At 40.3% G+C, this 108714-nt stretch overlaps 2 protein-coding genes and 1 long non-coding RNA gene across 3 annotated transcripts; all 3 read right to left on the bottom strand.

The window, feature by feature from the left end:
* Positions 1–38767: 38767 nt before the first annotated feature.
* wnt10a (wingless-type MMTV integration site family, member 10a) lies at positions 38768–65459 on the bottom strand. Its single transcript, XM_032530111.1, is given in 5 exon segments — positions 38768–41613; positions 56802–57175; positions 62367–62580; positions 62582–62616; positions 64697–65459. Coding segments are annotated over 5 exon segments (1224 nt in total). The 5' UTR covers positions 64761–65459; the 3' UTR covers positions 38768–41076.
* Positions 65460–69457: 3998 nt separating this feature from the next.
* LOC116697567 (uncharacterized) lies at positions 69458–76698 on the bottom strand. Its single transcript, XR_004334006.1, has 3 exons — positions 76685–76698; positions 69855–69859; positions 69458–69544 (listed from the first exon to the last, which is right to left on the bottom strand). It is a non-coding gene; the product is annotated as an uncharacterized LOC116697567 (long non-coding RNA).
* Positions 76699–78216: 1518 nt separating this feature from the next.
* wnt6b (wingless-type MMTV integration site family, member 6b) lies at positions 78217–107108 on the bottom strand. Its single transcript, XM_032529926.1, has 5 exons — positions 106234–107108; positions 99834–99837; positions 94105–94325; positions 84039–84343; positions 78217–82733 (listed from the first exon to the last, which is right to left on the bottom strand). The coding sequence occupies exons 1-5, from the start codon at positions 106301–106303 to the stop codon at positions 82272–82274; spliced, it is 1062 nt and encodes a 353-aa protein (XP_032385817.1). The 5' UTR covers positions 106304–107108; the 3' UTR covers positions 78217–82271.
* Positions 107109–108714: the final 1606 nt, after the last annotated feature.

Raw genomic sequence — 108714 nt, 5'->3', positions numbered from 1 at the left:
ACACACCAGCACACACACACACACACACTCTCTCTGCTTGTCATCAAACCCCACCTTTGATGGCATGCTGTATAATCCAACCAACCCCTCTTTGTTCTTCCAAAATAAACTCTCCTCTCCTCCTCCTTCTCTTCTCATCCGCTCCTCGGTGTCTGGAAGACCATGTCACACACACTGGCATTACTGTAACATGCATCTTAGTTGATCCAATAACAAGTGCACAGCTCTAAGTATGTCTGTTCTCAGCTGGCATAAGTCTTTCAGGCAAAGAAGACACAAAAGACAATTTTTATTTTCAAAAATTGTCAGCAGCGACAAGTGGCAACACCTTTTGATTGTCTTCACAGAAGGTCTTATTTCATTCACACAATTTAAATTCTAATATTTAGAAATCTTTAAATATATGTATTTTCTGGTATGATCTATCCAAAATATTGTATAGTAAATTGTGTGTACCTGTTCTGAAATCCTATGCCATTAGATTAACATTGTTAGATGGGTACTTCTTGAACACCGGTGATCAGTGTCCATCCGTGCTGTGTTTGGGCTTTAGGTAAATTAGTCCCAAAATTAGATGAACATCTTTCTCCCACACCCTAATTTCACTTTGGCTGAAAATAGTATATATGTAAGGGTTCACATGTAGGTCCAAATTCAATCGTTGGGAAGCAACGGAGTGCTGTTTACCCAGTAGAGAGATTCCTGCTCCATAGGACCAGAGTGTTGAGGCTTTGATGCTCAATAGGAGCTACTGAAAGAGACAGAGATTGAAATGATGATGACCTTCATAGAGTAACCTCAGATTGCTCCTCTTGGAAGGTTCACAAAATATGGCTAACAGATGTTTTACGTTTTTGTCCGTGGGCTTATCATGCCCACAGGGCAGAGGCATTGTGATCTATCCTGGTATCTTTGACTTTGTGTGTAAATTCAAAATAAAACTGTAGATTCAACATTATATTTATTGAAGTAAATCTCATTCATTTGGATTGCATTGCATTTCAAACAGAGCTTACCACACAAAGTAACATGTTTGCAAAGTTTCAGGTGCGAGTCCAACTCACAGACTACAAAACCAATAGCTGTTTCATTGTGAACTGTGAAGACAATGAAAGTTCTCTGTTGTAATATCCATTTTAACTTCAACAAAACTCAACTACCCTGTGAGCTGCAATACAAATAGACCTTTTTCAGCCCCCCTCCAGCCTCTGGCTGTTGTATTTTCTCTGAGCCAGAGATCAGGGAGAGCTCCCCAGTCCTGCGGCTGCCGGCCAGCTGGCTGATACATTTCTATCAACTGGTGGTTATCTGACTTCCCCTCCCTCCCACATCCACCCCCTTTTTTCTCTCCATTCCACCAATACATCAACAGAAACTCTGACTTGAAGTGAATGAATAAAAAATAAAGGATAATTTCTTAAGCAAGAGATATTTACTTAAGCAAGGTACCTGAGTATCTGAGTGTACTCAGGTGAGTACAGTGCTTGAGTAAATGTATTTGTTTTTTCCCCCCACCACAATACAGTGCAGATTTTTCACTAATACTTGTGTTAAGTAGGCTTTCTTCATGGGAGGTAAGACCTTTAAATGTCATAATTTTGTAAAAAGGCTATTTCTCTGTCCAGAAGTTTTTTGATCATCATTGTGTCACCCAACAGCAGAGGGCAGCGTTGCATCCCATATTTCCCTTATCCTCCCTTTTGTGTCTTTCTCTTTCTCCTGCTCTCAAAGCTGGAACACATGACATCAACCCCTACATTCTCCCATGTGAATAACTAGAGTCCTCACCCAGGGGTAAGGAGTCATCCAATGAAAACAAACCAAAGCAACCAAAAGGCTCTATTACTGGAATGTGGGTTTGTCACACCCACTGTGATCTACCATCTCTTCAACAGGTGCTGGAAATATGTGAACAGTTTTCATTAGTTTGATTGTACTCATAAAAGTTTTCAATGTAGATTTGTGTTTTTTTTTTAATTGGCTATTACCACAAATAGTAACATGGGATGAAAATATTGAACACTCAAATATGTGAATTTACACAAGAATCTCAGCTCTTAAAGCTCTCCTGTGGTCAAGTATTTGGCCTATTTAAAGGTCCTTTTTCACTGTTCTTTTTTAAATAGAGAAGCCCCAACGCCAGCATAAATTTTAGCATTATTAGTTACTTGTATCACAATTCAAAGACATCACTAATGTGTGACCAAATTACACCTAAACACATGCTTCATTTACTAAACTATAGTTGAAATAATTTGCTCCAGTCATGTTTGATATGCTGTTTTATTACAGCAGCATCACATATCACACGGTAGGCAGCAACACAACATAGCTTAGCAGACAGATCACACGGCTACTGCTAATGTGGATCCTGTTATTGCAAGGGCACCCAGAGGAGCATTTTATCCCCACAGAGGGCCTCCCTCACTGGGCTGCTATCGTCCCACATCAGCCCTGGGCTCCTTGATGTGGTTTGGGAGGACATGACGGGGCCGAGCGGGGCCCAAAGTGATCAGTCGCGCCGTAACATCTGAAACCCATTTCCCCACAATTAAAGAGAGAGAGAAACTATCAGGACCAAACATCGCCCGTTTCCACGGCATCAAGTCAAACATTTGCATGTGTGTGTGTGTGTGTGTGTGAGCTGTACCTCCTTGCCACAATCACTCACAGACACACTCACACACTTCTTTCCCACCCTAAACAGTGACAGAGCATTTCCAAATGTGTTTAGTTACAAAGAAAACCTTTGACACCAAAAATGAGACATATTGCAGACGAATACAAAAGACAAATACATAAATAGGGAGAACCTGAAGCAAGAGGAGAGAACAGATGATAAAGAGTCAGAAGGTTCCAGCAGATGTAGTCAGGGTAGTTTTCTCTTTACACCTGTGCGGCTACCGTCACATGCAAAGTTTTGGCACATAAGAGAGAAAAACATTCAGTTAAAACGGTGCCCTGTCTGCGATTCCTCTCCCCCATGTGTGTGTGTCCGTGTCCATGTGTACATTAGCAGACTATGCGTGTTGAGTTGCTCCGTCTGGATGCTCGTAGGACATCAAACAAAATAAAGCAGCGAGTGGAATGGAGCTGATTGCTATCTCCAAATGTAATCAAACCAATTCAACCCACTAAAACACAGGCACACACTCGCTCTCTCTCTCTGCTCTCAAACACGCACATACATGCACACACGCAGGCATATATGCACACACACCCTCTCCTTCTCCAAACCCAAAGAGTAAAGGCCACACTCTTCCACTCCTTTCTCAGTGCCTCCTCCCTGGTTCAGATCCTTGGTCATGATGTGCTCGCCATGTCCTTGGTCCAGGATGTACGGCACAGTCAACGAGTGCTGCCCTTTGCTGTGGTATCAGTGGTCGGCCATTTTACAAACATCCTTCAAGAGAACCTGTCAGTGAATTTCCTATCCAGTCAAGCCAAGAACTGCAGCTTCCCATGACCCTCAGCTTTCATGGGTAAGGTTAACCTATAGTGAACCCAAAGATGACCTTTTGGAACAGCTCAAGTTTTTTTGATCAGTTGGTCTGTTATGAATGAGGCATGAATATGATAATATCAGATGCTTATCATGCTCTTTGGGTTTTTTGAGGTTAAGTTGCTCTCTTCTCTGATCGTTTGGCTCGGTGGCTCTCTATAAGGACCCTGGTTTTCTGTGAGTGTGTGTGGGTAAGAGAGATGGATAGAGAAATTGAGTGACTCAAGAAGATTGATAGATTGCATGTGTAAAACAGAGAGGAACTGCTGCATTACTATTGTTTTGTGAAAAGTGGATGATACCTATCAAGTATATCAAGTATGGACTAAAATGTCATTTTCTTGTTGAGAGAAAAGCGGCCCAAGATAATTTCTTGTTAAGAGACCTCAGGTCTTGGATGTTATAGGTCTGGATGAGTTTCAGGGTTTTTCATGTCAGCTTACTATATATGAAAATATCTGGTGGAACATCGGACCTTGTCAAATCTCCTTTAGCTCTCTGATCCTGTTTGAATTAGCAAGTGTGACTGATCTTGTTGTGTGCCAGTGTGAGAATGTGTGTCTGTGAAGGTTGTGAATGTTCTTGGATAAGCAATGTTTTGTGGCCTCTCACTTACTGTAGTAGTAGACTATTCTAGACATGAACAATATGTTTAAGCGCACAGCAGCAGCTGAACCAGAAATGTGAAGATGTTAAGATGACAGAGAGAAAGACTGACAGAGAAGAAAGTGAAGACAGAGATGCAGAAATAAATCCAGAGGGAGACAGAGACAAACCAGTGATGAAGAAGCAGAGACAAGTTAGGGAGCAAAAAAGATAAAACCTTGAGAGTGAGAGAGAAGGCGCAGGCCGAGAGACAAAAGTCAAACAAGAGTCAGAGCCAAATCATCATTGTTTGATTCCTTGCTAAGACAAGCATGTTCTAAGTATCCAGGAGTGAGCGGTACTTTTACTGGCCTTCTCTGGAAACACCCTCACAGAGAGAGGCATTCCTTGACCTTTCACCCTTTGTAACTTGGCAGCAACCAGCTTATGTCCCATTTGCCAATTTAAGGCTGAAAAAAAAAATCAAAGCTCTGAAAACAGATAACCCAAACTAATCTGTTATGGTTGGGATTATGAGGTTTGCTTAAACTACTCAATATATACAGGTTGGACATTTGGGGGATAATTGAGATATATGCCTGCCATAACCGGAAATACTGCATGATGCATTGGCACACCCACACATTGATGCACTCTTGCAAAGATATGCTTAAACATAAATACAGCAATCTCAAACAAATACAAATGTTCCAAAACCACAATCCATCCAGCCATCTTCATCTGCTTATCCGGTGTCGGGTTGCGGAGGGAGCAGCTGCAACAGGGGACCCCAAACTTCCCTTTCCCGACCCACATTAACCAGTTCCGACTGGGGGATCCCGAGGCGTTCCCATGCCAGTTTGGAGATATAATCCCTCCACCTAGTCCTGGGACTTCTCCGCTGCCTCCTCCCAACTGGATGTGCCTTGAACACCTCCTTATGGAGGTGCCCAAGAGGCATCCTTACCAGATGCCCGAACCACCTCAACTGGCTCCTTTTGACGTGAAGGAGCAGCCGGTCTACTCCGAGCCCCTCTCGGATGACTGTACTTCTCACACTATTTCTAAGGGAGATGCCAGCCACCCTCCTGAGGAAACCCATTTCAGCCGCTTGTACCCTGGATCTCGTTCTTTCGATCGTGACCCAGCCTTCATGACCACAGGTGAGGGTAGGAAGGAAAACTGACCGGTAGATCGAGAGCTTTGCCTTCTGGCTCATCTCGCTTTTCGTCACAATGGTGCAATAAATTTAATGTAATACCGCACCAACAGCTTCGATTTGCCGACCAATCTCCCGCTCCATTGTCCCCTCACTCACGAACAAGACCCCAAGGTATTTACACTCCTTCACTTGGGGTAAAGACTCCTTCCCTACCTGAAGTAGGCCCTCCATCGGTTTCCTGCTGCAAACCATGGCCTCAGATTTAAAGGTGCTGATCCTCATCCCAGCCGCTTCACACTCGGCTGTGAACCGATCCAGTGAGCGCTGAAGGTCAAAGGCTGATGATGCCATCAGGACCACATCATCTGCAAAAAGCAACGATGAGATCCCCAGCCCACCGAACTGCAACCCCTCCCCACCCCGACTACACCTTGATATCCTGTCCATAAATATTACAAACAGGATTGGTGACAAAGCGCAGCCCTGACGGAAGCCAACCCTCACCTGGAACGAGTCCGACTTACTGTTGAGAACCGGGACACAGCTCCCGCTTTGGTCATACAGAGATTGGATGGCCCTGAGAAGGGACCCAAATACTCCTGCAGCACCTCCAACATTGTCTCCCAGGGGACCTGTTCTTCTCCAGCTCCACAAAACACATGTAGACTGGTTGGGCATACTTCCAGGCTCCCTCCAGGATCCTTGCGAGAGGATAGATATGATCGGTGGTTTCCACGACCCGTCCTGGTCGTGGAACCACCGATCATATCTATCCAGATCTGCCTTTTCCTAAACCACATATTGATTAAATACATAAAACTATCACCAACTAGTCAAAAGAAAGACTACATATGTACAAAGTGTATGGTAATTCTTTGCCATGACTGATCTTTTTTTAAAGATTTGTCTACCTTTGAAGGAATGGTTTGACATTTTGAAAAGTTAGCATTCTTACCGAAAGTCAAGTGAGAAGATTGACACATTACACACACATTACAAAGAAAGCTACAGCCAACAGTTGGCTGCCTGGCTAGTTAGCTAAGCATTGTGCAAAGCCTGGGGAAAACAGCTAACCTGGCTCTGTCCAAAGCTAACGATATCCATCTACCTTTGCCTCTCACACTCACTAATTAATCAGGTTTGTTAAATTTGAGCAAACCGAACTGTTAAAACTTCAATTCTTTTGACAAAGGCAGGCTGGCTGTTATCAGTCTGTGCTAACCGAAGATGGCCGTAGCTTCATATTTGTCAAGCAAACACCATATTGGTGTCAAGCTTATAATCTAACTCTTGTAAAAAACTTAAAACAAATAAGTCCAAAAATGTATTGATAGTAGTGATACAGTATTGATAACACAAGAAATGCAAATTACCACAAACTTAGATTAGATTAGTAAATCAAATACAGAGGTAGTAAGATGTATAAATAAATAGTTTTTACCAACCTAGATCGTACAGGCCCACGAATTATTAACTTGCAGAAAGATTATTTGTCCTCGATTATGGTGTTAACATTCGCAGAGGGCTTTTGCAAAGTCATATGACACAGATTTACCTGGCCAGAGTAGAGAACTGCCGAAAGCGGAGCAGAAAAACAAGACAAAGCAGTGAAGGGGGGAGAGGATCCTCTGAGGGCAGAAGCTCTGGTTTCATCCAACCACTGATGATGACTGGCAGCCATGTCAAAAGGGAAGAAGTCAAACGATGCTGATTTGCAAGTTCAGCATAAGGGCATGTCAAAGTAAAACTTATTAAACATGGTATTGGAGGGCCAGGAATGTGTAAACACACTAATTCACGTACACAAACACACATAGGGAGACACATGCACACACACACAAATATGCAGATAATTTGCAAAATATAGGCTAGAATATATAACATTATTTTTTCTGTGTACAGACACACACACACACACACACACACACACACACACACACACACACACACACACACACACACTTGTTATAACATCTTGACTGTCAGTATTTAATGAGCTGTAAAACCTTCCAGGGTTATTATCTACACATACTGAAGAGTGGATTAAATATAATTACGGCTAAAACATCATCTAGAGATTATCTCTGTGATGTACAGTTAAAAAAAAGTCAGGCTTAGATTTACTTAGTCTACGCCTGTCTGGCTTAATCCTTCCTCTGTTACTGATCATAACACAAGAAGGACAATCACATGTCCTCATTTTCTTCTGTATGTAAGGTCTTATAAGACCATTTACAGCTCCAACTTTTTGCAATGTTTAAGTTGTCTATGTCTTTCCTGTGGAAATTGAGGATATTCTTCAACAGCTGAATGAATACTGTGGTCAGTAACCGTAAAAAACAAGACATTCTCAATCTTGCACAACTTGTTGTTGGCTTTGCACTCTGTAAATCTCAATATTCAGACATTGACAAAACAAAAGGCTAACTTTTGGCTGGTGTGTCTCGATCGAAACCACCATCACAAACCACTTGTTGAATAGAATAATTGGATGATTGAATTTGACTGTTTTGTGTGGGGACCCTTACATGCACACCTAACCACCAATGAAACTGAATGTTGGAATGTGGCAGTATAATGAAATGGTTCTTATTTAACAGATGGTTGAACTGAACTTCAAAGAACGAAACTCAAACTGACTTCACTCATACTTGATCAATGCCTAACAGGGCCCAAGACACATCTTGTATTATTGAATGCATAAACGTAGCTGTTAACTTTTTTTATTTTGCTGTGAACATTTCATCATGGTATTCCTGCATTTTAGCTCTGGCATCCTCAGCCTAGTGATCAACTTGGTTTGTTAAAGTAAAGATTGATGCTTCCTTTGTGAAGCTTTCTTTAATTTGGTGGTAGACTTTTACACAGCGGGGGTGACCCTTACTGCCATCCATCTTTTCCTCATGAAAAAGACAGAGGCTCAGGGTCAGCAAGGTTTTGGCCTTGACAATTGGAAACCTCAAATAAGGAAAAACATAGGCCCTTTGTGCATTGCATGTTTTTAAGATTAAGTCAGGAATTGGAAATAAGTATTGAAGTCTGTATTATTTATGATACTATATATATCATGATTTTGGGGTTTACTTGTCAAGGTTTTTTTAAAGGTACCCTGCCACAATAACTGTTTTAACTTGCATTTAAAAAAAAAAATATGTTAGTTCCATATGGGTTATGTTGTGATCGTAAAAATGAACTGCTCCCTCATCTGTCAGCTCTACCCTGGTGTCATTTATTGCCTCAACAACAACCTCATACCCTCAATACATTTTGCCCCATGACAATAATTGCTTGAAAATATGAAAGTAACATAATACATTGTAAAATGTTTCCCTTTTTCTCAGTGGTTTGAAACCATTTGGAGTAACCATTCGGATACTGTAACATGCAATGCAGAAATGCACATGTGTCTGTTTTTGTATTATCATAATGGGATCCCCTCAAAAATGAGATGATACATCTCAAGGGATTTATCCTAATACTAAACAAGTCTAAGCAACGTGTACCCCTACATGTTCTGTATATGTTCTAGGTTTAGATTTTTCATTAAAATACATGTGCTGGAGTTATCCAGGAGAACACACACACACACACACACAATGGGAAATCTTTACAAGATAGAATAAATCATCAAACCTTGGGCATTTTTTACTTAGGACAGGTTGTGTCATGCTGAGACAGTGTTTTACCCTGACTTTAATGTGAATTGCTTGTGTCTTAGCAGTTGCTGCCAGGGCAACTAGAAACTGTTTGAGATAAAGGGAACAGAATGGGGGAAATGGGAAGGGGGGAACAGGACTTTGTCTAACATTCATTCCATTTTCCAGTGGCATTACTGTGGCTACATCAGCTAAATCCCAGAGTGTGTGGAGGCCACATGTCCGTAACATTCAGCTATTTTTCATGAAGTAATAAAAAATGCTCCATTGTGTTTTACAACATTGCACTCCATTTTATATTCATTTTCCCTCTGGTGGGATGTATAACACTGGCATCACTTACAGAGACAGCCTTTTCTGGCATCAACAACATCACTAGCTAAAACATACTGATTTTGTGTAATTGCAGTTTCACTGCTGCCACACTGGTGTTATACTCTGGGCACTGGGACCAGCTTCAATGCAAAATGCTCAACATACTATGGTTGTGGTCCATGCTCTTTTTGATATTTGATCTTGTTAAGAAATATTGATGACGTGTTCTTTGGATTGATGAGGCCGAAGAGAAGCTAGTATTCCAATGAAGAATTAACAAAAGGTTTAATGAAACAGCATGATGAACATGATATGACAAAGACAATAAAACACAAAACATAATTACACTGCCAGCAGCAGACTTTTAACTAAGGTTACCCAATGGGGGGTAATCAGTCTTCGGATTGAATGGTCTTTGCCTGGGCATGTCTTGGCCTGTGTCTGTCCTTAACACTTATCTGTAATGCTTCTGAATGAACTGTAGAGGGAGCAGTTCCCTATGCTCTTGCACTGTTTCTTCTTTGTACCACAGCTGGCTCCAACACCTGCTCTCCAGATGTCTTCTTCTGCAGGAGGGGAAAAGAAGCTTGACTTTCAAACTTTGTGGTAGTCTTTTTAGTCAGCCCTCTCTCTCTCTCTCTCTCTCCCTCTCTCTCTCTCTCTCCGTCTCTCTCTCTCAAACACACACACACTTTCTTACTATCCTTAAAAAACGTTCTCACAAAGGCAACCTTCTTCCTGAACTTACCTTACTAATCTCACCTCTCACTTTCTGTCTCTCGGCCCTTCTTTTTCATGCCGTGGTTGTTTACACAAGTCTTTATTATACCCAAGCAGCTGGAGGCGAAGGTGAAGTGAAGGAACTGAAACATCACCTGCTGACAGAACGTGAGACACAAGGGAACCTCTTTACGTCACTCCATCACGCCACTTCCTCCCATATGCTTTCTCCACGCTCAATATAACCCCTTGAACCAATAATGATGCGGTATTTGTTTTTAATGCATCTTTCATACACTTCAGCACCTAAATGCACTGTGGCTAAATTGTGTAGGAGACCAGGGATGGTTGCAACAAAGGGATCGTTGTAACAGCATCACTTTTACCATTAAGGGATGACATAAGATTCATATGATAAATTTCATGTATAACCACTCACTCCTTGATCTTGCTTGTGATTTTGCACGGCTGTGAGAACCAAAACATCAATTTTCAGGTAAGAAAGTAATTCCCAGGACCAAGTCTAGATTTTGATTAGTACTGATACTGTTAAAGTTTAAATTAGGTAACTTGTATCAAGTAAGCGAGTAGGTTCTTACGTAAAATGCGAGTCATTTCATCTATGCTAATTTCAAACCACCATGTTGATACAGCTAGCTAAATATTGGCTGACAGGTGTGTGGATGGTTGTTTTAGTAATTGTCATACGTCTTCCTGTAATTTTGTGCGGATTATGAGCTACTTCTGACCTCCTCCTGAAGGTTTCCATTTGTATGTGTAACATTCATAGATATTATCAGAATATGTTCTTTAAGAAAGCTCTTCTAATGGTAAGCTCCACACCATACTGATATTGTTCTTCATTTAGCCATCAGTGATGAGTTATTTTAGTTATTAGTGAAGCACAGGAAGATGCTTTAGTGTTGGCACATGCACAATAAACTTATATAGATGCATATTTTTTGGTGCAGTCTTAGTTTTTAGTTCTTCAATCTTACTTTTACAGTGTACCCCAGGTTGTGTTACAATATATCCAGGTAGTGGGGTAGGTTGTAACAATGGCACACCTTACATTTGACATCAAATAATGAATTCTGTGATGTAGTTGGAGACGTTTAAAACATTTCTATTTATAGTGGACAAATGAGGGTACTCTGTGTCAAAATTTGAGTGTCCAATCACAGACATTCTGCAAGTTATATGAGCTGAGTCAAAAAGTGTTACAACTATCTCCGGTTTCTCCTAATTAGTATATTTTTCTTTTTTTGGGATGAAAGGAAGGAGGTAGTTGCCACGCGCAAATGTTATGTGAGTCATATAATGATTCAGAGAGAAAAGTAGTCTTAACTTGAACAATGGATAAAGTGCAACATGTGGGTTTCTGTCAAGCCGGTGAAAGGTAACAATGAAAGGTAACAGTAGTCAGTGAAGTGTCCTGTGATGCTAGGTTGCTGGAGTGTAAATCCTTTGCCCTCGGTGCAATTATCCTGTGTGTTTGTAGTAAATCTGCACCACGCATATGGCCCTGCCTTTGAAGAATCAGCTACTAATCCTGTAACCCTGTCAGAGAAAGAGAGGGAGCGAAGAGAGAGAGAGAGAGAAGCAAGGCAAAGAGAGGGAGAGATGCCTACACAAGGGACAAGAAAGCACTCACTTTTTAGCTGTTGGATTTGTTCGCAAAGATTTCTGTTCCAACCTTGTAGGACAATGCATTGTTATATTTAAACAGTTGGGAAGCATAACAGGAAAAAAACAAATTATGTGTTTTGTTGACTATTTTCATTAACATATTCTTTGATATTAAACACAAATAATGGAGTGCAATGCATTTTACATTTTTTATTTACACCACCACAAAATGGCATGCAAATAAAGGATAGCAGAAATGGCCAAAGAGGAAGGCCAGGTCTTTAATATTTGTCAGGAGAGGGAAGCCACAAGGAGGGTGTTTCCCTCTGGCCCAGGGACCGGTGCTGTGGTGACCGCTGCCTGCCTGCTTGCCGGGCCGCCTGTTAGCAACGATGTTTGATCACGGGAGCCCAAGATCCCTGGAAAAGCTGAACTCCATTTGCCTGGGTTGGTTGACTTCTGGAAGCAGAACAGTCAAGTCAGCTCCGGATTGGCCCCAATTCTGTGCAGCTGCTCGGAGAGCGAACACCACGAGAACCGCTCAAGGAACCACTCGGGGAACCGCCACGGAACCGCGTGGAGAACCTCGACATGTGTCATAGCCACAATTTACAGAGTTGTGTGTTATGAAACAGATATATGATATCACAACACTTAACAAAGTTATTTTGAAAATGGTATATAAGCCCTACCAACTATGAGCTTGGCTGCAGCAAAGTGGGGTTTCTCATTAAAGCTTGCTCACTGGTTTTGTTCACATGCAGTTGCAGTCATTTTAATTTATTTTCTGTACATCACACTGTCATGCCTTGAGTTCTTACCAAACAGTGCAGAAGCACGTATTCTCACACATGCATGCTCTATGCTAGCCTACCACACTGCGCTGTACAGTGAATTGGCATAAATGTAAATGGCCTGTTCTTCTATAGCGCTTTTCTTGTCTTAACAACTACTCAAAGCGCTTTTACATAGTACAGGAACCATTCAACATTCACACACATTCATACACTGTGGCCGAGGCTGCAAGGATATCATAGCTATTGCTCGCTAAAGAGCTAGGATGTAATTATTTTTTACCTAGTTACATTTTAAACATGACTGTTGTTTGGTTTCCATCCACCGTAGGTGACCAATACTCCTTAGTATCAATCAGTCTATCTGGTCTGGTAATGCTGCATATTTTTACCATACGAAGAGGACAGCTGTTATGTAGATGTTTGCCCCTAAACAGTAAATCTCCATTATGTATTAAACATTCTTCTCTATATATGTGGTTTGTGGGTGTTTTTGTATACACAGTTACCAGTGTTTTGTTTTCTGCTCATTCATGTTACAAAAAGCTCACAATAAGGCGAGGGTTTGCATATAAAATTTACAGAGTCATAACTTCTAAAACTTTAAGGAAAAAGGAAACAAGGGTTTAAGGGACAAAAAGACAGTCATCAAGAGATTATAACGTGGAATGTCATACTCACCTCCGCCACAATGAACACAAGCTGGATTTGAGTCATGCTGTTGCTACATGGGAAAACATAACACGACTAAACCAAAGGCAAAACAATGGAATGAATTAAAAATGATTACTAACTGAAATCACATCAATAAGGTTGTAAGACATAGCTGATTCCATACAGAACCCAGCTCACATTTGGTAAGAGCATGCCCAGAAGGACAGAGAGACAAAGAGCTGCCTATGTCTGTGAAATTGTACCACCACACATAGCAATTTAGATGTTATACATTTAACGTAGACCAACAGTGCAGAAGCAGTAAAATGTACCATATAGAAAGGGACTCATGACAGAAAAACATGATGGAAGCGATTGAACACAGAAGGTGGAAAACTGTATGCATACAGTGAAAGAGAGATATATTTTCAGAAAGATTGATAGTGATGGCGGTGTACCATTGGGGGTTAGCAGTCCAGCTGTTCCCAGTATCAGGAGCAAATATTCCCAGGCCATCGTCATGACACACAAATACATAATGATCAGTATGGCCATATCCAAAATCATACTGATTTGACACACATGTACACAAAGGCACACACACACACACACACACACACACACACACACACACACAAAGATTCCCAGACATTCTTCTTGGTGATGCGTGGAGCCTCATGCCCCCATCACTATGTGTTGAAGTAGTGCAGAGTCAACCACATCAGGGTCTTTTGCCCCACCCTGCTCACCCACAGCATCCAACGCACACAAACACACGCAAGCACAAACATATACACACCTGTGAGCCTTTTGCAACATACATGTAACACAAATGAACACTAATAGGCAAGTATAACACAACATTTTAACTGTATACATGCACATACACTCACAAACCACATAAACACACACACACACACACACACACACACACACACACACAAACAGATGCTTGCTCAGGCTGACCATAGACACATGGAACCATGCAGGGGTTCAAACCAATAATGTTTTTTTTTTCTACTAAGAAATGTTCCTGGTCGAATCTGGTCGATGTTACTGTGGTTTTGGTTGGTTTAAGAGATCTAAAAAAAAATCTAAAAAAAATGCCGTGGGAAAGGAATGCAGTTAGAATTTGAATCGTCATCAAAGACAAGCATTAAATACCATTTTTCAAATGTTTACTGAACGTTTTATGCATTCTGCAGCTGTTTTTCTTCTGTGTTGTAGTTCTATTTCTTTTTCAAGACTCAGTGGCCGAAGCTCTGCAAGGCAGGACTCTCCAGATTTATCTTCCTTTATACTTATCCTCAATACATCAAAGGAATGAATAGTTGCAGGCATTTTGTACTAAGTAAGTGCTTGAAATGTCGTTGCCTTTTATATTAATTTCACACTTTTTTCAATTTTATTGTAATTGTAATTATTAATTGTCTGATACTCCCAGCGTACCTTCGACCAACACTTTTTTCAAACAAGGTCAAAGTTTTTATTAACTTTCTAAGAGGGAGTCCAAGCTCCACCATTCTCCTTTACGTCCCAGTAATTAGGCCTAATCATTTAAAATGTTTTTATCAATTCAATATAGAATAGCATAATTATTCCATATCACATTTAGCTTCTGCAGACGTGCATGCACTTCAGATTCCCAGGCCCTGAACCCATTTAGTGAGTAATGGTGACCCTCTTTGACCCTGTAGAGGACCTGTAGGGGCCATACCTATTAGAGCGGTTATAAACTCTTTCTGGTATTCTTTCTGTCTGTAATTAAAGCAATAAATTACCTGCTGATGGTGGCAGGGTGTTAATGGTGGCTTTATTGAGCCAATAACATGCAGGTGTTGCCTTTGGGCAAATGTTGACGTCTTATGGACAATGATTTCATTGTGAAATGACTTTATAAATAGTTTATCTATAAATAGTAGTATTACATTGAACGAAGTCCCACGTGGACTTAAGCAAAGCTATACAAATTAATGTACACATCTTATATGATTAAACCCTTTGGTTTTCTGACAACATTGCTATATTTAATATCGGCATTGTGATTACAATACTTCTACTTTAATACACAGTTTGTAGTATGGGTCAACAAGAGAACAGTTCCAGGATAAAGCCTGCCACGGACGTCCGCTCCGGTCCATCCTCTGTGTGTCGCCATTCTCAAAATTCCTGCTCTTCGAGAAACAACAACAACTTTTTAGCTACCACGTGCACCCTGAAAATGGCAAGAGATTTACAAAGAATACGTCAATGGAATTTACTCTCACACACACACACGCTAAACATGGCAATACACAGGTAGGAGAAAATGACGTTTAACCATGTAGCCAGCTAAATTAAATAGTTCACATTTCAGTCGTGTGAACCGTTAACTTCATTAATTATTTTATGTGGGGTCTCCTTTGTGAGTTGCAAATGTTCCACCAAAACAAAAGTTCCTCCCCGAGACCATTTATAGCCATCGTGGCTGCGTCCAGAACTTAGCAGCACCTAAGACGATTGTGAAAACAACCCAGGGCGTTTTTTTCTTCTATCCCGGAATGTATGTGTAGTGTAGCCAGACCTTATTCTACAGCGCTGAGGAGATAGATCTGGCAACGGCAAAGTGTGTAGTGCAGGAAAGATTGAAGAGAAAAAGGGAAAAATAATGATTTGAATTGAAATCCTCAACTACAGTACAATAGCAAGTGATTGTAAACTAATGCTTGTGTTGATGAATGATTACAATATCTCCAAAACATTTCTTGACAATAAAACAAATCTTACATAAACACATAAAGCAGACATTATTGATTCCAAACTTTATTATTTTTCCTTATGTAAAGTATCCAGATATATACATTGTCTAATTAATATGTACTTTTGTGTTTGTTATAGTTCTTATTATTAATAAGTAATTATTACATGTTGCTGAATATATTTAGGTATCTGTGTTTGCTGGCAGCTCTCCAGGAACAAATGCCACACAGATGGGAGTTAAATGTCGGGCCAGTGTGGAGTGAAGTAACCGTTTGACTTAATGGAAATATTGACCAAGTTGTCAACGTCTCACTCCGCAGTCTGGACCTCTAGTCCGCTCGATAAAACCTTCCCATGATACCACATGTGCACACGCACACAAACGCACTCACACACAATCACTTTTTCATCAGTGTGTCTGTCTTGTATGGTTGCTATGGCTATGAATGGCCCTGATTTCAACCGTAACCAAACCCTCGAAGAGATCCAAGACCAAAGAAACATCATGATAATCAGGGACTGTATATTTCAGAGGCAGACAGCTTTGTTCTTCTTTCCAATGCAGTGATTTCAAGTTAAAAATAACACAAGAAAACGAGAAACGATGGAAATTGCGCTTGATGGCTGGCATGTTTTACTCCAAGTTAGGTCAAAATTTGTTTTTCAATAGAAGACCTACATGAGAAATCATCCTTCTCTTAGGCACTGTTCAGACCTGGCATTACAGTAACATGTGTCTCCACGTGCGTCTTGAGTGATCACTTGTGATTGGATCTCACGTCCCAGCTCTATAAACAAATGAGAACACAGTGCACACATGACTAATAGCCCTCCATGCTTCCATAGTAATATTCTTGGAGTGTCTGTAGTATAAGGTGACCAGATTTCTCAGACAAAATCCGGGGACATTTTCAGCTCAGAAGCTGATTTACCTCCAAAACACGTCATGTTTTTACTTTAGTAAAACTTAAAACAGGGACACTAAACCTAGAGCTGTCCCCCCCCCCCCAGGTCTGATACTAGACTCTCCCCTGCTGCTACTTCATACTCCACTACACCTCAGAGGGAATGTTTCAATATAAAAAGTCCTAATATTTCAAGATAAAAAGTCCTAATATTTCAAGATAAAAAGTCCTAATATTTCAAGAAAGAAAGTCCTAATATTTCAAGATAAAAAGTCCTAATATTTCGAGAAAGAAAGTCTTAATATTTCAAGATAGAAAGTCTCAATATTTCATAATGTTGTAATGTTTACTGAACTACTGACAGCTTTTGCTTTATTGCTCAAGGCTTGTTTCTGTAACAGCTCGTTGAGAATCAGATACAACAAAAACTATTAAGGAAATATTTTCCTTTGACATTGATGCATTTTAAACGAGATTGCTCCAGTTGGCAGAAACAGAGCTACAGTAAGTTAATAGGATAATTGTCCAGCTTGTATTTACGTTCATAAAAGTTTGTTTTGCTGCTAACAGACTCAGATTAATATTCTAAGGGTCTGACAACATTATGGAAAGGATTTCTAAGGGGGTCGACCTTTCTGTTAAAGATTAAGATCCTTTTTTAAAACATGAAAGTCCGCGAAATTGCGTTCACTAAACCCACCAGACTCCATGTAAATAATCAGTGATTTTAGCATCGTAAAACCCGGCTTTCTAAAACATCTCTGAGCTTGTCTGGAGCGACAATCGGCTCCGTTTTGTCAGTATTTTCTTTCTTTCATTCCAATTTCGGGTCTGTCAGTCACAGTGAAAACCGGGGACATTTCCGGGGACAGATCCAGCCGGGGACAGATCGCCAAAATCGGGGACTGTCCCCGGAAACCGGGGACGTCTGGTCACCCTACTGTAGTAAAACCCTGCATATTTTTGAATACAGGTACCTTTTTTGAACCTGAGAAGCCTTACTATGAAACCCACCTGCTTTCTTGGAAAAAGCTGTCCTGCATAGCACTTAAGTGCTAGAATTGGCCTGGTATCCATAGGTACTGAAACTCAATTTGTTCAGGTCCTATCCCCTGACCAATGAGCTATCCCAAACCTTACCACTGGAGGTCAATCAGCTCAAAACAATCAGTGTTGGTCTTCTAAGAAAGCAAAAAAAAACATAACAACGGGCAAGCAAAGGAGTATGCAGCTTACACATAGAACACCATTTGAGTAGGTGGTCCTTTAATGAGGCCCAGGAAACATTCGCTTACACACTGCTAAAAGATATTTGGTCATACACAGCCCAGATTGCCTCTGAATATGGTCTGCACAATTGGATCTGGGTGCATTCACACCTGTAGAGGTGTTTGCTTGTGGTTGGATCTCCTAAGACACACAGTAATGCCGGGTATGAACAGGGCCTCCGTCCCACAAGGTCAAAATAAGTTGTAAAATGAGGATCAAATCTGATAAAGACAATATTGTGAATACGTTCCACTTACTTGAAGAGATTATATGTTTACATCATGAATGGGACAGGCCATTTTCAACTCTGCGTTATGTGTCAAGGCCCTAATTAGGTTGTCAAAACAACTTTGGTTAAATATGTTATTACCTTAGACCATTTAAACAATTTGGTAAAGGTTAGGGTTAGGGTCAGCTGAATTCTCATAGGAAAACAGCAACTTGACTCACTCAAGAAAGTGACTGAAAGACTTTGTGATGTCAAACAACACTTCTTGGTAAGAGTCCTGATCTCTCTTTTGTATTTGATTAACTTCTTTCTTGTTCACTTCCTTACATGTATAGTAAGTAGTTAGCTGCAGCGGAATATAGCTCCAATGAGGATTCTGAATTGCCAGACATCAAATTGAATTCAGCAATATTACAAATCTCAAAGAAATACGTGTTGCTCATGAGAGCATCTGGACATACAAATGTACTAGTGTGGGTTTAGATGATGAAAGCACAGCCAAATAAAGAAGCTTATTGCAATCAGAAGCTACAAGCCAATTTGTCAGGTCTATGAGTCCATTTGTAAAAGCAAGTAAAAAAGCTCTTGTGATAAAAGACTTTAAAGAGATCCTCCCCTCCATCGCGATCATCTGGATACAATTGTGTCATTACAGCTGACTCCTGTCTGTGAGTGAGGGACTGTTAAATACCCCGATGATAAGGCTTCAAAATTAACTTTTATTTTCTCAGTCCATTCATCGCTTGACTCCCTCTCTCCTCCAACGTATCCAATCTCAGGCGCCACACAAGACGCTTGGGAATGAAGGAAATGAGGTTATTCCCGTCGAGGCAAGTGGGACCTCACTTGACTTTTGACCTCACTTTGTGACTAGTTCAAGAATGGTGACTCAACATAGACATACACAAACACTGACCGTAACTAACCGTAACTCAAGGCATTGTGTTCCCTGCTTGAAGTGCTGGATGTCACAGAGCGGCTGCAGCAGTTTTACTGAAAGACTAATTAAAAAGCTATTTAAATCACCTGGTTTCAACTAGCTATACAGCAACAACACTTTATGATAACACAGCATGATCTTCCCTAGAGTGCAGCATTATAATTCCTGGAGTGCAGGTTTTGAAAAATACACCAGCCTCTTTGTACTAAAATGCCTGTAATTTTCCTTGTAGTGAAAGACGAGGGTGTTATCTATTCTTACCAGATTGGTAATCTTGGCAGAGAAAATTACACAATTAACATGACTATAGAGATTTTCTCATTTTCCTTGACCATGTTATGACTGTGTTTGGTGTGTGTGTGTGTGTGTGTGTGTGTGTGTTGTGTGTGTGTGTGGTGTGTGTGTGTGTGTGTGTGTTGTGTGTGTGTGTAAGCGTGGATCATTTAACAAATAATTTCTTTTGATCCCAAAAGTGCAACCACTCATTCACCTGATCTTAGAGCCGACTTCGCCCTATTATTTAGCTACAGCACATAGCCTTCAACCTCAAAGCGGGTCAGTACTACCTTCTTCATCTAATGACTCCCAAGTCATTACTTAGTCTTCTCCTAGAATCAAAGACTTCATCCCACATGTAGAGCAATTTGTGGGCATTTTAGACATCTTAACGGTCAGAAAGATTTACCCTTGCAACGCAGTATAAATATAGTAAATTTTATTGAGAGAAAAAGCAGTGATCGGTCAGTCTGTTTAATACAGCAGATGAGCAGTGTGCAGAGGATTTGTTTTTCACAAAGTTTACTTGCGTTTTTCAATCTGGCACCTATACTAAGGAAATACAGTCTCATTGTGGGACACAGGCCTATTGAATCATCCAGTTCATGTGGTGACCCACCAGACACAAGCCTGTGACTCATTTTGGATCTTGGGTAATGGCTAAACATCCAGTGGGGTAGCTGGTTGTTCTTTGTCTTTTCATCAACAGTATTTTCAAAGTGTACTGTATATAATCTGTAGAGGTAATAACATGTGAAAGTTTCCCTAAACCATTGTCTTCCTTGTGTGATTGAAACGTTAATAATAAATACTTCAATGCAACAGAGCTGTTTGACCTATTTATTTAGATGATATAGCTAGATGGATTAATTGGATCCTGTAAGTAAGCTATTATTTTTCAATCGCCAAAACAATTATGAGTTTTCAAATTTAAATAATTGTTCTTATTCTTAAATCTACACCACATCCCTTGACTGTAGCTAAATATCCGCACATTATTGTTGCATTTTACCAATTTGTGTGCACAGGGTAAAAATAAATAACAACTGACACCTGCAGGCCTGCAGGCTTCGTAAAACGGCCATGTGGAGATCACATGAAAACAAGTTTTTCTTCTTTAGTTCTCCTTCCTCCCCCTCGTCAATAGTTCCCACTGCTACTGATTAACAACATCCTGATGCTAGTGTGTGCGTGTGTGTGTATATTCTGGTGTGGGATGACAGGATGACTGCTTTGATCACACCACCACCTCCCCTGAACAGACACAGCTGGACATGGTACTGTGTGTGTGTGTGTGTGTGTGTGTGTGTGTGTGTGTGTGTTGTGTGTGTGTGTGTGTGTGTGTGGTGTGGTGTGTGTGTTGTATTGTACATGATCCAAAAAAATGAAATGTGAATGAAAGTCTAATACACGGTGTGAACATGTGTGAGAACAGCACTTTTTTTCTACAATAGAGGAAGGATGTTTCTCCCATTGACCTTTTACAATGTCACGTTTTTCAAACGCTGGAACGGTGAAATTGAGGTTGGGTACCAAATTTAAGTTTTCAAAACAACCTTTTGAAAACTAAGGGGCATTGATCCTTTTCGGCATTCATTTCATAAACCACAAAAGCCTCAAAACAAAAGCATCCGACTAGAGATATAACAAAACAAAGTAACGTTTCTCTGCCCTATTTGCCTACGACCAGTCAGCTGTTTTGTTAGTCCTTTAAAATATTTTCGTAGTTCTGTATGTGTTACACCACTCAGACGGAGACGCTGATAGTAGTGTATAAAAGTTCAGTTTTATTCCTTCACAGTAGGATTTATCACACAGCGAGTTCAAGAGTTCACTACCGCGGACACACAAAAACGTGTTTCTTCTCTAACTCACGGCCTCAACTCCCCTGCCAAACGTGTCTTCTTCTTACAATATATTACAGTATTTTTGAACCACAAACCACTACAGAGCCCCCCTACTGGCAGGGTGAAGAACTGCATAATTTATAATAGAACTACACGCTTCAATGCATTACTAAACAGAATGCAGCTAAATTATGTGTTGTCTGTAAACCAAACAAAATACTTTTGATAGGGTTAATTCCAGGTGCTACATATGGTCAGTTTGCTTTTTGCCCCAAGTGATTCAGCTTTTAAATATCTACACATTGTGCTACCACCCATCTACCGTAACCAGATACAAAGGTTGCTGTTGCATTGTCAACATTGCTTTTAATGCAGCATTGTGCTGTTGCAATATAGAAAACACAGTACATGACAGCACAGCACAGACACACCACTGTTCATGCGGTTTTATACTCTAAATGGGGCCTACAAGGCCTTGATTTTATGCCCTAATGCTGTTTTCAAAAACTTATGCAAGACCAAACATTCATTCAGTCAGTCCCTTTCAACTTAATGAAACGTGTTGTTTGATCACATTGATGCCACAATGATGATCACAAATTGAATTACATACATCACGATTAGACTCTTTTCCAAAACCAGAGGGTTGTGGTAACAAACCTGAAGCTGTTTGGTAGCTGCCAAATGTTCTGGATGAAGAATCACCTGTGTGGTAGAGTTTAATTATAAGCCTGGATGTATTAAGGTGAACTGAATACCTTCTTGAAGATGGTGTCCCATTAATTCCTATGAAAATTACATAGCACATGCAAAAAATCTCTGCACACTTCCTCATGCTTCTGAAGTCCTTCTCCAGTCAGTTGATGTTCTCCAAGACTTTCTTTTGGCTCCCCACACACATGGCTGCAAACCTGCTAAGGAAAAATACTGATACTTTGAACTTTGAATTTCTTTATCTAATCATATCCTGGTCACTACACCCAAATCTCCTCACAGCCCAGTGGGTCAGGGTGCCCCTTATTCCTGGGGGCTTGGTTGCAACAATAACAACTAGCTAGTAAACAAATGAACAATTGTAAATTGACACGTGGATCACTCGCATTCATGTGCTACACAGCGGTGAGCATTTTTCACAGTTGAGCCATAATGAGAATTTTATGCCTCTATTATAAACGTTTCGCTGCCACTGCCAACCCGTGGTGATTTAGAACATATGACAGATATTACCCCACTTACTTTATATAGACCTAACCCTGCCTAGCCCTGCCCAAAGCTTTCCTCATGGTCCCAAATCTGACAAGCAAAAAGAGAGAGAGACACAGAAAGAGAGGAAAATGCATAAGAAAATGGAGTAATTAAAACATGTTTCTGAGAATGACATATTCGCTAAAGACAGCAGGCAGGCAGATAACTGAAGGTGAGACCAGAGAAGGGGAGAGAAACAGACAGAGAGAGTTTAGATCTGAGCCCTACAGAAAAGGAAACCACATAGAAAACCTCTGTGGCCAAAGCATCCATCATCCTCAAGTTACTGCGATGGGAAGAGATTGCTGACCTCACCAGCAGATGTGTAGCCTGCTAGCTGGGCTGGGCTGCATGGTTGGGCAGGGAAGAGTTGGACTGATGAATTTACATGGACATTCCCATTCAAGTTCTTCAAAGGCCATTTAGCTAGCATGATTATAATTGAATGGCCATCTTGCTAGTACAGTTTACGGTTTAATGGTCATTTACCCATTGTATGTAAAACTGAACAGTCAGCCAGTGCACTGATGCTGAGTGTTTTAGTAACCTGGACTCAACTACATGTGCGATTTGATCACTTCCAGTGGGTCTTCTCCATTAGATTCTTGATTCAGGTAAGAAAAAAATCCCTGTGAAAAAAATCTTTTAGCAGCGAAAAAATGGAAGAAATCTCAGCAAGAGCATCAGAGGAGGGATCTCTCTTTCACGACGGACAGACATGCAACAGATACAGAATAGACCAATGTGGTTAAATAAAGTTTAGACAATCAGGTTGAAGACATCATAGATAGATTGTAAACATATGTGAAGAACATGGATCCCGAAGGATGATGAGCAACGTCCAGGTGAAGGCAAAAGATTAACTGAGCAACCTGACCTCCTCTCCACCATGGAGACCTAGATTAGGACAGACTACGCAAACACTTAAACACACCATTCACACAGATAGGAGAGAGAGATGAGGACAATATACACACAAGGGAGAGAGAGAGAGAGAGAGAGAGAGAGAGAGAGAGAGAGAGGAGAGAGAGAGAGAGAAACAGACAAGGAAAGGCTGAATCACCTGGAGTATTGAAATTCAGATCTAAAACATCTTGGGGCACAGGCAGCCAGAGGAGTCCTTTGCTTTGTACTGCATATTACTACGTGTTCATGATTGAAAACAACTGGTCTAGATGAATGTGTATTTGCTCTGTGCTAGAAGATGCAAAACTGATTTACAATATGGGGTACACCATTACTATTGCCTGCTAATCGATGAGACAACAGCGCAGATCAGCTTTGCTGAAGTTCTGTAACTGCTGAAAATTAGACTTGGCCCCTAACGGCCCAGTGTTCAGAAAGACTTGAACCCATGTTGGTGTACTGATATCTTTACACTTGAAAATAACACAATCTAAATTGTTTAAGCCATGTCAATATCATTAGATCTGGGCTGAGCTCTCCAGGCTGTTCAACATAAAAAAACTCTGAAACTCCGTTGCCAGACATCTCCACCCTTTCCATGCTTTGGCACTTTTCTTTCAGTCTCATCCCCTTCTTCTCATCTGCTGTCATTTCCCACCTTGCCCACTTATGCTATTGCGTCTATAGTTTCACTTTTGTTCTTTCTCTCCTTGGTTGTCTATAAGACACCTTGCACTCTCTTAGCACAACCTTTACCTCCCTTTATCCCACCCCTCTCTCTCACTTCTCCCCTGGAAAGTCCCCTGAGTTTAGCAGTGGCACCAGGAGCTGCAGCAGCAGTGTTTGTGTCACACTGGTGAGGGGAAGGCACGCCACTGGCAGCTGGCCTACCACATCAGAGGACTTTAGTGTATGCATGTGTGTGTGTGTGTAAGTGCATGCATGTGTGTACAATAATAAGAGCCTTGCTGCCTGTCAGCCACAAGGCAGCAGCTGCTTAGGCCCACAGATTAGAGGCTTGCACTGCACTATGCCCTTTGTGAATGGTTAGATGGATGGATGGATGGATGGATGGATGGATGGATGGATGAATAAATGGAACTGACAATTTTGTAAGACCCCTCTCTGTTAAAGTTGCCTAGCTTTTCATGCTAGCACGGCATGTCATGTTCAATCATAATGATACAATGTACCACTCAAAATGCGTCATACTTTTTTAAGGTCCTCGATATACTGTAAGTCAAAAGAAGACCGAAGCAGCATTTGTAAACTTTTCAGACTGAATGACGGCATATGCCGGCAGGTTTAATCAGTTGCAGCTAGCTAGATATGTAAACATTAATTATATGAGTTGAATTGAAATATTAGCCTTCAGCTGACATTTTAACGTTTCTGGGTAAATTATTTGAAAAGGACATACACGATATCATGCTTACTCAGCCCAATTTAGTGATTCACAATAAAGGAAATAAATGAGCAGCATTCCTGTTTCAGGGTAGAGCTAATTAGCACCAGTTTTATTACTCTGTTAAAAATGTTACCTAAAAACTGCACTTCCCCAAATATAATAAAGTGCAGGACAAAGCCACTTATGTTACCCTAAACTCTGACATAGGGCCGACCCCCCGCCCAGTAAATGTGTCAGCTCTGAACAGGGCTTTTCCCAATAAGACCTGCCACACACCAATGTAGTTACTTCAACATGTGGAGAATGTCAAAGCTTGACAGACAGTTGATAAGATATGATTAAAGAATTCCTGTCAAAGCCACAAGATGAGTGATTTGACTTTAAAACCCATGAGATTTAACATTGTTTAAGTGTATCTTCAAAGGACTTTGTTGCATTTGACACTATTCCCTTACTTGTGGAAAGCAATGACCCCATTCTTTCATTTCCTCCCTCTCTATTTAGGCTTCTTGTTTTTTTGAGTGTCATGAACTGTACTGTCATGGTGTTTCATTCCTCATATTCACTGAAACACAGCCAGAATAACTGCAGTCCATCACTTGGAAATTGTCCTCACCAGAAACGCGACAGTATTGGACATTTGTCCCAATGGTAATCCTATTTTCGTTTAGTGCTAAACATTAAGATAACATGACTTGATGCAAGTTAAATCATCACTATAAACAGGACATCCACAAAGACCCTTTCTCCCTCATTTTCCTTTGATGATACAACACACAGTTTATCAGAACAAATACCTCCTTTGTCCACCCAATGGTAAAACTTTAATTTTATTAAATTTATTTAGACTAGCTGAGATGAGGTGGACTCTACAAGGTTCTCTTCTGCAATGCCGTTTTTATGTATTCTAACTGAATTCAATTCGGGTGCCAGCTGCACAAGGACTACTATAAAAGAGAAGGTGTCTGCCGTATATACCACCTGTGCATAGAATGTTTTAGGGTGGAATTCCCCTTTAGGCGGGCGCGATCAGTCATCTGCCATTGAGGTATCCACCCTGATCCTCTGTTGTGGTTTCTCTGGGTGAGATGAAGGCTATTGCTGTGACACTGGGAGGTAGGCGATCTCTTAAATGCTCCCTCTCTGTGTCTGATGTCTTTGTTCCCTACACACTGGCACGCGCATGCATGAGTGGAAATACACACACACCGATGAATAAATGCAAGTACCTGCAAGCACACACACACAAAGACACACACTCGCAAACAAATACACCCACTCATCCACGCACACACTGTTAGTTGATCCCTGTAAAAATATACTCTTTATGTCATAACCCCAATAAAAGCACAGCCCTCCAGATGTCTGGTGTGCGTATCATTGTATTGGGCAGATCACGTAAGATGAATGCCCCACTCGCTACATCAGAAAGAATTCTCAATTCCCTTACACACACACACACACACACACACACACACACACACACACGTCATCCAAAAGGTGTGATCATGTCAGTGGTGGAGAGGTGGTGAGACACCATCAGTGGCTGCCTGATACACAAAGGAATGCTGTACATAAGACATCTGGTGCAGGTAAGGCTGTACCATGGTCAAATATTATGTCATCATGTTCAGGTGCTGGTGATGAAGAAAGGGGATGTTTCATACACCTCATGTTTCACATTCAACTCACACTGACACAAATTGTCTAATTTTCCTTGACACATACGCACACATTACGTTATGTAATAATGATAATAATTTGATAATATAAATCCATTATGGTGACTCAAGTAATGACAGCCTGCCACCTGGATTACTTAGAGATCACAAACCTGTGTGTGTGTGTGTGTGTGTGTGTGGTGGTGTGTGTGTGTGTGTGTGAGTGGTAAGTTATATTTTTTAAGGATCATAATACTGTGATGAGATGTTCAAATACAGCTGAGGGCTATTATTTTGTAACTGAAACAATTGATAAGATTACTTATTATTACAAGACTTATTGTAATAACACTTATTAGCGGCATTGAACATGGTGTGACAATTTGGCTTTTTTTGCTGGTCCATCTTACCACAACTGTAAGATAAATTACCCTGATCTTTGGCACACGCACTCATGTCTCCCAGCATGCTAACATGGTAAACTAAAATATTGAATACAGTAAACATTATGCCTGTGTAGCTTTCTCATTGAAAGCATGTCACTAGCATGCTGACATAAGCATGAGGCCAAAAGAGAAAGAATGCCTTTTTGATATTTAACCCTGTTTGCGTGGACAATACTGACCATTTGTGGCTTAGGTCGCATCCTCATACAGTACTTATGATATCTTTCAAAAGATATTACATGTATTGTATGTACATGCACATATACATTTGCACTCACTCACTCGCCTTCAGCAAAGGGCAGGTTTGAACACTGGTAGCACTGAAGCCTTGGCACTCCTCGTCTAACATGTTGAAATCTGTCCTCAAAACTGATTCTCCACTTAATCTGCACCTGATCAACCCTGTCACATCAAAACGTGAAGGGAGGAGTGAAAGAAAGAAATCATGCATTCTGTGTGTTCCTTTATAATTTGATTCAATACGTTAATAATAGAGGTCAATAAAGCACATTTGAGTTTGACTGGAAGAACGTGGAACAGCATTTGCAGGTTTAAGTGGTGGTATAGGTGTGGTGGGTGAGTTGCAAGTTTCAGTCACACCTGTATGAAACAGGAGGTGAAAGTTTAACGCTACATTCCTTACACTCTTCCCTTTAGTTAAACACATGCGATGTACTGTACATGTCTGGAAAAGAGTGAGAAACTTGTCTGTGTGTGTGTTTGTATTTGTGTTTGTGTGTGTATGTGCATGTGTTTTAGAGGAAGCAGTTAGAGGCACTGACATGTAGTGCAGATCATGTCTGTTTCTGTTGCAAAGCAGAGTGATAGCAAAAGTGAGTTTATTTTAATTGAAATGTAGGAAAATTATTGTTGTGATATACAGTATATATATTTACAGTAAATACATATGTATATGTATATATATATATATATATATATATATATATATATATATAAAATAAGGCCAGGTGATCCAAATTGTTCCCGGCATATCCGCCCACATTGTACCACAGTCTACAGTCAAGGTTGCCCTGCGGGATCATGGGAGAGTAAAAAGAGGAACGGACAGGAGAGAATGGAGGAGGTAAGAATGTTAGTAATGAAGGGTGAGCTCAGCCTGACAGGTCTGTGCAGAGCCAACATGCGCAGTGAACTCTATGTAAGGTGCTAGAAATGGCCCAAGGACACATTTTTGCCTCTGCCTCCGCACAAAGAACTTGCTACTGATTAACCTACATCTAATCAACCCTCACACCCATTCTTTGACACTGTCTCCATCCGTGGAGAATAGTCATAGTCTGTATGCTCAATTGCTTATGCCCTAACTGTCAGTTAACAAGCTTAATAGCTTGGACATCAAACACACAGTTGAAATAAGTATTTGTACCATCAACTCGTAACACTGAAAAGAATGGCTCTTTCATGGGGCAGTTTGGGTTATTTAAAAGTTCCACTCAGCTAATAAGTTCCAATAGTTTTGTTTATTGTGGACCAAAGAGACCATAGATAGATAGATAGAAGGGGGCGGCTGTGGCTCAGTGGTAGAGCGGTTGCCTGCCAAGCGGAAGGTTGGTGGTTCAATCCCCGCCCCTGCAGCCATTGCCGAAGTGTCCTTGGGCAAGACACTGAACCCCGAGTTGCCCCCGGTGCTGTGCATCGGAGTGTGATTGTGTGTGAATGTTTATCTGATGAGCAAGTGGCACCTTGTACGGCAGCCCCGGCCGCAGAGTATGATTGTGTGTGAATGGTGAATGTTTCCTTTAGATGTAAAAGCGCTTTGAGCAGTTGTTAAGACTGGAAAAGCGCTATATAAATACAGCACATTTACATAGATGTAACATCATTAAGACCTTTTTGAGGAGGAACACTCTTTTAGGTTATCATCAAGGCTATGTAAAACAGTTTTGATAATTACCATGATTGAGGCTAGGGCCGTGAAGTATACAATAAATATTTGGACCTTCATTGCAACAGATAACTGGAATACCTCTGCTGTGTTGAATCTCCAGCAAAACTGCACCATAATGTCTAAATGGCAATGTCCTAAAAATGATCAGTTGGTATGATAGTGTCCCTGAACAATACATATACATACGTATACTAATGGGAATTGGAAATCAGTAAAATGCAAGGTTACAGTGAACAGAATGTATGCAAATAACCTTTATAGACTATTTTTGTCTAAATAAGACTATATGTCTTTTTGCATTGTTTGTGATGGCATAATAAATGCTACACAGTGTAACTCTTGTTCTGTGTGCACATGCAGGTCACTAACTGAAGCTAAACAGTACAAAATATGCAATGTATCCTCGATCAGCCAATCAGGCCGGACCACCAACAGTTCCACTGAGTAACTTTAACTTCTCTGTTGATCCTTAGATTTCATTGTAATCCTTTGATGCACAGTAGGTCACAGGAGAATATATAGGGCATTAAAAGACTACAAATGAGAAAATATCCACAAATTAAGTTGTTTGGCTAACCACTAGTTTTCAGATCTGTCTATAGAAACATACACACCCTTTCTCTGAGGCTTAAGGTCTGGTCTGGTAGAAGACCGTGGGTTGCAGTCTATCATGGTTCAGTAGAAGTAAAGAAGAAGGTAGGAGGTGGAAAGGAGAAGGGCCATAAAAACAAGCCTCTGAAAAGCTTGAGATTAAAGGGTACCACTGCTTTTCCCTCGTTGCGTTAATAATGCCGAAATTATAGCCCCAGATGTTTTAAGGCTTGGTTGATGATGCAGCAATTTATCTTGTTTGAGGCAGATAACTGATCAAAGGAGGACACAGAAGGCTGAGGTCCACACAACTACTAAGGTGAGAAAAATAGAATGAAAAGAGTAAAGATAATCTACATGCATGACATGCATGACAGAGTTAAAGCAAAGTAAAATTATTAAATACATTTATTGAATATAAACGTTGAATGAGAAAAGTGTTTTGTTAAAGTTACCTGAATTAAAGATCATAGAGTGTGGGCCTACCGCAGAAGGTAGAAAAATGAAAATTCAATTTAACCATGGCAGGTGTTTAGTTTAAAGGAGATTCTGGTAGGTTCTAACCTACATTGGGGCCATGCAGACTAATAACTCATGCTAACTCAACGCTTTGCACTCTCCATCCCATCTGAGTTGTAGAGATTTGTGGAGAAATTAAATATATCCAACAAAACAACACATCTTGCAGCAAGCTGCATAACCCTCCTAAAACCTTTCAAATAACATCAGTTTAACATTTGTACTCATATTCACAGAAATAATTGGATTAGCTTTTGTAGCTAACTGCATAGGAATCCGCTTCCATTTTCTGGAATTCCCTTATTTGACCCAAAGCCTCACCCAAAACCAGGCATGAACCGATAGGTAGCTGGTGTGGTTATAGAGCACAGTTTTACCTGGAAATATAGCCTCGGGATTGAGCTTCTTTTGGTCGAATGCGTACATTTAAAGGTTGTTTTAAAGGTTTCTTTCTTTGTGCTCAAATTCTACAGGGAGATTTTTAATGGAGGGGTCTCTTCCCCGAGCAGCAGCAAGATAAATCCCATCATTATGTTTGCAGACTGGGTTGTGATGGAGAGATGGAGAGATGGGGGTTCACATAACAACAGCATAAATGTACTAAAGGCAGAGAATCATATTTACACAGACACAGCAGAAGGATGAAAGGCTAACAATTTGGACGTATCACTGTGCTTTTAGATAGATGTGACCAGTTGATCAGAACAGCTGGTATCATGATTAACAGCCCTGGGCAATGGCCACATATAATCTCATAGTGAGTGAGCAAGCATGAGAGGAGTGCATAGAAGGATGTACTGTATGTGAAATAAAACTACTGGCCTTAGCAAACAAATTATCTTCTTGACTGAATGTTTGCGAGAACTTTAACAGTAATGATCACCGATCAACAAAAGCATAGTGGCATTAAATAAGACATGCATATTGTCTATCTGTCAAAAATGTGGGTGGACAGAAGATGCCTTGAGCTGCTGAGTCACAACTTTTCTAAGACATCCAAGATCTTTGATGGACAAAGCATGAATAGTATGAGATTAATACAGGAATGCCAATTCAGCCCTTTCTTATATAATATGAAAAACCCCACTGCAGATACATAAAGCAACAGTAGATAGATGTTGATGACAACTTCCTTAATGACTTTATTACTTTTACTACATGTGGTGGTTGGGATCGTGAGTGGGAAAGGGTTTCTAGCAGTTCAAGAGAATGCTAGACAGGTCAAAGAATGCAGAAACAAAATACCAAACAATAACGACACACTATGTGCATTCCTTTGTTTGGGGACATCACTCAAGATATCAGCCATCCAGCCATCAGATGTGTTTTCTAATTCAGCCGAGGCAAGTTCTCTGAGGTTAGAGGAATATTTTGACTTTTTGTGAAATACAATGACTTGCTTTCTTGCCAGATGTTAGATGAGAAGATTGATACCACTCATCCAATATGAAGCTACAACCTGAAGCTGGTTTGCATATTTTAGTGTTAACTCTGGAAACTCGCTATCCTGGCCTGCTCCAAAGTATAACAAAATCTGCCTACCAGCATTGTATATACACTTTTTATGCAAGCATTGTATAAAAATCAACCAAATTCCCCCAATTATTCTTCTACGATGTGATCGTAAGGTAAAGACCTTTTGTTGAATCTAGGTTCTGACACAACCTTTACAAATTTTAACAACAGTTGGTCAATTGAAATGCATCAACAACTTCAACAATTAGTGTTTTTTAGAACAATATGCTGCTGCCTTTAGGTAGGGAATTGCCTTTTATTTAAACCAGTGATTGCCATCTTACTGCTGCAACACTGCTTCAAATATTATCAGGCTATGTCATGCATTAAGTCATATCTTAACTACTGTAATAATGTACGTTTGCTTATGTTTGGTCATGCACTTAGAAAAAGAGATTGGCAGTGGGAAGCTTGGCACCATGGCTTTGCTAGTTAGATCACCACACACAAATGTATTTGAACTGCTGAAGAAGTGATGATTACTGAACCGTGCAATTGCCAATGTGCACCTGAAATGTCTTTCAATCTGCTTTCTTGTGTGTATTTTTGTTCTTACATAAATACAAAACATCATCAGTCATTGCCTTGGTACTGTCCTGATTTAAAATACGCATTTAGCCAAGTAATTACCTAATACCTGCAAACATTTTGCTGTCTTCTACTTGGTTTAGCTCAAAGTGCATTATTCCAAACAGTTCTAGGTGAATCAGTAAAGCTAAAACTTCCTCCTTGAAAATTTATATATAGCCCTTCCTGTGAGGAAATGGTTGACCCTCAGTAATCAATATTTTAAGAAATTGCTCCTTGTGTCACTCCCCATCTCCCAGGCTGACAAGGACGTAATTGCAGTGTGTGTGTGTTCGTGTGTGTTTGTTTGTGTGTGTGTGGGGGTTTGTGTGTGTGTGTGTGTGTGGTGTGTGGTGTGTGTGTGTGTGTGTGTGGTGGTGTGTGGCTTGAGTGAAAGTGAATGCGTCAGCAGGCCCATAGCATATCCCAACATCTTATTTCCTGTCAAGCTTCAAGAAAGTGGAACTTAAATCCAGTGGAGCAAGTGTCAGCTTAGGTCGAGCAGAACATGTTGCAAATGGTGTTAAAAGCATGTACTCGTTGGCCTCCACTCTCAATAATTAATGAAGGAAGACCCACAAAAAAATGATCCCTGTTTCCTCTTCGATCATTCCCTGGTGGAAGAGGGCATGAATTAGTAATACAGATCAAACTGCAGTGTTAGCGCAGATCAAGTATTTGTAAAGAAGCTGAAAGGACTCTATACAAAAGAGGTCCTGTGAGATGATGTGGATGTGCCTTGCATGTTCCCTGTTCCTGTCACATTGAATTTTAATTCTGGAATGGAGCAATTCTACAAGGTATAAGAATGATGAATTAGTTATCAAAACACAAGACCTATCTTTAGACAGAAATGTCTTGGAACATGGAATGTTTTCATAAAGTTTTAACTGAAATATTTGCTACCAGATACAAAGAAAGAGCAGAGAGTCATCCGTTTCTGGGATAATGTACATTTAATTTGGTGAAAAAAATCCCTTGATAGCAGATAACGTCCAACTGATTTAAACTCAAAAGGTTTGGTCTGCTTTAGCTGATCGGATTAAACCATCAACTTGTGGGGTCTTCTCTGATCTAGCCTCAAAACAGTCATGTTTGCTGATGTGGTATGTCTAAAATGACAGTCAGGGATTGCAGTCCTTCCAAATCTTAGTGCAACATGCATTTTAAGCAGTCCTTGGATGGAGTCACTGGTCATGTGCAGTCTAGTAAGGGTATGCCATGCAAAAGAAGAAGCACTTTCTAATGATAACTTACAACTAAAACCCTGATAACCGGATGGTGCACTGGGCAGCTCAGCATGACTAGTATTCCCATTATTTAGTCATTCACAAACTGAGAACTTCATGGACAAAATACAGAACTTAGAGACACCCAAATCATGGATCCATTTGCATGATGCTCTTGCGATCTGAGCAAACAGTGGACGATATTTTTAGCTCAAACTGGATAAAAAAAAAATTTCAAATCCAAATCTAGCACAGAAAATCCACAGACAAAACATCAACGTAGCATCTCCTTGCAGGCAGAACACCTAAGTCATACATTACATCAATGGTCAGTAACTCTTTGGATGATCAGTCACACACAGATGTCATTGAGGAAATGATCAACGCTCCCAATGCTGTTGATGTTTTGCATTTGTGCTTTCTACATGTGGCATGCGCCCACAGCATATCTGGATAACTGTTATTCAGTAGTGCAGAGTTCAGTCTTCTTTCTCCTTCGTTTACTTGTAGGGACTGGTCCCTCTTATTTCTTCATTTCAATCCACCCTTGAGGGGAAAGGCAAAGAGAACATTTATTCCCCATCAAGCTTGTAGCAGCTAGCTTGCCTGTCTGCTTCCCTCCTTATCTTCAGCTTCCTACATGTCTTTCCTTTCATCTTCACAATGCTTTTTGTCTCTGCACCTTATTGCTTTCTTAAGCTATGTAAAAGCACTGCTGCAATGCACATACTTTTTGGTTAGTTAAACGAACCACTTAATCTCGGGATAGGTGACCTGTGATACAGTTTATGGTCTCAAAGTTTAAACCTTAAGAATAGTTGAGTATCACAAGGCATACACACACTCCAACAAAATCACACATGCATACAAATGATTTTATAATGATGAATGTATAAAAACGTGCATGCAAAAACGCTCATACATAAACATAGAGTATGCTAGAAAAACAGATGCATGCTCCCTCCGGCTATCTCATGCACCCATAGTTTACACACAAATGCCCAGCATTTACAAACACACTAATTACAGCTTGCACGCTGTGGTCTTGTTACTTGTAGTAATATGCAAAATGTATGCCTTTAATTGGTTTGTTTACTCCAAGGATAACCGAGTTATTAAAACAATCTTTGACAGTCATCTCGGAAAACAACAATATCAATTAGGCAATCCAGGTTAAGATGAATGAATACACGTGTTGACAGTTTGGTATGCAGGACCAACCTTGTTTGAGCCCTGGGAAAACTTTTTATTTTCAGAACAACTGAGAGAAGTTTATTTTTCAACAGAATTCCAACTGAAGATGTTGATTTACAAGGCAAAGCATTGGTTTTACAAGCCATTTCGCTCTGCACAGTGAAGACAGGCATGTCACTGCACGTTATTTACATGCATAGTGAGTGTCCATTAAGGCGTCATTGCAAAACAACCTGACCTTGTCCTTGTGATGCAGACCTGCTAGTTCATGCCAAGGGATCATAACATAATAAATCTCATTCACCGGCACATGCAGTCACTTGGGGACCTGCTCTCTATCAAAATAACAGCCACTGTTCAAATGAACGCAACGCACAAGTCCAGGCCTGGTGTTTCTTCACATGCAGGAGCTATTCTCATGAAGATTAATGTTTTTTTTCTCTGCTCTTGAGTTATCTGATATTGAACAAGTATTTATTAAGGATTAAAATATCTGTTCAGGTTCTGAATAGTCAAAAGATCATTTGGCATTTGTTTCTTTCCATGCAAGATGAAATCATTAAAGAAGAATAAAAGTGAAAGTGAATTTTGTAGGGTGGCCCTGAAAGGCCACAACGCACAACATAAAGAAAACACAAGCAAATAGACCACAACGTGCAACAATATAAAAAAACACAAGAAAATAGACCACAACACGCAACAATAAAAAAAATGACGAGCAAGCAAGTGAATCACAAAAATGTTTCCAGGGGAAACTGTTAAGTGATGCACACGTGCCTCAACCATTTGCGTTTCAATCTGTGTTCTTCTTCAATTTTAACATTTTTTGTCATTGTATTCACTTCTGAAAACGTTTTAGGCAAGAAATTAACTGTTAAGATTTTGAATATAGGCAGTCTTGCTAATCGTTTCTGAATTGACAATTTGCTTTAAAGTTTCAGAGTTGAGAAGCTCCATAAAGTGACGCGACAGCCAGCTAGAGCCTGCCGGTGCTGCTAGCTCATCGCTTTGACAGTCATGCTAGGAGATCCGCTGTAAGACTGGTCTCGTAAATAAGAGGTTTGTAATTCGCGGCTGACGGATCACTTGTTTAAATATCACAACCGGAGCCTGAAATGAACACCTAACCACCCGCCATATGCGGGTGAATTTTGCAATTGGCGGATAACACTGTCAATCTACCTGCCACACTGGCAGGTAGCCAATGAGAATTGAGTGATTCAGGCGCATAATTATCGGTAAACAGGGTACACAGTTACATACGGGCCCGGACCAATAAGGGGCCCGCATCAATGGAAGACAATGATTGACAGCCGGGGCCCCCCATCACATTTTCATTACTCGTGACAATCCCAGCAGTCCCATATGCAGACACTGACCAAGCGGGAGTGCGAACGGGTCACATTCATTACCGTGTTTCTGATATGAAGACAAGATGTGTGTGACTCGAACATCTCACATTAACCAACAAAGCGTACACGTGAAAGACGTAGTGCCAACCTGTAAACTTTTTAACATCAATGCACGCTGCAACGTTTTTTCACTATAAAGTCGCTGAAATTTGCTGCTTTTTTTCAATCCTGTCGGCTTGCTGCAGCGGGGAGGGCTGCTGCTCGGTCCCCCCCCCCCGCGACTGACGCACGCACCCACACAAAAACACACACGGTGATGCAGGAAAAACCACAGAGGTGATATACCGGATTACCTAAATCGAGGACAGCTACATTATTGTAGGTGCAATAATAAGTTAAGTCCAACAAGTACTTTATCAAACTGTATGAATGTGTGTCCCAGCCCAGGATTGGAAATTATGTCTTTATGCTGGATTACCATGGCAGGCCCCTCTACTACAGCACATGATGATGGCACGGGTAGACTACCATGAATAGGACAGGAAAGGATAATAGAGACACATAAATTCCTGTTTTTTACCTTTATGAGGCAAAAAAGTGGCTGGTAAAAAGTGACTGTTTTTAAATCCACCTGCCACAGTTTACTTTAGGCCCTGATCATAACACATTTCCATCATAAAATTAACAGGAACCTGTGGTTAACTGTCTTTTCAGTGTTAAACTCCACAAGGCCCTTTGTCTCCCCTTTAGTATACGTAACATGCCATATCATGTTACCACTTTGTGTACAACTTTTGTCTTACAGACTGAAACTCATCTTCTAATAAATCCGACAGCAAACACACCAAAAAAAGTATGAACTAAATATCAAATCAAAAGTATATAGCCTTTATCTTCCAATGCGAAACGGGTATCTTTCTCTCTCTCCCACCTTTGCTTGCTGCGCTGTAGCAGTGTTTGTGTGTGTGTGTGTATGTGTGTGTGTGTGTGTGTGTGTGTGTGTGTGGTGTGTGTGTGTGTGTGTGTGTGTGTGTGTCGGCAAGGCCAGCAAGATTGTTCAACCTGTAGGCGCTTGTGGAGTTTAACTCCAAAAAGTTAACACAGGGTTACCTTTGATTTTATGATGGACATGTGTTGTGATATTTCAACAAACAATCCAAGTGTTAAAATTGAAGGAGAACACAGATTAAAACACCAATTGTTGAGGCATGTGTGCATCACGTAAAGGTGTCCCCTGGAAACACTTCTGCTGTGGTTTACGTGCTTGTGTTTTTATATTGTTGTGTGTTGTGGTCTATTTGTGTGCATTTTCTTAATGTTGCATTTTGTGGCCTCTCAGGGCCACCTTAGTTTTGAACTGTATCTGCACAAACGCTTTTTTATAATAGAGGATCAGCTCTACTTAACCTTGATTTGGAAGCCATTCTACCTACATGTGGACAAAAGCCAGCAGGGATCTCTGCAGGTCATTGTCAACACATAGTATGAGCATGCATACACACACCCTGTCACTTAAATGCATGAGCCCGAGGTAAGAAACACACATTCTTGCACAAACAAACACACGTGCAATGATATTGTCAACGGAGACAAAAACAGATCCACACATGAACTATTTATACATGCAGGGAGGGAGATGAAGAGCATGTTCACTTAAATCCCTGTGCTAAAAGATGCACTATGCACGCTAAACTCAACATACAGATGGCAGAGAGAGGGGAGGCAGGAGTGGCAAGCAGCATGTTTGGTCTACAATAGAAGCGCATGACTCTAAAATAGCACCTTTTTACTGTATGTCTGTTTACTCTGAAGTGTGTGTCTTGCATTTTTACACTTGACTTGGTGACATCATCACTTCCCTCAGGGCACAGAATATACTGTAGAAGTGATTGAGGATGCTTAACAGGATTTCTCTCTGCACGCAAGGAGCAGCTGGTGAGGGAGGGTCTACACTTGACCACAGACTTGTGGTCTTATCTGGTCTGCATATATCTTCCTAACAAAACATTCAGACTATGTGCAGTCAAAAGCAATCACCGTAATAGCTGTAATTACAATATGGAGGCCAACTGTTCGAATGATGGGTCTATTTTTGTTGTTATGTGGAAAGAATGAGAGCTTCTGCACACTTTCTCCACAGCAGCCTTGACACTTGATAGCTGAGCTCTGTGTCAAAGACCTTCTTTAAAGCACAAGAATACTACATCCACATTCCTATACCCCATTATATCATGAATTTGTTTTGAGGGGCTGTACTTGTTTTTTTCTTATACTGTGACCCTCTCACTGTGTGTTTTTCTACTGTTATTTGGAACATTTCAGTCTGCTAGGCTTCCATTTGTTGCAACGGCTGTAGTGGATGTCTTGGAAAATGTAAACAACAGGAAAAATTTGAATTACTTTAGGAGGACCGAAGAAAGAAATGTTGATTTGCCGATTGCATTGAGGTGAGCAGTGAGTAACAGAAGCTGGTGGAACACAGGCTAGCCTGGAGGTGATGTCAGCTCTCTGTTGAGACTAAGTAAGGATACGTCAAACTCTGCTGCTTTCATTATGACCATTAACATCTTTCAAATCACTAGCAGTCTGCCCACTCTATAGCAGAAACAGCAACAGCAAGAAAGAAACAGCAAGAGAGTTAATCTTTTTTAAAAGCATCAAACATTAATTCTAACATTTTTGGGTGCACACTATACCTGTACCTGCAAGTGCATGTTAGCGTTTTCATGTTTCTGACAGTGGATTGTCAGTTTGGAAGCTGGTATTCTTCTACCTGTACAAAATAACCACAGTACAAAATAAAGTCAGTATATTTGGCATATATGTGTTCCCATTATAATAAGATGAAGTCTCCAAGAAAACTAATGAACTCTGAAGGAACCTTGCCCTACTACACTAGCATACAGTAATTAAGGGATTCATCATCATCGACTCATGACACAACAAGCATTAAATTGTTCTCTTACAAAATACACTGCTTTCATGTATTTTATTATTCATCACATCACATTGATTCAAGCCCCTTTCAATATTATGATCTTTCTTTATTGTCTTACAAATATTAAGTTATCCACAAAAATAAAATAACTTAGATAATAATCATAGTAAAAACATAAAAATACAGACATACATTACATTTATGACAATAAAAAAAAAATACCTATTGCTGATTTCTCCCAGAGTTTTCCTGGACACAGTTCTGTATGTGCAAACTACTTATCAGAATCAAAATAATCTGGTCAACTGGAAACAATTCCAGATTCTTTTTTTCTGCTTTCAACACAGAAACACATATGCTTGAAATAAATTACACTGTCTGATAAGGAGCCTCACACTCATACACGTTTCTTAAAAACCAAATATGACCTTCAAAATGTGCAAAGGCAGACTTCCATATTAACTTTGTTATTTAGAATATACTTTGAAGTTGATAACAGAATATCCTTATTTTCACACATCGAAGAAGTGTGAAGAAGGTGAGTGTGGATATAGCACAAGGAGCTTACAGTGTCGCACACAGTACATTGCATCACAAAACAGGAAACACTTTGATTGATGGCAGCTTGGGATGTTTAGAGTGTGAGGAACCAAAGCCTGTTCATGTGCGCTCAGTTTCTTGAGGCACTGTCGATTTAAATGATGGTGTTATTTGTGCAGAAATTTTCAGTTTTATGTACAATGCTGCTCAGATCATGCTGAAGATAAAAGCTCTTAAATGACCGTCTACTGTGTACTGTCCTCTGGCAGCCCTCTTACACACACAACATAGACAACAAACACAACACAGACAACACATGGGGCATCTTGGATAAGTAAGGACAATGTATCTGTGCTCTGTTTAGGTAGGCTGTAATATACTTTAAAAAAGAAAAAAAATCATCTGTACAAGCTCAATGGTTTTAAAATGGATTCACAAAATGAATCTTATTGTGTTTAGGGCCAGTGTGTGTCCTTACTCTATTGGAAATTAATTTGTTTGGATTTAATTTCAACACCCTGTATTATAGGGAAGGAAATGGTCTCAGTTGCAAGGGTCTGATATAAGGACTCTTACCAATAATCAGACTATAAGATGTGTCTTTTGATCAACTCTGATTCATCATTGCTACAGTTTGCCCCTTTAATGGAACCTTCTGCTTGAAATAGCCCAGTCTGTCCTGGGACTCGTGTGAATCAGTGGTGTAGCCTAATGTATTGTAGTTGGTATACTGTACTGTAAATGGGCCAGGATGGGGGGCCCATATCATAGTGACGGGTCTGGATGTCCTCCCCCAGGAAAATTTAGAGCGTCAAAGACTTCCTTTCCTGTATTCTGACACACTTTTATGCCCCAATTTAGGGTGGAAATAACTTTAATTAGCCTATGCGAGAAAAAAAAAAAACAGATGATAATTCAAAAGTATATCAAAATATTAATGCAAAGTATTTTGTTACATGTCATTGTGCAATGTTTAAGTGGGTATATGGAAATCCTGGAGCTTTCCTAGTGGGTGTACTGCGTATACCTGCGTATTTCGTAGACTACACCACTGGTGTGAATGTATTTATTGAGGGGTGTGATCACCGTTAACAGGGTTACACATTATGCATACAAGTAACACTGACTGGTACATCTACAAAGTGTCAGCTGAGCCACACAATCCCCTGCTGAGTTTTCTGTCTATGACATGGTAGCTGCTATAAACACTGAAACTTCTGAACTGCCCTTAAACAAGTTACTATATCCTTAAGTGCTCCAGTTGTGTTGTGCTGTGTTAAATCCTGTGCTTTGTGAATCCTGATGTGCGAAAAGGTATATATATTTTTTTTATCAGCCTTTCCACTTTGTATACTGCTGGTGCTATAAAGCAATATTATTTTCTTTCTGCATGCAATCTACTGCTCACTCTCAACTTTCTCTTTGCTCACCTGAATCTCATGCAGCTGTACGTCAGTCAACATACGCTGATGAAACAACAATGTTTTGTTGTTTGTTTTTGCCCAGATGTCATATTCAGAGCTTTCAGATATTTATCTGTTATAACGATGTCCCTTAGTCTCAAAAGGAAGCCAGTAAAAATCCAAGCTCTTTGAGTTGTGGCAGCTTTAGACATATCCCGCGGATGCACACTCTCTATCAACATGCACTATCTTTCAGCTGGCTCAACTGCTTAAACGCTCTGTCCTCGCTCTTCTGGAAAAAAGCAGTCCACCGCAAAAAGGTATGGGGCCAATATATTACAGTCATATTCCCCTTTCAAATTAATAGTGTCGATTATTTTTTCTTTTTCTTTGTTTTCTTTATTGTGTACAGTCTTTTAGTGTGTGTTTCTTCATTTACAGACACTGACCCACTCTGTAATCCTGCACTCTTCACACACCACGTAACAGCACCAGTGAAACTTGCAGTTGCAGCGTTCACTCCGAGTCTGCTGCAGGATGTTGTGGCCTCTCCCGCAGCACAGGCTCTCACAGTTGTCCATGCCGGGGCTGGTCTTGTTGCAGATCCGGCCCTGCGTGCCCACCGAGTCTGATCCCAGGTCCCTCTCGCAGAAATCTGGCGACTTTTCAAAGTAGACCAGTTCGTTGATGCTTGGCCGCCGCCGATGCGTATGGTGGTGGTGATTGTGGTGGTTGTTCTGATGATGGTGGTGGTGATTGTGATGGTTATGGTGGTTGTGGTGGTTGGAGTGGTCGAGTTGTCCGGTATTTCGGTTGTGAGCCTTGATAAGCGTGGCGATGTGGAAGCGCTCTTTGAGGATTGAGCCGACCACCCTGAACTCTGGGGTGACCTGCCAGCAGGTCTTCAGCTGGCAGCTCCCTGACGTCCCGTGGCACTTGCATTTCCTTCTCATGTGGTCGAGCACCACCTGCGACAAAAACACAGATGGAGACAGACAAAAAGAGAGAGTGCGATGGAGAAAGGATTTGAACAGAGGCGAGGAAGTGAGAGGAGGACAGGGGGAGAAAGAAAATGAGAAGGATTAATGACTTATTTGATTACTGGCTACATGTGAAGTTCAATATACACATTGCATGTAGACCTACAGGCTGTTGCAGACTGCATGTCATATTTCAAACTGTATTTTTCTTTCTTAAATTTGTTTGTTCTTCTAAGCACGCCACTTTTCCACCATGTAGTGAATGACACATAGTGCCCTGAAGGAGTATCGGTCCCGCATTTAACAAGCCAGGTGGTCTGACTCTGAGCTTGTTGTCAAACATACTGATATCAAATAACACATATGGATGCAGGCATGACCCAAACAGACAGTCGTGTCATTATTCTTTTTTTTTTTTGCTTCAGGTAATGACTCCAAGCATGACACACGTGGAGGTGCACATTTGAGCAATACAGTCTTTATATTGTTATATTTTACTTTAATGGTTTAGTTCTAGCCAATGGAACTACATCAATATCAACATCCAGTGGCCACAGTGTAGGCTGTTGTTTTCATTTTATTATTTTTAAAAACGCTTTTCACACACTTGATGGACTTGTTCATCTAACTGTGTTTCCTATAGGCCATGTGATACAAAAGTATTAAAGTATTTTTTTTTTATCTAATAAATGGTCTAAGTGCTAAAACAATGTTGCCGATGTCCATGGTATGTATGTACATGCAGATATACACAAACAAGAGTAAAGATAAAACATCCCGTTAGAGCATGACCAACAATGCACCTACCAACCCCTTTCACAGCACACACCGAGTACATACCACATGGCATGAATTCTGTCCATTCCTAGATTTCCTCAAGGCTATGTGTATGCATCTATGTGTGTGTCTGTGTGCTCATCAGTCATCATCTCTTCTAAACGTTAACATCCAATTACCAACAGGAACACCAGGCCACCCAGGGTTCTGACAGATGCTGCTGCCACCCTTATTACAGTAACACACACACACACACACACACACATACACACACATGCTGGACACTTGCAATGTCCAACAGATTCCACACGTGCAAGCAATAATGCTAATCTCCAGACACGTATACACACAACACGAGACTGTCCACTACATGTTATGTGTCGTCCATGCAGAATGAGACAGAAATGACAAACCATAAAAAGTATGAGCAATTTAAACAGATCAGGACAGGTGTTTTTTGTTTGTCTGTGTGTGTGTGTGTGTGTGTGTGTGTGTGTGTGTGTGTGTGTGTGTGTGTGTGTGTGTGTGTGTGTGTGTTTGTGTGTGTGTGTGTATGTAAGTGCAGAAATGATCCTGTAGACACTTCTTGCTCTGCTTCAGAACATGAAACTTTTCTAAGAAGAAAATTACACAGATTACATATTACATAGTCAATCCTTCCTCCATCATTTAACCAGGATCTCCTTCGTTGAAGAAGCAGCAGTAGAAGCGGAAAAATAGAGGGGGAAATTAGAGATGGGAGAGATCTATCATGTATCTATTGAGTGTGACAATCCAGTTACCCACTTCCCAAAAGTCAAGGTCTGATGCAAAATAAGATACTTCACTGTTGAAAGCAGCAAAAAAAAAAAAGAAATCTGGAATTGTTTCCAGATTTTTTTGACTGTGTCCAGGAACTCTGGGAGATATCAGCAATATAAATTTTTTTCACATCATAAATCTAATGTATGTATGTATGTATGTATGTATGTATGTATGTATGTATGTATGTATGTATGTATGTATGTATCTATGTATCTATGTATGTATGTACTGTATGCATGTATGTATGAAAGTTATTTCCCTTATTGCTTCCATCTTTTCTCAGAGAACAAGTTGTAGAGGGCTTGGTTAGCGTGCTGAAAGGCCTTGTGTCATGCTGTGCTGTGGGTTTCCCAGTTGAGCAAACCACGCGGAGAAAAGAAGGAAAAAAAAAAACATGTTTTCTTGTTCTGGAGCATGAATGAGTAAGAGGTGGATAAGACAATGGAATGGTGACAAACAGTACTACTTGACTCATCTGATTGCAGCAAACACTCTTGTTTGCCACAGTGTCACGGTTAATAGTGAACAGTCACGGTATTAAGAAAGGAAAAAAAAACATTTTTAGTTGACAGCCAAAACATGTGGAGCAGGGAAGGTTAGAATGTGTTATGAAGAGCTGAAACAAATTCTTAATGAAATACTGTTTTGCTAAACATTTAAGGCAATTTAAATGTGTTCACAGAGTCAGATTATGTACATGTTAGTTTCTTGCTTATAAAGACACATGGATACATCTGTAAAGATATGCTTATACGTAGAGCATTTGAGAAAATGAAATGTTAGGAACATTGATGCTGCAGCATAAAATAATTTTAATGGTGAATTATGACAATTATACAAAAGAATAAAAAACCTTTACAGTATTTGCATCATTGCATGTTTTGCTCATAGTGTGTGTCAGCAAAACAGAAAGTGACCAATAAGTATGGATTTTGGATAAATATGGTTCTACTGTTATTGAGAGTGTTGAAAACAATGTACACAGAAGCTGTGCTCAGTGGTGGAAAGGCTGTAAGACTTTATAGTAAACAACATTATAATAGCTCAAACAGCACTTGCACTGAGTTCAGATTGCAGTGTTTGGTTCAGTTTTTACATAGTGGCAGAGGCAACCCAGGAATCACAAATGTGCTGGCCTTAAACAAACAACAAAGTTTGTAATCATAAAACTCTCCAACCCACTTAAACCTTGAAGGGACAAACTGACCGAGGAGTCATAATTGCATCCACATTGCTTCTGTTTGAAGGTGCATTCACAGCAGGATAGGGGTTTCAAAGGACAGTAAAACAACAAAAACAACGGAAAGTGTTACTTCTAATATTTTGTTACATTGTGGAAGGGGAAAAAATAAAAAGCCAAGTTGTTCTGGAAGATTATGATCGACTGCAGAGTGTTTCAAACTTGTTTTAAGTCTATCAGAGAATAGTATAATTTAGTACGTAAGACTAAATATTTTCCTGAGGCGGAAACAAAACCGTTGCCTTCCAGCATTGCATGTCTGGCTTCCATACTTAATGGTTCAGAATGTAACAACATGAAATAGAATGTTCACAAAGCTCCTCCTTCGAAAAGCAATTGTCCAATCATAGTTTAGCAACCGTAAAAGGCATGCCAGGCCTGTGGATTTCTCTACATGCCGAAGCAGTGTGTATGGGGCTGTAGAAATAATGTATTAGAAGAAGTGGATACAGCGTTTGAGGCAAAGCCCCGGTCATTCCAGTGAGAGTGGCTCATTGGCGCATGAAGTCATCATGGTGCCAAAACCGCGTTGAAAACTACTTGAAATTCGCAGGCACACTAAACACTTCCGCTGGCAGAGCTGGCTACTTCCAGGTTAGCGTTCTGCTAACTTGAATTGGGATCAACCGATTTTATCGTGCGGCTCTTCCGGATTGTCTAAATTTTATCAGACCAAACATATTCTGTTCTGTCAGGGCTTGATGTACGAAATGTAAGCACTAATTTACAGATGTGTCTTTTGCCATGTAAGTCTGTGGGTCTTTTTGAGCCAGCAGGCATCGCATGATGGGCTGGAAGTTGTAATTCCACTATTTTGCCAGCATGTTCAATTTGCTTCAAAACCCGGCACACCTCCTAGAGAGCCGGGCTGTAGTGGTAACTCTGCATTTAAAGAGTGTGGTGTCTTTGTTTTAGCCTCCCCAAAAAAAAAAAAACTAGAACATAAGTGGATTGAACAGTGGATTGGCATGGATTAAACTGTAAAATAAAACGAATTGTTAGCGGGTCAGTCTATTTAGTTTAATATAATACAAAATGCTGCATAAAATGACAATTTTACAGTGTGGAGCCTGGTCCTAGATGCTATCCGTAACACATGTAATATATATATATATATATATATATATATATATATATATATATATATATATATATATATATATATATATATATATACATGCAGAACGTACATTTTTTCTTCCCATGAGCCTTTGCACTGTTTCAGGAAGAACAGTTCAAACAACCCTGCACCTCCCATACAGAAACTTAACTTTCTTAATTGTCTCTGCTTAATATGATCTGTGCACTGCATGCTTAAGATAATTATTAGAAACGAAAGAAACTTATGTCATTTAGTAATAAATATGTTTTTTTAACAAAACCTGAAAGAATAAGTAGTGACCACTGAAAAGTTCAATTACTAAATCTATTACTGACTAAATCTGGGTTTACAGTGTAGTGTTTCACTTGACAAATTTCAGCCCTGATCCTAAAGTATTTTTCTTTTTAAAAAACGTTAAAAGTTAAAAGTAAAATTAAAGTAAAAGTAAAATGGAAACACTTTATGAGTATTTTGTACACAATAATTTCACCAATGAGCACCTGATTTAACTCAATCCAATTGCATTGCCAAATTACATTTCACATTGGTTTTCAAGGTGTGACCAAATATATAAAGCATTCACCAGGTGAAATGCATAGAATTGTTTTTAATCCAAAAAGTAGGAAACAAATTTGAGCAGTGAGCTCTGATCAGCCGCTTGTTGATTTTTGGTGTTGATTTTGGGTCAGAAGATGAGTCAGAAAAAAATCTTTAGTAAGTGGGAGTTATGACTGATAAAGAGAGAGAGAGAGAGAGAGAGAGAGAACACCAAAACATGTTGTGTCTGTCTCTTTATCTGTGTTTACCATATCTAACTTACTGCGGGAAAAAGGGAAAGTAAAGTGATGCAGTGATTTATTGTTGTCTTATTGAAAATCTTGAGAATTAGCCCTGGGCACTCTCCAGGCTGGTTGTTGGTGTACAGTAAATGCGGGGGTGAGGGGAGGGTAGAAAAAAAGAGAATGACAGGAGGAGGAGATGATCTTTGGATAATCTCTTTGCTGTCCATGCACCGCTTGATACACAAAAGTTGTTTGTGTGTGTGAGGATGTGCGTGGGCAACATTACAAATCACCTGTCTGTCAAGCTAACAATCTGTCGAGGCTCAGTCATCATGTCGTGCTGCTATTGGCCATGGAGATTAGATTTGAATCACCAATCCTGTCATCAGCTGTGATTGTCTTGGCAGCATGAGTTTGGAAGTATGCAAATAGTGTACACACACAGCACATCTCACACAGCTTGAGTCAGTGAAAGCTATAAAAAAAGAACACTTTGCGTGACACACTTACTGTCAGTTATACGGCGGTGCATGGTCATGTGACCAGAGACTCAGTGGTGACCTAAAGTCTGGGTTTAAAAGGAATAGAATCGGATACTATGTTAAATAAGGAAAAGAACTAATGTTTTATAGATGAAAAAAGTCATTATAATGTAAGATAGGCAGAGCATCTGAATGCAGAGTTAATGAAACTGAAAGTTTTTTGCGAATATTTGTTTCGGAAACCTGCTAATATATGTCACTCCACGCTCAAACACCAAAATTGGACATACACTGACAGATGTAATTGCTTCAAAGTCAACGTTGGACCACAGTTAGAAACTAGCATCTGGCAGGTCTTAATTGGCTAACAGAGTAAAACAGAGGCATCTATAAAACAACCCCTGACAGAGATCAAATACAACATGTTGGCGGCAGATTAGGACTGCAGGCTACATTATACAGTAGGCCGGGGACAAGAAGAGCAAACTGGAGTAGTAGAGCACAGCAGACTACAGTGCAATAAAGAGGAGGGGACAAAGGAAACTGAAGATCGGAGTTGGGGTCTGGCCTTGTTACCACAATCTTTGGCTTTACTGAAGAACAAACAGCAGGAATCAAAAGCCAGAAAACAACAGCAGAGAAAAGAAGGGTGACGGCAAGTGACCCAGTCCCCCAGCCAGAAATGAACAACATTTCAATTATGTGGAGTAGTTGACAACCAGGACAATACTTTGTCCTGTTTCCTTTTTAAATTTTTTTTAAATTTTACAAATTACCTGGTGAAGTCATCAGTTGGAGGGTTATTATTTTATTCCATCAACACTATGTTTATAGTATATACAGTATATGTTAATCCACTTTTTTGCATGTGTTTAACCCATTTGCTGTCGCATTAGTCAATAATTACAGTGATAATGTAACTTCTGCAGCCTTACTGAAAACTGTGATCAACTACAGTACTGGAGGATGCCAAAGGTGAAATGTTACCACATACTCTTTTTAACCTACACTTGATTTTGTCATCCTTACCAAATATCAAGATTTGGTTGAGAGGGAATACTGACTTTGTAATGAAGGAGTTGGTGATGACTTACAACATAGCTTTTTTTGGAGATGGAAAGTCCTTTAGCATGATACACACAACACCATCCATCTCTGAGGGAGGAAGGCAAATGCCAATGAAGAATTGAGCAATTTGCTTGTAACAACATTAATGAGGAATCCCATACCAGAAATGTTCCCTCTTGTCAAATGTGTGATCCCATTCCTATACAGTATATTCTGTCAAACTATGTATGTGTACACAAGCTGGGGCTGTGCAATTATTCATATTTGTGATGCATTTCGGTTCTATGACAAAAAACAATCCAATCGAGACAAACAATTATTTTGCACATTACGTTTTGCAAGTAAACTCTTACTTTGTGTTTTATTTCTAAAGTGCAATTTCAAAAAGTTCAACGAGAAAAGTGTTATGATAAATTCCACAGGTCAAAGTGTTTTCACTGTTGATTTGTTTAGCAATTTTACTGTTTTCAATAAAATCCCCTTCTTTTTAATCTGATCTCGTTATTGACCAAATTAATCGTGTCCCTGTTTTTTTTCTATAATCGAGCAGGAAAGATAAAGAAGTCTGTAAGAGTGCGTTATTATCTCTGCCAAGGAGGTTAGGTTTTGTGTTGGAATAATCAGAATCAGAAAACTTCACGCTGCATTAACACTAGGAGATTGGGCATGCCTTGGGGGAAGGGTCCTTCCAGTTCAGTACAAAATTCTTCAATTTTTGTCTTATGTTAATCCACAGTAATAATCAACACTGTCTGCAATAAAGGATATAGAATATGATAAATTATCGCCATGTGGTGAGCAACATCATTGCCAGTCATAACCAACTGCACAGTCTTGCTAAGTATATGTGCTAGGTCCATGTATATATATGCCTGATTCTCTGTTTTGTTCAGCGTAATGAGTTTAATTGTTGGCCAGTATCTGTCATCACCACTTACTGCTTTTGGGAAAATCCTAATCTAATGTCTATGTGTCCCACGATCGACCCTTCTTGCTGATAAACAGCCGACTAGTCTGCATGCTGCCTTGTGTTTGTCAGTTCAAAGACAATCTACTAAAGGACCTTTAAAGTCAAGCAGAAAGCCAAGGCGATATCAAAGCACACAAACAAATCCCACAGCAGCACATTAAGCCCAGACATCACTTTAAACAAATCAAACGCCTCGCTTCAAAAGAACAGTTAAGCGTACGCAGACAAATATACACGCACGCATGCCAACACAATGACATGCAGTTACTGAGCAAAAACATAAAGTTTACAGTGAGAACTACGTTAGAACAAGATTGTGTGTGTGTGTGTGTGTGTGTGTGTGGAGTATTTACTCACTGTTAATTGCACACAATTGCACAATGTCCACAGCTCTTTGAGACTCTAATAAAATGTTATTACCAGCATAAGCACTTCCACCTGCTGAGCTTTTACTATGAAACATTTTACTTTGTGTAGATTTACACGTGTGTGTGTGTTTGTGTTTGTGTGTGAGTAAAGGAGAGGTGTGTACATAAGCACATTGATGTTTGTGTGTGCATGTGTTGGTGTGTGTGCAGTACGTGGTGGGTCAGGACTCTGGAAGGCTCTGCACACTACTGACGATATGGCCTCTGAGGAGCACATGACTAACCCCGCTCTAATGTTGCTATTTTTGTTCAAACACACTTTTGCTTTTCATGTGGGTTTTGAGTCAATGAATTAACATGAATGGGCTCTCCAGAGCCGTTTAATATTGGTCATTTATGAGCCAGTCCCTCACACGATGGAGCCTTTCAATCACTTGTTTAAGCTGCAGAGTTCAAAATACAACTGTGTTGAATGCTTTAGACATGGTCGGAGCAGAATAAAATCCCAGTCTTTCTTAATGACAAAGTGAAATAAAAATAAATTTCCCCAATCCTAGGCCTGTTTAAAACGACATATACCAATTATATAAAAATCCCTCTGTTTTTTTTCTTCCAGTAATATGTTGTTGAGTCATCTTACTCCAATCAAATGCAATTTGCGGCTAGCTAATGGGGCTGATGGAGATGTGTGTTTGGATGTCGTTCTCCAATAACTTTGTTTACATTCCCCAAATAAATGGTTGTTCTGTATTGTAAAAGTTCCCCTGTCCTTATGAGCTCACAATACATTTGAGGGAGCTGTGGGTAGAGGCCAACAGTCACTTTTGAGTGATCCAATCAGATCTGAAGGATTTCCTTTAAATCCCCCTTGTAACTATAGCCTGTCCAAATGTCCCTCCACTCTCACTTACTGAAACTGTGAAGATCACCAAGAGTCAACAAACCAAAGACAGGAGTGCCATCATAAACACCCTGGAAAATGTCTCCAAATGTCTCAAAGATAGTTTTAAGTACTAATCAGCAGATTGGCTTTATTACAGATTTGGAAAGGGTGGTCAAACTAAATTAAAAAGTAGAGTTAGCTTCCTGAAAAGGGGGATATTATCTCTTCTTACTCCCCTGAAGTCCGGCCCTGATGGTAAATCGTAATTATCAGATTGCCAGTAACATGGCAGGCTGTTTCACAGCCAACACTGTCACCACCTGCCTAATGAACAGACAGGATTCAACAGAACCTCTGCATGGCTCTAAGCTCTGCAGTATGAACACAGGAAAGCGTGCCAAGCGTTTGTTTCGAGGTATGCTCTCTAAATGATTGAGAAGAACGCTCAAAGAACAAAAAAAACTTGGCGAAGAAATTACTGCCCTGGTAAAGTGTTTCCATGACACAAGCAGCCACTTTAAACCCGCTCTTTTTAACAGCTGGGTGTTTTTGGACCACTGCAACAACACCATGGAGGGCTGAACTGTTTATTATCACAGAAAAGTTATTGCAGATTTTCAACTGTAAAAAAATGATCAATACATATCAATCTGAAGAATAATAAAATAACTACAAAGCAGTTGAATTGAAGGCAACTTCACGTTAAGTGGAGCCATGCAAATTAGTTTAGCAACAACTTTTACTTTAACATGTTTTAAATTTTGTTTGTCAATTGGATTTATCTAGTCTCGCATTGCCAGACCTTCCTCCACCGCACCGCGTGAGAGGGTCTGGCTAGGGAAAAAAACAAGCTCTGGTTTATTGGCATTTCTTTAAACCAATCACAATCATCTCATGGGCGGTCCTATGCGCCAGGGGGAACCAGGGTGCTGCTGCAAAACAGCCTCTGGAAAGAATTAGTTTTGGTGGAACGTGTACATTCAAAAGTAGTTTCAGTCATGCAACAGAAACATCAGATTGGACAGATAATCTAGCTAGCTGTCTGGATTTACCCTGCAGACCGAGATCTGAGGACCAGGTAAACATAGTCCTCAGAAATCAGAGTTTAAAATTACAACACAAAGAAACCGGAAGGTAATGGACATCCGGATGAAAAGAGGAACATGGGGCGGAATTTCCTGCAACACTGGAGCAATCCCGGAAGTGGAACGTTTGGGATATAGACTAGGATTTATCTAACAATGTAAAGTTAATGCTCAATATGTATGTATTTACTCCAACTAATATGTTCTTGTTTCACCAGTTAACAAGCATCCTGTAAAGTGGCCTTGGTGATATGCTAACATCGTATGTAAATTAACCTTCCCTCCACATTCATTTTTTTTGTGCCTCCTTAGTGTACATTATTCTTTCTGCAATCAGCCCTGCTGGAGAGAAGTTGAAGGAGGCAGAGCAGAAGAGGGAGAAGAGGGGAGGGAAGGAAGGGCGAATCTCTTTCTACTTTCCGCCCCGGTGTTTGAAGTCTAAAATCTTTTGCAGGGTTTTAAACATCTGTTTCCAAACTGCCAGCAGCCACTAATTAGGTCTAAAAACAAGACGGAACGTCGTGAGAACCCTAGGGTGGGCATGAGGCGACATGCACACCCCGCTAAAAAACCACCGCATTCCTCTGCCTAAAGACTACTTCTCTCTACAAGGGGGGAGTCGGGCAGGGGAGGGGAGGAGCGGGGTAGAGGGAGGGGAGGTGGTGGTAGTAGCGGGTCGGTGGGAGGAAAGAGATACGGGAAGGGTAGGCATTATTTGGAGGCCCCACCTGTCAGTGTTTTCTGTTTGATTCTGGGGGCTGTGTGTGTGTGTGTGTGTGTGTGTGTGTGTGTGTGTGTGTGTGTGTGTGTGTGTGTGTGTGTGTGTGCGTTTGTGCGTTTTTCAAGGCCATAGAGAGTTTTTTTGCAGCTTTTTGAAGTCCATTTGAAGTCATCAAGGTGCATGGCATTTACAGTTTAACAGCTCTGCAGTGACTCGTACTAAGTTTTGTTCTCTGTCTTTCCCTTCTATTTTCTATCCTTCAGTGCCATCTCTCTCACTCTATCTCTTTCTTTCTTTCTCCTACATCCTTCTCCACAGCCAGGAATTGCCTCAGTACATTGCAGCACAAGTCAGTCAGGCCCTTGTAAGCATCTCCATGTATATATAGGTTTGATATAAAGCTTGCACCGTACCTCTATTTTCCATGAAACATCCATTGAACTCATGTTTGCATTTTAAACAGCGTAGTGGGGAAAAGGGATCATACTCCATCTCCTCTCCTGTTTAGTTTGGAGATTCTTTTTTTCTGTGCAACACTGATGTATAACTAGCTCAGAGAACAGAGAAGTGGGCTGGCGAAAGACTTGCACTCTGAACCCAAACTGAGGTCATTATGGGTCGTCAAGCTTTTGTCTGAATACAAGAGGTGAAGGTCCGGAGCAGCGGGTGTAATTTAGTCCTCGCTGGTCGTAACCGGAATCCTTTCCCAAAAGATGAGGTACAACCTCTTTGATGTTGATGACTTTGAGTCAGAGTTTCTCATGTTTGATTGATGGCTTGGCTGGTAATTTACAGCCTGGCACAAAGAAAACTAAATGTATTGAGAGGAATCTGAGAGGCAATATTGAGCCTTTCTGAATTGCATTCTGGAAAGATCAAATTGTAAATTAAAATAAGGCAGAGTAGTGCCAGGTATGGTTTGTTTTCTTTGAGCTACCGTTGCTCTTTTCAAAGTTGAATGGGTGTGACTGATTACATATTCTGTTTCTCTTTTCCTCAGGGCACTTCACTTGCCAAATGGTGGAACTGGAAAGCTTTGAGGACCTCGTTTGAATACAATTTCACAAAGTATTTACATCATTTACTTTATAAACATTTACCTCCTCATATGACAAAGTAGCACCATAATGAACGTATTCTGTCAGTTTTTGATTCCGGGGATATCTACAGGTAAAACTGTCTCTTCTTTCCCCTCAAATCCATAACACATCCCACAATGCATGGCAGACATCAAGCCATTATACTATCACAAAGTCTAAGCCAAAACAGAAGAGAAACTTCAGCTTGGTTTTGACTCTGTTTCCCAGCTACTTTAAAATGATTTGGTCAATTTTTCGAATCATGAGCAGTGATGTCTTTCAATGCTATTGTTTTGCCAAACTGTTCTCTGTCACGTATCACATGTAATTGAAGTCATGCCTATTGTACATATAAAAGGCACATTTAAATACGAGGCTAATTGGTGTCTGTGTCATCATGACTTATTAAAAGTTACAAAATGATGTAAATTTCTAACTTAGCTCCGAGGAGTTCATTCCCCGCAGTCCTTAACCTTTGTTGCCTTACAGATTTCCTTGGACCGGGTTGGAAATCATGGTTGCAGCTGCTGCAGTGGTCCTGCTCGACGTACTGCTATGCTATACTACTATTTATAGTCATAGTTCTATTTTCGTTGTTGTTACTATGATTGCCACTGTTCATTACACCAACTGCTTTAATAGTTGTAAATCATATTTCTGTATATCTGTTTCAGTGTCTCTGTGTCCCAACCGGCAGCAGCAGATGGCCGCCCACCAAGAGTCTGGGTCTGTCTGATGTTTCTGCCTGTAAAAAGGAAGTTTTTTCCCACCACCAAATGCTTGCTTTTGGGGGGAATTGTTGGGGCTTTGTAAGTTATAGAGTGGGGTCTACATCTACTCTGTCTGTAAAGTGTCCTGAGATAACCCCTGTTATGAGTTGACATGAACATAAATAAAATTGAAGTGAATTGAATTGAATTAAATTACTGCTCACATCATATCAGCCCCCATCTATCGTGTATGCACCCAAGTCCACAGCATTGACTGGAATTGATGTCACCAGTTCTACATCTATGACTGCCTTCGATCCGCTAATGCAGGGAGGCCAGCTGTTGTTGAGTTTGGCTGACGTCCTGCACATTTGTGTTTTGTCTGCATAATCAAGGAAACCAGAAGTAAACTGATGGAGAGATACAGGACCAAATTACTCAAGAGGAAACAGGGAACAATGAGCAATTTACGGTGGCTTCTTGTCTCTGTTCCACGAAAGTATCGTCAAGGCCTTATCACTGCCATTTAGATATCTTCTCTCCCATTTGCCCAAGGCCGAAAACTGTGTATGAATGTGTTATCATTCTCTGTGACAGAATGGATAGTTACAACAACATACAATTAGATTTAAATTTATAGTTGTAAGGATTTATTAGAAGGATAACCTAATAAACTTTATTTGACCCTTGTACGTAGTCAGAAACAGCCAACAATATGCAACAACATGATGGTGATTGAGAGTGAGTGAGAGACAGAGAGATGCACCGCATCTACAATAATACCTAGCTATAATAATTATAGAAATGTTGCTCATAAAAACCCTCTTCTTTTGCACATGACAACTTAAAGAAAATACACTAACAGCCAGGGTAGCAGCCTCTAATCCTGTTTTTACTCCATTAATAAGATTGTTTTTCAAATCTTTCTCCTTCAGGAAAAAACAACTTCTGCTACCCTGTGGTACCACATAAACCTTTTGAAATGGGACCTGTGGTACCGTAGTTGTTATGAGAGAAATTCCCATTTGATACACATTTTTATCAGAATTGTTGCAATAAATATACAGTGTGCCCATTTTGATTGAAGTTGCTTTCAAAGAACAGATTTACTGTTATTATTTTTGTTGAAGACTTGACTTGAACTATTGAGTAACTATCAGCTTAGGCAAAACCCTACACACACACACACACACACACACACACACACACACACACACACACACACACACACACACACACACACGCTTATTTCTGCTCTCCACCAGCAGAAATAAACAGCAACATAATAAGAACGTTGACCTAGCTAACAAAAGCAGGTATGTTTGTGCACTGTAGGCGTTATCATTGGCCCAGTAGCACTCGACCCACCCATTCTCCACCTCTTTTGTTGTGTAATATGTTTCCTTTTATAAATCATATTAAAGACAGTTTTTTGATTGCTAAACGACAGTAAGCGCAAATGAAGTCACATACGCAACACTCTACAGTCTGCATTACCAACTGTCACCTAAACTAAGCAGTTCACATTAGCTGCAGAACTCATTCCAAGGACCACAACTCTTCACACACACCTCTAAACAGGCTCAGTGCCGCCAAACACCATGACCATCCTCATCTAGATAACACACACTGTCACTGAGAACACACTGAGTAATAACATTTGCGGCAAACACCAATATAGAAATCACAAACTTTTCATTTTTACAGTTTGAACAATTTGCGTGACTTCACACTACTCAATAGTTTCTGTAAAGAGAAGATGTATTTTTTTTAATATACTATTTTTTACATAATGTAAACAAGAAGGAATGAAAATCAGCAGTTTGCTTCAGTATAGCATTTTGTCTCTAGTAATTTATGGAATTACCGGAAAAAAAACTAAAAGGTGCATGACAGTAACAAAGAATAGGGCAATTATTCCGGCCCTCTCCAGCATCATGCAGCAAAGTTTTCTTCATCACATTGGATGTCTGCATCCTCTCTAAATACTAATGAATGTGGTGTTGCCACTGCTTCCACCTCCATTACTGTCTGAAAAACTGGAAGTCCACAGTCCTACTACAGTACAGATAGTGTTTTTCACTTTTTATAGCTGTGTATGTAACCTCACACATCTTAACAGGACATGTTGGTCTCTTTACTTGTTTCTCTTTTTTGGCTTTTGGTCTCTATATAAATACAGTATATGTTCAATAACTACTGCTTTGACTTTCAGCTAAAATTGCAATCAACAGTGTTTGATAAGCACAAAACTGAAATCTATTCTGTTTTAAGGACAGTTGTGACAGCATCGTGTTAGCATTTGAACAATGTGCTGTAAATCCACTGTGTTAAAGTGATGGGATAAGTGTGTAGAGTTTGAAAACTGTGTCCAAGCAATGAAAACCAGACTAGAGTTTGGTACACATGAACTGCTGCTGTGCAGACTGGAGTTAGAGTTTTGCACCTGTGGCTCTGGTTGTGCCCACTGTCTTCTAGCAATTAAAGAAAACTGTAACATTGATAGCAGAGGGAGATAAAGTTTCTATGTGCGAGTCAACTTCATTTGACCTGGATGCTAATATCATAGTAATAACAGTATTGCCCCTTTCATACTTAATTATTGTAAATGTAAAGCAGGACCTTAGTGATTTAGGTGCGAGAGACATATTATTTTTTAGAAAAGGAAGTGAAGCAGCAACCTTTAGTCCCAGGTATGAATCAATCCTAAAAAACAGTTTATCCAACATTTTCGATAAATAGCAGAATAGCATTTTTTACTAGATCCTCTCTGCCTGGCAAATGCTCACAGAGAAAAATTCTTTGTGCCAAAGAAACTTGATGTGTAAAATTGATGGAGTACTCCTATAATTTGGAGGAAAAGCCACACATTTCACAAAGTAATAGAATTCAAAGTCAATCAAAGCCATTAGACAAAGTGATGAGGCAATTAAATATGTCTGATACGAATGGGTATTGAATCCAAATCTTGCTCTCAGACAAAAAGCTGCACGGCTTACAGCTGCACGAGGAAAACATTACAAATATAAACAGTGATGCAACCTCGGAGAAACACATGCATTCATTCACTCTCATCCTCTCACTTCCCATCCCCTCCCCACTCACCTGTCTCCCAACTCTGTTATTATGCAGTCTCATACGGGCATGGATGTCCTTGTAGGTTTCACGTGCATCCAAGAAGTCCCTCGAGAACTTCTCGCCAAATTCCACATCAGGGCTGCAGCCGCCCCACTCCCAGGAATCCTGGGGTCCCGGCAAGTCGGCAGGGAAGTGCTCCATGACGCCGTGTACCATACCCTTCCCCCGGTGGATGGCCTCCAGTTGCAAACGGTGCAGTTTGATGCGAAAGGCCTCCTCGTCCCCACGTCGCTTCTTGTCACAGCTGCATGCTTTCAGTTTGCCCATGGAGCAGGCGTTGGCCACTGCGTGCACCACACCTGCTGCTGCGATGGCATACGCAAAGGCACTCTCTCTGAAACCTGTGAAAGGACAGGGTAGTGGTGTTGTTACATTGCCTCATTTGAAGGGTTATAAGAACTGACACAATCGGGAAACAGAGTTTGGGAAAGGAAAGACTGGGATATTTTGTCTAAAAATAAATGTCATAACACGTAGTTTCATAGCTTGTAGTCCAAGACATTTTTACAGTTAAAATGGCAGTTACCAGGATGGAATTGAAACTCTCTACACTGACAATGCAAATCCACATGACACATTGTTAATATGAAAAAGCGTATGAAAGCTGACACAAGGGCCGTGTCAATACTCAGCGTTGTGACAGGTTTCTTTACAGCAAGAAGCTGCTCTAGAGGCATTCCCGTGTGTTATAAGATGGAGTTTGTGTAAAATGTCAACTATCTTTTAATAACCTGCAGGCAGAACATGAACCTTATCAGCTGAAATAAGAGGATTACCAGACTGATGGAGGATGACATTTGATAACAATTCAAAATTCAAACTAGTATGACTGTTTACAAGTGTGTTTTAATTTTTATTTTTAACTAAAACAGCATTTGGAATAGCAACAAACCCATTTCATTCCCCTCATTCAAGTTCTGTTGTAAAACTTATGGATAAAACTTGTCAAGTCATTTTCCTAGCACTAAAACTCAGTTTAACATCGTCTAACTTCTCTGTTAGCAACGTGTGTCAAATTTGTGAGTTTGCACGCTTTGTTTCATGCTTGAGCAACAATTCTGTAGTAAAACAGCTTCCTCTATTTTAATAAAGATACTCATAACAGTTAATTCACATGTTTATACTGTATGCACACATTCCAAGACTCATAAAAACCTGCAGAAACATCTGGGACAATAGCAGTGTGTTACAAACACTTGCGTACTATGTCTCTGTGGGCCATGTGAACATGAACAGAATCCCACCACTCCCATCAGAGGACTCATACACTGATATACAAGATATGTGGCTGTGCAACTCACTGATGTCTATACTTACTGATGTCTGTACTTACTGATGTCAGTACCATCTCCAGCGAGTGGCATGGCACTAGTTCCTGAATGTGTGCTACATCACTGTATGAAACATGTTCTCTTGCTCTGCATCAGAGGGCTGCTCCTTTTATTTGTTTTTGTCATTTAATATCTTACCATCAAAGTTTAGAACCAAACTGTGGTACTGTACGTGCATATGTTAAGGTTAGAGAGGCTGATTAGGCTACACCACAGCTTTTGCTTTGTAATCACTCCCAATTGGCTCAAACGGACTACTGCATGTGGAGGAGGTTGTTAACGGCTGTGTGCATGTAATCTCTCTACACGTGTGACTGCTTTTGCCTTTATAGCTAAACACATCCCTTTCTCCTCGACAGCCAGTCTTGCTTGCATGCGGCCCATGAGTAATGAGTACAACTCTACCACCACTGATCTGTAATTCAGCAGACTAAAGTATCAGCGCTCTTACACACACACTGGTAATACACACATTCACTGTGTCCATGTTGATGCATTTCTGATATAGAAAAAAAATCCATGTCCAATTGTGGAATCCGTGAATCTTGAAAGGATGAAGTGTGACAGCAGCTCTTGCACTTGTACCCTCTACAGTGTTTGTTGTTAGATCTCAGCTTACTGCCTGTGAAGATGGTGCCCTCAGGTTCTACTGAAGCTGCCTCACTAGTGCTCACTTACTGGTGTAGAAAGCAGTGAAGATTATAATGGAAACTTGTAAAGAAAACATGAAAAGAAACCACTTGGGAGTTTATAGCACACTGCTTAAAGGGGGAAAAGATTCAACTGCCTCTTTTAGCACTGTTTGATGTTACTTCCGTTTTTATATATTTTAATAAACTTCATATAGTTTTGTTTTTGTAAGGTGTGTTGCATTTTCTGGACTTTTTTTTTTACTTTCATGAAGCAAGGAGGCTTATCCTCGTTTCAAGAAACTGGCAACATCACCCAGAGTGTCTCTAGATGCACACAATCTCTATTTAACACTGCACTACTTTTTAAGCCATGGTTGGAAACTATCTGTAAAAGACACAACATGGGCATTTGATCACTTTTAAGGTTAATGATGACATTGTTAGGAAAACGTTGCTTATTACTGTAACACATCCAGCAGATATGTAGCAATATTAGCATTCATGTTTGTTTCCACTTAATGAATGAAAGAAGGCTATTCACTCTCCTTTTAGCTCAGGTTTGGTCCCCACCAACTGTTGAGAGAAAATAGCTGGCTCTTTAGCAGCTTTGTGTTCCACTATGTTTACTAGCTGTAGTCGCTAACTTTGTGTGCTATTGCTGGGACAATAGCACACATTAGGTTTATCAGAGCCACTTACATGCTACATCTGAAAACATGAGAACGGTGAGACTGAACCAAAACAATATAGCTGTTTGACCAAAAAAATCATAAGACTCTAAAGACTAAAACATACTGCACAGTCAGGTGATAATTCTCTGTGGATTTATCACTTATCTGTTAATCTCTTTAACATAACAACACGCAAGTAGTTGTTTGATCCGTTTTTATTAAAAAAAAATGTAATTATAGCAGCTTTATTGTGCAACATCTTATTAGGCGCAATTATGAATTTAGTTTTATACCAGCAAAAACAAAGACAAACACACACACAAACACAAATTGTTCTGACTATATAATTTGACTTGCTTACTCACAATCTGCTCCCCCTCCCTCCCTTATTCCATCCTAACACCTTGACTCACACAAGGTGGGGGAAGTGAAAGGGATGGCACTTAGGCACATTCTTACAAATAATTTACCAGCTGCGACATGCCCGGCTGAACTGATGGCAGCGGAAGTGACAAAATGAATTAAAGATTCAAAGGAAACTGTCACTTTGTGTTACAGAAACTGACTAAACAGGTTTATGCGTTTGCCGCCGAGAGTTGGGAAAGTGCTGAGAGCAAATTCACAAGCATTTGCTCTGGCAAGGGAAGTAAAAGCATTAGGAGCAGCCCAGCGAGGGAGGACGCAGATACAGTGACAGAGAAACAGAGGGAGAAAGATAGAGAGAGAGAGAGATTCTCCTATTTTTGTCTATCCATTCTTGCCTGATGTCCTCTTTGGCACAGTTCTAGATGCAGGCTAAATGGCAATGAACGTGGGCCTATAAAAGTTATCAGAAACCATCAGCAGAGCCAGAGGGGATCCGAGCAACATCTGATTTAATAAAATTAGACGTCAACACATACATTGAGATGCATGGCCCCTGATACGGAACTACAAGACTGTGTAGAATCGGAAGATTTGAGAAAGCTCTGCAAAAATATATGAACAGACGAGGTTCCAATTCCCCAAATTCCCCTAATTCATTTGAATCTCATTTCACTAAAATGGTTTCATGTCCATGTAAACGTTACTTCACAGACTTTTAAAACATAAGCGTAAATGTATATAAATTATAAAGCAGAAATATCAGTTTGGTATACATGCGTCTTGGGTAAGACTAGGTCATTTATTTTTCCATGGGAAGTTACATTGAAAATGTATGTTAATCTCCACAATTCTGTCTAATCCACTCTGTAAACACTGCCCTTCTGCAGTTGCTGCACGCAACAATGGGCCTGCAAGACATGCACTTGCATTTTTTTTAGCTTCCGTGGAGCTTCTGTGAACACATCAACATGTACTGTAACAAATAAATCATCCAATTTAAAAAGGTTGTTAACGTCAGTGTTTTGGAGTTTCTGCACCCGAGGCAAACCAGGGATTCCAGACAACCAGCAACTGCCTCAACTACTAATGGCAAACAGCCTTTCAATGAGTCAGTAAGGAGTGAAAGTAAGGCCAGAGGTGTGTAAACATGTAGGCTGGTTAATAGTTTTTTTTTTCCTAGGATTCACAAAGGTCCTTAATGAGGGTTACAAAACTAAAGTCTCATGATTGTATTGCAAGCAGATTAAGGAGAACATAAATTACAGCAACGTCCCTCCAGGGATGATCTGACTCGTTTTATTAGTTTTTTCGTATGATGGGGAATTCCATTAACAACTCAGGGACACTGTCTGAAAAGATGTTTTAAAATATCTAGTATTAATAGTATTCTAATTTGTTTTTGACATTTTGTGCACTTTTCATGCATTAAAAACTAAAAGAAATTATAATGAACTGATAGATGGTACAATGAAATATATTAATATGAAATGCTAGACGTGTCATTAAAGCACCATGATACATTTCCTTCCAACATGCCAGGGGTCCTTTCAGTAGAAATTAATTTGCTATTTCATTTTAGAGCCTTATTCGTGAACAATTTGAATGCAACATGTGTATATAAATGTATTAAATATTTTTTTGTTTTGATCATTATCTTCATCCCAATATGATGAAATTGAAAGAAAACTCAACTCAAGACTCAAACTTCCAACCACATTGTGTGTTGGCCATCCATCCAGGTGGTCTGGCTATTAAGAAGCTGATGCCTTTTCCAGTCAGTAACCTGCAATGAGTCCATCTAAAGGGCTTCCCAACACTAAAGATCCTCTTTCAACCTTTGTGGCTTACTTGCAAAGCTCCAAGCTCTAAAAACCATCAGAGAAAACTGATCTGCATCAATTTTGGTAATCTTAAGGTGACTAACAGCTTTTGAAGTTAGCTTTTCTTTTGTACGGGCTATTGAGGAGATACAGTAAGGGTTAGAAAGTAGATACCATCTGCTAGTCACTAGAGATAACCTAACCTTCTGGACGACTTCATTCAAGAAGTACACCTATGAGGGGAAATTATCCCTAATCTTTTGTCTGTGTTTGGAGAATAATATTACACCAGTGCTTGTTTAGGACGTTTATCTTTGTGGAGACTAATCTTTCTAAGCCTACCCTTTCAAGGTATTCTATCAAAGTGTGTTTGAGGATGAGACCACAGCCTGTTTGAAGACTAAACTTTTGAACCATCTTGTCCTTGTTTTTTATGGGACCCCCCTTTTGGGGACATTCCCTCCTACCTACACCTTAAAAACCAAGTTGTCCCTTGTGAGCTTTCGAATGGGGTTTTTTTTATTTTGAAAACCCCGTAACATAAAAAAGCATATAGTTTCCCTCAGATCTGCGACTTAAATTTTTTTGGCAATGACAATAAGCAGAAGAGCAAAATGTAAAATTAAAATGCTTACAAAAAAAGCAGATGTGAATTCAACTGAAATTTTACAGCAGGCCGACTTCAGAAGTATATTACCACCATTGCACTGACCTCTTTTAAAGACTATGCTGTGTAGGGTATTTTGTCCGGTCCCCAAATTTTTGGAGCAGTTCCAGCTTTGCCCCCGGAAGGGTTGCGGGCCCCTCAGGGTGGCAATTGGACCCCTGGATTGCGGGAAGCCGTTCGCGGGGTTTCGAATCACACCCCAGCTGGCGCCGCGTAAAAACCCGGTATGGAAACACCGTGTGGCATTAAGGTTTGGTTATTTGGGGGTTCAGGCCGTTTTCATTGGATTCTACCCGCATGGACCCAATGGGTCAGTATTAATCAAAATTTTTTTGGTCGCTCACAAGGAGTGATAAGGTTTTTTGTTTTGTTTGTGAGGCCCACCCCCCTTTGAGTTCCTCAGCCCCAGCGTGATGGCCCCCCCTTTTTTGGGTTTCCTTTTTAAAAACCCTCAAAAACAAAACACTGGGGGTTCGATGCTTCAAAACCATCCCCCCATTGGGGGTTTTTTAAAACGGGGGGAAAAATTGCCCCTCTCACAACCCCTTTATTCTGTTTTTTTTTTTCCCAATTTTTGTTCTTTTTTTTAAAATTGTACAAAGTTTTTTACTAATGAAAAAAGGGGAAAAAAAAAACCATTAAACGTGATCGCGGGTTTCATGTGATGTGATGAATGCCCCAAAAACGGGAAACATGCTGAAATTTTTCCTTCCCGTGTTTTGCATCCCAAAATTCAGGTTTTGTCTCCTATCTTTTTTATTTTTGAGCTGCGCAAGATGGGGGGGAAGGGGTGGGAAACATACAAGCTTCGGTTTTAAAACCCTGCTCCTTTTTTTTTTTTTGGTTTTTTTGTATGGGGTTTTTTGTCCCATATGACGTTATATTAATTTTGTGTTATGCTTTATGTTTAAATTCGTATGTATGTGGGTATGTATGTTTTTTAAAATTTGGATTGGGGGTGTAGGGGAAATTGAAACATTATCATATTTTTAAATTTTTTAAAAAATAAAATGAAATAATTAAAAAAATATTTTGTATAAAAAGTGAGGGGGTTGGGTTTGTTTTTAAAGTTTTGGCCCTGGGAACGGGCACCCACTTTTTTTTGGGCCCAATAATTTCAAGATTTTTCCCATTAAAACCAGTTCCATATACAAAAAGCCGGGGAAAGGGGAAAACCGAATCCCCCTTTGGGGGGGGGAAAGGGGCCCCTCAGGGGAAATCATTAGGTAAAATTTGGTTTTAGGCTCCCAAGGTGTGCCCTTTAGTACCCCAACTTTTGTTGCTGCTTCTTTTGGGCAAATAAATTTATGTAAAAACAATGTTATTCGGGTTCGGTGAGGGGGGGGCCCTTTTTTTCAAATTCCCCCGAAAAAACCAGTAAACAGCAGTACCAAAAAGGGGAAAAAAAAAGGCTGCGCAAATGAGGGTTTTGAGACCGAAAGTGCTCACTTTTTCTCATCATTATTATTACAAGTAAAACACAGGTTGATTGTTGCAGCGTTTGAATGACTGTGACACACAAATAAGGAGCAAGAACAATGTGGCTGTGGGCACACGCACACACACACACACACACACACACACACACACACACACACACGCACACACACATGCAGATAGAGGCACATCTGTCTGCACACATGCTCAAGCAATCCCCGACATGCACACACAAATACCCAGGTGTAGGGAGGAGAGCGTAACACACACACACAGACACTCACACAGCTGCAAAAACTTTGCATTTCTTTCCATGGTTTCATTGAACATGTGTAAGTTCAGCAACTTTCTCTTCTGTGAGCCTCTTTAACCAAGAAACAGGCTCAAAAGCTTCACTTGTTCTGAGCATTATACTGTCATTACAATCTTAAACACAACATGCTCTGACATCAGCTGTCATTAATTTGCATAAATTGGTAGGTAGCATTCCATGTTGAAGTTTGTGTCTCTCTAATTCTAGTTTTTTGTTGCTAACTGTGTCCTGCTTTGAGAATAGACCGGTTTTCCACAAGTAACTTTTCGAAGGGCAGCTTTTAAGTGATTGGCAACATTGTTTGGGAATTGGAAGCAGCCAATTGGCAACAGACAGTTTTCATATTTTGACATGTTTGATCTAAGTCAGCCAGAGTGCTGTGGATAATTTAACTTTTGCTTAAAGGAATGACAGGTGACTTGTTAAAGTAAATAATTGCGCAGCCCATTTAATTCACAGTAACCAATAATTTAGGCTGTGTTAAAAATAGATCAGTTCAAAAGTGTAAGGGTTAATTTGATAAATAAATACAGTTCTTGAACAGTTTTATGAGATAAAAACCTGTTCAGTGTATGAAGTTGAATATATTTAGTGTTAATTCAATCCTTATTAAACTCAACTCACCTTTTATCCAAGAGACAGGTAACCACCATTAAGACGCATGTTATTCTGAGGACTGAGTGTCCCATTTTGTGCCTTGTAATTATAAAGAAGAAAAAAAGAAAAAAAAAGTTTAAAAATAAAATAAAAGAGACACTAGCTTAAAGTCCAGTATTCCGCCTTAAAAGTTCAGGGACGACAAAAGTAAAGGAGGGGAGGGGGGAAGGGGGGGGGGGGGTGGGGGGAGTCAGGTAAGGTCCGGCTGAACGTTGGCTTGACAGCTCCGACGACGTCCAGATGTGGCAGCCAGCGACTGGACACTCATTCACACAAAAAAAACACACAAAAAAATAAAAATAAAAAAAAAGTTTCATCCACCTCTCAACTTACTGAATGGAGGAGGTTGCTAAAGTTTGAGGAAAAAGTCAGTGTTGTCTTTTTCTCACACACATCCGTACACATGCCGGTATCTCCGCCGAGGTATTTGCATTGGAATAACATCCGAGAGAGACGGCTGAACCGACATAGGCGCTCTAAACGAGTGATGTTTCGGTGTGCTCCGATAGTCCTCTAAACTATACTGCACTTAGCGCTTCGCCAGCCCACTTTTTTTTTTCTTTCTTTTTTTGCGTCACCCAGGGAGAAGAGGAGCGCCGAGGGAGGTCAAGTGCCTCGTTAAAGCAGGATAGAGATCCTTTTAGATAAGGAAACCAGAAACACTTAGCCTGAGCCCTCTGTGTGGGAGAACATTTATATCCACTGGAGGAGCGATGCTGAGGATGAGGAGGGGGACGACACAGAGTTGCAAGAGTGAAGAATACTTTGGTATTGTCTTCAGCGACTTCAGGTTTGGTTGAAAAGAAGAATATGGCTATGAGGAGGAGGATAAGACTGATGATGAAGATGATTATGAGTTTGTAAGAGGAAGTCCAGGGAAGACTTTTTTGTGAATCAAAAAAAGTGTTTTGTCTTATTAATTTCTTATTAATTCTTTTATTTATTATTATCTTTTTTTTTTGCCTTATCCTTGAATCAGACCATTGGATTCAGTTGTTGTGTTTGTGTTTGCATCTGTGTGCATTAGCACACACACTGTATCCTGCAATGACAAAAAAGTAACAATTGGGGGGGGAGCTTATAATTTACATTATACTTTTTTACTTAATTTCACTCTTTAATTTAAATTCAAACTACCTCAACTATTTGACAGTGAATGCTATTTCCCTTCCCTTCCATGCCTTGAATTAAGGTGACACATTATTCATAGTCATGACATCTAACGAGAAATGTTTTAAAAAGATAGTTCAAGACTGAGCAGTTGAGGCTAAAATACTTTAACTTTTAGTCCCTAGTATGGGTCAAGCTAAAAAAACAACTGTTACACTTCCTACATTATAATGGAACCAACCTGATCTCACAGAATTCCCTGAAAGAATCACTGCCCCTTAAATCAAAATCTGTGGCAGTTTCATGGAATTGACGAAAATTCTGTTGTGGGCCCACAGAAGAATTCCGTGAAATTAACACGGACCCTTCAGTTAAGAAAAAGGTTGTGGGTGGGCGGGACAACAACGAGTTGCGTTTAGGAAAAAAAGAACAGTACGGCTGTATACAGCGGATGGGTTGCGTTTGGGAAAAGAAGAACGGGTTGCGTTTAGGAAAAGAAGAATAGGACGGTTGGGTTTTGGAATCAGGACACGCGGGACACAATCCACGGTCTCTGGGTTGAAAGTCCTGGGTTGCTTGGCCCGTCCACTACCCCTACCAACCTGTTGTCGCTCTTAATGCTACGTCATCTTCTCAATGACTTTACTTTGGCATTGGTTTCCATAGTGGCCACACATTGAAAAGTTAACTGATTTTGATGTAAAAAATTGTTGGAATTTTCCTTTAATAATGAGCTTCTGTTTAAACGTAAAGTTGCAAAGTTTGAGTCATGTCAGTGTGAGGGCCATTGTGTGCTCTGTGAGTAGAAAAAGCTTGATGAAAAAATAAGGGCTTGTTAAAATTGTTGACTGAAGTTCCCATTGCTCTATAACCTTGCCTGTGTGTCATGGCCTTTAATCTTTCAATTTTAAATGACTATAAAGTATAACAAAAAGCTCCCTTGTTGATGAAGACCACATGATATCACTCATCTCAGTGCTTTATGAGTAGCCTAGAATAAAGATTCAGAGACCACAAATAAAAAGGTTTCCCCCCACCATTGGAGGGAAGTAAGCATTCTGGCAGCATGGAGTCACTAAAGTAGTAAAACACTACACGGGTTCAGCATTCAGACTCAATTAAGTTGCCATACACAAATTTAGAAGATCAGGGAAACAATCCCACATCAAATTTGCTCCCAGGGGGAAATATATTTATTCATCACAGCACCCTGATCTGGAACATTTGGAAGGGACGCCAACTTTGTGCCTAACTATTCCAAGGCATGTAAGGAAAGCAGGCTTGCTAGTAGACTCAGTGGTTTTTGTGACTTTGAGTTTGGTTCTACAGCAGGAAGTGTTGCATGCTGTCATCCCGATCTTTCTGTCTTTCTTGCTCTTATCGTGACTGATGATAAAATGACTTGACTGAATTAGAGCTCCTTATAAAAGCGACTCATGCACCACTCCCCTGGCTTCGCTTGGAGAATCAAAAACAGCAGCAGACAAAAATGTGTCAAAGGTGTCGTTTTCTATACCATAAAAAAGTCTGGAAGGTTGGCAAGGCCATTACTGACAAAAAAGAAACGAAAGTAAGGCATCATAAATGTAAATATGCTCATGATGAGACAAAACCCACACTCTGAAATGTGAAATAAGATATTTGACCTAGCATGTTCAAATTATAAAATAATGTGTCAAATATTTGACTTAAAGCAAGACTATGTAGACAACTTTTAAAAGACGAAACTACAAATCTCCTCTTAAAAACGGAAAGTTGAATCATGAGCAGTACACTTCAACTGTGCTGAGCACAATATGCTCACTGGATTTGCTGCTACAACCTTACTTGAGTACCTCTAGTATGACCAGGAGTGTACTGGGATTAATGTTAGCTAAAGCTAACACACCATGGCTAGGAATTGTTTTATAACTGCCATCATGGAGTCAGTATCCTGATAAATGTCACTTAGACTCCCTTTAAGAGATGTTTTTATTGTGTATTGTTTATAGTTGGTCTATCCATGCTTCAATTGACTAAAAAATACGAGACTATAAGATATTAGTCTAAGTAGAAAGTCCGAATCAGCGTTTTTATTTTCTTATCATGAAATATTTTTAATCCATTTTTAATCAAACTTTTTATCTAGTTTTGCCTTAAGTCAACTCAAGTCCAAATCTTCACTTTCCATGAGTAACCGTTCACATGTTTCCATTTACATTGTGGATATGTGCTTCCAATGGGACGCTACTTTGATGCAATCCACAAGTCCAAGTCAGAGGTCAAGTTTGTGCTCAGATGAGATGTCGCAGACCTCAAATTATTACCCGTCAAATGTGGCTGAGTCAGTGTGGCTTTCCCAAATATCATTAGGCTCCACCTGTTTTTATTTAAGCATTACTACTCTCAAAATGTGTTGATGATGACTTTGGGGCCGAAACACACGTTACATATTCATGCTGTGGACCTATTACACATTATTCACAATAAAAATGATATTGTGCACACACACTCACGCACATGCAGACACATGCTACACCCAACTTCTACATCTGGACTCGAGTCCGTTGCCAAGGAGTTGGGTCTGCCGTCTCTCCCCTGTCTTTTTCTGTGTGCGCTTCTCATTCTCTCTCTCTCTCTCTCTCTCTCTCTCTCTCTCTCTCTCTCCACACACACACACACACACACACACACACACACACACACACACACACACACACACACACACACACACACCACCTTTAATTGTTTCCCATTCTTCACCGAGGAGACAGTATGTTCCTGGTCAGTTACATTCATTAAAAATGATATGGGAAACATTTCAGTGCTAGTCCCACTTCAACTAGACTCCTGTGTCTGGAGACATTACAACTATTTTTGTAAAATGCTCATGCCAGGTTGATTTCATAGTTCCCTATTTTATGCCTGAACATTTTTAGTTTTATCATGATCTTCCTGTATCCCTTGAAAACATTTTTTTTTTATCTTGCTCTACTCACTCTCACTCACTCTGCTACATGTAATATGAACCTGCTGAGCATTTAATTCAATAATAAACGAAAACACAGAGCATTTTGTGTCTTGTTCAATTGAAACTTTATTGTCCTGCAGGGAGAGAGACGGCCAAGCTAAGTTTTCACAGTCTGGGTGCGAGAACAATGTAAACACATTGGGTTATGCAATATTTATGAATATATTGTTTCTGGTCTTGTGCAATCAGACTGTTAACTTTTAGTGTGGAAGTACCAGGGAACTGCAGTGATTCATGACTGAAATGTAAAACATGGAAATATAATATTTTATATTTATGTTTGTTCTGTTTCAGACAAATCCTGCTGAAATGTGAAGGTTTCTGTTGGGTTTAATGCCTAAATACATGAGCGTTGAGCCTGGCCAGTGATCGTCCCCTGTAATAAATGCCAAGCAAAGTCAAAAGATGTTTTATACAAAGTGAGACACCTCTAGCACGGTACACCCACTTATTGAAAAGTGACATTTAAAATGTTGGATGGAACAAAAATAAACCAAGTTTTACATGATGAAAGGTTAAGTCAATTCTTGCTTGACAAAATTATTATGCCTTACCCTGGAAATCCAGAGTTCTCGCATATTTAAATTTTATCAGCAAGTTACTTTGGTATTGAGTAAGGCTGCTCATTGACTATGCCCTTGTAGCTGAGCTGCACCAATCACATCGGTGTATCTGATAAAGGCGGACCAGAGGCGACTTGCACCAATCATATCGGTGTATCTGATATAGGCGGGCCAGAGACAGATGACGACAGTTCAATCTACCAGTTAGCTCCGCTGGTAGCTTAGCGTATGGGCTCCGTGTGTTGTTGTGATTGGTTGTAGTGTTATCCAATTGCGTGTAGTGAGATTTTCAAATGCACGCTTGGTGCTGCCCCGTGAGATGGGCGACTTTCTTCACTCGATGCCAGACCCTTAATCAAATACTTCACACACCTATAGCCCGACGTGAGATGTGCGTCGGAGCGGGACGAGTAGGTAAAAAGTTGCGAAGAACCCCCGCACACGGTAACTTGCAAAAATATATGTAATAGCTGGCAACGTTTCGATACTGGACCATCAACAGGCAAATGCTTGCATGCTTGGTTGAAAACCATGGTAACACTGGTCTGATTACCTCAGTCACACAACTCAAAGCCATAAATCAATGGTGATATGGTATATTACTGCCTTTTGCACTGTAGAGGGCTCCCATTGTGTGTTGACTTTGGTGCATTTTACACAGTACAGTAATGAGCTTTCATTAGTTCACAGCAATCCCCCTTTACTGCCACAATCTTCTTAAAGATTGACTTTATTGTTGCAGAAATAGCAGAGTGGGTGTCATGGTTACTTCCACTGTTTACTGCATCTATCATGAACCTAAACTACTGTTCCTGTCACCGTGGGATCTCACACATCCCACATGAAGTAGGTAGCAGGTAGAAGGTCAGAAGTAATTACAACATATTTACACATAGCTTGTGGCTATTTCATAAAATCCCTAATCTTTTCTTTCTGTTTCTAGCTGGTCTTGGTCTTTCTTCACCTCACTCTTTCTCAGCACATGGACCGATGACACAGTAAAGTGGGCAGTATGATAACTGACAGAAGTTGTGTTTGTCACACCCTTGCTCGTTGTGTCTCTCTGAGAAGGGAGTTCAGGCAAAGTTCATATTTCTTGGAGAGTTTTGGACTGAGCTGACAAAAATGAGCAAGGCCGAGAAGAGCGCGGCAGAACAGAGGTTAGTCAATTACAAGGCTCAACTCTAGTAACAAAGTTCTAGCAAGGAAATGCTTGGCTCTGTGTGGGTTTGTGTGAGCGTAAGAGACAGAGAGAGAGGGGGCAAAAAGAGTGCGGGGTGCACAAGGCTGTCACTGAGCACACGTGTTTGTACGTTTTCGAATGTAGGGACATATGTTTTGTGATTTACATGTAAAATGTGGAGACCTGGCAGGGCAGGACATATACTGCAAGGAAGGGACAGCTATGCAATTACACCAGAGGGAACTGAGACAAATGACAGGGCTGACAGTTAGATAATCAGCATTACAGATAAATGGCATCTGAGATCGACTTGTTTGAAAAAGAGAAAGTCAAAAAGTACTCACATGAAAGCATTTGTGCTGTCCTTTTTCCCAAACTCTACTTCTTTTTTTTCTTTTTTGTTATCGAGGACACAACAGGGTTATCATTTTCAAATCAGCAGGTCAACGAGCAGGACTCTGGATTCCTTGACTACAGTATGATTGACGTTTAATATTCTCTCATTTATAGTGTTACTGTACATGTTGTTAGAGCAGAGCTGTTTTTTACTATTGTATCTGTGTTGCAATCCCCAAGCCGAGATCCAAGTGTGGTTCTAATCAATTAATCCGTCACTGCAGGGAATGAAAATTTCCCGGGGTTGTGAGAACTGGCTTTGTTTTGGATGATCCAGACGATTCGCAGAATGTACAGAGAACATATGCCTGAGGGGAGGTACAACTTCACCGCGGATCCATTAACAAAACAGGCACCAACGAGGGATGCAAAACTTCTGTGATTTGTTTTTTTCTTTTTGGAAAATAAAGTATTCCTTGGTTGGTATTTTTTGGGAAAGGGAACATAAGAGTCACAATTTAAAATTGCAGGTTAACCAAAGGTACTATAGTGATTGTTTATTGCAAGAGGGTCACAATAATGCTTGGTTCAGGGGTTCAGTATCTTACTCACCACTTTTAAGAGGTATCTTTATCCTCTAAGGTGATGTCCTGAATTTGTGTCCAAGACCGTAGAAACTCATCCATCCTAACCTTTCTCTGCCTTTGCTAAACACACACTCACATGTAATAAATACAATTTAAAAAAAAGTTTGAACCACAGTGTCTCACCTCTACAAGCAATTTAACACACCCAGCAGAACACCAGACCAAGGGACCCCATTACGTGTGTTTTTTTTATTTTTTTTTATCTAACAAATTGAAGAAACAGTCTCTGGAACTGTGTTGGCAAAACAGAGGCTAAAACAGGATAAGAAACGTAAATCACACTACTCTGAAAACGTAGTCTCTGTCAAAGTAGAGTTGATCACCAGAGATGGCAAAAGTAATCACTTTCCGTACTTAAGTAGAAGTACAGATACTTGTGTTAAAAACTACTCTGGTAAAAGTGGAAATACGGATTAAACTTCTTTACTCAAGTAAAAGTAACAAAGTACAGGCTTGAAAATTTACTTAAAGTATAAAAGTAAAAGTAGCCTTGCGAATGACAACCATTTTTTATGCAAAGCTACCTGGACCACACACATGTTACTAGAGCACGCTGAGGAACTTCAGTGGACATGGAGGACATGTCTTTATATGGCAAAGGCTACATTTTAAATGGATGTCTGCCAATAGATCTAAAACATAACATGTATGATTATTATTACAGAAACTGCAATGATTTGCTGTAAATGCAGATTGCTGAATCTGTTGAGTAGCGTCAAATGCAATGTACAGTAGATATATTCCCATCTATTTAGATTGAATATGGTATTGATGACGTAAACAATAATAATGATAACTCCAGTGAAATGATGTGAAGGTTGAGGACTAGATTAGGACTGGATTAAAGCTGATTCTGGTGTCCAACGTCCCCTCAGGTGTGCCTGTTAAAACAGACGGAGACAACTTCTCTCTAAGTTCCCATCCACTTGTCAACTGAACTACAGTATCTGAAGTTGGTGAACAGGTGAAGACCACACCAAAACCACTAGCTAACTTACTTTAAATGTGAAGAACTGTAGACGAATACAACAGGCTTAAGTGAACTGACAACATGAGTTATACTCTGGAGTGACAGTTCTCAAAGACTCACACACACACAATCTCAGCTGGTTATCCTCGGGACAGCTAGTCTACTTTTCATTTCTCTCACTTTTATTTCCGTGTGACGCGCGCACCCGCTCGTGGTGTGAGGCGCGTATCCGCGCTATTTTCCGACATAACAACTTCTTGTACAAAACGAAAGTAACGAGCCAATTTTGTAAAATGTAAGGAGTAGAAAGTACCGATATTCGTGTTAAAATGTAAGGAGTAGAAGTAAAAAGTCGCCACAAAAATAAATAGTAAAGTAAAGTAAAAATATCTGAAAAATCAACTTGAGTACAGTAACGAAGTATTTGTACTTCGTTACTTCCCATCTCTGTTGATCACATTCAGTGAACAAATACACCCAGTCTTTTTGTTCACTTACCCCTAGTTGTTTCTAATCAAGTATGATTACAATGTGTTTGCATGCTGTTGTTGTCACATTGCTGTTGTTTTTGTGTGCGTGTGCGTGCAAATTTCTGCAATATGTGTTTTTTGTGTAGCAGGCCCAGCTAACCTATTGACCTGATGTCTCTTTTTCTGTCTGACACACAAAGACTAATGCTCACGTACAAGCACACACACACACCACACACACACACACACACACACACACACACACACACACACACACACACACACACACACACACACACATATTTAATCTAAGCATAAATGGTTACATAGGCTGAAAAGTTGAGCTGATGGAAACCAAGCCACTCAGCAAGTTCAAGTCATGTATGCTTTATTATTATAATTATTATTATTAGAGTTTGACTTACTGGATTTCAATTTACTTTACTTAAGCCTACATTTAATGTATTTTTTATCATGATGACATCAGTCCTCTGTGCAGTCTGTTGTCCCCTGCAGGGCAGAGGTGTAGTGTTAGCGTAAATCCACTGACTGCTACGAGAACGCCATCTTGTGTTGGAAATCCAAAATGAACAAAGCACCTCTGTCCACTGTGTACAAATATATATTAAACCTGTTCTATAATTATTGCTTAGTCCTGTATCACTGCATTAGTTCCATCATCTACATACTCAGGGTAGTATACAGTACTGAGACACTTCACTTTAACACTGTAGCAGCTCACATGTTGCTGAGGTCAAGGGTTCATTTAAGAATGCTACCATGGTATGGAGCTAGAACAGTGACAGTAACCTGTGGTATTGAAAATGAAATTTGGCATTGAAACAACAAATATTGGCACAGAAAAATATTGAACTGATACATAAAAAAACAAAGATCAAAAAATCTCACAATCCTATGATATTTCACTTTGACATTTGTTTGCATTAGGATAGATTTTCTATCTACATTTTTTCTTGATTTCTGTGTCTTCTCAGTGACAGTTTTTTTTTACCCTGTCCAGATTTTTAAAACGTCACTGGTTTTCAGTTTCAACTTTTTGTCACTGTTTTGGCGTAGGGAGAGGGGTCTGAGGGGAGGGGCAAAGAAGGCATGGTTAACGGGTAATTTATACAGGCTACTGGCGAGACACCGCAGGAATCCTCACAGATCCGTTAAAACCGCATATGTGCCACATCTTCCTCAAGTTCACCTGGAACCTCCAAATCTCAAGTAAGTCTGTTTATCTTTTAGTGTTAACCTTTAATGTAGGCCTAAGCTGTGCTGTTAGCAGAAGTCAGCACTGTTCTCTTAATACATCCATGGTTAGCACATGTCAGCTAACCTTTTTGATGTTTGTGTTTTACACATCAGTTCAAGACTTTTCAGTGCCAAAATTTGTTGTTGCAATGCCACATTTTATTTTCAACACCACAGGTTACTGTCATTGTTCTAGCTCCATACGATGGCTCTCTCTGTGTGTGTGTGTGTGTGTGTGTGTGTGTGTGTGTGTGTGTGTGTCTGTGTGTGTGTGTGTGTGTGTGTGTAGGGGTTTTGCCTAAGCTCATAGTTACTCTATAGTTCAAGTCAAGTCTTCAACAAAAATAATAACAGTAAATCTGTTGTTTGAAAGTAAAATCTGTTCTTTCAAAGTAACTTCAATCAAAATGTGTCTGTGTGTGTGTTTTGTGCAGAGAGATACAGTCATTGTTTCTTAGTCAGTTACCCCAAACAGAAAAGATGCTTTGTACACTGATCACAAGTTGCCCATGTACATGTGCACACACTTTAGAAAGCTGGTTGTCTGCTTTCCATCAAGGCATTCCACTACTGTTGTTGCACAAACCGCCGTGTTTATTGTCTTTCTTCTAAAGAGAATGAGACACTGACCCAAAGCAGCCACAAACACACACACACAACCGCACGCACGCACGCACGCCCGCACTCAAGCACGCACTCACGCACGCACACACACACACACACACACACACAAACACACAAACCAACCTCTGGCGGCCATGTTTTTACAACCCGAGATAACAGAGAAAAGGAGGAGACTGTTCCAGAGTTTGATAAATGACACAAGTGGTAGGAAGACGTGACAGAGGAAAAAAAAGAGAGAAAGAATGATGTGGGACAGATGCAGAGAGATTTAGGGGGGTGGGGGGTGAAAGAGATGAGTAAAAGATTCATTGTGAGGTCATCTCAATGTTTATCCACCCACGACAATGATGTAGGCCAGTGAGTGTTTCTCATGGCAAGGCAAGTGTTGTTTCAGAATGTTGCAATGATGACAGGTTCCTCAAGGAAAGTTCTCATATTTTTTCATACCGTATATTTCTCAAGGAGGAAACTGATTTTGCCTAATGACATTTTAAAATGAAACTAGCTTATCTTTATCTGCACAGCAATTTATCTGTCTTAACACTCCCCTTAACTCATGTCAACAACCGTGTGCATGATAAGCTCCTCATCCTGATGTGTCTGTTCTGAGGTAAATGTCCCTTAAGCGTCCTGAGGGAAGCTGAGCCTAAAAAGTGGAGATGCAAGGTAATGCATGAAATAAACTATTAAATCTCTTAGCACTAGCAGCCTAGTTGGGTGGCCTGTGGAACCTAGGCAGCAGCTGAGCCATCACCTCCAGGGCCTGCATTAACTCATAAAGATCACTGTCTCTTTCAAACACACCATGTTCATGCGGATGTGTGCAAATGTGAGGATGTGCGTGGCTCTATCTTGAGAACATGATAAATGATACTTTTAGTGCATATTTCATCTGTAAAAGGAGTAAGATTGCTTCCTTTCACGGTAAACGTGTGTGTATGTGTGTGTGTGTGTGTCTCTCCCACTCCTATAATTACAGTCATTGGTATCAGATGAAACCCCACACAGAGTTGATCTCAAGATGTGCCGTTTGTGTAAGCAACATCTCACTAGATTGATGGAGAATTGGAGGAGTTCACACAAATGGAGGAGCATTATAGTGTCAGGTTACCTCAAGTTTTCTCTCTGTCTCTTTCTCCATCTTTATCTATCTCTCAGTCTTTCCCTCCTTTCTCTTTTCCTCTATTCATTTATAATTTCCCCTCCCTTGTCGTTCATTCACTAGCCCACTCATTTCTCATTTTCATCTCATCTCTCTTTCCAATGTTCCAGCTTTCTCCTTGTTTTTTGCAAGTGAAAACTCCTGCACACACACACACACACACACACACACACACACACACACACACACACACACACACACACACACACACACACACACACACACACACACACACACACACAGAGACTGGAAATGCATGGTAAATAAAAGCAGCAGATCACCTACTCCACTGCAGGGACTCAGAACTAGGAGGACTCTACTTAGCTGACTGATCTACGGAAATGACAGTCTGCAGCCTAACACAATAGATCCATTTACAGTGGCAACCCTTCATCAATGCTTCGTGTGAGGGTGCATTTGTGTGAGTGTATGCACTTAACAGTCATTGTAGGTGGAGACAAAACTCATCTTTAGTAAGGACAATGCAGCATTCCTCAGGCGCTTTTACCCTCTCAGAGGGACACATGGAAAAATACACCCATTCTAACCTGGCCGCGCACTACCATGGACACACACACACACACACACACACACAAACTGACAGACACATGCAGCCACATGCACACAGATGTCGACAGGCAACCACATTTATACCAATGCTCTAATAAATCTATCTTCTCACTTGTCTATTTTCTCTGGCTTTGCCTATGCAGCATTGAATGCCTGCGCAGTTAAAAGAAGGAGGGAGAGGACAGGACAGGAAAGGAGACAAGGAGAGGTTTTTGAAGTTTCTTCATCCGACTATTTTTAGAGAAAAATTACAATTACAAAAATTAAAAACAAGTCAAGAAAAGAAAATACATCCTACATCCAGCAAAACCTGTAAAACAAATAATGATGTACTTTCTTAATCAAAAATGAACCATTAACTGTCCATCCGAAAAGATGAGGAAGAGGAAAAAAGAGGAGAGAAAAGGAGACATCATGGGTGGTGATGGCGCAGTGGATTTGACACACAGTATGCCTTTGGTGTGGGAGACTTGGGTTTGAATCCCACTGTGATACATCAACCAACGTGTCCATGAGCAAGACACTTAACCCCTAGTTGCTCCAGAGGCGTGCAACCTCTGTCATAAATAACAATTGTAAGTTGCTTTGGATAAAAGCGTCAGCTAAATGACAATGTAATGAGACAAGAGGAGAGGAAATGAGACAAGGAAAGAAGTGGATAGGGGAAGGAAGGAGACAAGAGGAGATGAGATAAAGAAAAACAATGTGGTAATGAGACTAGAGGAAAGGACACAAGAGGAGGAGAGCTGAGGAGCTACAGAAGAGAGAGAAGTGGACGAGTGCCCCATGGCCTTTTTCTCTTCTTTGGCCTACCTCTCCATGTCTTAAATCCAACTGTTGGCCCGACTCTGCTACACACCACCGTGCACCAAATTCCTGGAAATATGAACGTGTGTCAACTTGTACAGCTCAAACTAATACAGGCCAACTTTTTTTTTTTTTTTTAACAGCATAAATACCTCAAAACAACACCTCTTTTTGCTGAGTGGTAAAAAAAAACCCTAATGGAAGCAAAGGTGCGGAAAGGCTATAGTTTGATGAAAATCATCACTGAAGTGAAAACCAACCATGTGCCTGTGTTGAATAAATGACACACCCACACAACGTCTGGAAGAACTCCGGAAGGAAAAAGTGATATAAGATGTTGTAAATGTTTAATGTTTGTAATAATTTTGGCAGGTTGTGCTTTGTGCTGCTTTGTCCTTGCAGCTTATAGTATGACAGGTTTGATGTGGAATATTTCTGTCATGATTGGGCTCAAAGCCATGTTTAAAGTTCTTACTGACATCTAAACCTTGCATCTCTACAAAGATAATATATGATAACAAAAATAGTTTTCCCTCTGTTTGTCTTGCATACCTGATACTTACAATCACATAATTTCATTTGCACCTGGATATGTTAACACAGTTCAAATAACAAATTTCTGCAAATTAAAATGCAAAATCATGGTTGCATGCTAAATTCATCACTGGTATATTATGATAAGGACTCATAATCTCACATCTCATATGATATACTGCACATGGCAAGAATGAGATTAATAAAAGATTGAATGTTTTATTTTTTATTTGAATAGTGTTTTGCATGTGAGTCACACAGTAGTTTTATGCTAAATGAAAATGCAACATAACATCCAGATATGAAATGATTTCTGAATACAAAAATGAAGAGCACAACAAAATGGGAAACAAACGTGACAAAATGTCTTTAAATAAGTGACAAGTGGATGGAAAGTTGTATTTGGATTTTTGATATCACTATTTCCATTCTGTCAAAAATGTGATTATATGCTTCTCCCTTCGGCTCCCGTCTGCCGCCTTCAGTTGTTTTCCACCAAACCTGGTTAGAACATCGTCCAAAACTACTTGGAATGTGCTTAATTTTACATTTTACATAGCATGGCTGTTGGCGATACCTTGAATCTCCATATTATATCATTTTACATAATTTTATTTTTATTTTATAAATCAATGCTATAGGTTGATTTTGTTTGAGAAAAATGGCTCAATACATTTATTTTTGAATTAGCCCTTTTTAATTTTCGGAAAAGCTGTTTTGGACTTAAATGGTTTTTGGCTGACAGCGACAACATGCAAATATTAAAATGGTCTTAGGCTCAGGTCACTCGACAGGTGGGATAAAGAAGTACACCAAATCAGACAGCACTGTAACAGTAATGTGACTTTGTCTTGAGACATTCCTGTATTCCCATTAAAGGAGGGTTACAGAAGTTGTAGCTGTAAATGGTACTTATAGCCCAAACATTATATAACCATCATATTATGTGACTACCGTAGATCCATTATTTCTGATAATTACCACTATCCTGATGCCTTACAGTAGATTAAAACAATCAAAGTTACAACAACAATAAAACAAGAAAAGCATGTCACCATAATAACCTTTTTTTTTTTTTTTTTTTCGGGCTTTGTAGGCCTTTATTTCCATAGGACAGATGAAGACATGAAAGGGGAGAGAGAGGAGGAATGATATGCAGCAAAGGGCCGCAGGTTGCAGTTGAACCTGCTGCGTCAGCCCCTTTATATGTGCGCCCGTTCTACCAACTGAGCTAACCCGGCCACTTGTTGATCTCATTCTCATATTAAATACATATGTGCTGTAAATAGAAATACTATCAGTTGCTTGATTGCTGCAATAGTGATCATACTAATATCGACCCAATATGTAGCCACTGGTCGCTGTGTCACAGGATTGACAAGACTTGCAACTGCAAAAAAACAAATCTGTGGGGCCTTGTTCATTTAAACAAATAGATTGAACGCTTGAATTAATGATTTCTTTCTGAAAAATGCCTTTAATGAATATTTCAAAAGCAATCTATAGTCTATAAACTAAAGTCTCATGAATGTAAGGATAACTGTACTGCAAATGTACTTCACCTGTATACCAGTGTGGATGATGGATAGTTCACTTTGGAATCAAAATGTAGCTGGTCTATTTGAAAAGTAATTAAATAAAACTGTACTCACATTAATTACATAAAGGGTTTGGGAGCTATTGCCCACATTACAGCCAATCCTAAAACCTGCCACTACTCCAGGTAGTTACTTAATTTTGGGCCTTCAAAAAGATGTCATCCAACAGATATTAAAAGTAACTCTGTAACAGCCAGATCTGAATCATGATATCTTCCTGAAACACAAACATCACCAGCTGTAAGGTCAAAACAAGATGATTCTGAATCCTAAATGTAGGATAATATCCCGGAACAGAACACGTGGAAGCAATGCATTATCATAGTTTAGTATACTCATTGTACTGTTCATTGTCTGGTAATAAAACATAAGTGTAAATGAGATGAGATGCCAGGTTTATGGGTAACATACTTCCTCTGAAAACGAACAAATGATCTTGTCTGCCTCACACAGAGACATAGAGTCAAAGAGCAGTGTGCTTTTAATAACCAACATAATGCACTTTAACATCAGACAGCGACTTAAAGATATATGAAAGCTACTGTCAACTGAAGGATACGCTGATAACTGGCCAACCTGCACAAACACACTCAACACTTTCTCTCACACACATTCACACACACACACACACAAACACACACATACAAATACAGTATCAAACCAAAGCTAACATCCAAAGTGCATTATTACATTAGCCCTGTATATCATAACACATAAACAAAATACATTATATACATTTTCTGGATACCAAACAATGTCACATGAGGAAAGGTTTTTTTTTTTTGGTTAAATAGTAAAAGACAAGCTATTGAGGAAGTGCATGGCAGCCATCATATCCAAAGTGCTTCTGAGGGAAATGGAAGTGAGTAGTCTTGTCATCATATCTTTATATAAATAACAGTCTTTGCTGGCAGGCCAAGTCCACACCTGCAGAACATGGTGCTGACAGCATTCTTCAAATGTGATACAATTTCCCTTTTTTGTATATTTTTCATGCAGTCGCATGAAAAAAGAAAAATCAAGACCATCATGTTTTTGTATTTGATGTGTGATATTGAATCAAAGGCTATGCTGTAAGAGACAGGTTGATATAGAAAAAGATTTGGGGTAAAATAATGCTCTTATTTTTGCTAATTACTAATCAAGAATTTTGGGCCATAGTGAGATCCTTAATCTTTCAATGATCCTACAGCACATTGTAAATAGAAAACAATGCCTTTTGAAAAACTTAAAATAGTAGATAAAACAATATCCTTAGAGGCTCAAAAGGTTTCATAATAGTCAGTGGTGCCCTTGTAGATTAGCAGGCAGTTTATACTGTTGGTCATTCACTAATCCCCACCCGCAAACAGCAACTGTCCAATCAGAGCTTAGAAACCGTAACAGAACATGGCAGGTCTGTTAAACTTTTTCTCCACGTGCTGAAGTGTGAGTAGTAAGTGTAATGGTCCACATATAAAGAGTTTGCAAGGTGCACCCAAATTTAAGGGTAAAAATACGCTGAAGAATGGATTTCGGGCGGCTGTGGCTCAGTGGTAGAGCGGTTGCCTGCCAATCGGAAGGTTGGTGGTTCGATCCCCGCCCCTGCAGTCATTGTCGGAGTGTCCTTGGGCAAGACACTGAACCCCGAGTTGCCCCCGGTGCTGCGCATCGGAGTGTGAATGTGTATGAATGTTTATCTGATGAGCAGGTGGCACCTTGTATGGCGGCCCCGGCCACAGTGTATGAATGTGTGTGAATGGTGAATGTAAAAGCGCTTTGAACAGTTGTCAAGACTGGAAAAGCGCTATATAAATACAGCACATTTACATTTCTCCAATGATGACTGCAATTATTAGCACCTAAAGCAATAACCTAATGCAGTTACGTCCAAGGCCAAGGATAATTTCTTTAGAGAACTGTTCCTGTTATAAAACAAGTCAGTTGGAACATTCTACCAGCTCATTAGCGCAAGTAACTCTCAATAGCTCATAAAAGGTTCCAGTGACAGTTGCAGCGGAAGCCTGATTTTGCCTTTCTGAAATCAAGAACCCATTGTTGAAAAAATTACACAGACTTTTAAGTGGTAAATATTGTTTTGTTATTGTAAACTGTATATGTACCATGTAAAAATGCAATACTTGACAAGAGTAGCAACAGGAAGTACTTAAAGGGGACAGGGCTCAGCGAACACCATATCGGGTGCATCCATGAAATCTTAAATTCTTTGGTTTTAGATGGCAGTCTACATTAAGCTCAGCTGTTGAACTGGTGGTGGAAGTGACACTAAGAAACCTCCAAGCGTAGGTCCTTCTCTTTCATTGAGAGGGAAAATAAAAAATTTCACATTCTTTGGTCCTTTTCCTAAACAAAAATGAGAAAAACAGGTAGTTAATTTCTCTATTTGATCTATTTTAGTTCCCGCCCTTCTATTGTTTCCACATTGTTGCATTTATTTTCTGTACCTTCTGAACCTTTGGCCAGCAACTCTGATGTCTGTCAACATTCCTGGGGACCAAAGCAGTCAGAGTTGAGATTAAATATTTTTGAAACTGAACATTTTTGGGGCGTTATCTGAATGTGACTCGTGCAAAAGTTGAAACAAAAGGATTTACATAACAGTCCAAACCGAATTCTTCTTTCACACAAGCCAAACAAAAGGAAAAACCTCAAAAAGTAAAAGAAGTAACCAAGTCATATTGACTGCTGTCAACCTAAGTTCATCAGTGACAGAGACTAAGTTCTTTTCGGACCAAGCATTTCTTGCACTGGACCACACAACACCAGTGGAAACGACACAGACAGTTCTCCTCTAAGACCACTGTTTCCTCCCGGTAGCCGCGTTCGCAGCAAAGCAGGTCACAGCCACTGATGTCCATGGCTGTGCTGTTGCACATGCGCCCCCGAGTCCCTAGTGAGCCAGTTTTCCGATTTGCAAGGCAGAAATCGGGCGACTCGTCAGAGTATATCAGATCCTGCTTATCTGGTGGCTTTATGTTCTGGCCGACAGGCATCAGGGTCTTGCCATCGTTCCCTCCCATCACCTTGGAAGCACCATTGAAGCGCTCCAGCAGGCGGTCGCCCACCTCACGAAAATGAGGCATCTTCTTCCAGCAAGTGCGCAGAGTGCACGACCCTGACAGGCCGTGGCACTTGCACTCTGTCCGCATGTAGAGCTTCACCGCCTGGGAAGGGAAAACACAGAGCAGTGGGTGGGTTTAGGGTTTTGGGTGGCAGGGGAAAGCAGAAAGGTGAAGGACAGAACAAAGGAACTTTTTAAACTTGTACGGTGAAGTGAAGCAGGACTTCTTTTGATAAGTGGCAAGTAATTTATTATTGAGTTTTCATGATCACACACACACACACACACACACACACACACACACACACACACACACACACACACACACACACACACACTGATAGATAGGTAAGATAAAAGCAGACGCTATTCAGAAGGAATTTAACTCCCAACCCCCCTCTCCCTTCATTTTGCCTCTGGCCTTCCTACATCTAACAAGCCTTGACAACAGATCATTCACTATTACTGCACATAATTAACCCATCACACACACACACACACACACACACACACACACACACAGACACACAGACACACACACACACACACACACACACGCACACACTTGCAAATTGTGTATACAAGCACATGCGCATGCATTCACATAAACACACATTTGCAGCACCCTTATTTCTTAACCTCTGTGCATTTGTGTGCAGCTCTCTTCTTTTGTTTAAATTTGTGTTCAGTTTGCTAATGATGCAATTGGACTATATCCCAAAATACTCCCCTCTCATCTCCACTTGCCTTTGACCCCAACTAAAGTGAACTTTGCAACTCTGTGTTTGGCTTGTGCATGTGTCAACATTTCAGAAAGTGGGTGTAACAAACGGACAAAACCCTGACAGCTTAAAGTAAATGTGATGTGGAAGATTTACCGAGTTATATTTCAAATCAACGTAATTAACTACTTTCAAAGTTGCTACTTTATTTCCACTCTTTCGTTAGCAGGTTGACTCATCGAGGCCATAATTCACTCGGCGTTCATACGGCCAACAAAGAGGAACTTTAAACTTCTACAAGGGCTGTGGAAACATAAGAAGCTACCTGCCTCTGAGGCTTAAAGACAAAATGTGTGGCACGCTCTTGTTTTTGTGTTTCAGAAACCTGATTCTTGTAAGAATATCAGCTTACGCCGCTACACAAATATGGCTCTGGGCAATGTCTTTCTCTTTTGCATGTTCCGTGGAACGATGGAACATTCCACAGGACAAGCAACACCTTTGATGCTAAGATCTTTGAGTATAATAAAATATCGCGCCTGTGCACACCACAGCACAGTAGCAGAAAAACATGTTTTTTTTCAGACATTACATTTGAATTTCATCTATTTCTAACTCTGCTCTTTCAGATGTAAACAGAAACTGCACAGACATACTGAGGTGTTCATTCTGAATCTATGTCTTACCAGCCGCCCAGCCTCGTTGTTGTGCAGGTCAATGAGTGTCCTGATGTCACTCTTGCCCCTTCTCCTCTTGGCGTCCATAAACTGTTTCGACTTTTCATACCCAAACTCCACATCATCGCCACAGCCCCCCCACTCCCACTTGACTCCATCCCCAGAGGGGGAGGATGAAGACGGTCTTGGAGGTGCTCTGTTCCTGGTCGCCTCACAGCCACACTGTAGGAGGTCTCCCATGCTGCAGGCCTGGGTTACAGCATGCGTCACACCAGCCGCCGTGATGGCATAAACAAACGCTGTCTCCCGGATATCTACAGTACAAGGGACAAGAAAAGGAGGACTTTAATTTATTGATTGGTTCTAACTTTTGTTTGCACTTGCAAATGCCCAAAATGCAGGATACTGTTATTGGATAACATATAGCAAAATCTGACCCATGTTACGCTAATTTTTTTAGGTTCTTATTTGTATTTTGGGTTTGTACTTGAACATGTTTACATGCCTTTATGTTTAGGAAAAAGCCCAGACTGCTTTGATTGGTCAGTGTTTCTGGGTCTTCTGCATCTGCACTCTCTGAGTCTCTGCACTGTCATTGCAGATGGGAGAATGACTGTGCATCTCACTGTAGCAACACATTCTGTCGTTGTGACATCACAGCCGTAGAGAAGTCCTGATGGCTCTTTTAAAGGCACTGTTTCTGAAAATTGGATGTGTGCATTTCTCTGTGGATTGGAATTCACTAACTAAGCTAACCAGCTAATAAAACAAATAAGAATCTTTAACAGAACTTAAACAGGAGGTTGAAAACTTTGGCTTTTATTTCTTTATAAGCAAGGTTTGAGAGCATATTTCTCTTACAAAAACCAAGTTTGTCTTTTTTGCATCACAAAAATATTTAATTTTGAATCAAAAGTTTTGATTTTGAATCATGGCTTAGATAAGAGTTTCTACTGGTGGGTTTGACTGGGAATGGCCACACCCACATTCAAGTATTACAGCCAAGAGATACATGGCTGCAGCTCTGGTACTGTGGTACTCAAAACCTTTTGACTTCCAAGCAAAGCTTTTCATTTAAAATCAAATATTGTTGTGATTGAAACTTGGTTTTTGATTGCAGTGAGAAATATGCTCTTATAACATGGGTCATAAAGAAACAATAATAGCTCCATAGAGAACAAGTGCAGTATTTTGGAACAATTGGTTTTAGAGAATAGAATGAGCAATCCTAAACAAATGCACAGAGGCTTTGACCTTTTTCATTTCAACACTTTCAGCATTTTCATTATGAAACAGTGGCATGACATGTCCATTACCTCAAAATGAAACCACTCCACATTCAGACATCTTTTACTCATACTCACTTCACCACAGGACAACAACTAGAAAGAAGAGGGAGCACTACAAGTGACATAAGCTAGTTTCCAGTCGTCCATCCGTCGATCCAGTCAGTCAATATCGCAGCTACATGGAACAGGATAAAAGCACCTTTCTCTCAATCCTGGTCCATTACTACGATCTCAAGCATCCAGGATGTGTGGTGCTGAGAGGATGGCTTTCGCCCACTCTCTCTCTCTCTCTCTCGTGGACACTCATACACACCACAGCTGCTGGTTTATTTTGGGTGTAGAGCTTAACACTCCTGGCTGAAGGCATGTCCAACCACAACTGCAAATTGATCGTCTGTCCTCGCCAGTGGCTTCAGCATCATTCTCACCATCGGCTCAACACTTTATCCTCAGTTGTTGCAGCTATGAAAGCATCTCCGAGACCGTCTGGACTGAAATAAAAGAAGGCTTTGTTGGACATGTCTTATGCATTCTTTGTCCTCTTTGTCCAGGGACTTTAAATTAAAACTACTGTATGAAATACTGTAGGTGAACCCCTCCATTGCACTGGGTAATATGTTCCTTTATTACAATGAACATGGGCACTGTAGATCTTTTAGAGTCAATCAATACACTGTCTAGCTGCCACAAATATTGTACTCACTAGAGGACTAAATGTTAACACAACTCCTGCTAAAAATAGACCCAAACAAATGCACTAATTACTCCAGTATGAGTTTGCCAAAGACTAAAGTGCCCACACGTGTTTCAGGAAATTGCTGAGCCTTTTTTAAAATAGAGATATATATTTGTCACGCAGATGCATGTCATCAGATATAAATGAGAAGGCTTTAGGCCACTGTACTGAGAGACAGATTATTGCTATGCTGAAGTCCGGACTGTTCATGGCATTTCTTGACAATAAGACTGTGTAAAGTTTGCTTAGAAACAAGCAAGCGGTGAGAATTGTTCAGGACATTGATGATTTCAATGGCTCTGCCTAGATAGATGAGAAACTAGGGACTGAGAATATGTATGTGTGTGTGTTAGACAGAATAAAAGGGGGGAAAAGAATAGCCACTTAACGAGCCATCAAATGTGTGTGTGGGGAAAGTAAGTGAAAGACTTTTATTTCCAAGAGCTGGAAAGCTGTGAGCGTGCAGTCACCAACGTCAACACTGCCAACTCCATATCGCATGATTCAGTGAATGGGATTCATTAGGAATAGACACACACACACACTCACACACACACACAATGGGTGGCGTGCGACGAGACCTGCACACCCCAGCGTGCCGTGATATCAATACCAGCTGTACACCCCAACACCCTGAGTTATCTCCAATGCAGGCAAATGTGTGTACATGTGTGTGCATGTGCGAAAAGTATTGTTTTATGTTCATGACATTTCACAAATAGTCAGTGTGTCTAATGTTTTCTGTCTAATCAAATGAACAAGGATTTTTTTACCTCAGGGTTTGTCTGGATTTTCTGTGGTTGTTGGCAGATTAAATAAATCAGTTAATTTTATTTGTGTGTGACTTTAGATGTGAATGGTGGTGCATGTACAATATTTTTGCAACTCTGTCTGTATGTGTGTGTGTTTGTGTGTGTGTGTGTGTGTGTGTGTGTGTGTGCACTTTATACCATTCTTGCAGCTCAGTTAACACCACACCTTGCTGTCCCTGATGTTCACCAGAACAGGGCTGTGATATTCAGGAGCAGCAACATACTCAAATCAAGACGTGTCATCTCCAAAACCTTCCTGGATGTATTAAGAGACACTTGTGTGAAACATCAGCAGCACACATCTTAATATCAGTACAATATGGTGATAGCAACAAGAGCTGTGTCCAAACATGTCCTCGGATTCACTGGTGAAACACTACAGTACAGGATATAAGTATGAGGAAAATATCATGTTGATAGATGTTTTAATTCAAGCAATACATTTATTGACCTAATTATCACTGAAATTGTTAGTGTGGTTAATTTAAATTAGTAAAAAAGAGTATCAGCAGCCTGGAGGAAAATAACATCAACGACTAAAAGCAGACAAACCAAAAGAGAGAGAGAGAGAGAGAGAGAGAGAGAGAGAGAGAGAGAGAGAGGGAAAATAAAAAAGAGAGCAGAGGGTTGAAAGAGAGATAAAGTACAGAGAGAGGAGTATTGTTATGTGTAAAACAAAAATCGGATGATTTGAGGCTCCCTGTTTCATATTTTCCTCGGAGACATGAATTCCAAACAAATTCTCTGCCATGGCGGGTGTCTGGGCCTGTCTACGTCTGTTTCTAATTCCAGAAGGCCCTTCTGGAGGAATTAGCACATATTCTTTTAATACTTTTAGGGAAAGGGATGTTAAAGCTGAGAGTACTTTAATATGAAATCATCTGTCAGCACTATCAAATCTCACACTATTTGGTCAATGTAAAGAAACTATGACCTAAGTATGCAAAAGTACAGGTGGAAATGAATACAAGATAATTTACAGTACAAGGAGAATTATCTAACACACAAATGGAGGAACAATAAACAGTACTTGACTAACCCTACCCAATGAGAGCAGACCTTAAACAGGTTTGGACCTACTGACATACGTAACATGGACATGTTATCTGGGAACCCAAAGACTGCAATGCTTGGAGTGATTATTGGCAGGCAGAGATTTCACTTCATCCATCCATTTTAAGAAAATCAACAGCATCCGTCTTTTGTGCAAGCACCTCAAAACGACCCTTACGCACCCTAGCTAAGCCCTAGCAGTAACTATGATAGGAGCAAACAATGAAGTCAAGGGATGTCACAATAGAGCGACAAAGTCCATGTAGAGGTCAGGGTGGATGGTCAAAAAAATATCAAACCTTAAAGATTGATTGCTGTCAGTTGGGAACGTCTTAATTATTGTAATTGTTGTAATTATTGTAATATTGTAATTATTGTAAAGGTCCCATTACGTTAACAAATAAGTCATTTTAACCCTGTGTTTCAATAGGATGAACAAAGTACACCACAATCTTTCCCTGAGTTGTTTTAGGCCTAAACCTAACCAAACCAAACCAAAATACACTTTTTAACAGTGATTTGCAAATGTTTCATAAGCGGGGTCAGACCAGAAAACGTTTTTTATTCCATGTGACATTCTAGAGGTGATGGAACAAGAAAGTATTTAGTTTATACTGTTTATTGATCCCCAGTGGGGAAATTACAATTCACACTCTGTTTGTTAGTAATCACTACACACAGGTCTGAAATACACACACATGCTCAGGACCTATTCATGCACAAATGGAGAGATGTCAGAGTGAGTGGGCTGCCAGCTGGACCAGCACCCTGAGCGGTTGGGGGGTATACGGTGCCTTGCTCAAGGAGGTGAAATGGCATCTCACCAGCTACCGATCCACACTCCAGCGAGCCTCCGGTTCCCAACCCAACTCCCTACGGTCTGAGCTACTGCCCCCCCCTTGTAAGATTGTAAACGTGTGAACACCTCTACGTCTCCATGTGGAGCTATCTCGTAACCACTCCGCCACATTATTTTTATTATATCAATACAAACTGAGTTATAAAAGAAATGATGTGCAGGTGTAGAAAGCAACACACTGCAACACCCTTTCTCATTGATGATAAAAATGCCTGACATTTATTACTTTATTCATTTAGACCCAATCAGCATCTTATGTATGCCACTCTCTGCGTCTTTGCCTGGTTTTTGCTTAACACATCACAATAATCAAATCTTGGCGAGTGTTTTCACTGTCAAGTTTGAGGGAATCACTGCATCATATTGTGTGCCAAACATACAGTACAGTGGTTTTATTAACTCATTTTATTTTTTATTTAAAAAAAAACAATTGGGGCATTTCCCTTAATTTCCCTTGTCACTATTAAGGTGACAGTGGATAGACATGAAAGGGGAGAGAGATGGGGGCTGACACTCTGCCTGCATGGGGCGAACGCTCTTACTGGGTGAGTTAGAGGCCGCCCCATTAACTTATTATAAATACCAGTTAAACACAAGAAAACACAAAGTATGGGTAAAGGTGTAAACATGTGTACACTTGTCTCTATATCTGTGTGTCTACCTGGGAAAGTCATTAAGTGAAAATGTTTCAAATGATTGATGACTGATTGAATAATTACTTTCCAGCCACTGTACAGCCCAGAGCAGGAGTCCTTGTTTATTCTACAGTAGCACAATACTCCACACACACATCCTGTTAATAATCTATAATGACTTCCAAAGAGCCGCTACATCCCTTATGTGATTACCAGCATCACTGTTTGCTGGCTGGCTCACGTTGCAAGTCATGACCGCTCTGAAGTCTGTATGTTATTTAAACAATGTGGAGAGAAAAGAGGATAATAACTACCAATTAATGACAATGAACCAGAAATTTGACCTGAAGCTGAATGTACGTGAAAGGTTTTTAGTCCAGAAGAGAAAACATTTCAAATCCAACGTAAAATAAGTTGTCATCCTTGTGTCGACATGTTCATTCATTCACACGCTGCAATAACGGTGTAAGATGGCGGTGTTTCAGTAATGTTGTGAAATCAACTAAATCCCCTATAATACACACACACACACACACACACACACACACACACACACACACACACACACACACACACACACATACACACACACCTCTCTCTCAGCCTTTCATTTCAAGTGGCTTCATACAAAAGTGTTTAAATGAAAAGCTGATATTTACACCATAGCACATGCATGTATGTTTGTTTGTAATTTCAGCCCTACAGCTGGATATGCAATATCATCATCTAACAAATTAGAATGAATGAAATATGGACACATGCATGCACGCACGGATTCACACACACAAACAAACACACACACACACACTTATCTCCTTACTCCACTGACAAGCCTTGCAATCAGACACACAAATGTTGACAGACAGCAGCCCTGCTACCCTTTGACATGTCACAAAGCAGAGCCCTTTTCTGAGGAAGGTTAACTAACGAACACACCACATGATACAAGTGGTTTATGTTTGAATGGTGGCTTTGTTATGACTGTACAATTATAATCCTAACATAAGCACACACCGAAATATTCTTTGTCCAGAAATCCAATTTACAAAACCAAACCAGATAGCACACAGACATCATCATTCCCACCCACTTACACCAGCGTTTAGTGTATATTGCAATCACAATAACTATGAGGTTGATGTGCTACAAAGTATTTATTAAAACACGTTTACAAATAGGCATGTGAACACAGAAAATAATTTTTTTCTGGCACCAAATGAAGGAAAAATGCATACATGCAGACATGTGAAACTTAAGTTATATTAGGGGACTGATGTGCATCTACATAAAACGTGTGTTAGTCAGAAACACACAGCTAAATAAGCCATGCAATGCATTAATAGTCCAAAGGAAAGCAAGGAAGGCCTCCAGCTTTAAAGCCAACATTCGGTTTCCAAAAAAAAGACGACAATACAACACAGCACACAGTATGGTAATGCCCCCCCCCCCAACACACACACACACACACACACACACACACACAAACACACACCACCATTAGGATTGTCTCATTTCTCTACAAATAAAAAGGCCTGTCATTAAAATAATTTTGAAGAGTCTGTTATCAAATCAGAATCTAAAGTGAGGCCAATGAGGTTAAGTAAACCACTTGGAGAGGGTGAACTTTAAATACGAAGGCACTTTTATTTTGACATTTACTGCTACTTGTAATCAGCCATTAGGAGCAAATCCAGGTAATTGAGGACAAAGACTTCAAAACAGAGGAGCACTTTGGCCCCCCTTATACATAGACAGGCAGGAATTTATGATTAATTGCAACTCTGTCTTCTACTGGTAGATTCTTGTCTCCTTTCCCTCTCTCTTCCTCTCTGTCTCAATCTATCTTTTTTGTCTCCGTTCTTTTTTCTCCTTCAGAGACAAATGACAAATTCAGAGTCAAATGAGATATGAGAAAAAACATGCTTTTTAACTATATAGTCAGGTCCAGCTACTTACTGACAACACATGTAAACTCTTATGAGGGAGTGGGTCCAAATCACACTCATATAGATGGCTGGTTGCCTTTAATGTAAGAAGCAGATTTTGAAGATTTGATGAGGATATTTTAGTAATATATTATTATATTTTAGTAAGATATTTTAGTAGTAAAAATCTACCTTGAGTGGTTCAAAGAGAGAGAATGATATCAAGGAAGATTCTGCATTTTAAGTTCATTAGCTTAGTGTGTGATTTTAAAAAAAAAAGATTACATTGCAATTACAAAGAGCTCAGAATGAACGTCTCAGTTTCCTAGCTTTGCTCTCGGAGGCATGCAACTATATATTGATGATATTGGTTTCCTTACTGCAACATACTCTACAATTGAGTTTGAGAATCAGCAGTGTTTGGAACAGGACAGACACACATTTTCTTTGCAAACCAAGAAAACATTCATGACACATGTAATTTATTTTACATATTTCTGATAAATGAAAAAATATAAATATGTTTGGCTTTGTCTCAGCATTAGCACCGTACATTTAACGTTACAGTACATGCGTAAGTATTCCCAGTGACGGCTTTTTCTTTCCAGCACAGGAAAATTTTACATTTTTTGTCACTTTCAAACATTCGTTTTAAGAGTAATATACTTCCCAAAGGGTACTTGATTTTTTTATGTACATTGAAGCCAATAAGTTTTCCAAAATCAGAAAGTCATGCAGCTTCAGTATTGACTGTGATATAATTGCATGGAAAATTACCGGTAATATGATTCACATTTCATGTGGCACTGCCTTGAGACGTTAAAGACAGGCAAGCGCACAACTTTAGTACGCACATCTCCCAAATGGGTTTAATAACGTGCTTGACACATTTTTTTTGTTGTATTTTCATATTGGTTATTTCTTGTTGGCTAAGCACAGAGATAAAGGCTCTCTGTAGTACCAGTCAAAGAGGAGACAGGCAGCTCTCTATTAATCTAATCATACAAGAGAAAAACCAACACAGTAATTGGAGAGGACCTAGTGGTGACCCAACATCAGTTATATTGCAGACTTCAAAGAGTTGGAGGAAGATGTTAAGAGATCTTAAGAGAGATGCTAAGAGAAAAAAAGGCAATTTTAGCTGATTATTTCAAGCGTGCTCAATCTGATGAAGAGGAGATTCAGTCAAGTGTGAATACGTTTGGTCTGAAATACAACAGCTGCCCTTGTCTGTTGGAGTTCCATGAGGCAGGGATGTGACCTCAAGTTGACGTAAGGCTGTCAGCTGCGGGCATAAGTTCATGGGTTCAGAACCTGAGGTACTCTCACCAAAAAAATTGGGACATGACAATATTTTTTATGGTTTTTTTTTTTTTTTAAACCCTGTAAAAGGCTTTCGGAAGGGCTGATGGAGACAGCCACAAAGGTAGTTAAGAGAATTCCACATCACAAGTCTAGGTCAAGGGTCAAAAATCCATAGAAGTGAGTCACATGCAAGTGTCTTCATTTGTTTACAAGGGGCTCAATGCTTGCTCTTGGGGGAATTGTTGAGTCTAGATGAGGGGTCTTCAATGTTTTTTGAGCCAAGGACCCCTTAACTGAGAGAGAGAGACAGATCAGGGGTTCTCTACTACATATTGTAAGAAATTAAATTGCATTTTACAATAATGTGTAGGGCGGCCTAAAGCCTTTATACATACATTTTTAGTGCATAGAATACTAAGCTATTAAAATATTTGTTGGCAAGATTTTAGAAATCATGTTTTAATGTAAAAAATACATTTGGCACAGTGAATCCTGAGAATGAACTGTATCTATGGATGTTTATCTTAGTGACTGCCTTCCCAGTAATCCTGTCATCAATGTGTCGTTAATTTATACTTGCTAATGATATGTTGGAATTATGTTGATACATTTACATTTTTTAAACAACTTTCAAAAAATTAACAATCATTTTGTAGCCCCCCTGCAGTAGCTCTGAGGACACCCTTGGGCCCCCGGACCCCCTGTTGAAGATCTCTGTTCTAGACCTTCTATACCTGTAAAGTGTCCCGGGGTAACTTCTGTTGTGATTTGATAAATAAAATTGAATTGATTTAAATTAAACACATCCAAACAACTGTTTCATGCTATTTAGTTAATGTTGATGCTTATGTAGTGAGTTTATACCTTACAAATTACTCATTAGGGTTTTTCCTGCATATGGGTAACTATTACGTTCAAGATCTTGGAAAATACGCTTAGTTGCCTTTTTGCCAAGAGCTACACTAGATAAGATTGATAACCCTATCATATCTATCCATTCAATATGAGGCTACAGAGCCAAGAGACTGACTGAAAACAGAGGGAAAGAGTTAGCCTCACTCTTTCTACAAGCACCTCGAAAGCTCACTAGTTGACACATAATATCTTGTAGGTATTGCTTCAACCCCAGGAAGTCCCTGTGTAAAGATTTACCAAACATGAAATGTTAGAAAGCTTTAGAGTTCTTCTAGGCCACTTGTTTTACCTTTAGACAGACCAAGGCTAGCAGTTCCTCTTGTTTGTGTAGGTTAAGCTAAGCTGCAGGCTGTAGATTCATACTGAACAAGTAAAAGACAGGTATTGATCTTCACATCTAACACTCAGCAAGAAGAGACTAAGTGTATCTTCAAAAATGACAAACCGTTGCTTTGAGTAGGTATAAATGACAAACCATACGAGAAAATGGGGGGGTTGGGGGGGGGGACACAAAAGGCAGTTATCAAACATTTCTCCCTCACTCACCTTGCTGCAGTATTTTGCCAAAGTACTTGTTGTGGCTAGTGCAGTTCCAGCGGCGGTACCTGAATTGGTACTGGCACTCCCTGATGCCCAGCCTGGCTCCTTTGGCCACCTCACTGACAATCTCTGGCTGAGTCTGGCACAGCTCCGCCTGCTTTCCCGCCAGACGCTTTGCTTTCCTGCAAATACTGTTGGGGTCCATCACCAGCGGACTGCCTACCGCCCTGGAAAGGTTTAAACAATGTTAGAGGACAGAGCAATCTCTCAGCAATAATATGATAACAATAGCATTTCCTTTTGGTCAGCAACACCTGTTAACTTAAGCACACAGTAAACAGTGTGGCTGCCCTCATCAGCAGTCACAAACCAAATGCAAGATAATTCTTTCTGTGGCTGCTAAGTCTGCCAAATCTACCCACCACTTCTCAGCTGTGGCGATGTGCTTTCCTGAACAGGCACGTGGGAGACAACAGAGCACAGACTTTCCCAGAGGCATCTTAGCTCTGATGTCAGATTCACAAGTCTGTATTTTGCTATTGGACTGCACTTGGGAAAACTGTGTGGTCCTCACAAAGTTGGAAATGAAACAGTTGGAAGTCTCCTACTGTAACAGACAGGCTGTTTACAGTTGATCTTAATGCTAAGTTGATTTTGGTAAACCAGAAGGCAGACTTTCTAGATTTCCTGATGATACAGCCTCTCTGGAGATTTTTTAGCAGTTAAGAACTTTACCGCTTTAACCACAGATATCCCTTGAATCAGCGCTGCTAAAACAATTCCCAGATTAAGCCCATCTAAATGGAAAAAGCACGTATTATGTTACTACAAAGTACAAAAAAAAGAACATATAAATGTGTAAATTAAGGGTGCCTCAAGTAGTGCAAATATTTAAAAAATTAAAATATATATACATACATCTTGTATGTGGACCCTGGACCTCCTCAATAGTTTTGATGGATGAGTGTATATAATAAAGACAAATAGTTTATTCTAACTCATAATGGGAAAGAGAGGCTTGGCTTTGCCACTTAGAAGCCCTGCCAGCCTCTGTGGCCACTTCAGTGGCATTACAGGATAGTGGCTTCATGAGATGACTTTATTTCCATTATTTTTCTCTTCTCCTAGGCTAAGCTGTCCCATACTCATACCCTCTGTGCTGCTAACATTCAGTTTCTCTTCTCAGATCCCTCATTCACTTACTCCATCTCCCTCTTGACTCTTCTCCATCGCTGACTTTAAGTCACTGAATCTTAGCAGATGTGATCCATAACTTCAAGTTTTAGATATATAGTATTGTAGTTTAGTATAGTCAGGAGGGTGTGCTTGACAGAGAGAGGGAGAGCAGAAGAGCGAGAGTGATCAAAAGACTACCTCGTAGGGTTTCATTCAGCCTTGTCCCTGTTAAGCGCACCGCCTGATATCATTCATCTGCTTTGAGAGTTTGTTTTAAGAAGCAGAACAAACACTCTCGCCAATCCCCTCTCCTGGCGGTCTGATATTGAGTAAGACATTTGCACTCACACACATGCATGCACATTCATCCTTTCGCACTCAGTCCCTGTGTTATTGAATTTTTATGTAACAAAGCTATTTATATCGCAGACGAACACGTTGACACGTGATTAAATGAAAACACCATTCACAGGGAATCTTGTGTCAGCCTCTTAGCCAATAACATCATGGAAAGGATGATCCAGAGGCAACCTGCCCAAATACTGTTATCTCCCAGGACTTAAACATGTGATAATGGCGGACAACATGGATTATAGTTACGGTTCATTCTAATAATTCAACTTGTTTGAAGATTAGGGGGAGTGAAAATCCAGAATAAGCAATAAAATGTGGTGTGTGGAAATTATAGTAAAAGTTTCTAAGTGCACAGGCACATGAGCATGAATGCATCAGAGCATACAAGAACTGTACACACACACACACACACACACACACATGCACACTCCAGGGACACCCACTGCTGCATTCCTGCAATGAAAAGTTTATTGACAACATCACTAGGGAAACAATGCTGTATTTCTTAATACAGGTGTTCTGTGTGTACCATGTGTGTGGCAGTGTGTGTGTGGGAGTGTGTGTGTATCTTCCTCAAGTGTGTATATGCGTGTGGAAGTCACAGAGATAATGAAATCATACAGACAGTCTGTATGTGTTAATTAGCAGGTACAGGTACAGTACTTAGCAACGCACACGCCCTTTCAACAACCACTCATTATATACCCACTGCTATCAGGCTGTCTGTGTGTGTCTGTGTTTGTCTGTATGTCTGTCTGTGTGTGTGTGTGTGTGTGTGTGTGTGTGTGTGGGTGTGTGTGTGCATCTGTGTGTGTTTGTTTGTGTGTGTCTTTGTCTGTGTGTATGCTTGTGCGTGCACACGTGCCAGGGGCAGAGCTGGGTAACTCTGTCAGCAGCTCACAATAGCGAAGCCTGGTTTTTACAATGGGAGGTGTAGAGTTTTAAAACTATAGCGAATGTCCTAGATGAAGTTTGGATGGATTCCTGGAAGTAAGACACAGAGACAGTTAAAGAGCTTTGACAACAAAAGAAAGGTTTCCTTATAATCTCCTTTTGCAGTGTGGACTGGTGAAAAACAGATAAAGAGAGATTGTTTCTCTGCCACATTTAATTAATTTCAGAAGTATCTGTCTAAGACTGAGCAGCTGTGCAAAAGTTGCAAGGAGCTGCTGGAAACAATGGAGGAAGACATTGATTAGAGAAACAAGCAACAGCAGGACTGATAAAACTGGTTCTAGGTTAACCATATAGCTGACCTTTGTTAAAGACAGTTCTGTACATATTAAAGCAGGTACAAAACTAAATGTGTTTTATTTTGTAGTCTGTTTTTCTTCCTTGTCATGTCTTGTTTTACTTCCTGCCTTGTGTTTTCCCGCCTTTGTGATTGTCTGCCCCACCCTGATGTGTTTCACCGTTTCTTGAGCCCTAGTGTCACCTTCGTTCTTCTATTTAGTCTCTGTTGTCTTTGTCTGTTGTCAGGTCATTGTATTGTTTTGAGTGTTTGTGTGGAGTCTACTCCCTTGTCGCTGTGTTGAAGTTTTTCTGTAATCCTGTTCTTTTGCTTCATGTACAATCTGGAATTAATTTTGCCTGCTGTCTAAAGGACTCCTTTGGGTGTATTTCTTTTGATTGTGATTAAATCCTCAAGCTCACCACTGCCTGACTGTCTCTGCCTTTGGGTCTTCAATTCTCTAAACCTTGTGACAGTGTGAAATAATTTCTTCATTTTGTTTGAATGCTGTCATGTTAATCCCCATTGGACTGTCTTCAATATAAATTTAGAAACAGGGCATGATGGGAATGTAGTCTCAATCGGAAAGTGGAGTGAACTGAGGTGGAAAAGCACGTTGCTGGTGATATACCCAAAAATGGGGTGCAATAGTTGGATAGAAGGATGACAGTAAGCGCCCAGCATTCTTGCCCTTGTATGGAGATCGGTACATAAAAGTGTGCATCCCTGCGAGGTTGAATAGTATATGGGAATAAGCCATTGTCGACTCCAAAAAGTGCATGTGGCAGGTTTGAAAAAAATTGTTTTTAAGAAATTGATCAGAGCTAGGGTGGCTTAAGGAGGTTTCAGTCTACTCTTCACTTCCCTGCTCTCTTTTGGTTTCCAGTAGCAGTAGGGGACAAAATAGTGCAATGAAGTACTGTCCATTGAATCTTTTACTGTATACTATATGCAACTGTTCGCCTGACACAAATCCCACCAGAAATACACTATCTAATGTTTGTCTCCTGCTCTGTGGCCTTTTGCAGCCTCAATGAAGCTTAAAAAATACACTCTCCTGCCCCATATAAAGATAAAAGTGACCCTCATACAGCTCAAATACTCATAATAGAATGCTTTAAGTGGATGCATTCATACACGCAGATGCAGTTTGCACGCAAAACCCCACATGTATGCAAGTAGACACATTTTGTGCAGGTATGCACAGAGATAAAAGCACACTTGAAGAATAAACTACAAAGCCAGACAGTAATTAGATCCCCTTCAAGCAAAGTGTCACTGTCATTTATGATACAGATAACTCAGTCATTGATATAATCAGGGGATTTAAGGAAACACTGTCTTGCACGAATAGCTCTTCATGATGATAAAGTCCCAAAACAGTGATAGGGGCTCATAGAGAAAGAGATAAGACAAGACAAAGCAACAAAAATACCCAAATCAAAAGCCCTGATAGCAGGACTGTTTGTGCTCCTACCACCTGCAACAAGTTACCAGCTAGTCCAATCCAAGCCTTTGCCTTGTGGTTTCTTGCATTGCATGAAAAATCTACATAAGCTCATGTCAGTGATATGTTTTTACATTTGTTTCTGTTTTTCATAATGTGGCTGTAAATTTGAAAAAAAAGAAAGGTTTCTTATTCAGTGTTTTCTGGGCCCAGAGGTGGGTCAGAACGAGATTAATCATTGGTGCTCAGAGCAACCTCATGTTTCATTAAGGATGTCACGGCACCATAGATAAAGTGCTGTACTGTACGGGGCCCTTCTTTTTTTCTGTTTCACTCCGCCCACGATTGAGTGAATTTCATCCCTCCTTAATCCCTCAAGTATGCTGCAGATGAAGACAGTCACGACAAGCGCTAGTCTGAGACACCAGTGTGAGAGAGAGAGAAAGAAACGGGTCAAAGAGAAGCAGCGTCAAGATCTTATCCAAACACATGTAAAAAATGTGTCCGGTGTCATAAACAAAGAAATTAAAAATGGATATTAACTAATTCAGCACCTTGCCAGTGTCCCTGCAAGTGCAGTGTGAGAGGGTCAGTGTGCCCTCAATTATTGTTTTCCTGTTTTCCTGAACCTGCAGTCTGGGAAACGTTGATCACTTTCAAACATGCTTGATCATGTTGTTTTTGCTGATTTAAAACAAGGTTAAGAACAATAAAGTTTCTCTCAATAAAACATTTCAGCACTCATGATTTGTCCATCCATCCATCTTCGGCCTCTTATCCGGTATCAGGTCGCGGGACAGCAGCTCCAGCAGGATCATAATTTGTATTGCATTCCAATAGCAGCAATTACTGTAAGTGTGACCAATGGGAAACTAACACCACCAAAACAATTTCACAAAAAAAAAACATTCCCAAGTTTGTGCTGTTATAACAATTTGGTATGGTGGCAAAACCCAACAGCATGGGTAGCCAAAAAACACAAATTGTCCAGAAAATGGAGATGAAAAGTAGCATGTATGTCGGGGTCAGCAATATCTATGAAATATGAAAAGTATCACACCCTGGCTCAAGGGAAGAACAGAGAGGAGAGGACAACATATGGTGATGATGTTTAGTAAAGATTTATTTAGCAAAGTATGAGTAAAACAATGGTTATATAACCATGTGTAACTCATCCATCCATATATCTTCATCCGCTTATCCGTTATCGGGTCGCGGGGGCAGCAGCTCCAGCACAGGACCACAAACTTCCCTTTTCTCGAGTCACACTAACCAGCTCCGACTGGGGGATCCCGAGGCGTTCCCAGGCCAGGTTGGAGAAATAATCCCTACACCTAGTCTTGGGTCTTCCCCGAGACCTCCTCCCAGCTGGACGTGCCTGGAACGCCTCCCAAGGGAGGCGCCCAGGAAACAACCTTACCAGATGCCCGAACCACCTCAACTGGCTCCTTTCGACGCAAAGGAGCAGCGGCTCTACTCCCCAAGCATGACTATGCTTCTCACCCTATCTCTAAGGGAGACGCCAGCCACCCTCCTGAGGAAACCCATTTTAGGCTCTCGGATCTCGTTTTTTTGGTCATGACACAGCCTTCATGACCATATACATCATAATACATCAATAGTGTGTTGCGCGTTTGAATGATGATAGAAACGAACAGAAAGACTAACCACAAAGAAAAACCTAACCCAAACAACAAACCATTGGCCCGGAGAGAGAGAGAAACTGACTGAATCCACCAGCTTATTTAGCTGAGCAGCAGCAGGCCCAGGTGATTGTCAGTGATGCACTTCCTTCTTCCCTCTCTAAAGGGAAAGACATCCTAAACAAGGAGTCAAGAGGGCTGAAATGCCAAGATTATGTGAAGGCTGGTGCTTTTTGTACCACATGTATCTAAAGAGACAAGTATCACTGAGAGAAGTAACATACAACAATACATAGCTATCTACAAACTAAAAGCAAGTAAACAGGGGCTCAGACTAACTAGAGATGCTAATTTCGATTATTTTTTTCTGACCGATGGCCGAACCTTGTTAACCGATAATTAGTGTCTTCCTCCACAGCACATTCCGGGATGGAAGAAAAACTTGCTCTGGTTTATAGGCATTTCTTTAAAGCTTTAGTGCGTAACCTTTTGATAATGATGAGTCTCCGTTACATTCAAGCCACTGCCAGATGAGTTGCTACAAAGCTAATTACGACTATCGTCTCAGTATGGCTACGTTCACAAGATTGTGTCATATGGCGACTTCAAGAAACTCGAGTGAAGATAATTACCTCTTCTGAAGAGTCCATCGTGTTTTTTTTTAATCCTCCGTGTCCTCCTTGGCCGCTAGCAACTGCGTGTAGGACGGGTGTGATCTAGTGCGCGATCACAGAAAGGCTGTGTCATGTGTCATTACTTAGAATTCCTCAAGGGGGCGACAGAAACTACACACTTTAGCTTTAAACCAATCACAATCATCTTGGTAAGCGCAAAGAGCCGGACGGAGCAATGGTGCACAATTTTTAAATAGTCTTGGGAAAGAACTTGTTTTGGTGGAACAGATCTGTTTGAAGGTTGTTTTAGTCTTGCAACAGATAACCCCGGACAGATAGTCTAGTTAGCTATCTGGATTTACCCTGCAGAGATCTCAGGAGTAGTTAACCATAGTCCTCAGAAATCCACCGGAGTTTAAAATTACAACACAAAGAAGGCTTGAAGTGGACATTCAGCCAAAATGAGGGATAAACATCTGGCGTAATTCTAAGCGACACGGGAAAAACGCTGGAAATGAAACGTCGTCGATGTAGAATAAACAGATCATTAACCATTAACCGACAAGCAGGCAACTGAGTCCCAGCTGTCCGGGAGGCTCGGAGATAATATTCCCTTTCAGCATCCGTACAGCTGAGGCTTGTACCGGTTGCGCATCAATGATGTTGCGTGTTGTTGTGACACGTGCAGCCACTTTCCCAGCGTGGAACCGCTTGCACACCCGCGCCACCGGTCCAAGTCCGCAGCTGTCCGAGCCTGTCTCCACCGCATCAAAGTTTGCACTAGCAAGTTAACTAGCACTTGAGATATAGACTGCATAGCGTTGTTTTTAACCATGCAACAAACTTTTTTTCATTAATTAAAAAAAAGGGTTTATTCAATATCGTTTTTAACTGTTCACATTTTTTTTACGGAGCCCCCAAAGGTGATATGGAGGAAAAATAAAAAACAAAAAAACATAAACATAAAAAAAAACATGTCCCCAGGACCAACTCAAAACTCAAGTCTCAAATCTCAAGATGTTTTTTGTTGTTGTTCATTTTCGTCTTTTTTTTTCCTCCATGAAAGTCAAGATCTTGAGTTTGAAACACGAGAGTTTAGTTTTTGTCCCCAGTATAGGTTTTTTTTTTCATCCACGTCACCTCCGGGCCTCTGTAATATTATTGTTGAATAAACTGTTAAACGCTTAATCGACATCCCTAATACTATGCTTTGCTTACTATGAGTAACATATATTTTTGCCAAAAATGATGTTTGCTGCAGCATAATAGTCATCCCAGTCTTTAAAAACATTTTTGAAATAAATTAGGCATTATATATTATGTCATTTTCACTGTTACAACCAAACGTCAGAGGCCAGAAAACTGTAAAAACTGTAAGTAGTGATTCATTTGTTAAATTTGAAGCAATCGTCTTGCTTATTCACCATTTCAGGCAGTTTGACAAATGAGTGAAGATAAGAAAATTCAGACACATAGTACTGGAAACATGTAACTGTTACAGTAACATGAACACTAAAGAACTGGCAAGGATTCAAGACTCCACACAGCAGAAACTCCAACTTTACACAGGACTCTGAATCCCATCAAAACCTAAAACATTGCAAGCTTCAATGTTATGTTTCTATTTAAAGCTGGCTTCTGCCAATCCCAAATCTTTGTTTGCCCCTCTTTGTCCAATTGTAGAGGAAATTTGACATTTTTTGGACCATTTTACACTCTGCCCTTCTGACACTGATACAGATTTATAGTATACTGAGTACAAAATCCCAAAATGCATGCATGCACAACAGCGCAGACACACACACGCGCAGACTTAGACACACACAAACCCACGCACATTTAATTCAGTTCTCTCCCTGATGCCAAACCCACATCGTCATTTAATCTTTATCTGTACCCATCTCCCTGCTGCTGATTAGACATCTAGCTTTCAGACCAGGAGTGGGGTGGACAAGATAAGATCTGTTACAATTAAATTCTCCTCTGGTGATGATGGAGGTTTGTGTGTGTGAACGCAATGGTATTTGCCTTTATTTTCCCATAACTGAATGAGTGCATACGAACATCTCTGATTGCATGTTAAACAGATTAACCAGGATCTACAGGTCGGACGTGTATTTGGGCTGACACACACATAAACAGAGAGAGCTAAAACATATACGTATGCACGCACACACGCACAAACACACACACACACACACACACACACACACACACACACAGACAAATGGAGTGTGTGCACCTGTAGGCCTGTGGCACGCTCCAGGCGGGCTGTCCGCCAAAACTGGGGCTGTAACACACACACATAGAGCAAAGTTGGCCTTGCTAAGCACTGCAGTCAAAACCAGTATACGAGAGCAAAGGCATTCCTCACTCCTCTGGGTCTCTGAGCTGTGCCCTCTGCTCTCAGGCCAAATGATTAGAGTGCTCTAATCATCAGAGGCTCTGAAAGGACAGCTATCTCCCGGCATTTCATCTCCCTCACTCTCCGTCTATCACAGCAGCTCTCTCTCTCTTTTCCTTCAGCGACAACCTATCTGTATGATAGGTATTTTCCTTCAAAAGACAAGTATGGCTAAAGACATACAGAGACATTGAAGAGGAGCGAGCATGACACAGAGAAGGAGAGATGTATTGATGGTATGTCCAGCAGCTTTCAACAGAGAGCATCATTGTCCTGGCAGAGTGGGGAGCAACCCACAGGTGTGGTTTCACCCTAGCTGCACCACAGTCGGCCACTGTGTGTGTATGAGTGTGTGAATCTGTGCGTGATTGCGTGCACATGTGTGCCTGTGAGTGTGCAAGTGAGCCAGCGAACAAGTGAGTGAGTAAAGAAGATGACAATGTATGTCAGTGGGGATAAAAAGGTAGATTCCTCTTCCACGACAGCTTGATTTAAAATAAATCTCCTAAATCCTGTAGAATGTCCTGCCATGACATCAGCATTACAGCGATTGAATATATTTTTAACTTTTTTTTTTTAACATATTTTATTTTGGTCAGCTTCTTACAACTTCAGTTTAATAAATTACTTAGTTATTACATGGTCTTTCATCTCTTACAATTGATGACACCACAGATTAGGAATGAGGCTTATGTGAACATAAAAACTGAATGTGGTACTGTATATATGTTCTATACTGGTATTTTTTTTTAATTTACCCTTTTCATGTTGAAGTGCTTTCAGTCCTGGCAGATGATTTTGCTAGATTTAACTCAAATACACTTATTGTTTGAAGGCAATGTAAATGACTGACACCTGTAGGGACATTATTTTTTCACTCTTTTCCTCCACAGCTGGGTCACAGTACCGCTACAGACCAGCACCCCTCTGGCTGGAAGTCATTACCATGCCCTCCATCCACACTGAAGCTGCATTTATCACTCCTGAAAACTGTCTCCAGTAACCCCATCTCTGACAAATCTGGTCTGGCCTGCACAGGGAAAGCTTAGCTTTTGGAAAACGATCACAAAGTTGTTCCCTTTGCGATCATAAAATAGTGATTTAGCATTGCAGTGTAGGAATTTCTTTTTGCCTGATCAACAGGTTGCATTTTTGAGGCAATATCCAAATACCACACTTGCAAGCTTGAATACAACAGAATTATATGTAAAAGAAAAAAAATTATCGGTTTGTCGTCATGAAGACACACTAATGATGGAGAACATTTAGGGGGGCAGGACAAAGGTTTAACCAGCAGAGACCCTTTAACTGATGCTCTCTTGTAGTTTGCCAAAAAAAAGAGGGCTAAAGAACAGATTTTGAACTGTGGCATTTAAGTGTGGATGTAGATCTTTATTAAAACATCCTGGGAACACACGTGTGTATGCATGTCGTTCATACATGTAAAGTGCATGTTGTTGGCCAGTGCCACACCAGAAGGTAACAAGCTTTCCAACCGAGGAGCTTTAAGATATGTACATGGTCTGTCAGCATGCAATGTTAACTCCACATTTACAACAGGAGGAGCGGTCACCTCAAATCAGTAATTTAATTTAAAGGTCTATTGTGTGGGAATTTTTCTTATCTAGCGTTGAAATTATATAAATAACTTTCTCATGCCACACTGTTCAAAGTACGTATTACAGCTACGGTTGCCTTTACGCTTCAAAAAGCCAAGATGTCATCCACGTCTTCATCCAGCTTTACCTTCAGTGATCGTGTCTGTTCATTTAATTTGCTATTAATTGTGAAATTGTATCTAAAGATGGTGAGTACTACAAACCGTCTTGTTGATGTTAGCCATGCTTCCTTCTTCAAACTTGCCAGGGCCGGGAAGCGACGCTACCCATTAGCAGCACCTGTGAGTTTATCATGTGACAGCCAAAACGCAAAAGACAGAGCAGTATGCCCTTTACGCCCCTTTCCAGCTAACATATTTCAATGCGCAAAAAGAGCTTACCCCCTTTTCGAAATAAAATTAAATTTAAAAAGGAAAATTTTAATTTAGGGTTTTGGTAAAATATTCAAAAAAGACAACGGGGGAACGGGCAACGCCGACTTTGATAATAAACAAAAAAATTTACACAAGGACCTTTAAGAAAAGGGGAGGTGGGTCATTTTTTTTTTTCCTTCCATCCAACCCCAATAATTCAAAAATATAAAAAGATTTTTTTTTCTAAAAAAATAGTACTCTGGGTTTCAAATCTACGGTTCCCCTGCGTCCCCTCACTCTGTAAGTTTGCTTGAAGTGACAGCCCAAAGCTCCCCAAAAGGCCATTGAAGCGGCAGCCCACCCCCAGTCCACAGGACATTCTGTAGATTTAACAGCCCGTGACACTACAACCCACACGCCCTTGCTGGGCTGTAAATGACAGGGGGGGGATTCGTGGGGAAAAAATCCAAAACTTCAATTCAAAACTGCCGTTTTCAGAAGGGGTTTTGGGGTTGTGTGTGTGTGTGGTGTGTGGGTTAAAATTTTTTGGATGTGTCTGAGAAAAACTCCCCAAAAAAGGACGTAAAGCCACACAGAACCAGACAGAACCCAATAGAAAATTTATCAAGATCTCCCGGGTCTTCGTCTGCTGTCTGTCTTCACACATTTTCGGAGCTGAGCTTTATGGATTGTTTATGATAAAATATCCAGGCCTAGGGGCCACCTGCTTTCCTGATCGAACCCCCACTACACACCCACACCCAAAAACCCCCCAACACACACACAAAAAAAAACCACACACCACCTCCCCCAAAACCCCCTGCCCCTTTCCCTATGTATCACGCAGGAAGACAGCAAACCCTCTACCCCCCAGTTTTTTTGTCTCTTTGCCCACACCCTGTTCTATTGCACTTTTTTTGATTGAGGGGGATTTTTTTTTAAACCCCTTTACTTAGTTTTTTTAAAATTAATTTAGAAAGCAAAAAAGAATGCGTCAAATACAGTAACTTTTTGGACCACTTTAGTGGTTTGGGGTTTATTTTGTTTTTATGTATTATTTTTTATTCACATGTTTTTGTTGCCCTTGAAATTGAGTCGTATTTTTTTGGACAGGGCTCCCAAACTCCCCCGTACCCCGTATTTATTTAAAACCCTAACTTTTTCTTTTTTTTTCCCCGTTATAAAAATATAAAAAAATTTTTTTCCCCCACTTTTTCCCCTAAAATTCTTTTTTTTTAAATACCAGGGGAACGGGGAAAGAAATAAAAACACGGCTAAATACAGAGATTTCCACAGAGTCCCATAAATTTTGCGGACAGAGCAAGATAAAGAACAGGGCCCGGTCGGGATAGACGAACCGTCATGGTGAACGCAGCAAATCCTCGTGAAGATTCCACAGCAAAAAAATTAAATTACTGACGAGCACAGCCAACACCGAGTTGGATTATTTCTTAAATGCATAGGAGGTTCTCGTTTTTCCGACGGTTCACTCAGCAAAATCTCACTGGAAACTGTCTGTCAACAAGAGCGCAAAAAGTTCCTCATCCAACTCCTCTTCTCTGGGGCGCATCTTAACGCGCAACAAAGTTGGTCAAGAGGCTACTGAAGAGATGTCCGCTTTTAAAGGTGTGGTTAACCTCTTCATTATCGTCCTGCTCTATCTGTCGCAGCGCATTGCATGTTTTCAAAACGGTCTGACGAGAAAAGAGAAGTGACTCCAAGCGGTAAAGTCCTTACTGCCTGCGAAACAGCGCATGGTGGTTGTGAGGACACTCTGAGTCTCGCCACTCTTTGGGGGGGGGGGGGGGGGGGGGGGGTGGAGGGATATTTATAAGAATGAAATAACATTAAAGAAGAAGAAAAGCAGTGTTGAGCTGATGAAAAAAAAAAAATCTTGGTCTTTTTTTTTGTGGTGCTGGATGTCGGTCGTTCTCTACGCACTGATGAAGTTGGGGTAGTAATTTTCGGTGCGCACCGGCTGCAGGTAGAGGCGTCTGTGTGCCACAGTCTGCTCGATGTGTTTTCTTTGGACGGTATAGGGAGGAAAAATGCGCTCGTCTTCATCCACCTTGGTGTGACGTCGCTCGAAGCGAAATCCTCGCTGTCAATCAAGAGAGGGAGACAGAAAGAAGCTGCAATTAGCTTCAGGAGGACCCGGCTGAAAGCAGAGAGTGGGTAAACACACACACACACACACACACACACACACACACACACACTCACAGACCTGTCATGCAGTGTGTTTACGGTGGACCCGAAATCAGAGCTTATGGAATGAGGTGATGTCAGCACAGGTGTGGTGGCAGCTTTCTGATATCTGTGCCAACGGACTGGCACGTTCTAAAGCCATCTGGGTGGGAGTCTAGTCTTTTCTTTGGCTGACACTGAGAACATTACATTATTTTCTACTCCACTGTGATTTGAAAAGACAACACTGTTGTTTTACAACAAGGTTACTGTACACAAAAGAAGCCAAAGTCAATCAATTGCCCTCAAGAAGAATTATTTTGTTTGTTCTGCATGACTAAGTATGTGTGTGTATGTGTGTGTGTGTGGTGTGTGTGTGTGTGTGTGTGTGTGTGTGTGTGTGTGTGTGTGCATGCATGTGTGTGGGGGAGGGGGACTATTATCACCTATCTGGCCAAGGGCATATCCATTGAAATTTAAAACCAGTGTACTGTAGCCACCCTTAAAAGCCCTGACACCCGACTTCGTTCCACTGCAGTGATGCAATCAATCACAAGTGTAACACGAGGCAAACTCACCCAGTCAAGTACCACTGTTTTTCACGAGGGCCTTGGTTCCATTCACTTTTGCACAAACCCTAACCATGACTGTAATCTATCTCAAGGTTGACATTGAAAAGTGTCCACATCTACATTTTTAACTCAAACTCTTCGAGTGTAATAAATAGAATAAAGTCACAAGTGGAAACGTCTCATCTGGCAGTGTGATTTTTGCCCATATTTTGCAAAAAATAAGAACCCGTTGTGGCAGGTTTCATTTGTTCATCCAAACTTTTCATCTACTGAAATATTTCTGTGTGTCAGTGGCATTTGCAAGGTTTTAAACAACTTGAAACAAATCCATTGAAAACACAATTGAATTTTTGCTTGATTTGGTCCATGTAGATCATGTATACTTTACATTTCTGCTGACAGCACAGTAGCTTTTTAAATGATGCATTTTCCCTAAGTCTCTGTCAGACTAAGTCATGTTCCAAGTCCTTTGGCTCCTCAGTTGCCTGTCAACCTGTACAGACTTGCTTGAGGTAATTTGTCACATTTAATTTCATGCATTCTATTGGTCAAAGTATCATAGTGGGGTAATACAGCTAGATATGTTACACGAAAAATCAGCTGTAAATATGCATTCCTGTGCTGTCAAAAACTTCTCCAATTCTTTGGAATTGGCCTAATTCTTAAAGGTCCCATGGTATGAAAATTTCACTTTATGAGTTTTTTTTTAACATTAATATGAGTTCCCCCAGTCTGCCTATGGTTGCCCAGTGGCTAGAAATGGTGATGGGTGTAAAGCGAGCCCTGGGTATCCTGCTCTGCCTTTGATACAATAAAAGCTCAGATATACCGATCTGGAATCCTGTCCCTTATGAGGTCATAAGGGGCAAGTTTACCTCCCCTATCTCTGCTTTGCCCATCCAGAGAATTTGGCCCATGAGAGAGAGACATCATGGCTTTCAAAGTGGCTGTTGGTCAAGGCCACACCCCCAGCCTCCACATTGCCTCCCCCCCCCCTCTCCTCCTCAAAAGCTACA

This window comes from Etheostoma spectabile, chromosome 11, assembly GCF_008692095.1.
Source record: "Etheostoma spectabile isolate EspeVRDwgs_2016 chromosome 11, UIUC_Espe_1.0, whole genome shotgun sequence".
NCBI classification, from domain to species: domain Eukaryota; kingdom Metazoa; phylum Chordata; class Actinopteri; order Perciformes; family Percidae; genus Etheostoma; species Etheostoma spectabile.
Note: the sequence above shows the minus strand (reverse complement) of the source record. Positions and strands in the feature narration are given on the sequence as shown.

Excerpts from the sequence above, each read along its gene's own strand:
- wnt6b (XM_032529926.1), bottom strand. The coding sequence starts at position 106,303 with ATGACGGTTCGTCTATCCCGACCGGGCCCTGTTCTTTATCTTGCTCTG. Across the intron at positions 84,344-94,104 it reads TGGCAAAATACTGCAGCAAG|ATATCCGGGAGACAGCGTTT; the intron begins GTGAGTGAGGGA and ends CTTGTACTGTAG. Across the intron at positions 82,734-84,038 it reads ACAACGAGGCTGGGCGGCTG|GCGGTGAAGCTCTACATGCG; the intron begins GTAAGACATAGA and ends TTCCCTTCCCAG.